A 122,995-nucleotide genomic window follows, 5' to 3' on the forward strand; every position below is an offset into this window, starting at 1 on the left:
CTCCTTAGTGACTGTGCCAGCCAGCGCGGTGGTTACATGTCCTGTGGTCAGTGATGTCCCTCAGAGTCACATCCCACCAAATCTGATATCATGTGGAGAAATGTGACCACATGGTTACTACTTAAATACATGCAGATCTGTGATTGAATACTAAATAATACTAAGTAATACCTCAGTATCTACATTAGAACCTGAACAGTCCATTCATCACAAAAAAAACCTATTGCACATTTTTTAATATCAAAGTGTATGTCTGTAGAATTCCTAATTTCAATAAAACTAACATACTTTTTATGAGTCAGACGGATTTTGCAGCTCACCCTGGTGACACTCATTTACCCCTGAATGTGCTCAGTATAACCCCAGTCTCCAAACAGCTGGGGGTTAACAGCTTTCCTCAAGGGCATCAGAGTGGTTTTAATGAGGGAGGGATGAGTCCCATCTGTCAATTTCCCCTCCTAGATTTGTCTCGATGGCGCTGAGATTAATCCAGTGACCCAATGATCAAACACCCAGTTGTCTCACCTTTATGTCACTGCCCCTTTATGTGATCTGCTCACTGTAAATGCCAGACAGTCCAACTGAATACTATTATATTGAACATGGCAATCCTGGTCATACTGAGAAATACACAGGTCTGAAAACCGAGCTGGCTAGTGGGGTTGAGGGCCCCATGAAAATCGTATCTACCTATTCCGCACTTTACTGTTTGGGTTTAAGAAAACTGATTTAGATTTAAAACTATATCAGTAGCTCTAGGATAAAAAATCTGGATCAGGTTACATCTATCAATAAATGACCCACACTACAATCTGGAATTATACAAAAGATACAATTAAACATCTGTATAAATGTTGATGCTGTTTAATTAAATTAGTCCAAGTAAAGGGAAATTCACACTATACTGTTTATTTCACTGTCCGTCCCGAATGTTCTTTCTCCTCTTGTCTTTTGAAAAGAACTCCACCTTCTTTATTTCATCTTTGTGATTGAGTTTTGCTGGTAAGCAAAGGCTGATTAATTAAACAAAGAAGAAACTAAAACAGATTTAATCTCTAATGGCGGGAAAAATAAGACAAGATACAAAACTCAACAGAAACACAAGGTAAATTCATTAGGAGAAACAGATGAACTATCTTTACAAACAGTGAAAAATCCAAAAATACAAATAAACATCACAAAGTCCAAATGCTGCAAGTCCACAACAAAAATAGAATGTCTTTCCTAAATGTCCAATATCTCTTAATAGTTCAACAAAGGACACAATCATGACACATTATTGAAATATAGAAACATGTCAATAAACAATTACAAAATGTGTATCATACATTGATGTATTAATACAATTATACTATATTATTATTATTATAAGTAAGCTAGATTTGTGTTTTTTATACTAAGCGTAAAGGTTCTACTGTTATTATGAAAGAACATACATCTCTGTAGTAATTACCCCCACATTGTTTGAATGTGATCAGGAACATATTGCTGATCTGACACAGTGGCAGCACCTGCTCTTCCTCGCTCATCTCCATCACCAGCTTTGATCGCAGTCTTTTCATTTTCTTCTGTGTAACTGAGAGCAAACAATGATAGATGTTGTATATGCAAATGCTATCAGCCTCCACCAGAATAACCTTGAAATGAAAGGAAAAGCATATGGGCATACCTCATCTTGAAGTTCAACCTTTCACAAAGATTGATTAAAGGAAAAGTATTTCAAGTTTATCATTCTAACATTGGATGGGTGGAATAATTGTTATGTGCAAATTCTCTATAGAGAAAATATCAGCCAGCATCATGATGGATGGCATTTTCTTTAGGTAGCTTGAGTTGGCTATCTTAGCACTCTACAACATCTTATCAGCACCACAGTAATTACAGGATGTATGTTTGGAAAATGTCTGCCCTGAAGTCTCATGCCCTTTCATAAGCATTGGCAATGCGCTGACCTATGCTATGTAGGAATGAATGGCATGTGCTTTCAACTCACAAAGACATAGGCATGCTTCAATATAAGATATATATATATATAACACTGATGCAAACAATCAGTGTTATCAAATTCAAGAAAACGTCATGAATTTGATGTAGAGTTTTAAAAGGAATTTTCTTAAGAACAAATTAAACAAAAATCTTGAGATGATATCGGTGAATGAGGACAAATTCTTTTTTTATGTCCCCTAAAAACACTTCCATTGTTGCGTTGAATCTGTATTTTAAATGTCTATTTGCACATGCAACCATAGTCTATGGACTTTAGAAACACAATTTAAGGGACAAATTTCATCCTCAGCTCGACTGACATTAAAGAATTATGCCACGGCTATTGAGAAATTGATGTCCAGGAACCTGCAGCAAAATTCTTAAAAAAAATCTAAATAATAATATTTGGATCTCACCACCTCGCAGGTAAACTACAGTCATCACCACAAGCAAGGAATATTAAATCCATAGCCCGAAATCTCCTTAGATTAATATCCAAATTTTAAAGCCAATGTCAATAACCTTATTCGATCCTGTTCCTTTCACCTAATGGTTTTGTATTTATATAGCACTTTTTTAGTCTGATGATGACCAATCAAAGCTCTTTACAGTACAGTTTTACATTCATCCATTCACACACACATTCATACAGTGCAGAAATATTACCAAAATAAAGTAAAGTTTCTGACTTAGACAATTTTATTCACTCCTCTGTCTCTGACTCGACTTCTGCAATGCACAATTGATATGTACCAGTCAATCCTCAGTATCTTGGTTTCCACAAGAGTTGACTGCTGCTCACATTTTAGCCTCTCTTCTTGGCGCCCTTCAATGGTTGCCAGTTAAATGTAGGATATATTTTAAGATTTTTTAATAACTTCAGCACGGTCTGGCCCCCAGTTTTATAATGGAGATACTAACACCCGGATTCTTCAAGTTGTAATCTAAGAATTTCCAATCACCTTAAAATCGGAATTTTAGGAGCAAAACAACATTTTAAATCAGATATTGAGATAAAAATCTCTGCAAACAACATTGGCTCAGCATGGTCGTGCGTAAAAACCATTGCAGGCTTCAAGAATAAAACAAAAAGCCCTTTAGATGGTTTTAATTTAGACACTACCTTTTCCAATGCTCTTAATTCCTCTAATTCCCCTAATCGTTTTGACATATTTTAGAAATTAAATTCAAGAACTGAGTCTTAAAATTCAAGAAAATCATCTCTTCATTATAAGAGAATAGGCTTTCCATTCTACAAAGGTGAACAAGATCCATGGGCCAGACAATATCTGCGGTCGCATTTTAAAATGTTGTGCAAAAGAGCTGATCCCAGTTTTTTATTATATTTTTAATAAATCTTTAGAAACACAGCATGTTCCCACGGTCTGGAAAGATGATGTCATGCTCCCTGTACTTAAAATAAACACTCCAAGAACCTTAATGATTTCAGACCTGTGGCCTTAACTTCTATTTTTAGTTAAGCTTTTTCAAAACATTGTGCGGTCAGAAATTTAAAGACACCTTGACCGGCTGCAGTTTTCCTGCAGGCCTCACAGAGGAGTGGAGGATGCCTCATTCACTCTGCTCCATTTGCTTTTTGAACACCCAGAGGTAAAGGGTATCATGCTCGGCTTTTATTTAGTGATTTCTCATCTGCTTTTAACATAATTCAACCTCACATTTTAACCCCGTAGGCTTTTAGAAGATTTTAACCTAAGTTTTAATCTTGTGGGCTGGATTTTAGATTTTCTAAAGAACAGGTCAGGGGTCAATGGTCACAAAAGCAGCGATAACAATGGTGGAAAGATTTAAAAACAGGCTTATTGACCAAGTCTGCAATTATCTGTACGATGTGTCAATGACACTGCACAGTGACAAATATGCTCGTCAAAAGAGCTGGCGACAGATCAGTACCATCTATGATGGGGCCGCTGTCTCTTTTTTCTGCAGTGATCTCAGAATGAACAAAATAGTAACCTCCTCGAATGTCGCCATGTCTATTGTTTACATCATGCAAATCCGGATGTTCTAATCTATACACTTTCGTATTTCTCCGATGTGCCCTCTAGTGGTATCCTCAGGTAATATGCGTAGCACATCGGCTAGTATCTGAACAACTACGTTCACGATGCAGTCGGTTGTCTTCGTGAACGTGTTTTTAAACGAGATATAAATAAAAGTTTGGTCACATGGTATGCCCACTCTACATGCATGTTTGTTGGGATCTTCAGTTGACTCATGTGGACTCTGGGCCACAGTGGGCCACTAGGTACATTGATGGTATGTGCCTGAAAATGCATACTTCTTTTAATTTTTTTATGTGAAACACAATTTGTATTTTTTTATAAATTTGTTATCACTCAAATCAGATTTAAGGTTAAGAATTCCCTGTTGACTCGTGCCAGTGGGCCTCAGGTGGATTAGTCCACTTGCCAAACCTATTTTGAGGTGAGCGCTACATCTTGATCCCAGAAAATATTTTCTCACCTTGCATCACCTCGCTCATGATTCATGTCCATCGCTGCTGTGAGTCATTGCAGCTCCTCTCATAGTCCATGTGTGCGGCCACTGACCTGACGCTCAGCACACTAGTATGCTATTCATGGTCACTGTGGCTGTCTTGTCTGTTTCCATGGAAACTGAGCTGCTATGACGAGGAATGAAGAATGAACTTGACAAGAAGTAATCCAGCACATGTGACTGAGCACACCAGGTTTACCGCAGGACAGACACGCACCGCTGCATCCACACAATTCTGTTCAACTCACACTTTGACTCTATCACTAATCATTAGAAATATATTGCATACTCATTAGTGCATCGTAGAATGAATACTGACAACCAAACATGCAGCAGTGATCCATTGTGATGGATCACAGATCTGTCATAACCTACCTTTCTCTTGTGTATTTATTCAACTATAAAATAACACTGGCAAAAATTAGACTGAGTTTCTAGACTTCTTCAAATCATCTGCTTTAAATTAGCTCGTCACATTTTGTCTCACACAATATTGGGTGCACAATAAACTAAAGGAATAGTTCATTGTTTTAGGGGAAACATATCCTTCCTATCTAAACATGAGATTATCAAGCTCATGTCTGTGCTGGCGTAGATGGAGGCAAGAAAAAAGTGGCAGCACGGCAATGAGTTTTTCCTCTCAAATCGGCACGTCACTTAAAATTATTAATTTCTTTGCTTTTCCCACAAAAATTCAGCCGCTTCTTTATTGAATCCCAATATATCAACATTGTGTTATGTCAAAGGCAGATTAACCGTTCAGAAAAACTGCAAATCTCCTCATTATAGTTTTTAGACTCAGAATGTGACTGAATGTTAACAGTCTGACATCAGCCCTTGGCGGCACAATGGTGATAGTGGTTTGCTCTGTCACCTAACAGCAAGAAATTTCTGAGTTCCAACCTGCCAGTCAAATGGGATCTTTCTGCCAGCCAGGTATGCTGCACTAAACAGGTAGAGGCTTTTTGAAGTTTATTGTCTTAAGTATATTAACATTAATATAAAAATCGGAAAATAGTAAACAATAAAATAACACCTATCTGTTCTTGTATTGCTTGTTGCACATGTGTGATGAGTATGTCTGAGGAGATGAGCAGCCAACTGCTTTTGTTAACTATTTATAGGGAGATAACTGACATCTCAGTTTCATTTGGAAATAGCAATGAGGAGGTTGGTGATATAGACAACTGCAGTAGTGACATCAGTCAAAGCAATGCCATGAGGACAAACCTGAATAGCTTACGATGATGTGCATGAGGAAATATGGCTCTGACAGTAAATGTATCTTACAATGTTGGCTATGGTGGTAGAGTAAAGCAAACTAATCTAAATGGTGGATGGGCAGATTCAGCATCAGGCCACTTTTACTGTCTCAAACCAGCTGCTTTCTGAGTGATTACTGCTATATCATTTATGAGTTTCCCAGAACAATTACAAGGAAAGCTTCTACAGTAAAAGTAAAAAAACTAAAGAAGAAGCTCAATGAAGCTCGTAATAGGCTGAAGTTGAAAAGCCACCAAACAAAGAGACTGAGGGCAGGAGGGCAAATCCATGTTGTCCCATTGATTAGGGAGTGTGGTGTCAACCAAGACATCATTGACATGAGAGCTCACCATCTCTATCCTTGGGAACTTCAAACAAAAAGTCCATGAACTGACACATGCTCAAGCTTCTTCGGAATGTGTTCTCATCATTTGACGTTCTGATAATCGGGGGAAAGATAGCCAGCAGTTAAATGACATCAAGGAGGTCTAAACGTTTCATGTGAAGGATGGCTTGCATCAAATAAAAAATGTCAGACATTCAGAGGCAAAATTTGAAAATGAAGTTCCATCTTGTAGCCTAGACTTTCAGCAGTGGAGTGGCTATGCATGATGTCTTCGTCTTCCGCAGATCACCCAGCAGGCCCTGTATCCACCAACTGGCTTCTTCTTTTTGGGAGATGGGGGACACCTGTGTCTACAACGTCCTGTTGTCATTATGACACTGTCCCAATGGCCTGTAAAGGCCGAATTATAGTCCTGCGACTGCAACCGCGGAAGGCCACGCAGCTGCATCGACGGACTCGTTTTGGTTTATGCTTCACCAACGTGTTGCGCGTGTTGCAACGCAATTCACCGCCAGAACCCTAGGCGGAGTAACATTTTTTTTCAAAGACAAAACACACAAAGAAGAGACGTCTTCTTCTTCGTCGACTGTTTATTTACATCGCCACTCCGGCTCCTCATAGCCTATTTCTGGCGGACAAATCAGCCAGTCAGTGACGGGTTATACAAGTGGTCATACTTTCGGATCTCTTCTGCCAAGTGCTCATCTATTTGGTCCATATTCGTTCTTCTAAATCTTCCGTGATTTCCACGTATTGTGGGGCATGAAACCGGAAACTAGACTCCGGACGGGATGTAGTAAGCAGACCAATCACAAGCCTTGCGGGCTGCGTGAGGCTCGCGTCGCTTTGTCGTGTAGTTAGAAAAATTGGCGGACGCACGCAAGCCCGCAGAGGGGACGAAAGGGGCGTGTTGCGTGTCTTGCGTGCGTGCGTGCAACCAGACTATAATTCGGCCTTAAGTGACAATACTTAATAATCTTTGTCTCATCACTTAAACACACAGTAAAATGTTACTTTGGTGACTATGTTACACTACGTACATACATTTACTACACAACTCTGTTATCAACAGGCCAAGTTAAAGACACAAAGCCAGAACTAGAAACTTTATTGAGCACAGCGTTTGCCTCTTCAAAACAAGATGGCCGTCCATCTTCTTGATGGGCCTTGAGGTTCAGCCTCTTTTCACCAAGAAGGTGATTGATGCCTGATGTGTCCTCCACAACATTTGTGGCAGCAGGTAACATCCTGGAAGAGGAGGAGGAAGATCCGGACCCAGACTAGAGCAAGGATGACACCGGCGCTGCAGACTTTGGGACTGCCTGCTTGTCCCAGTGAACATGATAACAATAAACCTATCCCGATTTAGAGATGTGAATTGGAATTTTTTAATTATGTAAAACATTTAGTTTAGTTTGTGTTGTATATGCCAATTTAAATCTTACTGCATGACTGTAAATAACTATAAAATAGAGTTTTTGTCCTGTATTTTACAGCGCCGTCATCACTGACAGGCAAAGTGATGACGGCGCCCTTGAAAGTCCTGCAAGTGGATCACATTGTCATGACCAAAGTCATGTGCAGCACAATAACTGCATCTTTAGTGGGGACATCCCGGAGGATCCACTACCTGGGCAAAGGGATGAGGATGGAGGTCAACATTACAAGAACAGACTGGCAGCACAAGTGGCAACCCCATATCAGTGTCCCTCACCTCTGCAACATGATTATTACATTTTCTAAAGATAGATTTTACTTTCAGTTGATTTTGGTTTAGTTATAAGTTGATGAGCTGAATTATGTTAAAAAAAAATTAAATTAGAAAATAAGTGATGAATGGAAACATTATGAGAATAAATATTATATATCAAGCCGACAAAACGATGATTGGATAATTATTAACCTGACGCACACGAATAAGAAAAAGTTAATTTCCTTGTTACCAGCCGGTTACACATGAAATTCATGTTTTCATAGAAAAGATTAAAACAGTACAAATGGTGGTGTTGGAGTATTAACATGCACAAAAATAAATAAACACTCAAATCAGTTGTTCAACTTGGATTTATTTACTTATATATTTCTTATATAACCCTAACCCTAACAAAACTTCACCTTCAAGTTTTCCAAACTAAAAAAGTTATAGAAAGCAAAGATAAAACCAGCTGTGAGTAAAACACAGGTTCAAACCAAGTAAACTGACATTTGTTCCACTGTTTGTTTTATCATGTAATTCAGACATGAAACACGTAAAGACACAGATATGATTTGCCGACATCACACCAGTGAACTACATTTTGTCGACGTGGCTGTGATGTTAGCTTACAGCTTTCTACTTTGACACAGAGCAACATTACTCCCACACAACACGCTGTCATGCTGTGAATGGAAGTTGCACTTTGATCTGTAATTAAAATAAATGCTAAATTGTTAATTAATCATCGAGCTGTGAAGAATCTTGAAGCAAAGAGGCAGAAACTGAAGGTGCAGGTGAATTTGCGACCTCAAAATGAGCGTTTGCACTTAAAAGTGTAACTTGAGGCTTTGTGAGGGCGTTGGTGATGACCTGGTGGGCAGCCGACGGATGAGGTTGGAACTTTTGTGGGGGGGTTGAAGTGTTTTTCCTTCCAGGCTGCGTCTTCATTCTGAAACACAGCGCTCTGCTACAGCTTGTTCTAGCGTCCACACGGGTCACAAGTTATAGAGACGTTAAAACAGGTAAGTTTGGAAACACTGTCGGTCCCGTTTCAGTTTGAAAACTCCGGTGCTGCATGTTCATCTGGACAGACAGAAACCGAGATGTTTGGAAACGATAACGTAGATGGTCAAAACCTCTTTTCTCTCTGATTCGTCAGGCTCCTGTCACATGACCTCCTTCATGCAGAAAACCACCTGCCTTAGCGTTCAACATTTCTGCTTTTCGTTCGTAGCTGAGCTCTTTTTTGCAACTGACAACAAATGCTTCCTGTTTACAGAGGCACATGCATGTGTACGTGCATGGTCAGGTGATACATGTTCACATGTTGGACGAGGATTAAAATGATATGGAGCCAAAACCCTTCTAGACAGAGATGGTTTCGGTTTAAATGAAAATGCAGAAGTTTGGCAGACGCCTCAGTCGCAGTGTGAGCGGAGTCTTGGTCTTGGTTGGCATCAGAATAGTTCTCCTCCTGGTCGTTGTTGGAGTCCATGTCAGGGTCTTGGTCCTTCATTTGAATCCAGCACCTGATCTTCATCTCTGTCCACTTAACCCATGACCTCTGCTTGTTTTCTCATGTCTATCAGATACTGGACTCGTTTCTTCCAGCCCGACCTGGTCTCAACTTCCTCTCCTTCTATGAGCATGTCTCTGGAGTGGACAGAGGGTTTGGCCTCAGTGCGATCTCTTTAAGTCTGTTTAGACACTTGGTAGAGTCACCCATCACTTTCACCACCTCAGTCTTCACATCTTCATACTCAGCCTTCAGTCTGTCAATCAGTGCCTTCACAGCCATCTTGGTGGCTGTCAGGGACTTTTCTTTCTTCTCTTTTAACGTTATCATTTCCGTGACTTCCTTATACTCCCATCGGTTTCGGCTGATCTCTGCCTTGTGTTCTTCCAGTTGTGAAGCCGTCTCTTTTAACTCCTCCTCCAGCTTGTTTAACCGAATTTTAACCTGCTTCTGCAAACTCTGAACTGAGATCTCCAGCTGCTGTCTTTCTCTGAGGACGTCCTTTGTCATCGACAAGCTTTTGGTCGTCACTACATTCAAAGCAGTGAAAAACTTCATCATGCTTTTTATCCCCATGTTCCAAAACATCTCATCGAAGTCTCCCTCGTCATCTTCCCCACTCACGCCCTCTGCTGCACACGATTTGTTTTGGGCAAACAACGCTGAGTTATTGAACTTGAAGTGAACCGGCAGTCCTTCTTTTGTTTTCGGACCCGGGACATCCGCAGTGTTGATCGCCTCCAGAACTGGTGGATGTTGGCAAAAGTCTGCAAATGTCACCAGAATCTGGATGTTTTCTCCCACGTCTTTGCCGAAGATGGAGAGCACTGAGTCAAACACGTATTTCTGTGTTGATGTGAGTCGTGCAGAAGCCTGAGCTACGAAACACACAGCATCGATTTCACTGACACCAAACTTAGCAGAGAAGAGATCACGAAGCTGCTCTACGATCAACTTGTCCTTCTCGATACCTCCCGTATCTCCAAAGCCTGGAGTGTCAACAATAGTGAGCGAGTTCTGAATTTTAAAGCCGTCCCGACGGTTGAGTTTGTATGTCGTGACTTCAGTAGTCTGGCTGTGAGCTTGTGAGGTGGACTTACCCTCATCTACTATCTTGAACCGATAGGGGTCATTCCACTCAACACCGAGAATGTAATTAATCATCCCGTTAATAAGAGTTGATTTGCCAGCACCAGTTGCTCCGAGAACAATTATGGTGCGATTAGGTTCAGGGGACTCTTTGCCGAAGCAGAAACGTTTGCACCTGTTCACAGTGATGTCCTCCTCTTGCAGGGGGATTTTATAAACAGGGATAGACCCTGACTGAGGTTCCAGCAGTGTGCTTTCATCTCTAATGGCGTCCGCTAGTCGCTGAGAGCGTTTTGGCGTCTCTAGAATGCAGACATTCACAGAGATGCTTTTCTTGCTTGTCCCAGCTCCACCACAGTCACATCCGACCCTGACAACATACTCTGTCTCTGACTGAAGCTCTGATATGATCACCTTTTCAGCTTCTGACATTGTTTGGTTCCACTGGAGATCTTCTCCTTTCCCCACTTTGTCTGCTTGGGCGTATTCCACGATGTAGCTCAGAACGTGGACATCTTGTCCAAGCTCAGCAGGTCTCTGCCAGCTAACGGTTATCTCACGTGAGTTTGGTTCAACTCGAGGTTTTCCAGGAGGGCTGCAGGGCAGAGTTCTAATGGTTCCACTGACCTCGTTGACTGGTCCAACACCTACTGAGGTGACAGCTCTGCATCTGAACACATACTCTGTGTTAGGACTCAGGTCGCTCGCTGTGACGTCTCCATCCTTTGACACCGTCTTCTGTTGCCATCCATCCTCTCCATGGACACAGTACTCAACAGAGTAGGACGTGACGTTCTCGGCTCCAAATCTGGGTGGAGAGATCTTCAGGGTCACACTGTTGTGATTTATGTCACTTGCTTTCACACTTTCAGGCTTTGAAGGTGGTTCAAAGTTCTCACTGAGAGAAGAGCCTTCTTCATAATGGTAGATGCTTGTACCTTTTTGTGTCTCATTTGTCAAACCCACTATGAGGAACTTTATGTTCATGTTCTCCTTGTTGGCCTCTGCAAAATTACCGAAAAGCTTTGCTTTTTTCCTCATTTCATCAGGAACTTTGTCTGAAAGGTACCACTGCTCCTTCTCTACATCATAGGTATGTGTTTCTTGAGGGTCGTCAGGTGTTGTGGTTCCCTTTAAGTGTTTTGATAAAGCTGAGAGGTACGACTCAGCATTTCCCAGTGAGGTGAAAACAAAACACAAGACCTGCTCTGCACTGAGAATCTCCTCATGTAGACCATTCAGCGATGAGATGGTCTTTGTGTTTTTCATCATCTTGGTGAAAGTATTTAAAATGGAGATTTCTCTCTCTTTACAGTCCATCCACTCAGTCAGGTTTTTGCTGTTGAACGGAGATGAATGTCTCTTCTCCAGTATCTCTGCAAGCACAGCCTCCTCCTCGCCTCCTCCTCGTATAGATGGAAGTTTCACTGATAAAGTTCGTTGGAATTCTAGTTTGGACACAGAGCACATTTCTTTAAAACTTTTAAGTTTTTTGCCAATCTGAGGAAACTGCTGTGCTGTTGCTGTTATCATGGCATCATTGCACCTCATTTCCAGCTCACTGAAGTCCTCCAGGACTGTCTGTGATTCCTGAACTAATCCTATACTTATCTGACGAACAAGTTGAGCAGCAGAAGAATCTAAACTTGTCAATGGCAACAGCCAGACTTTCACTGGAATTGCTTTTCCTCCATCGGATCCCAATAGTTTGGGCAGTTTTTGATAGACCTGTATGGCATCCTGAAAGGACACAGGATTCTCTTCAAGAGAAAAGTCTCCGTGGAACTTGCAAGAAAACTTCTCAACATTTGCCTTATCTTTCTCTTCCATGTTCAGGGAACCTTCCCCATCTATTGAGATGCGTGGGATCTTCTTGATCATCACTTTCAAGTTGCCTTGAACGTCCTGATGATCTTCTCTTTCTGACATCTCACGATCAAACACAAAGAAGGCTCTTGCTCCATAAAGAATACCTGTGACTACATGTGTTGCTATTCCTTTCTCAAAAACATACGGATGTTTCATGTTGCCAATTGCGAGATGGTCCATGGACAGTTCCTGGAACTTAGTGGTAGTTTCATACTTCAGTGTTACTCTGGCCTGATTTCTGGATTTCTTTTGATCATTCAGGTATTTGGCCGATCCCTCCACCTCAACCATTCCACATAAGAAACTTGCTTTCAGAGAAGCTTCAACCTTTAGTGCTGAAGATTTATCCTCAATCGATTCAGATGCAACTATCTCAAAATCATTAGAGTTCTGGGGTCTTTCTCCAATATGTTTTTTCAGGTCATCGCGGTCCCACAATGTCATACCTACAAAAAGAAGCAAAAATCAAGTTGAGCTTCCAGAATCATCCAGAATGTGTTTCACTCAATTTAAAGGGAGATACTCAGCATCTCTGGTTTATTAAGTAGCCATTAGGTGTAAACAAAATTATGAACCCAGGGGAAGGAGGACATTTTCTGACATCAATCATTCATGAGAAACTCAGAAAGTCTGAGATTTAAGTCACAAATCTTGAACACCTGAATTTTGTTCTGGACTTTCTCTGGAGTTTGTCTTTCGCACATTAACAACTCAGCAGGAGATTCTCCGCTCACACTTGTTCACAACAAGAACAAATCCTCAGGAGGATTTAGGTAAGAGATGAGGCCGCCGGCAGAGACAGACATGTGCGGCGCTGCATTTGTTCTTTAACTTTTTGCTGGTGGTGATTCCTGCAGAGGATCCTCTGGACTTTCTGCTGACTTTATTCCAGGGGCCAGTTGGAGAAAGAGCACAGAAGCTCCAGAGGCTGTCACTCGCACAGTTGCATGTATGAATGCTGCTTTAGAGACTTCACGCAGATGCTGTGATATGCATCTGTCCACTGAGTTGTAGCAGATGCACAAAATCTCGAAAGAGTTTTTTTCATAATATCAGAGAAATGTTTAATTCTTATTAATTTATGACATTAATGTTGAATGATGTTCACTATTGTGTAGTTGTATCTCTATCTATAAAAACCTGTGTATTTCATTGGTACCTGGTTTATACAGCAAAAAAAAGTGACATAATAAATATTAACCTGTTCAACTGTTAATTATAATTTCTGTGTTTTGCTGAAGCATGAACCGGCGAGCTGAATTGCTTTCATGATTTTTTCTATGGATCATTAATAAAAGTGGTGGACAAACTTTAATATCTTGTGTATTCGTCGTGTATCGTATCTTTACATGCGAGTCCTCACCAGGCACTAGTAAATCTCTGCGACAGTCGTACAGCATCCCCAGGGAGAAAGGCCGGCCGAGCGCCGCCACCGCCATCGACCCGCTGAAGTCCATCGCTCAGCCTGAACCGGACAAAACAGCAAGTGAGTTCACTTCTCTGACGCGACCTCATTCAGGTTTGATATGTTTATATGTTTATAAAACCTCCAGCTAGTCCTCTCTGCTACAGACTGACAACTGCAACCTCAGATGGAGGTCCTTCATCAGAGCACATTCTTATGCAGATGATAAACAATTATATGTTCTCATCAATCACACAGAGTTTGGCTTCACTCATGACTGTTTGATGAGGGAAAGTCTCAGGTCATCATATTCAACAGGTGACACTAATGGAAAATGTCCCAGAACTAGAGGAAGAATTACATCAAATCTACATTTTGTAAACCAAATGTTTTACTTATTCTTCTTTTAATGTATTTTAAATATATTTCAATGAACAAATTGCAGCATCTCTTTCTGCTGATGACTAAAGAAAAATGATCTGTTTAAAAATAACTTTGAACGTTGTCATTTTCTGGCATTTTGATGACGAGGAATCATTTTCTGAACAATACAAACTTTACATTGTCTTTGTTATTAACACACACACACACAACCCCCCCCACCCCACCCCCCCCCCCACACACACACACACACACTCACCCCCAAACACAAACACACCAAAAGACTCCACACACACAGAGACACCCCCCCACACACACACATAAACACCACACCAGTGTTGTGCATGAACGCGTTCAAAAGAACGCGTTCATTGAACACGTTCATTTTTATGAGAACGATGAACTGAATGCAACTTAATGACAAATAATGAATTTGAATGGTGAACACGTTCATATTATCTGAGGTCTAGCTAAAACGTTACGGAATGTTTTCCTTATACTGAGGGGATACGCTGTGTAACCGGTGGGGCAAGGAGGCATAACAGGTTGGGCGCGCTACCGGGAGGGGGAAATGCGAGGATGAACACACACGCGAGGATGAACACACACACACACAAATTGGGTGAGGTCTTCAGTCTGACAGGATGGTTGTTGGCAGAAACTATTTCCTCTGAATCTGCCTGAAGCTGATAGACACAAACATGCACATGTACAGTAACTCACATGTACAATAAAGTTTCCTGACTGTTCCCTCGTGTTCAGAACAATGTTTCTGGCTCATGTTGTGTGGACTCTGAACTTTGGATTAAACTCAGTCTCTAAACTTCCTGCTCATATTCTCACTTCCTGTTGTCTCCGAGCAGCTGGTTGAAACCAGTTCACTGCTGAAGGTGAAGTGAGTTCACAAGTTACTCAAGCTACTTAAGTTACTCTTTAACTACTAGCTGGTGCTGAGCTGTTGCTTGATGTTGACTGTGAGGATCAACACTTTCAGCTGGAACACACAGTGTGTGTGTGTGTGTGTGTGTGTGTGTGTGTGTGTGTGTGTGTGTGTGTGTGTGTGTGAGTATGTGTGTGTGTGTGTGTGTGTGTGTGTGTGTGTGTGTGTGTGTGTGTGTGTGTGTGTACTCATCTGTGCACTGACCTGATCAAATGTCTGTTTGATTGTTGCCTGCTGTTTTTAAAATATGAGTAGATTAAACACTAAAAAACACACAGAACAACTGATTAGAACATTTAGAAGATTGTTAAACAATAAACAATAAGAATGAACCATACGACACAATATTCAGCAGCATCACGTCGCCACAGACACACACTTATAATTATTATAATAATTCAGAGAGAAACAGCTCAGAGCTCAGAAACTTACCGCTGGTAAGGAAAAGAGGGAGAATGTGACTGCACCCTGCTGACACACACACACACACAAATGGGTGCGGCTTCACTTGGTTTGGGAATGTAGAGACAATCCAGAGAACTTTCTGTTTTAAACTACTTTCAGTTTGTATATGAGCACAGAGGCGAGGTCTTTACTGGAAGTCACACCATTTCCCAGAAACCTGAAAAATCAAAAGTGAAATTAAATCTCACACGACTCTGATAAATACTGCAAAGTACTGGATAGAAAGTTATGGATAAATAACTATGCAAACGAAAAAGTTAAAGAAAGTAAATAACGGCTTTAAAATTCCAAACTGTGATTCATTCCAATATCAGATTATATTTAAATTTACAGTCAGTATCTCTACGTCTGATCAAAAGATAGAAACCAATTTACAACAAGACATAAACATTCCTTCGATCTTTGAACACTGACACTGCAGGAGTGGAGTTGTTTGTTTACGGCTCAGCATCAAAGATTTCATGGTCCAGAACATCGTGTTTTAATGGTGTGTAATCAAACTTTGACACCACGCCACGATCTCACCCTGTGATGAAAAATCGATCTTTTAATAACTTTTTATCTCCACCTGTGTATCGATTTTTGTGAAGATCGGTCAATGTGACCACGTTCCGGGGGTCTCGGGGGGCACCATAGAGCCATTTTGCGACGCCTATTGAAAATTCCTCCAGAATACATACATTTTCTCCACTTTCTAACTCTCTGCAAATTTTTGTAAGAATTTGAGCATGTTAAAGCCCTCAAAAAGCCAATTCATTTGCCTGAATAATAATAATAATAATAATCATTACAATTTCAATAGGGCCTCCCACTGTCAGTGCTCGGGCCCTAATAATACAACGTCTGAAACAACACAGGAAACTAAGACTTTTAAATGTGGTCTTTTAAACATTAGATCACTGTCAACTAAGGCTATTTTAGTTAATGAACTAGTCTCCGATTACAACATAGATTTATTGTCCCTCACTGAGACGTGGCTGCATCCTGATGAATATGTCAGTCTAAATGAATCTACTCCCCCCAGTCATATAAATTCCCACGTTCCCAGAGAATTCGGGCGAGGAGGCGGTGTTGCTGCTATTTTTAACTCCAGTCTATCAATTAATCCTAAACCTAAACTCAGCTACAAATCATTTGAATGTCTTCTTCTTAGTCTTCCACGCCAATCCAGGAAACACCAACAGCCAATCATATTTGCTGTAGTTTACCGTGCTCCGGGGGCTTATACCAAATTTTTAACGGAATTCCCTGAGTTTTTATCAAACCTAGTCCTAAAGACCGATTTAATTATTATTGTTCGTGACTTTAATATTCATGTTGACAATAATAAAGATAGCCTTAGCGTAGCATTTATTTCGATACTAGACTCAATTCTTTTCAGTCAGTGTGTACACCAACCTACTAATTGTTGTAATCACACACTTGACCTTGTATTATCGTACAGTGTCGGAATTGAACATTTAACAGTACTTTTGCGCATCCAATACTGTCAGACCATAATTTAATAACCTTCGATTTTTCATTACCTGAATATATGCCACTAATTAAAAACTCATTTTCTAGATGTCTACCTGATAGTGCTGTAGCTAAATTTAAGGAAATAATTCCGACTACATTCCAACCCGTATTATCCGTAGATATAGACAACAAATTCTTTAAAAACCCGAGCTCCATTGAGATTGACCACCTCGTCGATAGCTCTGCAGACTCATTACGATTAACATCAGACTAAATAACGCCTCTAAAAAAGAAAAATGTCAAACATAGTAAATTAGCTCTGTGGCATAATTCCAAGACACATGAGTTGAAACAAATATCAAGAAAACTAGAAAGGAAGTGGTGCTCCAGCAACCATGTTGAAAATCTCCTAGACTGTAGTGTTAAAGAATATAAAAAGGCGCTCCACAAAGCAAGAGCTGCCTACTATTCAAAACTAATAGAAGAGAATAGAAACAACCCCAGGTTTCTCTTCAGCACTGTAGCCAGGCTGACAGAGAGTCACACCTCCACCGAACCCAGTATTCCTCCATCCCTAAATAGCAATATCTTTATGACCTTTTTCAATGATAAAATTCTAACTATTAGAAATAAAATCAAACATCTCCTGCCCTCAATTGGCCCTAATACCCTCCCAACAACAGAGATCTCAGAAACGGCTGAGAATCCTACCCATTATTTAGACAGTTTCTCCCTGATCACCTGTGATCAGTTTACCAAAATAATCTCAGGTTCTAAACCAACAACCTGTATCTTAGATCCGATTCCGACAAAATTACTTAAAGAAATTCTGCACCTAATTGATAGTTTGTTACTTAAAACAATCAATCTTTCATTATCACAGTCTTCTAAAATAGCTGTAATCAAACCCCTTCTCAAAAAACCCACCCTAGACCCAGAGGTTTTAGACAATTACAGACCAATATCTAATCTCCCCTTCATGTCTTAGAAAAAGTTGTAGCCAATCAGCTGTGTGAATTTCTCCAGGAAAAAAATATATATGAAGACTCTCAGTCTGGGTTCTGTGGAAAATGTGCGCGAAAATATCTATAAAGTGCACTGCACGGTGTGCCGGCGCACTTTTTCTGTAGTTCATGGTGGGCTGACTGACCTTAAACAACATGCTTCCAGTGGAGGGCGAAGCATAAAGGACAACAAAACTAGGGGAACAGGGTTTTGTTGTCCTAGTTCTGTTGTCCAGCAGGCAACGCCAGAGGCAGGTATGGTATGTAAAGGACGATTATTTATTTTTTTATAATAATTTTGTTTATTATTAAAGTGAATTGCTGGATCCAAATTTGTTCTCCATGTGTTCATGTCACTCAAAAATATGCATCTAATTCAATTCAGGATCAAATCGTTGAAAAATCGTTTTCAATCACAAAAAAAATAGCTAAAACATTCACCAAGCCAGGAAGGTTGAAGGCAGTCGGGTCGGCCGGCCCTGCCAATGAGGTGTCCCTTATTTACATGGAGTTGGCAACCCTACCACAGACTCAGGTTGTGTTCACTGACAAGGGAATAGCCTGTTAGCCTGTTAGCTCAGGTGAAGCCGAGCAGTCAACAGGTTAGGAGCTGGAGTCGCTTTTCGCATTATTCGAGTCGAGTTGCTAGACAGATTTCGTGGGGCACATCTGAAAGTGCCCCATCTCCCAATGTTTTACTTTGGCCTGTGTGGTTCACACTCATTGGTGTTTCCATGGCAACAGTCTTAAGCTTGCGCCCTTGCCCTCAGAGCAGAGACAGACGGCAAGAGAGAACCGGTTCACAGATCAAGCACACAGACAGAAACACACACAAATCAAATGACTCCAAAACAAGACTATAATGCTTGTGGGTCAAGTTTATTCACACACATTCACGCTACTTTGCATATAAAATAAAATAAAATATATTTTGCCACAAAGTACAGATGTATTGAGCTTTCTGCACAACAGCGCCATCTGCATCTGGTGGGGCAGTGCCCCACTTGCCTCTAATGTAGAAACGCCACTGTGTAGAAGTATAGGGAGTTCCAAGGTTATTCCGTGCATGATCTTGACTGTCAGTGACACTTTGAGTGGAGTGCATGCAGTGAGGAGTCTGACATGGCGCTGAGGAGACAAACCAACAGGGACTATCATAATCACGTAATGAAGGGGGTATGGCCAGAGAGCACAGTTGTGCATTACAAACACCAGAACACAATGTGCTTGACACACCAAAGCCTATATAGGTCCATGACATCTGGGCAGGACACAGACCAACACAGGAGGCAATGCAGGGGACCAAAATCACAGCATTAGGAGGAGATTTAAATAAAGAGCACAACCTTGTTTTCATAGCTGTATGTTCCTTTAATGAGATTCACACAGATTAAAACAGTCACAATCATACTGACTGCTCTTTTGCTCCCTGTTCTGTTGATCTTGAGAAATATTGCCTCAAAGCTGCATGCGATAATTAATTCTGCTTGGCTCTGAGTCCATGTAGTCAAGTGGTTTTCTTCCACCATTTGCTTAACCTGTGTAGTCCAATTAACTGAAGTGAAACCCAGCCGAATGATTTATATTCTATATGGTATATGCTTCGCCCTCTAAAAGCTGTCATTGTCCCTCAGGATTGCAGAGTAGTGAAAACTGTTTTTCTTGATCTGTGCCCTGCACTATGCTACAATCAGCTCCACACCTACAGCATATAGTGACACACGTGATATGAGATATACTGTATATGTGATTTGATATCTGTTGCCTCTCTTTCTCCGGCAATCTAAGGAGCAAAAGATGAAGATTTTTGCCAAAGTACAATGTTTAATCTGTGGTTTCTGCGTCTTCCCCTCCTTCCAATCTAGCTACATACCTGAACTTTGACCTCCATTGCTGGTCCCCATAATGCTTTGGCCCCGAGCACACAGACAATCCCCTCAATGCCTGCTCCCCATGCCCTTGCACTCCTGCTCGCAAGTCTTCTAGCTCCCTCCATCTCCACTTCCTTCCTAGATGTCCCATTTCCACATCTGGTAATAAGGATGTCAGCAACAATGCTATCATTGCTCCACCACCAATGGTGATCTAGGACCTCCCACATGTCATTAATACAGAAAATATCACACTGCCTCCTGAACCCCGAGCACTTGCCCCTAATATCATGCTGGTTGATATCTACGGTGGTCAGCAGGATAAGCCCCTCCCAGTCAGTCACACTTACCTGCTTTGCACCTGTTCCTGTCGGAGGTAGCGTTGGATCCTGGGAAACGCAAGGTCTCGGTCACTCGGTATTTTCCCTTCCCCAGAGGAAGCTGCGAGCTCAATGATTTATTGAAGTGAAAGGAACTTTGTTAGTCTCACCAACCGCAATGGGTTCTTTGGGGGTCTCGACCACAAGTCTTTCAAGAGTGGCAGACAGGGTGAGGAGAAACACATCATCGAACTGTGAAGCAGCAAGGTCTCCGAGTTCCCAGTTTCCCTGGAAGGAGAGCTGGTTGCCGGCTCACACTCTGTCCCGACTACAGGGTGTGTTTGAGCCATTGACTATCATTCAGTTTTGCACTTTTGACACTTTTCCAATTACAAGTCAGGGTAATATAAGAATGTGTTACTTTGTGGTTCATTATTTACCTGTTGATGTGTGTATTAAACTCAACCCTCCCTGCCCTTTTCTTCACATTGAAGAGTCAAAAATGCCCCCTGTCCTGCTTTTGATTCGACACATCAAGATCAATGTTTCAGTAATTCAGCAGCCTAAAATTTATAATAAAACAAATACAAACAAATAATGCAAGTCTATTGTAAGTCGAAAGGAGAAGAAAATGACTTAATGACCACTCAAAGCATTTTAGTCACTTTTAACCATTCACTTGGACCCTTTGGGTTCAGTGTCTTGCCCGAGGACACTTCAACATGCAGGAGACTGAAAGCAAGATTGTGCAGCTGACAAATCTGTAGAAATGATTTGATGCAACCATGTTCCAATTTGTGGAATCTATAACATGAAACACAGAAGCCATTTTAAGAGAAAAAAACTTTCTAATTTGGTTTTTCAATTAATGTTTGTTTTGATTTATTGTTGTTTCTAATAAAGATGCTCTTGCGTTGTTTATTTATTTTCTCAGACCTGCATTTAATAATCAACAATAAACAACACATTATTCCCTAAACCTTGGTGAGTATATTCAAACATCTTGATGTTTAAGTTAACAGATGAAGGTTCCCGTTCTGTGTTTTGTTGCCTCTGACAACTGAATTTTTCATCTCAAGGATCAATACTGGACTTTATAAGGATATCAGTTATGCTGTCAGCCTTTCAGCAGGCCTAATGAAAGTGGACAAGATGTTAGATAGAGCGTGCAGATTTTAGAGCCATTATGGGTGTTGACTGTCAGCATTCATTTCCAATTCTCAAGTGAATTCCTGCCAATAGCAATGTCTTTAAAGTCTGCAGAGAGTTTTGTTCAGTATAATGCATTGATCTCACCCCTCCCATGATTCACTCTGACACCATTCCTAAAGGTTATTTATAATGCCAAAACCCCAGTGCCTCAGCTTTCATTACATCAGGAGTGATGGGACAGTGCCTCACATTGTGTTCTATAAATAATGAGCCCATATGCCTTGTTGAATTAATAAGTCATGCACCAACTGCCTGTGAAGGTGGGAGTGGGGATTGATATGCCATTTGTTCAGCTGCAGACAGATACATCAGCTGTTCCTTCAGCTAAATCTAAGAGCGTCTTTGGAACCTCTCTACTGTAATAGGGATAACGAAGCCATGTTCTCATTAACATGTATGTGCACCAAAACAAACTCTGGACTCAAGTGCTCGAATCTTAGTCACAGGCTCATGTCAAGTGTCTTTAATATAGAACAAGGTTTGTGAAAACAAATAAAAGAAAGAAGCCTTAGGATAAGATATATAAAAAAAATGTCTTTTGTCATGAGGGTAATGTAACTTGTCCTTGGAAAGTACAACATTTGCTTGACGTAATGGTACTTAGCATACTTTATTTACCATGCTTACATTGAGTCTTCTACCTGAATACACATAATGAGAACATTTTGTTGGTTGAACTCATACAGATAATGACATCTCTATTCACATCTACACCAGAGTAGACAGAACACCCCCAGACTTGAATAAACCTACCATTTGTCCCTGTTGGTTTGATTCACTTGGAATCATTCAACCTCCTGTTCGTGTTCTTGTTCTTTCAATCCCTTTAATAAACTTGGATTCAACAGTAAATTGGACTTTTATCAGTCGTCCACTGTGAAAGTGTTTGTCCTCGTTAGTAACTGCTCCTCTTCCTCTGAGACCACTGTGATACAGCTGACTGGAGTCTCTCCCTTGTTATTAAGTCAATTGTGTATCTGTGATGAAGTTGTGTCTCTGTCTCTAAGGGAAGTAAGTTTAATGTATTGATCTTCTGATTGTGTGAGCACTACTGGTCTGACTGCTTGAGCCTTCGACACAACTGATCCTGTTTGTGTTGTCGAGTTCCCTACTGACACATTTAGTCCAGACATACTCAGATTTTTTTAAGCCTCTCTGCTGAGAATAACTATTTCACTTCCTGCACTTTCACTTAGCTCGGATGCCTTTTTTCAAAGTATCTCAAAGTTACTCAGTAATCAACCCATCTCCTGGAAACTGGAAGCTGGAAGTTACTTCCGATTTTTATTTCAAATTCACCTGAATGCACCATTTAATGGAAGGAATACAAGAGACGACATGCTGAGGAGTCAATACCTAGACTCAGATCACTGACCTAGAAGATGCACAGAATCATTGAAGAAGAAGAAATATTAAATATTTACTATTAACCTCATTTTTGCATCATTTTCAGTCTACCTCTTTTTACACACAAGACAATATTTAACAATAAAACTTTGACAATAAATTCTATCTGAATCCAGACCAAAAGCTTGTTCTAATTTTTTTGTATGTATCATTGTTTGGATTCCTACAATATAAGAGGAAGAATAGTCTGAGACACGTGGTTCAAGCAGCTCTAACCTGATAACATGGGCGTCTAAATGAAAAGCAAGATGTTTTGTGAAGTGCACGTACTGCTCACACCTCCAGTGTGTGCTGGGCATGATGACCTTGGACACTGACATGGTGATTGATGGCACAGAAGATTGAGATGCTGACAAATACTAAAGGCTGCTTCTTACTTAGTTGACATTCTGAAATCATAAAGTACATTTTTTTTGTTGATTGTGCTATCTATAGTGGTATTGTCTTTCAGTGTGTATGTGTGTGTGTGTGTGTTTGTGTGCGTGTGTGTGTGTGTGTCTGTGTGTGTGTGTGTGTGTGTGTGTGTGTGTGTGTGTGTGTGTGTGTGTGTTGAACACAACATTTGTTGGCCCCAGTTTGCCCCTGTACTCGACTAATCACGAGAACACATTGGAGTTTATGACCTATACCGCAGCCAGCCACCAGGGGCGATCAAGATGATTTGGTATCCCTTTTGGCGAGCTGACATATTGTCCATCTGTATATATACAGTATATGATCAGTTGTGTGCACTGTACTATGTGTACTAAACACAGCTGAAAACAGATGATACTGTACATTTCAACCATTGAGTGCCTGACCCCACCCATTTTCTGTGTGATCTATTTCCACCTCAGTGCTGGGACCGCGGCTGCAGAGTTTTGGCAGAAGATGGGATGGATGGGACATTTCTCCTTCATACCTTAAAATAGGAAATTCCATCAAGAGGAGCACTTCCACTGACATACATTTGTCATGCATTGTTTATGAGGCATTTCACTAAAAGAAAGGCTTTCCATCTGCGTGGCACATGGATCAGTACTGGAAGAGGGCAACTACTGCTGGAATCTTCAGAATGCTAAGATTAGCTCTATTATTTATTAAAGCTGCTATATTTTGGATGTCTCCAAGAAAATCCCTTCTGGGGGGTGGCTTCCGGAAATTGAGGTTCACAACTTGTTTACAAAGAAGTCATTTTAATGCTGAGGGTCAAAAGAAAACAACAACAAACACAATTCATATTGCAGAAAGGGTGGTTGGTTTGACAGAGCCCACCTTCAGGTTAATTCTGGGATAATTCAACAGATGTGTTAAGGTGGGATGGTGCGGGATCTTTATCTGTGACTGGATTTTTGACCACTTCTCGACGCAGGATCTGAAAGTTGTCTCATTATTACTCTCAATCTAGCCACCATTTATTGCCCTTTAAGGAACCATTTCCAATCCATAAATTATTGATGTGAATAAATTATTCAAATAAAATTGGAAAATGCAAATTGAAAAAAGTTGCAACTTTGGCAAGAAATGGTTTTGTATTTATATAGCTCTTTTCTAGTCTTGATGACCCCTCAAAGTGCTTTACAGTACAGTTTCACATTCACCCATTCATTCATATAGTGCATCTATTTGCAGCACTTTGTTATTCTATGGGGGGCCATTCGCGGTTCAGCATCTAACCCAAAGACACTTCCACATGCAGATGGGTCGAACTGGGGATTGAACCGCCGCCCTTCAGGTTGGAGGACAACCACTCTACCCCTCAGCCACAACCGCCAACTGATAAGCTGATAAGAAACTGATAAGCAGTGCCTTGTTATTGACATCCCATTGAGGATTAAATTGAGACTAGAGTGAATTAAATCAATTCTATTTAACCATAACCCAAGACTGTGGTGTCATCTGGCAGGAATTACGAATAGTTGTATTATTCACATCAGCACATTTTCATGTGAGCATTACAGCACAATCAGTTCCAAATGAGTCGTGTTGAATATTAGATCTGAGCCTTGCTGTGGAAAACTCCTTCTATAGTTTGTATTCCAATTAGCTGCTGTAGCTGTGGAGCTGTTCAGTTTAGTCTGAGGAAAAACACTCATTAGGCTAGACACTGATTAAAGGAGCAGTTGGACAGTCAGTCTACAGAGAGGCCCTTTCAGACTCTTGTGATTTCACACACTATTGGTCAGTGTGGCACTAAATATGTAACATCTCATTGATTTGACAGTTTTCAGTGGATATCACCTGGCACACAGCTGATAATAAAACAAGTGAGTGGGCTGCAGGAATCCCCTGCTGTGCTGTCACTTCTCTCTTCATGATTGTTGGCCAACATGGCTTTTTGTCTTCGATGTATTTTGGTCGACATAGAATAACTTTATTATACGTGACTGCAGTTGCTCATTAAAGGACTCCGACCTTCCACCTGATGGCTTTTATCAGACAACCAACTAACTAACTCCTAAACACATGTTGATGCTATGTGGATGGATACAGGTGTAGTGAATGTGACTTACATAATTCACCCTTTTCTTAGTGTGGTTCTACACACTGTTGTTTCATGCAGTTATTTAATTAATGTGTTAGGCATAAGTATAACTGTGCCGGGATCGTGGTCCCTTTAAATATCCAACGCTTGCTGGGTTACGTGATGACGTTGAGCCCAGCGCCATTTTAGTTAATTGTTTTGATATGTAAAATAAACGGGACACAGACTTGTGTGCCCAACTTGAGGAATTGCCTATTGTGTTTAAGTGCAATTTCCACACAGGAATACATCCATAGATGGAAAATAACTGACCCACATTCAGATCTTGGATTCTTCAGTTTAGTCTGAGCCAAAATAATAGGTGTGGATGTTGTCTTGAACCACGGTCTAGACCAATGGACCACAATTTAATTTACTACTCACAATTTACTTTCGACCAAATGCATAAAGTTTAGTGAAATCCCAACAACAACCACAACAAGATAGCATGAAGGTTCAGGATGTAGGAATGTGTGACAGACTCATATCCCTCAGTTCTGTACAGTATGAAGTCGTGCGTATATCACTCCTGCAAATATTTCAGAATAAAAAAAACTTTTTAAACAAAAGAATGGATTCCGTCAACAGAAACGCTGGAGTGCTTTTATTTTGAAATGCATACAGAAAGGGGTTTTAACATTTTAAAAAGGCATGTTTGTGACATCATTTCAACAAATAAACATTAAAAGTCAGGTGAAAGATAATTGTCTCTGTTTATTCTTCTCTCAAACGCAATTTTTTTCTATTTATGACACAAACTTATTTACAAAATTTCCCATTGGTATGAAGAACCGCTGAGTGATTTTGTCCTTTTGTTTACATACATGGATAAAAACACCCAAATCCTGTCAGCTTAGTGGTGTTGACCCAGTGTGGCAGGTGGTGAACATTTTTCGTTGACTCTAGAGCAGTATAGTTCATTTGATGTGTTGCATGCTCACTTTAACCTCAGGCTGACGGGTGTTTGTCTAATTTGCTGATGGCACAAGATACTAGGACACTTTCTATCATGTGACATATTTGCTCCAACTAGACGTTTTCTATGTCCCTCTCCCTCGGCCCTACAACCCTAGATATGAACGGAGTCACAAGGGAGTAGAAAATCCTGCCCTAGGAAGAGGAGAACTACAGTTATTTAGGTGACGATATAATAACGTTAGCGGATATTGTTAAAGAACCATTTAAAATGTATATGCTACACAGTCCATGTGAGGATCTGTGGGTTTAAATACGTCCTTTTCAGGGAACAGCTTCAGATTCTGGTGGCTTTACTGGTTATTTTATTTATTGTTCTGCGCATCACACTTCCCTCTTGATGCATTGAGCATCAATACATGGCTTTGTTCAATACATCTTGGTTACAAGATTTACCATCAGGGTAACATGCCACATGGATTATGGATGACATCTCCTCTTAATTATAGCAGGGGGGATTCATGTATGGTCTTATATGCCACAACTATTTTTAAATTATTTTGCATAACAGTGGGGGTCTGTAATATTACAGAGGCTCGTTCATAATGTTGGTGTAACTATATACTGGGTGGCATTGCAGAAATAATTATTTTTCAACACCTGCAGGGAACATAAAGGGTTGTAGATGAAAGAGGAATTCCACAGTAGAAGAGATGATGAGACGACAAGCAGCCAGAACATTTTCAGAATTATTGCCCTGTGCCTGTTTAATATGGGCGAGATGCTGTGTTATAACCTCTGCCAAGGAGGTTCTGTTTTCAGCCCTGTCTGCTGGTGTGTTTGTAGGTTTATGTTTTTTGTATTACTTCTGTTAGCATTACAATGTGATGGGATGAACTATACTGAATGTCATCCTAGCTCTAGGATGTAAGCTTGTTATATTTGATGGGGCTGATAGGCTTATTCTTCATGGCTGAGTCAGATTACCTGTTTTAATGTATATGCTACATTGCTTTCTTCAAGTTCCAACTCCATATAAACCTATAAAATGTGCCTATACACATAAAAAAGTGGTTACATTATCTGCATTTGAATTTTGAATATATCTTATACTAAGGGATATGGAGCCAATCACAATAGATTGGGGCTACACCCTAAACAGGCCACCAGCCTATCGCTGGCTTAAGAGACACATATATGGTCGACTTAGAGTCTCCAAATAACCTAACTGCATCTCACTGCTTGGACTGTGGGATAAAGTGCTGGCCATCAAGGGCTAGGGTTAATAATACTACAGAAAATTATCAGTATTCAGAAGACTAACACTGTAACTCCGCTTGGCCAGGCTTCTGTCAAGCTCTTATTAATGTCAACACCATAACAATATTTCCCTGAAATGTTGAAAATAAATCTAAATAAAAGAACGCCTTGCAATGTTGAGGAAATTGACTGTAATACCTGGATCTAAACACTCCATCTGCACCAAAGTATAATGGGTCCCTTCCTGATCATACTAATCATGTTACCAAGTTTGGTGAAGATTTTCTGTTCAATACGTTTTACGTTATATTGCTGAAAAAACAAACAAACCAGCAAACAGACACCGAATTACTGTAGCTGGTGTTCTACTCCGAAGAAAGAGCGTTTTCAGTTTTACTATGATTTTTAGTGACACCATACTGACAATTCTGAGACACTTTATCTGCCAGGCTCTGGGGTTTATATCTAATTATTGTCAAAGTGTCACCAATGTGTCAGTGTCACAGATAATCACGTCGAAATTCAGTTGAAACCACTGACAATCTTCAAGATCAACAATTGCTCCAGTTCAAATTGATTACTTTTGAGGAGTTTTTGACCATCCTCACACATTACCTCTGTACACCATTAGGAGAAAAGCGCCTGTCTGAATCCACAGATACTCCCTTTTCTCCCAGCAATACCCCAGGTCAGGTCATTAATAAAGGGCCAACCAACAGTACATTGTAATTTCTATGCTCAGATACTTTCCTTTCTACAGTAATTCAGATGCCCCAGACAGAGAGGCACCAACTTCAACTCTCACCAACTCCAACTCTTTGTTGTATTTCAACAGTTGCAAGACGTAAGGACACAATGTGATTTAGTTATTCATACTTTAGGCTTAATTATCCAATAGGAACCAAACTCCTACATGTAACATAGAGAGTGACAGCAATTCTAGCCATTCAGGGATGTGCTGTTAGAATGAAGGAAATCTTTGACATAGTATGGCGAGCCGGAGGAGATTTTTGGTCGATTCCAACCAAGAGGAGTAGTAAATTACTGACAGAGCCGGGGAAAAACTGTAAAAAAAAACTTTTACGGCCCAAACTTGTGCAAAGACCCAAAATGAACACACTAAGTGGACTTGATCACTGTAACTGAGTTATTTCAACAGTGTTTGTATAGGAATGATCCTGTGCCAAGCTTTTTGATTCATAGAAACTATTGACCACTACATCCGTGATCACTAAACAATTTCCTTCGTACTTTTTGTTGCAGTCCCACTATCAGGAGTTGTCCAATTGGAAATTCAAATGATGACAATCGCTTTGCGACCGAGAACAGTTTGATGAGAGGCTGCTTTATAGGTCTGATTGCAATGTATTTAAAATTGTATTTTAAATGATCCCCCTAAGAATTCAACACGAAAGTGGGAAAAGGCTGAGGTGCAGCTCAACATAAGATGGTGTGTTGAATAGAAAAGTAAAAGAATACATGTGAGTGAAGTTAACTTTTGTTAAGCTCCAGTTATTTTTTAATCATACAAGTCATTACCTAATGCTATCATTCTAATAGGTTCATTTAGTGTCTTACTAATTACTTCCACTCACTGTACAGGAGAAAACAGACAATTGTCTCTAAAAGCACCAGGAAAGCTGTACATTAGAATACACTCACAAATGTTCTGACAAGTTTATATTCAAACAAGTATCTGTTGTAGCGATAACATGTATGGTTTAAATCACTTCGAAACTCATTGCTTGGGACACAAACATATTCCAAAGGTATAGAAAACTATAAAATGAAACCATCTAAAACTAACCAAACAACCTCCAACTTCATTTCCCTGATAGTCTCATGCAGTCGTGCACATAATGACTTCAGTCTGCAATGTAGGTGGAAGCTGCATGACATCATACCACTGCAAAAGACACTGAATTAGACGTCCCCTTGCCTTGTGATGGGGGATTGTATTGCCTGCAGCAAGTATAAAACTTCAGCAGGATAACAAATCAAGTAAACATTCTCTAAAAAGGGTCTGAATAACTGATATTTCAGTTTTTCTTTTTTAATAAATTTGCAAAAATTTCTACATTTCTGTTTTTTTTCTGTCAAGATGGGGTGCTAAGTGTACATTAATGAGAAATAAAATGAACTTTTTTGATTTTAGCAAATGGCTGCAATTAAAAAAAGAGTGAAAAATTTAAAGGGGTCTGAATACTTTCCGTACCCACTGTATATGTCCAGGCTTCACTTTACTGCCCGTAGGTTAGTCCTGCATCACATGCTCCTGTGATCCTCAGTGAATAAAACAAAAATCTGAAATAGTTAAAAGCATATGAGGAGGAACTTTCAGTAATACACACCCACCAACAAAGAGAATTGCTTTGTTACATTCATCATCACACTTATAGGGGTTAAAGCCTGTGAGTGCCCCGAGGTCCTTTTACATTGGTTATTTCTACAGTATGTTGTGGTGGCCACCCACATAGCAAAGACACTTCAGCTTTCGGAATGGGGCAGATTGGGATAGAACAACCGACCCTCTGAGGACAACCGCTCTAACCCCTGAGCCACAGCCATGGTTCCAATGAAACTGGATACGAGATATACAGGTGGAATCCAATTTAAAATACCAGTGTAATAAGTGACAGGCTTTAAAGTTATCCCCTTTAAAGAAATCTAAAGCTCAGTTGACAGTTTTTTGGCGATAAAGGAAAGTAAACAAAGTGTTAGTGACAGGTTACCATGTTTCTTTCATAGCAAGGGTGGGAACATGGATGAGCTGCTGGATTACACAAGAGGAAAATGGTCTTGCATCTATTATTCACATTGATTGTAGCTTTTACCAGATTTTACTCTGTAAATGAAAGGAGTGAGTGAGTGGGCCTCTTTATTTCTTATTCTGTTTCCATTAAAACATGAAGTGTCTGCGCACTCAACTATTCATTCTCAAAAGGTGCTTTCAGACATGCACTGGACAGCAATAAACCAAGTAATCGTTGTAGCTCCATTAAATCCTCTATTCTTAGAGCAGCAATTCAAACCAGAACATGCATCAAACCGTTAATTAATCAAAGTGACAATAAAGTTATATTGTTTTAGAAAATGAAATACAAAACGCAAAAAATGTATTTATTATTTATGTCTTAAATCGTGCATGTTTGTTTATTATGTCAAGTGTTTGCTCTGGTGGCCCGATCATCGGTCCACCAGACCTCATGGCGATGAGGTCTAGCACGATGAGAATAGCACCTTCTGATTATTTATCCGTTTGTCGCGAACAAACGGATAAATAAATAAAAAATTGCATCAATTTGAGACGTTTTTTTACAGAAGAAAAGAAGTGAGGACTGTCAACGAGAGAAGGATCCGTCGTTTCCATGGCCGCCGCACAAATAATACGTTTTTCTTTGTGTAGCGGTAGTGAGCTGACGTCAGGTCGGTTCCTTGAAGTGGAGCTGAATAAACCTTGAGAAGAGTCTCCTTCAATCTGTTGTTAGTAACACACACACACACACACGCCGAGACTCAATTACTGCCCAATTCCCTTCTTTATCATTCTTCCCCGACCTCTTCCACAAGCTAAAGGAGGAAACAAAAGGGGCGAGAAGCAGGAAGAAGACCGAGCCGAAGTGTTTAGTAGAGCTTAAAAGATCCTCTGTATTTTCTCCGGAAGAGATGTATGTGTGAACGCAGATGTCTCAGTGAGATACTTCATAGTTTCTACGGGCTTTCTCTGCCTGACCTCCTATTATTGAGTCTTTAGAAATCCAAGAGCAGTTGATGTGCTGTTATGAAGAAAAAAAGAAAAAAGAAAACCTCCTTGTGTTGTGCATGTGTGAAAGGCAAACTCTGGGTAAAATAAATAGCCAATAGGTCATGTCTGAAATGGGCTAAACAAAAATCTATAGAGCCACTCAGTTTTTTGCAAACTTTATAGAATGGTCTCTTTCCTCCCATAATAAACCCACCTCAGCTGGCATTTAACTTACTTCTTCAAATGGCTATTTGAGGGTTTCGACTTGGTTTTAAGGGGGTTAGTAATTCAGTTTTAAGGGGTTAGGCATTCAGTTGTGAGGTTACACATGCACTTTGTATCACGGTTAAACCTGTGTAGCTTTTTGTCCCCCCTCGGTCTCCCTAGGTGTGGCTACATGGTTTCTGCTCCTGTCACTACACCCAAGCTCCTGTGATTCATCAGCTTATTACCTGATAAAGTATTTAAACCCCAGCTCATCCCTGCAGATGCTGCCAGATAACTGTCTGCCATGCTATATAACATCATGGCCAAATTCTAGTCTGTAATACTTTTAGTAATCTCATGCATTTCTAATCCTCACTGTCCTTTTGTTCCAGATTTGCAAGCCTGTTCTTGTGTGTGCCACCTGCAGCTCCGTCCTTGTCTTCTGCTACCTGCTTTGGAACTTCAGTTCCCAATGACCAGTTCTCCATGGTCTCATTACTTATCCTGCTCAGTCCCACAACCACAATGCCTCACCCCTTCCTCATCCAGAGACTCCTTTCCTGCTTCTCGTCTGCTCCCTCTGTAATGCTCATTCAGACTCCCAACAGTTCATGCTATAAACCTCAAAGATTACTTACACTAATGCTTGGCTAACTTTATGTGATAGGATACAACAGATTAAGACAGACGCCCTCATGTACTCTTGGAGATTTCATCGGGCATTTTCTTCTTAACTTGATTTGTCAACTGCAAACAAGGCGAGAGAGAAAGGGTATAACGTGTAGGAAAGGTCCAGAACCAGAATCGAATAGGAAGCGCATAAATAATGTGTCATGTGCTGGGGCCATTTGGCCATCAGAGCACTCAGTCTAATGAAGAATGTCGTACCAGGCTTCTGTGATGCATAAGGCTGAGTCGGAGCATTTACTGTTGATTTTTTTTTTTTTTCTTGCGGCTTATCCAAAGGAATACAAAACACATGTGTCGCATCAAAACAAACATCTTTATTAAACGTTAAGTTGTCGACTAATTCTTGCCCTAGCTAGCTTGGTTAACAATGTACGCAATTCACATTTGCTGTGATATTAAATGGCAGGCTTATTTTGGCAATAGAAAACCAGGCTTAAGTACCTAACTGAAAAATAGAACAGCGGACTCCTTACAATGTCCTATAGTTTAACAGGGAAAATGTAGATAAACAAATTGTTACTGTTTACCTTCATGACCTGAAATAATGGATCACAGCGTAGACACATTACTATCTCTCCTCTGTCTTGAGAGAATGGAAAGTCACCGTGCATGATACAGTAACGCCTGCCAGACGTAACCAAGCCACAAGACACGGAGCTTCATTGTCTAAATTGGACCATAATTTACTAAACATACATCATTCTTAAGTGAAGTGTAATTAATGTGAAACTAGCAATTGAGACCATTAGCTTGAAGAATGTTTATTATTGTTATAAATCATGTGAGAAGTTGGGTCAATTTCTCATAGACCTCCATAGAAATTGATTTATTTTTGCAACCAGTGAAGTTGCCCCCTCAGCTGGCAGTTGCAGAAATAACAGCTTCCAGATGCTTTGAGTCTCTGTGTTGACTCTGTCAACAATCCATTTTTACTATGAGTCCAAGACTATTGCACAGGTTTCCTGTCACTCCTTTTAAAATGCTACTACTACTTAATATTCATCAAAATGAAAACCTTGTTTTTTTACTGTTTGTTTTTATTTTCACACTTGAAACACCTCAGTCACGAGAGATCAAATCATTAAGGCATGAGAGCAATGCATCAGTCATGCTGTGTGCATTTCTTCAGTATGTGACAGACCTTGCTTTGGTGTACATCAATGAAGAGGAGGGAGACAGAAAGAATTGGTGCTGCACCGTTCAAGATCACGTTCAGAGCTGTAGTTAATCAGCCATTTACTGCAACTCATCAGTGGGTAGATCAGAATCAGAATCAGAATCAGAAGGTGTTTATTTCCAAGTAGGTTTACACCTACCTGGAATTTGCTCTTGTTATTGGTGCATACAATGAACATTAAAATACACAATAAATACAACACACATAAGAAAACTATAAAAAACAATATATAAAATAAAAATATATAAAAGATAAAAGATTAAAAAAGTAAAGTAAAAAGTGAAATGCAAACAGTAGAACAGTGTCAAATTGCAATATGCAATTATGGATAGAAGATAAACTAATCAAGTGTTTTTCCAAAAGCTTATAGTGGAAGTTATGCATGGCTGTCAGAATTTAGCCGTGCATGTCAAGTGCTGTGTTCCAAAAACTTAAAAAAAGGATTGTGTTTTTAATATCAGCGCGTCTCCTTCTAATGTTGGAGTGCTACAGCCACTTGCACAGCATGTCACCTTCAAAGGAATTCATACAATTCAGAGAATACCGATAATAGCAGCCTCCCCCACACACGACCACCGACCTCATCTGATTCAGGCAGTGGGAAGAGAAAAGCCTCCAGAGGCACGTTGAGCCACCGCCACCTCTGACCCTCTGGAGATTAGTTATGTCTGACTCCACAGTGACTGACAGTGATGGAAACACATAACCTACTCATGCTAATTATTTTGAGGAAGGACATCTGAGAAGCACGTATGATTTTAACCAGATCTGACTGGTGAATGAACTGATTGAAATAAAAAACACTGAGGTAGCTCTTTCCTAATCTGTACGAATATTCAATATTCAGGGTCCATTTTATTTTCCAGGTCAAGCTGTTAGAAATTGTACGAAAAATGTGTTTGTATTGATACGAGAAGCAAACTCATCTTAAAACCAAACTGTTTGGGGTTAAATGTGGGAATGGACTTTACCGATTGCCAAAGCAAAATTACAATAACTAGTGCAGTGCCTATTCTAAACCTTTTTGTTCATCCAACCTGGTTTATCTGCAATTAAGATTTTATACTTTATGTTTTCCATAAAATTAAACAGAATTAGTTTTGTTACTGTCTGTATATAATCATCTTCTCTCCCCCATTCTTCTCCGATCACAAGTTCCCGACTGGCCAAGGTAGATGGCCGACCACATTGAGTCTGGTTCTGCTAGAGGTTTCACCCTGTCAAAAGGCAGTATTTTTTCTCCACGGTAATCAGTGCTTGCTCGTTGAGGGAACTGTTGAGTTTCTCAATAATATTGTTAGCTCTCAAAATTGCAATGTTAATTCCTTGAGATAATGTATGCTATGATTTGGGGCCTAGACTTCTTTGGAAGTGTCTACCTTTTCAGAAAATAGGTCATTTACTTTTATTTTAGTTAATAGATTTTTTGCCATGGATTTTTGTGAAGCACTTTGTAACCTTGTTCAGATAAGTGCTATACAAATACAAATTATTAAAGTAGAACGACTTTTTATTTCCCTAATCCTGTTCCGCCCGTGATATTCGAGTGTTTCTCCAAGATAAGGGGATTGCTAGGAGTGTTAATGTGGCTGACATTTTCTTGCCATTCAGTATGTCTGAGTCGGGTGTTTGACATTTTTTTGGTTCAAGTTGAACCGATGGCTCAGTTTGACCCAGTCATGTGAGAGTAATTTAGGATTCAAATAGTACAGTGGTTCTCAAATTGGGGGTTACACTCTCCAGGGGGGACGCAATGTCACAGACAGAAAAAAAACGACCGATGACCTGTCTCTGGTTAGTGAAAGCTCCCTCAGTGGTGAAATGCTAGGGGCTGGACTGACACAAACAAATCAAATACTGTTTCGTTCCTGATCCACCAATCAAAAGAGGAGTGTTATCATTTAAACGCGAGTTGAACGTACGCTTCCGAGTATTAAAGTAACTGCAGGCATGGTCAGCACCAGTGATGCCGGTAACGTGTTACTTAGTAACGCGTTACTCTAATCTGACCACTTTTTTCAGTAATGAGTAATCTAACGCGTTACTATTTCCAAACCAGTAATCAGATTAAAGTTACTTGTCCAAGTCACTATGCGTTACTATTTTGTCATTAATAGTAAAATATATATTTGATTTCTTCTTGCGTCTCTGGTAGTGAAGTCATGTAGCCCAGTGATTTTCAACCAGCGTGCCGCAAGGTCCAAGAGCTAGCCTTCTAGCTAGCTAACTTCTTCCAACTGCAGCTAGCCCTTTTCTCCTTAACACCTACCTTTACATATTCAATCTTACACCGTGTTTCAACAAATATAACACCAGCACTTGAATGGTTGAAAGCTGGTTAGGGGGGGCCCAGCTAGCAAAAGTTTGAGAACCCCTGAACTAGTAGATTAAAAATGAGCAAATTTGCCACGTGAAAACCTCAATAGACCTCAATCACAATGAGAAGAGCAGTGGTCCTACGACGTTTCTGTGCTAATCTAATCTAAAAAGGGTTCATACTGCACTCTCATTTGCTTGCCATGAGGTGGGAGCTTTTCAACTTCATACCCCATAATCACCAAGAAACAACAGTTTTAGTACCCTCCTGTTGTCAGCAGCCTCATCAGCCGCTACTGCCTTCTCCCATTAAGCTTACATGCTAATTGGTACCTTCCAGGGAAAGAAGAAGGAGAGAAATAGGCACGACTCGAGGGATGTGGAAGCTGAACAACAAAAGAAACCTCAAAGGGTCTTTGGATAGCTCACAGCTTTGAAATAGTATTTTTGTAGTCATGCACCCAACAGCTGACTTTGCCTGTAGAAAATGTTTCCTTTTCCTGAATGTTTCATCATTATTTTTCAATTAAAAATGAATCAAGAAAAAAGTGAACACTGAGGAAATTACAAGTAGTTTGACAGCAATGTTTGTGCAAAGCCCTGACATTGTGAACAGGCAGCTGGGGTACTATTTGGAGAAGAGTGAGTGTTTTGTATTGTTCCCTCCAGACATGTGCCAGGGAACTAATTTCCAAAGGCTCCATTCATATGCTTAAAGTTACCAACAGCCCCAAATGTGTTTGAGTAATTGTTAACAGAAGTGCAGTCTTATTTCTTCATGTGCCAAATCGAACCTAAGACACCCACACAGACATGCATTTTCAGTTAAATTGTGGATCAGTTTAGTAAGCACTGTTGCTATAGTGCCAAGTTGACATACATTATTGAAGTGCAGCTAAGCACAGAACAACATATCGGACTGAGAATCATTTGCAGTGGTGAGTCAACCTAGAAGTGATCTTAAACTAAATCATGGATTTAGTAGGCTGTACATAGTGGGGCATTAAGCAATGCGGAAGAATCAACGCAAGTTTGTGCTTTAAATGATTTAATTTATCTGTGTGCTGAGCCAAAAGCTGTAGTGCAGACAGAGGTCATTCAATAAGGAGGCTTTGAAATGTTCCTAAGCCCGTTTTTCTAAGTGCAGAATCATAACAAAATACAATGATATTAATAATACAACTTGAATGTAAGCATTGTCCATGTTGGCTCTTCTTAACCCCAACATGGACAAGTTAATGATCAAGATAATGATTCAAATACATTTCAAATCTAAATATTGTTATGTGGTTTCAGGAAAGTTTAGTGAAGTTCTAGCTATATAAGTAAATTAGATTGAAACTTATTCCTTATGAACAAACCAGGTGAGTTATTTAATCATACAACTCCCACCGAATCAAGCAGTGAAGGTGCTGGGATCTGCACCTTCACTGCTTGATGCTACTAATCCTCCACACTGGACCTTTAATCATCAACAACAGACACCTGTCGGACATCGGTTTCAAACATAGACCACTTCATCTTTTTCCAGGCACTGCTTTATTGTCTCACAGTGTATTGAGTTAGTAGTCACGACACAACATGAGCAACATTTACAGAGAATGACATTGTACACAGGTGATCGATGTGCTTATGGCTTGAGCTGAATGCAATATGTAGCATCATCATTAAAAAAAACCTTGCTGTCAAGTTCACATGAACACATTTTTGAGGTTGATAAATACAGCATTTGATTTCTAGTCGTCGGCTAACTACAAAGAAGGATATGGAACATAATGTCTGACAATACAACTTTTGAATACATTTAAACGAATGATTTCAGTTGCACTTGACAAAGATTGAAAAGCAATATAAACTTGCATTTTATATTTTTTTTAAACACAGATCATGAAAACAAAAAAATTTTAAGCCAAGACAGAGGAGTTTTAAAGCTGGGAAACTGAAGGCCCTATAGAAACTACTGGACCATCCTACCAGGAGGGAGGCAGAGGAAATTAGTACTAACCCCAACCCCATCAGCGGATGTAGCTACGATATTTGGGCAAAGGCCCTTTTAAAGAGAAATAGTTCTTGCATTGATAATTTTGAAAATAAAATTCTTATAAGAGCAATATATATGACCAACACGATATTATAATGCAATATTACATTTTTATAAGCGTTATCTACATAATGTCCTTTTGGTACAGTATCAACGGGTTTACCAAGCCTGCTTTGAATGCTACATAAAATGAATATTTCTCAGTTGCAAATTAATTAGTTTTTGCTGCCAATGGGCAATTAAAAGATTAATGTGACTGGAATCAGTGAAACCTATTGAGGGGTTTCACGGCCACAGAGGCGGGGAGAGGTAAGAGGAACTTCTGTGTGACTTTTGATCAACCATCCTCTGGTGAAGTTAAATATTATTGTTTGATGATTATTACAGATGTGATTGTGCAATTGTCAGACGGATGTGTTTGTTGTTTATGGCTGCAATTTTATACTGCAGACACTTTGATGTCCAAGGCAACTTTTCCACTCGGAAAATAAACTCTATCAAATCTAATGTACAGTGGAATAGATTGCAATAACCTTGCACTGGTGGAGATACTGAACCTGGTATAAATTCTCACTTTAAAAAGATGATTGGCTATTTTCAGTTTGCACAAACACATAAAGGCATCGGTATTAAAAGAGGTTAAAAAAATTACAGTTAAACTTGTACTCAAATGTGACACATAAATTCAGTATTCAAATTATATAATATAATCATAACAGGGTTATATCGAACTCAACCATCTACTGCTCCCAGTTTCTCTTTTTAACACAATGGAATTTAACTTATATTAAAATGTATCATCTCCTAACTATATGCATGACAAATTGTGTTTTACTTTATTAACTTTTGTTTTTTATGTCACTGTATGTCTATATGTCAGCTTGCGTTTATTTCAGTTATAATTTTTTTTTTGTAACAAAACCCAAACTTTATCAAACAGAAACACTGTTTCCACTCGAAAAACAATTACATTTTTTACTACTGCTGTTCTTTTGTTTGCTACATCACATAATTTGATTGTTTTATTTTGTTTTATTTAAGATCACACCAAACTTATAGAAGTCATGACTTTCATCTTTTATTTATGTAAGAATTGACACTCGTAAAATGAAATGTTGCTATGACTGCCTCATGCCATCACCAGTTTGAGCGAGCACTGCGATTTCTTTGTTGGGATGAAGTTTCTAAGGAGTACTCTCTTGTAGTCTTTTATTCCAGGATTTGGCCAAGCTATACGGTAAAACCACTATATCACAATCAGGAACAGTGCAGATACAGCTATGATGTCGGAGCGCGGTCCTCTCAATGGAGGCTGCCATGTTCCTTGTAGTAGCCCATACTGGACAAACTAAACAACTTTTGAGTTGTTATGACAACTGAAGGCTAGCACAGGTTCTCTTTCATGTTTGGAAGGAGACAAATATTTAGCTGCAACATGCAACTTCACCACTAGATGTCACTAAATTATACACACTCTACCTTTAACTCAGGCCTGATGCTATTATATGATAATTAGGTGGATCGAAGTGATTGAGAGAGACCATAGTATTCATTTGTCAGAGAGAGCAGGAAACTCTCCCTGGACCCTGTGAGCCGTGGTGTCTCCAGCCTGCTACAGCTTCAGTTTGAGTTGTTGGCACCAATCAGAACCTTAGGCCTAACATCCACCACAGTCCTTCCCTGCCGTTCCTCACCTGTGAGAAAGACTGTCTCAAGTGTTCAAGTTCTATCCAAATAACAGATTTTAAAGTGCCTTTAATCAGTGAATGGGGTCAATATTTGTCTTGAGAAGAGAAACTATGAGCAGCAGAGTGGTGAGCACTAGTAGAAATGATTACAAGGAAATTAATTAATCAAGACAACTGGTATGCTAGATGCCTGAAATCAATTTTTTGTATTATATCGCATAATGCATCTAGTTGTATAAGGGTTACAAGCGGAACCAATACTCTCTCTCATAGGGGATGAGGGATGGCTGAGATAGGATAGCAGAATTGATAATTTATCAGGAGAATGATCGCCTACTGACACTAAGATGTTAAAAGTCTTTTCTTTTTCCAGCATGGCTGCGATGGGCTGCCATACATGGGGAATGGCATGTTTTACGCGTTGCCATGTAAAGCCATTTTGGCCTCATCTAGTACTCCTCATGTGCGTCATATTTTTATTGGTTGACTATGGACATTTTCTTAATAATTTCTACTGTTACTTTATTTCCATTGACAGAAAGTAATGTCATAAATTGTATATCTCTAGTTAACACCAATGAAAAAGAGATTAGTAACATCTGGAACAATGTTCATGTTTGCATAGATTGATGAGGCTTTCCGTACATTCCCTGTTAGATACTTACATCTATAACAAATCAGACAATAATTATGAATGAAATGTGGATTATGACAACTTCTTATTTGTATAAACTTGGCAGAAATATGGCATCTTGTCAATGGGGGAATGGTGTTTTCCAGGTTAAGACTATTCTGTAGCTAATGTTTTATATATACGTTTATTAGACAAAATGCAACATGACATCTAGGACACACTGCTAAACTTGTGTCCGTCAGTTTCTTTGGTGTATGTGAAAAGTTCTCGTCTGCAGTCATTTAATGGACCAATGCTGGTGTATGATTCTGTTCTCCCTTAGTATCTGTGTTGTCTGCAGGTGCCACATTTCTATTACTACATTTAAGAAGCATGAGAAAAATACCTGAAGAAGAATTCACCTGGTTGATTTAGCAGGGTATGATGATGCTAGTTAACTAGAAGATGTAAAAAGAGTAGTATTGTTTTAGGGGTTCACTCCATCATTCTTTCTAAATACTAACTACAGGAAATGCTTCGCAACTTCAAATTGATGTAGAAAGCAAATGTTGGTAAAGGCATATTATTTGATGATGGCACATTTATGACTATAACTATTTAACTGCTGGTTTAAGCACTTATCGTAGAGCAATGAACAAAGGTATCCTGCCCTGTCTAAGAGATTTTCGTCCTTAACTACATATCACATGAATGTTTTTTTATTCAGCAGAGACAATAATTATATTTCCTTCAATTAAATCATCAATATTTCCAACATTAGCTGCATGACTAACAGCAGCCCCTGGTGACCTCTTGCGACAAACGACAAATTGTAAACTAACTCAAAACCTACAAATCATTCTTCAACTGAGATTGATTCCACTGTCCACTCTACTGTGTCATACAGTTGATTTGTTCTGAATTGAATTTAGAGTCAGTCAGGCAACAGTGGTAAACAGCTGTGAAACATTGTGGTGTTATAATTGGTGAAAAGAATCTTGAAGGAAATGATAATAATCTGTTAAAAGATTTGACCTGATCATCTCCACCAATAATCCAGAGTAAAGTATTACATTTCAAACTCCAGGACAACTTTCTGAACATCTGCCTCTGTAAAGTAAAGGATGTTGTATAAAATGTAAGCTTGAAGTCTATCATAGTTAAATGCTCCTTTTGTTATTGACTCTATGCTAATCACAGCTGCAATTCAGACATTGTATTGAACATGTATACAGCAATTTCAAGGTATGCTGGATAAACATCAGTATGTATCTATCTCTTTTGTTTCAGATAGTTGCATGATGGCATTATTGTAAGCCTTTTACATGCAACACAACCATAAAAATGGAAATTCAAGTAATTTATGAGACCTATAATCTAAAGGACATCTCAATTTCTCAATCCTTCCCAAAAAGGAAATGAACAATTTAGAGCTTGATGTTCTCAATTTTAACACAGCATTTAGCATCTCCCTCTAAAGTGTATCAATGCTAATTCTATAAGTTTTTTTATAACTTTATTCAGTATAAAATGTGGCTACTGGTAAAAACAGCCATCGCCGTTCATTTACACTCACTGTTTGAACGATTTGACTAATTCCTTCCATGAATTCACCTCTGATCAGAAACTGGCCCAGTTTGACCTCCATCATTTTAACACTATGAGCTGCTGCCAAGAAAAATAGAGCCCTGTGAACAATTAAGTTGTTCAAATATATAAAGATATGTCCCCTGGTTTTGTTCCATTGACCAATAGTGTCACAGAACTCCCCAAAACTCACTTTTGATCATTATAACTCCTGGACTCCATAATAAAATCAGGTAGTAGATCTTTAAGAGTGGGCACAACAACCCTCCATTCCTTATTGCAGCTCCAAAGTTCAATGCACCTCATCTCTCCTGCCTCTCAACTATGTCACTAGCACAGTTGCAAAGAGTAAACACTTGGGGTGTTTTATAAACCTTTGATGGCAATATCTCCTCTGTTTAAAATGGAGTTTTACTTCTGCAAACATTTGTCGGCTATAGAGCTGCCATGAGTGGGTTAATGAATCAGAATCCGTAAAAGTGACAGACTATGCTGGCGTGTTGTTCTTTTTTAAATAAAAAACATGATCGCTACAGAAGTCATTAGCATTTAAGCTAAGCAAATCACAGTTTTGAGCTAACCTTAAAGATCAAGATCCATTATATTATATTATGAACCACTGCTATTGAAAAATGTACTTAGAGCTCGGTTGTAATGGTGCAGTCACAAACACCAGTACAGCACAAAGTGAAGCTCAGTGTGCTGTGACTCGTACAGACACAGAACATGAGGCTGGGAAACTATGCATTGCCCCATCTAGGTTGGTAGAGACTCAACGCCACAAGGGAAGGACATGAAGAATCTCAGGGTTTATGATTGTGCCGGACTGCCATGCGATTAGCCTGAAGATGAAGGCCACAGTTAATTGAATAATCTGTGTTGCAGTAGTTGCTTATTGCTATGCATTCTGGGTAATGACTGAGAAGAATGAGACTGGTGCCACAAGTAGCCCAAAGTATTGTTTGCTTTGCAGGGTGTCTGGGTCTCAATGTTACAGACAGAGTGAGGGTCTCAGATATCTGAAAGAAGGACAGTGTTACTATCTGTCCTCTACATTCAAGGGAGGAAGTTCAATTGTTTAACTGCATTTTGAACGCATCTACCTGTGAATTTTTCTTAGCACGGTTGACTCAGATTATGCTGGAGGGATTGAATGTGGGAACAATGGATGTTTAAGCTATCTCTCCAATTGGCTGCCACAGTGGGAAAGTGGCAGGGAATATATTGATCTATGGATTTTTACGATGGAAAGTAGGAGATGTAATCGCAAATAAGATGTTTTTCCTCAAGTCTCGAAGGTATATTTAAAGATTAAGAAAACCACCTTGATGCACAAATTTTTGCAGTCACAACAGAGCCCTAAATTACATGAGTTAACAATATGTCAATTAGTATTATAGATATTTCTACAACTACTACATTTGGGATTCTATAACATTTCATGGATGTAAGGTCAGAGGGTCATTTTAATCATTACGGATTATGGACTGGGGACAATGAATATCCATTCTGTTCTTAATGGCATATGATCCATTAGTGGCTGAATTTTGTTGTGCTGCCATACCTCACTGCTGGCAGGTGAAAAAAAAAGGTGCAGATTTTAATTTAGTTGACCTTTTTATCATAATTTTCATGTGAACATTTCTATTTCCGTGAAATGTTTGCAGATGTTAAACTTCAGTTGTCCTTCTGACTAATACTGGTTTTATAGATACAGATAACCTATCCAATAAACCAGATTGAAAAGGCCAAAAGCGGTGGGGAAGAATACTCGTGAGTAGGTATCAATCTTGGAAACGTGTACGTGCATCCTGTTTTCACGCCAGGCGCCTGAGCGGCAGTCGTCGAAGCAGCAGAAGAAGCTGGTGCAGTCTTTTCCGTCCAAACACTCGGAATCAAAATCATCCTCGTCAAGATATGGCACAATGTTGTTCATCTGCAGCAGGGACGTTCCCGGTCGGATATTCACCATGCTGGACGCTCTCTGCTGTGGAGGTGTTACACACTCATTGGGTTCAAAAGGGAATGACATCAATAAAAGAAAGAAGAGAAGTGTGGGGTACCTGTGTGTTAAGGCTGGCTTTAGACTTCTTGGTCTGTCTGTTGCTGGTGAAGTAGTGCAGGGTGCCATACTCCATGAGGGCAGCGAAGGTGAAGATGAAGCAAACAGAGACGAACAGGTCCATGGCAGTGACATAGGAAACCTTGGGCAGGGACTTTCTGGAGATGGTGCTGAGAGTCGTCATGGTGAGCACTGTGGTGATACCTAAATTGATTATCACAAAGACATGGTATATTTGAACACAGTTGTATGCAAATGGTTGGCCACCCCTGGCACACTCACATACTTAAATTATTTTTGAAGTGAAAAAGTAAATGCAACCAATGAAGCAACATTGAACAGACATTGAATGTCTTTTCAAGTGAAATGCACGGTCACTGGTATTTATATTGTAGATCAAAGCCATCGAAAAGCTCAGAGATTAGGTTGAAGTCTATGAGAATGCCTTTGACTGGCTCATCTCCTATCTTTCTGATGGGAGTTTTTCATGGTCAGTCGGGCCCTATAGGGACTGCTGGTCTCACCTGTGGTGTGCTCCAGGGTTCCATACTTGGTCCATTACTATTTATGATACCTGATATGGCTGAAAATATGTCTAATTTAGATTGTCTGACTGCCATTAAGGACTGGATGGCTAACATTTTCCACAACTAAATGCAGATACAACTGAGGTCCTCATTATTGCTTCAGACATCATAGCTTCCTAAATTCCTGACTCTCCCTTCTGTTCAGACTAATCTCAATAATATGTCAATGCTCTTGGACCATCAGCCCCTGAAAACGTTAATCGTCTGAACAGTTACGTATAGTTCCTACAGACTAAAGAAGTTAAAGTTGAGCTCTCTGGCTACATTCACCAAAGGTGCGTTAGGAGGAAAGGGAGGAGAATCTAAGTGTGGGGCTGGACATTGTTTAGGGTTATGTGGCAGCCAGCACCACAGGAAACATTCATGGATAGAAAGAAGAATGAATTCAATACAATGTCATATCTTGCCTTTAGGTGCTTTTATGAATATTATAGCTCTGATCAATTCAGCTTGTTATTATGACTGTGTGGTGGGGATTTGAATACAACCAACCTATCACATCACATTCTCATTCAAACAGCTCAGCCCTTTAAAAATAAGAACAGCAGGGAAAACAACAAATACATACATCTCTACTGCAGATTTCAACCTTTTTTCTTTTAAACTGTCAAAGATTACTATGTTATATAAGTTTACTTTGACTCAGTTAAACTCTTTATAACTTAGAGAATATATCAAACCTAGAGACGTGCGGGCTGGGACGGCATCCTTATTGATCCAGAAGGAAACCCAGGACAAGACTACAATCATGCTGCAGGGGATGTAGGTCTGGATGGTGAAGTAGCCCATTCTTCGACTCAGGTCAAAGAAGATGGTCAGGACTACATATTCCCCTGGAAATTGAACAGTAAGGTTAATCTAGATATCAAAGAATTTCCAAAATCCCACGTAAATAAGTGAGTGTTCAGACAGTAGTTTTCAGTTAAGGTGAGAACACACTGAAAACCCAGTGAGGATGTATTTGAGATGCATTCGCTGAGATCACATTGGGAAGTGTCCATATTCTTTTAATAGTGTGAAATGACGTACATGTATATTTGCATATAGAGCGCGTGGGGGTGGGGGGGATGCAATCATAAGTGGAGGCACATGTAGATGCATTTTAATGTCAGATGTGAAAAGATGAGCTTTTAGTGCCAGTTGATAATAACAAATCTGATCAGGGCCAACATGTGTTCGTGGATGGAGTTTTAATACAACCCTTTTACATTTGTTTTGAGCCAATTGTCATTTATTGTTAAGGTGTTGTGATGTAACAGGAGGTGGCTACATAATTAAAAATACTCTGATAAAATTTCCAGAAAGGCTTCTGGCCAGAAAGGCAATGCTGTGTTTAAGAGTTAAATGTAATTGTCCATAGCAGTTAGCTGGACCTTTCTAACTTTGACTATAAAATCTGGTGACCTTGATAATTTTAATTTAGAAGGAAAAAGGTTTAGGCTTTGGCTTTCATTTCCCTGTGGTATCCCACAACACATGACCTTTGACTCTTTTGACTCATTTACATAGGAAGGTGATGAACTAAGTATTTGTTTGTCGTATATATCTGCAGGCCTTTGGTGTTACCGCTGGATGTGTTCCTATTTTGTGTCCCCTTTTCTTATCTCTTCTCTAGCTCCACCCAGATCAGTTACCAATGAGGTGCACCTGGCCAGTGGATTGAGGTTCTTTAAAAACTCCTGTGTCAGGATCAGAAGAGAAAATTCCAGTGTGGGGACTGCTGGTCCTGCTGGGCCTCAACCTGGGATCTTAACATTGTGTGTGTTGTCGTGTGGTGTTAATAAACCTTATGGTTTGTGCTGTTTTAAAGGCTTTTTGTTGTTGTTTCATGTCAGTGGTGGTCAGTGATCTAACATGTTGTTCCCCCCATAGGGCCACATAATCGTGGGGCCTCACAATTGGTTTGTTATAGAGTAAATCAAAGAAGCTGTGAATAGTGCTGAATTTCTGCTTATTCTACGATAAGGCTGCAAGACTAATTCCTTTTATTAAATATGAAACAGAACAGTTACTTTCTTCATGTTCACCTTATTGAGATATAATTGAATTTCTTCCTTTTTTAAGTGTACCAATACATTCGACCATATGTGTGTGACCTGGCTGAACTATAAGAGATCTCACCTGATTGGGTGTGTGCCACATCAGAGCTGTTCCTCAACCCAACAAAGGCAAACTGATAGAGTCTCCAGTACCGCTGGTCGGCCACCTCTACCGCTCGCCTCTGCCAACGGTACATGATCTCATTCTTAGGATAACCATCTGCGGAACCCCCAAACCCAACACAGTCACATAATAGATGAGTTAGCAGCCTTACTAACGCCTATGATATGTAACAGGAAGCTCACATCGGTCATTCAGAGCACTGCACATCACGGGTGAACAATGCACCAAGGCAAAGCAAAGGGAGCATTCAAGATGGAGCTGACCTTCCCAATCTCATGAAATTTCTACAAATGAGCAAGATGTCTTCAAATGCAAATAACCGTCCGTGTACTAACGCATGTGGTATGTTAAAGCTTTGACAGGCACTCCTGCAATAGTGTTTAGCAGGTTTGCTCAGGTAACACAGTGTAATCGCTCTACCTGAAAAGGGAAATTCCTTTTTTCTTTATTTAATTAATCATTTTTGATTATATTATTATATAAATTATTACATGTTTAGTTATGTTTAGTTTGCTTTTTTCAGATTCAGTATTTTATTTGAAATGAGCTTATATCGCTTCCACAATCGATGGAAAATCTAAATCTAAATTGAGATTGAAATAATTTGTGAGTCTTCAAACCTAAACTATATTATTTAAGTGCCTTCCAAAATTAAATGGATGAATAGGCAACATTCTTTAATCATTGTGTCCACAAATGTGTCTTTGTTAATGATTCTTCTGCATTCTATAATTACATAAACTGGCTCTGTTCACAAGCATTTTAAAATAACTTTGATATATACCTGTATATCTTATAATTAATAATAATATAATTAATATAAGTGTGCAATGCATCCTAAATCATTTAATTAACCTGGAACACACCAAGGAGTAAACTCAGTGAAATCTCTTCTACTCTACATTCTCGGCAGACGAGGCATGGGAAGTGAATTGCTTCCTGCCACCAGAAAAAAACAAGATGGCTCCGTTCTTTGCCACTAGAAACTATGTACATGTTTAGCTGTATAGAGTGGTGAAGTGAAGTCTGATCACAAGTTGTCACTCTGGCATCATAATAAACTCCACTTGTGAACGGATCACCCTGGACATACATTAATGGGAGGTATGAACAAAGCCATAGTTACAGTTACCACTTGTGCTCATTTTAAGATATTTGGTTTGACTTTACTGGTCCTGACATTTGCTCTCAACTCCATGGAATGGTCTTTGCATTTCTCACTGGTATGTGTCATGAGAGGCTAAAGCACAATGCAGGAGACAAATGAAGAATGACACAGACAGCATGAATCAGATTGGGAGAGGGTGCATAATGCATTAAGTCTGTCAGAGCCAATGGGACTGGGTGACCTCCTCTATGCTCATGGAGCTGATGATTGATTGATACAGGCTTGGAGAGGGCAGCCTCAAGCAGATGGGTCGTTTTGCAAAGAGAAGAAACGAGGGCTTAGGCTCTATGCTAGCCCACACGGAAGCCCCTCTCTCTGGGCAAGCTGAGGTCGAGATGACTGGTTCGAAAATGGAAGGGGATAATGTTTGACCACCTACAGCTTGAAAACTCCAGGGGGCATGAGTGCTCATCCATTGGAAAGTTATGCAGCTTAAGGTAACACTCCGCATTAATAGTCAACCTGACAAAAAAAGAATTGTGACAGAGAAAAAAGCAAGACTCAGCATTGTTTGATTCCCTCCCAAGTGGGACTGCACATAGCAAAGGAACTTTGTTCACTGTGTAAATATTCAAACAAATGTAGAAATAAATATGACAATTAGATTGTGCAATGTTTAAACTGGTGTGACCTAAAATAGAACTAAATGACAAAAAACACAGATGCACACACTAAAGCTGCACAGACGACAAAGATATTTCAAGAGCTGACACATCAACATTAAATACATTTGAAACCTGGCTGCAGAAGAGTCCTACCTTAGTGTGTACATGACCCTCCCATTGCTCCACAGCCTCAAGAGGCGGTTAGGAGTGGTGATCCAGTGGGCGTCGGATTTGCGTGAATTCCGGAAGAATGTGTCGGGAATCCAGATTTTGCCTACCATGTTACTGTTTAGCATGAGCAGCTTCATCGAGCTGTTGAACTTCAGTCGGCTGTCGTACCATGTCTGGGCAAAGAAGATGTCAATGGTGTATTCCTGCAACAGAGTTAAGGAATCCATGCAGATACAGTCAGCTAGACATATACATTTTATAATAAAATTACAATAGCTTTATAATACAAGAAGATATTTAAATTGTTACCTAAGAAATCCCTCCAGCCCGTAGAGAATCTCTAATAGAGACGCTAGAGCCAACCAATGGATGGACTCACATGAAATCATCCCCTGAGGATCAATTCTAATCTCTACAGTGAGACTCTGACGTCTCATATAGCACAATTATTGGGTCAAAATATGAAGATTGACTTGAGGGGCTAAAACAAATCTTTTCTACAAACATTTGTGATTACCATACAGACAATGAAATCAGCCCTTTACTGAATCCATTACTCTAGTGACACTAGGTTTGACAATGTTTTAGTTGAGTATTTAATGGCACATTTTAAAATGCAACAAATTGAAGCACACAATCTAAATTCTTAACTCAGAGGCACTTCAATAATGGTAAATGCAACCAGGTGCAATGGAATATGAGTTAGCTGATATGACTGATGTTAGCGAATCATGCTTTTAAAATATCCACTGAAAAACGTTTTTGTTTGTGAAAAATGTGAAAAAAAGTTTTCTATATTTTTTTTACCAATCTAGTTTTGGTTGTTATGTCATCATAATGCACCCAATTCTGGTTAAATGGCATCAACTGGAAAAAAGTGCCACGAGCTGTCAAACTCGCCAAACCAGCTCCTCATATTCATATAATGTAGTGTATAGAAATTTTATAATATTTAAGGGACATTTCAGTGGAAATTGATTTTCAGTTTTCCTCAGTAGCTCAAGGTGGCACATTATTGGAGAAAATATGTGGAATTCTAAATAGTTGTGTCATGTGTTAAGGATCATTAAATCAACTGTCACACATGAGTATTGGATATAGTGCCTTCAATTATTGTACAGACATTCAAGGTCCCCAGAGGATGAATCCTAATGAATAAAATGATTTAACAGGACGTCAGTGGAGGCAGTCTCACCATGTTGATGGGGTCCACTGGTCCGATGCTGTTGATATACACGGCTGTTTCAATCACTGTTGGCCTCACTGAAATTCACAGAAGGAAGACATCAACGTACACAGAACATAGTTTTTAATTGACGTTATTATCATATATCACAAGGTGAACGATAGCATAGAACAGCATATTACATGTCAAAATGTATGTGTATAGCCCAGAATCACAAAGCACACACTTTCCTCGAGGCCAACAGATTCCTGTTATATTATTTTTATATTATCATTAAGGAATTTAACAAATTATATAATGAAGCCTGGAAAACAGACCAATCAGCAAGCTTGTCGTTATTTGTTTTACATCCATCCTTAAAGGGGTCGAGCTAATCACAATTACTTATGAAAAATGGGGTGGGTTTGATACAATGACTGACAGATGAGCACCCAATGGGAGTGTCGTTAAGCATTTTCTTCAACAACCAGTGCTGGGTGCCACTGATGTGGAGAGGTCTGATAAGTCCACCATAGAAACAGTATTTTGATTAGTTGTGGGTCTGCCCTGCGACTGCTGATAACACCCCTTATAAACTGAAAATGAACTGATGGCTCTCTTATTTGTAAATGCAAACTGGTCTAGAGATGCCAGACTTCAAATATTTTGTGAAGAAAACCTTGAATCTCTATCTTAGCAAAAGAAACCTATGTAGCTGTGAAATAAAGAATAAATTGACTTACCTCCGATGTCAGGGCGCAGTTTGTTGTCGTAGCCCAGCAGCAGTTTATTTAAGATCAAAGTCACATCGCTCTCATAGACCTTTGGTGATAAGACCCAGGTCTTATTTATGGGCACATCTTCATAGTCCTCGTCTTCCTGTTTTATGGGCGAAAGCGCTGCACTGTGGAGTAGGAAAAAAACATGGTAAAAATTTGAAAAAGTCCCATCCCACTTCAGAACTGAGATTTCTGTCATTTCTCATTCATCATGGGGTCTGTTCCACGAAGCAGGTCTAACAAGCTCTGAAGTCTTAGTCTATGGACCCCAAGATTGGAAACTCCAAGTTTAATTTCCAGAACAGCTGACCAGAGTTAAATCTATCAACTTATTTAAACTCAGTGAAGCCAGAAGGATTAACATCTGGCTTTTTTAATGTGTGCTCAAGTGCTGAAATCCTGTTTATTAGAACATATGATTAGATATATCTGTTCAGCTGTAACCTGATGGGGACAAAGTGCTGCTGGCACTGAGAGATGAACATATAACATAAGTTTATAGATCCATGACCGAAACTCATCGTATATTTCAAACTGTCTATTTTAAAATGTCTATTTAACATTAAAAAATTTACTCAAGGGCATTCAATGAATAAATGCACTGTGATATTGAACACAAATGTCCAAGTGAGAGCTTGTGTGAACACAGCAGGAGATCGTCCACAGAACCCCAAAATGTACAAAAATACAAACTACAACAACACAACAAGACTACAGACTGAATATCTTAGGATATAAATGCGATGCCATACACGTAAAAGACACCAAGAAAGAGGTAAAGAGAGCTTTTGGTCATGAAGGCCGACGCCAATGTTTGAGCTGTGAAAAAAAACATGTGATCTCCGCGGCAGAATTATTGTAACTTCCTGCCTCTGCATGCTGCACCACCTGAAACTATATAATTGTCATTGTGTCTTTAAGTCTGTATGTAGTAAGCTGTGATTTTACAATTTTGGATGTCATTAAATCCTGCACAGTGAACTGTTAAAGAGATCTCAGGTGCTGGGACTGAAAACCCAGGGTTCCCCTCATTTCAGGGTACACAAACTCAGTTTACTTAGCACCAATTTCTGGTACAGGGCCCTGGGGAATTTGCAGTGTGTAATAATGCACTTAATTCTATTTAGAATTTGTATAATGAAGCCCTTGAGGTGTTTCAGCTGTTCAGCAGTCTTCACTCAAAAGGTCTCAGAGACTTCTGATGAATCAAATGAGCTTTAGTTTAATCCCTGCAGCTGTCTGCACCGTCTGTTTTCCTCCAAGTTAAGTGTGTATGTAACCACAGTGATTGTGCACTAGGCTCTGAGCACTTCTAAAAGGTCTCTGATACTGCCTGGGTGCAGCCTCTGTAGACAGACCGAAAGTGCTGCCGCTCTCCTGATGTGTGATTGACAGACAGGTGGTGAACTCTTGACTTCTGAAAAGTACTCGAGCCTAAATGCAACTTAATTTACATGTGGACTTGTCTCTATCTCTACTTCTACCTGCCGCATATATAAAAGCGATATATGTATATTTAAAACAATGTAACTGTCACTAGTCATATACCGAAATGTGTCCTTTACTTTGGCATGGTTTCTAAACGATAAATGTTTGCTGCAATGTGAGGTTTCAGGTATGATCCCTGTATTTCCTTGAATAAAGGTACAACTCTATATGCAAGTACATTATGAAACTCTGCATCTTCCTATTTTCCAATAACACTAAACATCTTGATCAAACAAAACCAAAGTTTTTTACAAAAGCTTGTTAAACCAGCAGAAACACTGCAGTGCTTTTACTTTAAAAGAGGTACGGGAAGTGTTGCAAATATTTATGTTTGTGACATATTCAACAGATAGTCATTAAAACTGTTATGAAAGATCATTTTGATTATCTGTTCAGCTGTGAACTGCACAGTACCTTGAGAAAACTGGCGAGACCTTGTTTCAAAAGATGGAAAATTGACTTTATTTAGTGGAATATATTGTTTTTGAATGACTGTATCTAATCCACTCCAGCAGGGATTGATAGAATTTTTGAATATATTGTCTTTTATCTGGTTGAAACAACACCATTTCTACATATGGGTGCTCTTCCCCTTCCCCAAACTAATTTTGAAGATGTATATTATATGGCATAGATTTTTTGCTTAAATTAATGGAATATTATATATATTTTGGAATGTCTGCATCCTATCTTGCATTAATTATTTTAAATTGTCAATGTTTGTTTTGGAAACTATGCATGTGCACACACAATGCAGGCTGCATCCAAGCTTTTCCTCTAAGGACTTAGTGAAGTTTTTTTATCTTGATATTTTAAAGCAAACAGTGCTCAACAGAATGTATTTTGGTATTTGCCTAGTTTTGATTATGTCAATTTATTAATGAAAATGAAAATGAATGCGGACTTAACATTGTAACTAACTCTTAATATCCTGTTTGAAGGCAATACATTCTAATGAAGTTACTTATATGAAATACCTTTTTACTCAAGTACTTTTTTATGAGTACTTTTACTTCACCTTGAGTCATTATAATTATGAATTAATAATTCTTTAACCTGAGTACTGTTTCTGTTTACTCCACCCCCCCACTGTTCAGAATCATGTACGAGTGTGTGTTTCCCACTGTCCTCCCATGCTGGGTCTTTGCCAGGCAGTTACACATGGCTGAACTCTCAGTCTGTTCCAAGCTGCTCTTCTCTCTTGATGAACACGGACCTGATTCTGTGAAGAGACCTGGCGACTTGGCGTGATATAAAGATGTGACCTCAACCATGTCACAGTAACCCAGCACACTGTTATTCAACACTCATCTGAATCTGTGTCTATTTGGGAAATGGATAAATTGAAAAATAAAAAGCCTTGTCGCTGCTGGGGAGTGGACATGACGGCTAGAACCTACAACTTGCAGCTTATCTGTGAAATCGGCAGTAGCACCCCGATGGCGCATACCCACTGGAAATGCAGACAATGGGTAGCTCAGCTGGGATTCGACCTCTCCGTGTTCACCACATCCCACAGATACAATCACTTGCTCAGTCTGCTCCATTTAATCCAACTCTCTAATTCTAGAACTCTCCCGCCCACTGGTACCGTCACTTTCTTTTATCATATCAGGTTCAATCAATTGGTCTCATCTCTTTGTTTTATGAATCCTCTTTGTGTCAGAAAAATGCTTGTTATGTTCATTTTCTTCAAACTGAGCCCATTTCTTCATTTTCTGATTGTCACTTTTGAAGAGAATAACTAAAGAACAACTTCATAAACCATAGAAGCATAGATGGCCCTCCCTGCCAAGACTCTCAATTGATAGATTTAGCCAGTTACAAGAACCTGAATAAGAAACAGTTTAAAGACAAGTAACACATTAGAGTCGCTGCCTGTTTGTATCTGTGACCCTTGAATGTTTCAATACAGTTTGATTTGAATCAAGTTTATTCTGATACCTGCTACCTTTAAAAAATGGCTCCCTGCGTGCACTCTGAGGTCAAACACTGACAAAAGCTTTTGCCTCTTCCTCCAGACTTTGCTTTTATATGTTAACAAACTAATTCTAGGTAATTTCAAGAGTAGTGTTACAAACTCTTCTGTGTGATAAAGTTCAGATTTAAGCAGGTAATGTGTTTACTACCTGCTACTGTCATAGCACCACAGAGTTGAAAAATTTGTAAAATAATTCACATCTCGAAACAACACAATCATTGCAGTTTGTTAAAACATATTGATTATTTGTGGAACATATTGATACACATTTTCATTTTATTTCTTGCCAGCATTTCATGTTATTATGTCCTCCACTCTTATGACCTGAAAGGGGGAAAGACAGCAAATCCTCAATGATACACCACGAGAAATTCAGACTGGACCTTACAGCCCATCAACACCAGCGTCTGCCCTGATTGAAACCTCTCCTGACATATTTGTAGGTGTCTTCTACCTATATGGAACTGCTTTTTCATCCAGAGAAGGTTTGTTGCTGTTTGCCTGTTTCAAACTTCATCAAAACCCCCCCCACTTGCTAGTGGTAAATACTTTTCTCACATCAGCTCCTCCGAAAGTCTGCAATAAGTGCGGAGGCTCTGAGTCAGACATTTGCGTTTGCACATACAGCCCCTCCAGAGAATGTCCGGACGATCTCGGCAAATTTGAATCATTTTGTTTGTTGCTAATAATCCTCCTTAGCATAAGAAAACTGTGCAGGCAATTTCAAAAGGTACAGTAGGTGAAAACTGAAGCAGATCGTGGCTCTATAAACCATGGAGGGTGTTTACTGAAGTCAGTTCAGGTACAAATGGTAATGTTGACCTTCAGAAATGAATTTCTGCCGGATCTGGAGACATTCATGTGGAAAACAATTGTATTCCTAGTTATGAGTTTCTTTACTCTGTCATTACAGCCAGTAGTTTTTACATGGGAGCGATGAGAGGAAGTGAAGCTCATTATAACACCCTGGGTCACAGCCTCCAGCACGGGGCCGCTTGAGCTCAGCTGAAGCTTAAAGTCACACATCTGAATGTTCTTGTTTCGATGCCGAAGGTTGATTCAACTGGAACACTGGAGACTTTTTGCCATGACTCACTGACTCCACTGCGGTTCAGTCAGTTCACCACACAGCAGTGTGCTAATCAATGAGATGTGCCTGCAGTGGATGATGTTTTTCATATTCTATTAGAAGGTAAACATTTAAAGTGTGTGTGTGTGTGTACCTTAAGCTGTGCATACAAGGTGATTTGAGCCTGTTTTTGAGTCGATTTCTAAGACAGGTGACCCATCTTAGATTTGGATAAAATGTATTTGTTGTGCGTTGCTTGTGGTGCAGTGGAGGGGGGGTGCAAGGAGCGATCTGAGGGTTGGACAGTAATAATAATTTCTGCCCAGTCTTCTCAGTCTCACACTGATAAATCATAGTCACAAGTCGATTCCCCAAATTTAGCAACTTTTCCCTCACTGTGTCAACAGCAACGATTTATGGCTGGAAGCAACTGCAAAGCAGGAAAGAACAAAAGGGAGAGAAAGGGGTTCTAACAGTACATTAATCAGAGTTTAGCTAGTGAGAAATTTACAGTGTAGTAGCTTTAAATGTATGTGCCAGACCAACATGCCCCTGTCATCCAAGCCACAATGGGTCCATAAGCTGACAGCTCTTTTTGTGGGACATTTCAGCAACTGGAATGACACAATCCAATGTGTATGTGTATATTTAGTCGGGGGGGTTGGTAAAGAAATAAGAGAACACAGAATTTAACGGGACTCAGGTTGGTATTTTATTCTCACAGGGCACTTTATTAGGAACACCTGCACCTACACTATGCAATTGCACAATGATCCAATCACGTGGCAGCAGTTAAATGCATAAAACCATACAAACACAGGTAAGGAGCTTCAGTTGATGTTCACATCAAACATTAGAAAAAATTGATCTCAGTGACGTATCATGATTGAGGCTTGGTTGACTTTTTCGGAAACTGCTGATCTCCTTGGATTTTTACCAGAGTTTTACTCAGAATGGACAGAAAAGACATAAAAACCTCCAGCAAGAGGAATTCCTTGTTGACGAGAGAGGTCTGAAGAAAATGGCCAGATTAGTTTCAGCTGTCAGAAAGGCGTCTGTAACTCAGAAAACAACTGTTTACACCTGTGGTGAGTAAAAAAGTATGGAAATGCACGAGTAGCTGCCATCATTTGTATGCTACAGGAAGTGTTGTTGCTGACCAAGTGCATCCCATAATGCAGAGATGGACATCCACATCTTCTCATGGCTGCTTTCGATTACTTGATTCATATGACTGTTTGCATGGTGCTCTACTTCCTGCTGGAGTCTAAGCAGCAAAGTTGTTTACAATAAATGAAGTGTCATTCTAAGCGACTCAGTCTCAATATGTCTAAAACCTAGGCAGAGAAGTGCAAATAACGGGCGCTGTTCTGTAGTGAAATGGTTTAGTAGAGATATGTCCATTAGGAATTAGAGAGGTTGCACATTGAGTGAGGTGTTTATTTGATTTTGATATTAAGGTTAATATAAGCAAGAAAGGGAATAGTTACATTTTGTATATACTGGATATTCAAATCAATTTAATTTGTATAGCGCCAAATTATATGTATTATAGATTATCTCAAGGCACTTTCCATAGTTAGGTTGTACAATTATAGAAAACCCAATAGTTCCCACATGAGCACACTTTGGTGACTACAAGACTCAATGTCGGCGGCCATCTGCCTCTGCCGGATATCATTTTAGAGAACAGGGGGACATGTAGGGGTCAAACCTGCAAGTAGAACCATGCTGGATTTTCAACTATTCATCCTTGTTTGGCATAAAATGAAAAGCTTTAGTCAGTTATGGAGTTAGTCCAACAGTATACCAGGGAGACTGAAACACACACGTCTTGTGTGGACCTCACACATTAAAGCTCAGGGTTGATTTTGAACAACCTCACTGCTACATCTGTTTTGCAGCCAAATCCAATACAATTAGAGTAAACAGTGACCTTGTCGTCAAACATTGAAAACAACAGAAACAAACATAAAATGTCCGCTCGTGTCATCCAAGTGTCCGTAAGCCCTGACATTCAAATTCGACTCGAAACAAGGTCATTTACACTGTGTGTTAACACGTCCTCTGTGATCCTCCTCTGGAAAACTTTGCACATAAATTGACCTGCACAGTGAAGCTGGACAGTGAACCGACAGGAAGCAGAGCATGTTTTATCGGAGGGGGGATCAGTTTTTTGTAAATCAGAATACATCTGCACACTAAAGAGAAGATATTAACATGCATTCAAATTATATATATTAGGATGTATTATTGCAAGACCACAAGGGATTTAACGTCAGGACCACATGCATGGTGGGGGTGTGGCCACTCCTGCCCTGGCAGCTGACCCTGGGTTTCTGGGTCCCCGGGTCATTGGGTTCCTGGGTCCAGTCTGATGGCTCAGTACCACCCTTACCCATTTTTCGGCCGGGAAAATCGCAGCGTCAGACTTTACTTATGTCTGCATAATGCCATCGCCTACGTTATATTTATTGTTTCATACCTGATTGCGTCAACCCATTTAACTGGCCACACTGACACAAATACCAGTCCGGCCCAACAGGTAACGTTCCTGTATTCCTGTCCAAATCTTTGCTTAGCAGGGATATTCTACCCTTTTTTTTTTTATACTTTTCCCCCAAATTTCAGCTGTGCTTCTTTGTCTAGGCATAACTGTACTTTTTGTCCTAAATGAGAAATTAAAAAAGGTATTTATAGAACAAAATTGGGACCTGTTTTTCGGTTTGAAACAAAAAAACAATAGTCGTGACTTGTGTTTTTATGCTTTGGTTTTTTGGTTCTGAGTGCAAAAGTATATATTTTTTTCGTCTTATAGTTACACATGAGGGATTATCAGATGATACCCAGACCCAGTTGTCACATGCAGGGCAGTGGGTCGGTCCTCTCCAGGACACACTTCACACCTGTGTGACCAAGTGACAAGGTTCCCTCAGGGCTCTGGTTCCAAACAGAAGAAACATCCATCATCACCCACTTGACACGAGAACAGAAACGTGCTAAGGGGCGATGCAGGTGTAACACCAACACACACTCAATAGATCAACGGCTATCACACAGATTAGAAAGACATGTTGATCAAGGACGTTTCATTTGACTGATCATTTCTCCATGAAGCACAGGAACCTCAGATGTTTTCCCTCCCAGGCCCCCGGACCTCCGAGCTGTGATCACAGGTACAACACAAAACGCTGGAACAATGACACAACAGCACCGCATTAACGTCTGCAGCCATTCACCGTGACAAACCTCCCTAATGCTAGACACATGTATCATCCCCGATCACACCCACCGATCACACACACTCACCAGAGCCCGAGCAGGGCGAAGAGCAGCCAGGGGTTCATGGCTTTGTCCTCCAAAGTCCTGACAAAGAGCCGCTTCATCCTCCTCCTCCTCCTCCTCCTCCTCCACGGCGGATGAACGAGCCTGTCGGTGTCCGCGGGAGCTGTGGGGAAAGCGGGTGTTCGTGTCGTCGGGTCGCGTCTGGATGCAGCCGATGCGGGTTAAATGAAGGGACGAGGGGATGTGAGCGATGCGTCCATGGTGTATGTGTGTGTGTGTGTATGTGCGTTTGTGTGTTTGAGAGAGAGAGAGAGGAGGGGGGGACGTGGCAGAGTGCGCGAGGATGGAGAGCTGACTCTCCTCCAGTCCATCTGCAGTGCCGCTAACTGGTTGCGCTCACACTGCCGCCGCTAGAAGAAACTCCAATCTGTCTTTCGTCTTTAATGAAGACTGATGTGATCGCTGTACGTGTTTAGTATTGATCAGTACCATTCAACCTGACGGTTCTGTGTCCAGTGACAGCAGACACCCGCTGCTGTGTGATCCATGGATGGTCCAGGACGCACTTCACCGTGTCCACTTTGGACAACCACCGGCTGAGAGGCTCCGAGCAGCTGGAGCAGCTGCACACTGGGTTCAGCGTGTTGCTCAAGGGCACCTTGACAGGGTAGTGAGAGGGTAGAGTGTCCTATTCATACCACACTGTACTTTATGGTTCCTCAGTATATAGACAACATTTTGGTTCTATAGAGATCATATGGCCAAGTACTTAAAAAAACAACTTTAAATTATGCAATAATTTTGATTTTTTATATAGTCTATTGATAGCATTTTGGTAAATACTTATTGAAACTGAGTTTCTTTTATTTATTTGTGGCATTAACAGTATATCCTGTCTACCTACTAATTCCACAAACGTCTGTATATGGAACGCATATCTCGCAAACCGTTCATCCTACGGTTTCACATTTAAATAAATGTAAATTTATCCTTAATGGCCAAATGAAGTGCAGTGTCGAATATGGTGTGATTGGGACACACAATATATTCAATCATCATAAAATTAAATTTGAATGAACAGGCAACCAGTGCTATATTGGGGTGTGGCAGTGTTCTTACATTCACTAATAAACTACAGGCACTACACGTGTAGTAGATGCAGATCTCTGTCAAGGAAACAACATCCATAAAATATTATCCTCTGCAGCAATTTGTCAACAAGAGCAAGCGCAGTGTTAGTTTTTTTTTGCTTCAATGTTTCATATCGAGCTGAATTTCAGAGCTTTTATTTTGAAAAGTTCTAAACCTGGGTCTAACATTTGTCTCATGTGCTTAACATACCTCTGAAATAGTCGACATGTTGTATATAGAAAATAACTGCAGTCAAGTCTGTAAATATATATATATATATATATATATATATATATATATATATATACTGTATATATACAAGCAACTTACGTGAACCGTAAGAAAGCTAATTCAGTTTCATTTTATGAAAAACACAGACTATAACTGTTTTATTGCGTACACACCAGGTAGGAAAAACACAAAGACTTCTATATCCTCAGGCCTTGGTTAATCATACAATACTTGTTGGTAAGATATGCTACTACCGGTTTTGATCTTCACATAGGATTGTTGGTAAGAAGTCGTACATATAAAAACGCAAAGCTAACTGAGACAGTTGATAACTGATATAGCTTCATAGTATAGTTTATCAATGTGGCTGATAATAGGTTCATTGAAGCTGGGTGAAAAATTATCCTGGTTATGTTGAGCTTGTTGGTACAACAGGCCCCATGTGTATAGCTTCTTATTAGATATACTGTATAGATAATTGCTAGTTAGAGAGCCAAAGCTGAGCGGAGGAAGGTATATGATCCTTTGATTACTGACAAAATGGAAATATTTAATAATGTTGCTATAGCCTAAAGGGATAGTTTGCAGGAAAAGGAAAATGCACTCTTTATCTATGCACCACTATGCCGCGGGAGGGATGGGTGAAGTGTTGGAGTCTGGAGTTTCAGAGGGAGACAACATTGCAGCCAAATCCAATACAATTGAAGTAACTGGTGACACCTTCAGACGTAATAAAACAAAAATCTTAAAATGCCTACATACTACTCCTGTCCGCAAGCCCCGATATTCACATTTGACCCGAAATGGCATAATTTACACCCTATTAAGCAGAAAAGTCCAAAAATAATGATACAGTGTGCAGTGTGTGCTGTGTTTCCGGTGTGTGCGTGCGAACCTGAACATGCCTTCAATAGGATATCAGAGGACATTCAGACATAGTGGGGAGTAGATGATGACTCTTTTCTGTGAACTATCCCTTTAAGTTTGATTCGGCTGAGAGATGATTTATTTGAACTTGTTTATTATTGCTGACTGTGGCTGCACACAGCCAGAGGGGCAGACAGGCAGATTGTTCACAAATAATGAAAGCATTGTGAATAGTCTCACTGATACCCCGGTCCAAAGCTGTGTGAATCTGAATGTCGCAGTGCTGCGGTGCTGGCTGTGTCAAGGGTACAGTGTGTACGGTGGGTAAGATCAAGCAATTAGTGTTAATTACTTTGTTGAGCACAAGTTCTGATCAGCCACTTGAACAAATGGCTGCAATGATTCATACCTAAACTGTGTGTGTGAACAGTTGAAAGAAAGGATGAGAGTTGTGAAGGAACACTTCAGTTGAAAGACACTAAACATAAAGATATTTACAATATTCCTTTATTGCATCAAGACTCTTGTGGTATCACAGTATGTATTTGGATGATGTGTGACAAGGGCAGTGGCAGAGACTTTAGGGTAAGGCAGGTTTATTTGAAACAAAGAAATTGCTGAATGTGCTTTAATATGGAGAGGAGAAATAATAGAACAACTTTAAAAACACAGTGCAGTGGAGAAATTATGAAATTGGATTAAATACATGTGATGCATAAGAAAACAGTATCGATCGGTTTGAGAGAGTGAGAGAGAGAGTGTGTGAATGTAATGATTTGAATTACACTGACAGCTGAATGTGTTTACAAGGTTTTAATGGTTTTGGTAAATGGTTTTGTATTTATATAGCGCTTTTCTAGTCTTGAGGACCACTCAAAGCCCTTTACAGTACAGTTCTACATTCACCCATTCATTCATACAGTGCATCTATTCGCAGCACTTAGTTATTCTATGGGGGGCCATTCAGGGTTCAGCATCTTGCCCAAGGACACTTCGGCATGCAGATTGGTCAGACTGGGAATCGAACCGCCGACCATTCTACCCCTCAGCCACTGCCGCCCATGTGTTAATGCATGTGTGTAGTGTGTATTTTTGTGTACAAAACATAGCATAAAGATAGAAACCCCAATTCCCTTCTGTTTTATCGCCTGGGAGCACATATAACACAAAGTTTCAGTCTGTGTTTTGTTTCAAAAGAGTTGAATTATGAGGTTAAAGATCACTCGTGTTTGGACTTGGTCTGTGTTTTTGTCCACAGCTGACGCGTGCAGAGCTTGTGGGCTTTAAGCCTCAGTGTGAGTCAGCAGATGAAGGAGCGTGAAAGGATGGCCAGTAGTGGGGATAAGGTGGTGCGGCTGCAGATCAAAGACAGGTGCAGACAGGAGGGTGGATGTGCTGACGTGCTGTGGATGCTGTGCTGGGCCTGATTATAGCCTCTTCAGCAACACTCGCCTTTAAGCAGAACTCCTCTCTCAGCGAGGCTGTGGATGTGAACACTGCTTGGATTTGGAATGCCTCGAGGTCTGCTGACTTGTGTATGTGTGTTTGTGCGTATTAAGGATATCTGGACACCTTTATGCAAAGTATTCAATTGGGTTTGTAGTCATAAAGTGCAGGACTTAAGCAAAGTGTACAGATAGAGATGCTCTAGATTATTAGGAGAACTTGATAACTATGATATCCATAATCAGAAAAAGAGTTTATATTTATAAACTCATCCTTGGTCCTGTCCTACAATCATGGTTGAACTGCAGGCCAAAGTTCTCCCATCAGGCTAAAATGTGGTGTTAACTCTCACCCGGGAGATTGATTTGTTTATCTTGAACGGATAAATGTGTGCTCTTATTCTGAAAAATATCGGCCAAAATTCAAAGAATGTTGGAGACATGATCATCATTGAAATAATTTTGTGGGTTAGGCGTGCTGAGAACCCGAGCAGTACATGAATAGGTCTTGTTTTATAGTTCTGCACAGTACACCAGTGAATGTGGTCAGATGACCAGTGACGATGGTATGTGATTGGCTCTGGTTCTGTGATGTGATATTAACATCAGCATGTCATTTAATTTTTACTTTAAAAAAAGTTTCTTGCCCAAGCACTGCAAATGCATATTTGTCATGCAGCTAACTCTGGCTCAACAATACAAGTTCTGTATATTCGTGTGATTTTGAAGTACTTTCACTTTAGTACTGAAGTATTTACTCATATGTCTTCTCTTCACTGTATTTCAGAGGGGATTTATTGTACTTTCGACCTCAAATATTAATATGGCTGTTAGTTACTTTTTAGATGAATCTTTTCCATTGAAAAAAAATATGATGGGGTTTATTATTATATGTAAGTTTAGAGAATACAATAACCACTCTTTTGTTCCAACCCTTTTTGTCTTGTAACCATCCATCCATTCATAATATCTTAGCATGGAGTGAACATGCCAGGGAGTAGAGCTTTAATTTCATGCACATTACTGAGACACTACATATATTTCATGTTATAGTGAAGTGTTATCCCAGTGACATACACCACTATGGTCTTTCTCGTAGGGGTGGTTCTGTTTCTTGAGCAGAGATCTGTATGTTCAGCAGCCTGAAAACAAAGAGCCACGTTGGCAGCCTCATGGTGGATGTGCTGAAAGATTCCCATTTCAGCAGGGGTAGACTTTCAGATTTGTAGTTTTCATATATTTGTGAGCCACAGTAGCTTGACCCAACTCTGCAATCAGAATTAGAAAGAACGGTTTCAATTTCTGTTTGAATATTGTTTATTTTAAAAAACAGTGCAATGTCACTTTCACAGGGAACACCTCAAGAATAATGATACAAAGGAAATGTAAGTGAAAAAGGGACGTGACTTTCTCCACCATCATTAACAGTCAGTGAGATACGTGTATTTAATGCAATTATAACTTTCTAAAGGTTTTTATTATTCATTAATTACATTTTTCCATCTGTGTATCAATTTCCCTAAAATAGAGAGGGCACACACACATTCATGTTATAATGTGAAGAAACTGAGCACACAGGTGGGCGATAGGTGGCTGGTGACTGATGTTCCCAGGAGGCAGCAGCAGGGTGTGCTGGGAGAGTGAACAGTAATTGTGCTACATGAGGTTACATACTGGGTCAGACTGGTGATGACAGCACGAAGGCTGAGCTGATGAGAGCTTCACTGCACCGACCGGCTGAGCTGTTCCTGCAGGATGCTCCTAATAATGTGTTTCAAGACACTCGTTCAATACACACCACAGAAACAAATCTCACACAAAACCCTTTAGAATCAACACTGAGATGATGGGCTGACGACTGAACACACGGTTTAAACAGTAGTAGTAAGTGGCATGTAGATGAACATGAGAAGAGAACCTCAAATTAATGTTATGATGTTAAACAAGATCCAGGATGATCTAAATGGCTTGATATTATTGATTGTTAACATTCTCATGTTGACCAAAAGATCTTGTTGAGTGTATGTGGAGGAGGGTAATGAATTTCATGCTACTTTCTCAAACCACCTGGACCATCACTGTATATATATGTACATATTATGCATGTGAAGTTCCAGTAACATTTAAAAACACAATATGTTGTGTCATGTAAAATGAAGAAATATTTAAGTTTCACTGCTAAGGTCAGCGATCCAATTGAAGCCACTTAAACTCCATTGGAACCTTTGTTCGGGTGTCAGTTGTTCTACTCATCAAAGGCCGGTTAAAGTGAGTCAAATGCATCCAGTGTTCAGCTGCACTGAAGCAAAGAGAAGCAAAGCTCCATCATTCAGAAACATGATCGTTGGTTTGTATCTTGATGGAAAGGTTCATGCTACAGCAGGATGATGACAAAAGAAGAAGAAGGAGTCCTGCTTGTGATGGACTTTCCTAAACAGTCAGCTGCCCTCAGCCCCATTGGACATTTATGGAGTAAAAAGATTGGCAATCAGGTTTTACGCAAACCTTGGGGCTTGAGTACGTTGACCAAGGAGCACTTAACAGGTCGTTTACTTTTAACACTGGAAGTCTAAGGAGAGCTTATAATAATGTGAAGCTCCAGGACATACACAGATCTTTTTTGATTAAGTTAATGTACTTACTTCATCTTGGCAGTTGGTAAGGTCCTAAATTGTTTTAGCAAAGCACTGACACATTTTTGGTATATACTTTTTAGTTAATATGTTTTTTCTTTCCCCCAAATTACAAGATAAAGACCTTATTATCACAACATCATAATTTGTGAGCACCAATTAAATTTACAAATGAAAACAAAAGTAAATAATAATATTTCTCAAAGCAAGTAATGCAAATTAGTCAGATTTGTTGAAAGTGATATAAAACCTTATTTGATCCTATTATTTGCTTTTATTAGTTATTTGTATTTCTGGTTTGGTCTCCACCGGCTCCAGAAAGGGCTGCTGCTGCTGGGAATGATGTTGAACCACAACGTGACCAAAAGTTGATGAATGAACAAAGGGCTAAAAAGCTCTGGAGAGCTGAGGTAAAGTTGCTGATTATTCTCTGTGGGTTTGTCACTTAATGACCTTTCCTCATTTGATTCATTATCAAAAAGCAATGCAGCAAACAACCCTGATTGGTTTCATGTTTAAACATGGTCTTTCCTTTCTTTGTTGTTAACAGAAAACATAGGGAGAGGAATATAGGTTAAGAAATGTGACAAAGGTCCCTGGTTGGATTTAAAGCAAGGTGGCTGCCATTACGTGGCATGCAATGAAACCAGTCGGATATAGAATGAAGTATTTTCAGATTCTTCCAGTAATAAATATTTTTTCAGTTTTTTTAATGCTGTAATTATTACAACATTTGGAATGCTTAAGTAGGCTTAATACAAAATGAAAACTTACCATTTCTCGTTTCAAGGAGGAAAAAGATATGGTTCATCCATGAGTTTCCTTCCCTCTCAGCTTGAGCGGCTGAATCAACAAGTGAAACTAAGATAATGACACAATGGCAGAGGAGGCTGTTTGGCACTTACACTCGGTATGTGAGCTCTCAGGTTTATTCTAACCCAGTTATGATATGTACCTGAATTGATCTAAAATTTGTACTTGACAGATCATTCTCTATGCATGTAATACCAGCACATGTATAATTCCTGAATAGGGCTTGTGTTGGAGTCAGTCCCAGCAGTTCATTTGGAAAGATCCAGATCTTTATTGACCGGCTCTTTGTTCAGGTAGGTGGCCCAATAAACCAGGTTAAAGCCCCCGAACAGCACAGGGAACATGATGCGAGAGATGCGGTCGATCTTGCTGACGCTGTTAAAGGTTTTCTTGTTCTCGGGCTTCGTCTCTGCCGTGGTTTTGTTGGTTTCATTCTGGGCACACTTGGAGATGGTGGGCAGCGTTGAGTCTTTTGTAATGTTGGGAGCGTAGTTAGCAACAGCTACAGCATAGGCATTGTTCTTCTTCATGATGGCGGCTTCCTTTTTCTGTAATGAAAATTCCTCCGGGTTAGAGACTTCTTTTCCATGATCAAAATTAATATTGTGGAGCAAATTTACTTCATCTATATCTGCACTGAACATTTTAAAAACAATGAAAGTCTAGAAACAGATTCTGCAGGTGCATATGCAGAATCGAAGCACGGGCAGGAAGCCTTCTGTTTTCCGTTTCTAGTTTGACAAATCACATTTGTGTAGGCTTTGGGTTGCCCGCAGGTAAACATTCTGTGTAGAGAGCAATAGGGTTGGAACTCACTGACAGAAATGCAGCAACTATCAGCTTTTAAATTCATCAGCAACCAAAATGTCATTTGGACCTAAAAAACATACAAAACGTGTTCCTGTTTGTGTATTGTGTGGTGAAACATTCGACCCGTGAGATAAAGAACAATTTGAACTGTAACAGTCTTGGCCTGGTTATCGTAGGCCCCAAAATATTGACTGTTGCCCCCAGAGGCTAATTCATTGCAGACATTAGTCGATGGGCTCTGAGATTGTATAAGGGATAACATGATTCTGTAAGCATAATGTACAGTAGGCAAAACTGCTGGTTAATGACTTTAAGTCGTCTTTATTCCAATTCATGATATGAATGAACCAATCCTAAACGAATGAATATTCAACTCAACACAGTCTTTCCTAATCCTTCTCTAGTATCTTATCATTATTTAGTATATGCTCAATAATTATCCTGTTGTTCAAAATTAGTTAACGAAAAAGCAACTTTTCATCATACAAACATGAATACTGCTTTTACACTTGGTACACACACACACACACACACACACACACACACACACACACACACACACACACACACACACACACACACACACACACACACACACACACACACACACACACACACACACACACACACACACACACACACACACACACACACACACACACACACACACACACACACACACACACACACACACACACACACACACACACACACACACACACACACACACACACACACACACACACACACACACACACACACACACACACACACACACACACACACACACACACACACACACACACACCTCTCTGTGATAGATAGATAGAACAATATTTGTAGGACAGTACCAGGCAATAAAAGCAATACTAATATGTGTAATTACCGGACAGAAATAATAGTCATAGTGATAATAATAACTGTAGTTGTGTTGGAGTGGTAGCAGGAGCATGACCCAGAGGATTTAATTGATAATGAAAAATAAAGGTGTATGGCAGCTGTACCTTTTCCCTGACCACACTCTTTCCGTCCCAGGCCCAGCCTCTCTTGGTGAAGTAGTTGACCGTAGCGAATTCAATGAGTGCAGAGAAGACAAAGGCATAACAGACCGCAATGAACCAGTCCATAGCTGTAGCATAGGCCACCTTAGGCAGTGAATTGCGGGCACTGATACTTAGGGTTGTCATTGTGAGGACTGTAGTTACGCCTGGAAAGAGAAAAAAAAAACTGAGAATTTATATTATATTCCAAATAACACACCTCAGAACAGGACAGAGTCAAAAACAAACATGGTCCTTAAAAACTCAAACTAAATTCGGAAGTATGTTATACTGATGCCATCAGGTAAGTTAAATAATGGTGTAGAAGCAAGAGACAGGATGTCACAGCTATGGTGTTCAAAGTCCCTAAACGTAATTGATGAGAATGTTAAACCTTCCACGAATTAAAACAAAAATAACATAAGATATATCACAGTGACTCAGATATTGAAGGCTTTCTTCAGTTGTTGATAAAGGTCACATTTTTCTGTCATTCATCATTCACAAACTCAGAATTGGGTTGCTTGTATTTTGCTGAGATTCCTGGTTTTTGCCACTACTTCCTGGCCTTTTTTTTTTTTTTAAACACTGAACTGTGAAAGATCTGTCTGCACTGGTGCTTGCCTGGCCCTGTGTTTGCTTGAACCAGTTGTTAAATGATCTTTGACATACCCTTGCCAGTTATTTGTTATGCAAATAAACTGCCCTTGTTGTCTGTTGACTTTGGTAATAAAGCAGAAAGAATACATCTAAAGTAAAAATGTATTGAATCAAGTGTATCAATGTGCATAAGGCTTTCTTGCATCAAATCACTGATGGGTGGAAATATTTACACTGAACCGTCTGATTATTTTTTACTTGCTTAAAGCAGAAAGGGTCGTCTTGGCTTAAACCTTGTACCATGATGTTAAAAATCCTTTCACAGTGTAACAGTGATAGAAAAATTACACCATCCACACTTTCATTGGTCCCATGTAAGCCTTTCTTTAACCATGCTATTCTTTTTTCTATCAAAACATTGTTTTAGAAAAGGGACCTGTATAGGTTGATTAAAAATATTAAACAAATGACTCAGGGATTAAGACCTCAATTTGGAATAAGGGACATATAATACTTCCCATTATGCATGCTAACAAGCATCTAGTTAATGGTGAAGAAATGCAGCTGCATGAAAAGTTTTACCAATATTCACTCATATACATTCAGGTTCCCCACAATATGCAAAACAGTTTCTCTGTTTGAAGCATCATGGCTACAGAGTGGAATCTAGATCTAGAAAAAGAAAAGCAGTTTGACCCGATTAAGAATTTATTGCAAGAGGCACGTAATGAATTGTGTTCTATTGTGTTGGTGTTAGTGCTTCTTCTCAGTACTTAATAAACACCACTCGGGCCATAAGGATCACAGTGACCACTGGAGCACTATACAAATTTAAAGTAGCTACAGTAGGATGATTTAAAGCACACATTTCGATCATCAAATTTTATTACAAAGACTTAAACAGTTAATTAACATTAATGGAACCGCCCTTAACTGGTTTAAATCTTATTTTTCTGATCGCTCCCAATTCGTGCAAATTAATGAAGAGTCATCTGTGCGCACCAAAGTTAAGCATGGTGTTCCACAGGGCTCTGTGCTCGGCCCAATTTTATTATCAGTATATATGCTTCCACTAGGAAACATAATCAGGACACACTCTGTAAATTTCCACTGCTATGCGGATGACACCCAGTTATACTTGTCAATAAAACCTGAACAAAGTAATCAATGAACTAAACTTCAAGCATGTCTCAAGGACATAAAAAACTGGATGACCCGCAATTTTCTCTTCTTAAACTCAGATAAAACAGAGGTTATAATACTTAGCCCTAAACACCTTAGAGATACATTATCTAATGATATAGCTGCGCTAGATGACATTGCTCTTGCTTCCAATGAAACAGTCAGGAACTTGGGAGTGATCTTCGATCCTGAATTATCCTAGCCTGGATGCCAGACGAACTTAGCCCCGCCCACAACATTTTTGGTCGGGCAGTTCGGTCTGGAGTCGCTCCATTGGGAAAAAATTATGGCCCGACCGGGCCAATCAGATTGTCAGGGCGGGCTTTATACGATGATTGACAGATGATCAACGGTGACGTAATCAACCACGTCATCAAAGTGCCCTTGGGTTGAATTAGTTTTCAACAAACATGCCTGCCGCTGGCGAGCTGAGATGTGTAGATGCTGCCATTGAGTCTGTTTTAGAAGACATCGACAGCGCATTCATTTTGAAAGAGGAACACAGAACGTGGAGGCGACGCCAAAGCACAGCGCTAATCCCTATCGCCCCGGCGCTTGGCTGTTCACAACGGACGCTGAAGCGACGCTGAACCGCCGGGCAGCGCTAATAATATCACCCGTTGATCCAGTAGATCACTGCACGGCTTTGTGCCATTCACACCGGAGGCTGAAGCACCGCGCTGCGCCAAGGCTGCCTCGCGGTGCTTCAGCCTCCGGTGTGACCGGCACAAAGTTTTAACATGGGAGTGGATGGGAGCCAGCTGTTATTTAAGGCTTGGTGCTGCGCTGAAGCGTCCGGTGTGAACCCGGCGTTAGTAAATAACTCACAATGCGTTGCTTAGCATACGTCACATACTACGTTGCTCTGATTGGTTGTAGGTCTATCCAATTGAGCGAAGAGGAATTTTACTTCCTGGTCAGTTGAAACACGCCCCATAATTTTTTCCCAATGGAGCGACTCCAGACCGAACTGCCCGACCAAAAATGTTGTGGGCGGGGCTAAGTTCGTCTGGCATCCAGGCTAGAATTATCCTTTAATTCACACCTAAATCAAATATCTAGAATCGCCTTTTTCCACTTGCTTAATATCTCAGGAATTAAACATATCCTTTCGCAAAAAGATGCAGAAAAACTAGTCCACGCCTTTGTTACATCGAGACTGGAGTATTGTAATTCATTACTATCAGGCTCCAGCAGTAAGTCGTTAAAAACTCTACAGCTTGTCCAAAATGCCGCAGCACGTGTCCTGACGAGAACAAAGAAAACGAGAGCACATTTCTCCAGTATTAGCATCGCTACACTGGCTTCCAGTTAAATCTAGAATAGAATTTAAAATGTTCCTCCTCACCTTCAAGGCCCTTAATAATATAGCGCCCTTTTACCTTAAAGAGCTGTTAGTACCTTATAAACCCACTAGAGCACTCCGTTCCCAGAATTCAGGCTTACTTGTCGTCCCTAAAGTCTCTAAAAGTAGAGTAGGAGCCAGAGCTTTCAGCCATCAAGCCCCTCTGCTGTGGAATAATCTACCACTTTCAGTTCGGGAGGCAGACACTATCTGTTCGTTTAAAAATAGACTCAAAACCTTCCTTTTTGATAAAGCTTATAGTTAGAGCTAATTAGTGCGGCAGAACGTAACTTGTCCTATGTTCTAAAATAGGAAGTGTTTAGTCTACAAAGGCAGAGGTATTGATGTCTAATCTACTGAGTGGGCCACATGGTTTTCATCGTACTATCATACAAACCAGTAGCCAGTCAGATTTACCTTGAGCCTCAGTGTAGCCTCAAGTTCGGCCTGTATCATTGTATCATTGATTACAAGGCAACAAACCCTGATGACGCTAAGATGCAAAGGGAATTTATGACACATGACACACGGAGCTTCTCTTTCCAGCTTCTCCTTCCTCTTCTTCACCCCTATCCCCCTTCACCGGAATCCCTTTGCTTTATCACCCGCAGATCCAGGGCCTCTTTGGCCGCACCATGGATTGCGGTTTGTGGATCGCGCATCGGGGGTCGCAGTGTTGGATCCAGTGTGGCGGATTCTGTGTCGTGTGGGCTGATCGTGGTGCTAGCGGCGGACCCTGTGTCGCCTTGGCATTGGGTACAGGCGGTGGACCAGGACCGCGGCGGTGGCTCATGGTGGGTCCTAGTGGGCGGCGGTGGACGGTGACTGAGGACTGGAGTGGCGTCTGGTCTGGATGGTGGATCGTGGTCCTGCTAGTTGCTGACCATGGACTGTGATTGCAGCTGGACTGCTTGGCATGTCATGTTGGGGTTGTCCTTCAAAATGTTTAACCTCATCAATGCTGCTAAAAACTTTAATCTTGATGATGTTTTCCTAGACCTGACATCTATTGCACTTCTGTCCGTCCTGGGAGAGGGATCCCTCACAAGTGGCTCTCTCTGAGGTTTCTACGTATTTTTACCCTGTTAAAAGGGTTTTTAGTAGTTTTTCCTTACTCTTGCTGAGGGTTAAGGACAGAGGATGTCTCACGTGTTAAAGCCCTAAGAGATGAATTGTGATTGTGAATATGGGCTATACAAATAAAATTTGATTGATTGATTGACATTTCTGTGAAGCTTTAAGAAGCAGCTGCAGATTCATGTATTTGCTGACTTCAGGAATCACAGTGTGAGGTGGAGATAGCTCTCCATTCCCTTCTCCTGCCAGTGCAGTCTTATACAACTGTTTCGGTAGAACAGGAATATCTAGACAACATAAAGAACAACTATACAGCATCCAGCAGCATTGATTGTGGTTTACACAAAATTATGCTCTATTCACAATATAATAACTAGAAAACTATGTGGTGATATAATTTATTTACTTGTATAGAAATTGATCGTTTCAGTGTAATGCCACTGTATCAGTGTGTGAAAACACATAACGGCAAAAGATTTATCATAGTCACAAATCTAAAAAAAAATTGGTTATAAAGCTATAGTGACTGATTTGGCTTGTGAGCTTATGCCTCAGAGAAAAGAGATCTCACAGATGCAGAGTGGATTCTACTATGAGGTAATCTTATTGTTTAGATCTTCAGTGAGACAAAATTACAGTTTGGTGTGTTTTACTTTGGAAACTTAGCTAAGATAAGATAAGATGCACATCACATAAAACACAGTGAGGTAGAAGAGAAGCCCAGAGCAACAGCTGAAAGGCTTACAGGAAGCACTGGAGCTGAATAACATCTATTCATCAGTCGACCATATGTAAATCATGATCTATGTATGGCCGCATGAAGCTTGGTAAACACAGGGATGTATGAACTTCTCTCCAAATAAAACATCAGTGCGGGTCTGAAATTGTTCCAGTTTTGCGGAGCCCGTTGACAAGCCACAAAGCTACTGGGAAATGTTTTCTGTATTGTTGAAACTAAGGTTGAAATGTTGGAGAGGAAGACACAGCAACATGAAAACAGCCTCCCACTTGTTCTCTTACTGACACCCAGTCATTAAGAGCATTGGTTTTTTAAACCAACCATGGCCAATAGAATGTACATCAACCAACAGCTGCACCCATTGGACGGTATTAGATGCCAATCACACGGTATACCTTATCATGTATAATCATCTGTAAAGATTCAGCATGTTTACAACCATGGACACAAACAGGGGCAGAGAAAGCCCTGCAGGTTAACATGAGGATAGGAAGTGTTACCATTCCAGAATCCTCGCTGGGCCAGGATTTCATGAGCATTTCTGATGTACCACCTGATTGTCCCTGCTCCCCCTAAAACAGATCTGCAACCTATAAACTAACATGACAGGAAAATCTGAGAACACACACAACCCTTGTTTGAATGATCTCTGGTGTTGTGGACAAAGTAAATTAGATTTATATTCAGTCACTCTTTTAAGCTTTTTTCTTATGCTGAAACGGTCGTCAGCTCATGTGGCTGCTTCCCCACACTGAAACTGAATACCTGAAGATGGAGGAGTATAACCTAGTCTGCACCATGCTGATCCCAAGGTTCTATCCAATAAATCTTTATAAGGAAATATTAAATTAAGTCTAATCAAGAACTCTGGGAGTTTTTATAATTTGCCAAGTCATTTGACGACGATGTGGTCAATGTGGTGTTCATGTAAAGGTCTATGTTTTGATGTGATCTATCACAGAATTCATAAACTTGTCAGCCTCTGAGGGGACAGAGACCCCTATTTTTCCCAGATGTGGTTGAGGCACACAAATTATATTGATTTAAGCTAAAGGACAGTCTCTTGTGATACAAAAAATATTGTTGAAATGAGAAGTTAAATATTGTGCATGAAACAGATGCTGTAAATATGAATTGATATTAATGTGAATATTGTGCATTGAATAGATATACCTTTCTTAGTGTATATTTATGCTTTGACATTCAGCCTTTAACAGAAATTTGCTCAAATAAGAAATATGACCCTCCTAAGTAGGTCTTTTGGAAGATATCAGGGTGGTAGATCTCAGCTAAGGTTTATAAGAGTCAAATGAAGAAACTCACCAAACACAGTCCTGGCTGGCACAGATTCTCGATTGAGCCAGAAGGAGACCTGAGAGAGGATGACGGTCATGATGCAGGGTAAGTATGTCTGGATCACAAAGTAGCCGATCTTTCTCTTCAGGTGGAAGTGAGCTGTCATGACTGTGTATTCACCTGAGAACAGAAAGCAAAATGTAAATGCTCAAAAGCATATCAGTCCGGCTCAGTGAGCATGCTTACATACAGTGGTGGGTACAGATGGGAACTATATCAGTAGATTGATTTTTAAAGGGGCACAGGTGATCTGGGGCAGTTTAATGCACAGGCTGCAGCCTAGGGGCCCCACGTGTACAAGGGCCCCAGATTGGCCGGACTATCTTAATCATTTCAATTTACTCGTCCGAGAGTCCAGCGTCCATCTCCACCTCCATGGTCCCGGGGAGAGTGTTGTTGTCCTCCTCAGAGTAGGAGGGACCCGCCCTGTCCTCGGCGTCGTCGCTGTCGTTCGGGGACTCCGTCGGAGGATGTGGTCTGGGAGGTGGCCTGGTTCTGGACGTCTGGGTGAGGTTGCGTCGATGGAAGTCCCTGATGAGGGTGTGGTCCACGATGTTCCTCCCGGGGACCCAGGACCTTTCTTCAGGGCCATAACCCTCCCAGTCCACCAAGTACTGGAATCCCCTCCCACGTCGGCGAGACTGCAGGATGCGACGGACAGTGTAGGAGGGACCTCCATCGATGAGGCGAGGAGGCGGTGGAGGCGGCGCGGCAGGGACCAGGGCACTTTCTTGGACCGGTTTAACTTTGGAGACGTGAAACGTGGGATGAACCTGCATGGATCTAGGGATTTTGAGCCTCACTGCCACCGGGTTGACGATCTCCTGGATCTCGAACGGGCCGATGAAGCGAGGAGCCAGTTTCTTGGATTCCACCCGGAGGGGAATATCCCGGGTGGAGAGCCAAACCTTCTGACCCGGCTGGTAGTCTGGGGCCTTGGAGCGGTGGCGATTGGATGCCGCGGTGTAGCTGTCAGCGGCCCGGAGTAGAGCCGCCCTGGCTCGGGTCCAAGTCCTGCGACAACGCCGGATGAAGCTCTGGACAGAGGGGCAGGATGCTTCCTTCTCAAGTGCCGGAAAAAGCGGTGGCTGGAACCCATAGGTGCACTCAAAGGGGGAGAGACCGGTGGCGGAACTGGTCAAGGTGTTGTGGGCGTATTCTACCCATAGAAGTTGCTGGGACCAGGAAGTAGGGTCTTGAGATGTCATGCAGCGGAGTGCCGTTTCCATCTCCTGATTCTTGCGTTCGGTCTGGCCGTTGGACTGGGGGTGGTACCCTGAGGACAGGCTGACGGTGGCTCCCAGGAGCGAGCAGAACTCCTTCCAGAACACTGAGGCGAACTGGGGACCCCGATCAGAGACCACGTCCACCGGACGTCTGCCATGGAGACGGACGACGTGGAGAAGGAGTAGTTTAGCCGTCTCCTTGGCAGATGGAAGTTTGGGCAGGGGCACGAAATGTGCCATCTTGCTGAACCGATCTACCACCGTCAGGATAGTAGTGTTGCCGCTGGATAGTGGTAGACCGGTGACAAAGTCAAAAGAAATGTGCGACCAGGGACGATGAGGTACAGGCAGAGGATGTAGAAGACCGGCAGGGGCATGGTGAGCCGGCTTGTGCTGGTTGCAGGTGGGACAGGCATTGACGAAACCCCGAATGTCCTCATCCAGTGACGTCCACCAGAACCGGCGCTGCACGACGTCCTTGGTCCGTTGGATCCCTGGATGACAGGTAAGTTGAGTGCTGTGGGCCCATTGTAGAACCTCGGACCGGAGGTCAGGCGGGACGAACAGACGATTGGGAGGGCAAGCACTGGGTCCAGCCTGGTCTTGGGCGGCGGCCCTGACCCTCTCCTCTATCTCCCAGGTGAGTGTGGCCACCAGACGGGAAGAAGGCAGGATAGTGTCTGGGTCGGTCCTGTCCCCCTCCTCTTCCAAGAACCGACGGGACAGGGCGTCGGGCTTGACGTTGCGGGACCCCGGTCAATAGGAGAGGGAAAAGTTGAAGCGGGTCAGGAAGAGTGTCCATCGAGCCTGGCGGGAGTTCAGTCTCTTAGCGGACTGGAGGTACTCTAGGTTCTTATGGTCTGTCCATACCAAAAACGGCAGTTTAGTTCCCTCGAGCCAGTGTCGCCACTCCTCCAAAGCCAACTTGACGGCGAGGAGCTCTCGGTTCCCAATGTCGTAATTCCTCTCTGCCGGGGTCAAACGTCAGGAATAGAAGGCGCAGGGGTGCAACTTCTGGTCGGAGGCTGCTCTCTGGGACAAGATGACCCCCACTCCTAAGTCGGAAGCGTCCACCTCGACCACGAACTGCCGTTCAGGGTCCGGCATTCGGAGGATGGGGGCCGAGGTGAATCGTGTTTTCAGGGCCTGAAAAGAGTCATTGGCGGCCGTGGACCAGAGAAAAGGCACCTTGGAGGAGGTAAGAGCAGTGAGGGGGGCCGCCACCGAACTGTAGCCCCTGATGAACCTCCGGTAGAAGTTGGCGAAGCCCAGGAAACGTTGAAGCTGCTTGCGGGAATCAGGGGTGGGCCAAGTGGTGACGGCAGAAACCTTGGCTGAGTCCATCTCCACGGTCCCTCTCCCCACGACGTACCCCAGGAAGGAGACAGTTGAGGCGTGAAACACACACTTCTCAGCCTTGACGAACAGGGAGTTCTCCAGGAGGCGTTGGAGGACCTTCTGGACGTGATGCACATGTTCCTCTCTGGAGCGGGAGAAGATCAGAATGTCATCCAGGTACACAAAGACAAACCTGTTGAGCATGTCCCTGACCACGTCATTCACCAGAGCCTGGAAGACAGCAGGGGTGTTGGTGAGGCCGAAGGGCCTCACCAGGTACTCGTAGTGACCGGTGGGGGTATTGAACGCCGTCTTCCACTCGTCCCCCTCGCGGATCCGGACCAGGTGATAGGCATTGCGCAGGTCAAGCTTGGTGAATATGGTAGCCACCTCTAGGAGCTCGAAAGCTGAGGAAATGAGAGGCAGGGGATACCGGTTCTTGATTGTCATGTCATTTAATCCACGATAATCAATGCAGGGGCGGAGTGTCTTGTCTTTCTTCTCCACGAAGAAGAAACCGGCTCCAGCCGAAAATGAGGAAGGGCGGATGATGCCCGCCGCTAGACCGTCATTGATGTATGTCTCCATCGCCCCCCTCTCAGGAACGGACAGGGAATACAGGCGTCCTCTGGGCGGCGTGGCACCGGGCTGGAGGTTGATGGCGCAGTCATAGGGCCGATGTGGGGGAAGGGAGGTTGCCTTGGCCTTACTGAAGACCTCCCTGAAGTCCAGATACTCAGCCGGGACCCCCAGCACATCGGTTGAAGAACTGGTCCCGGCAGAAGATCGTGGTGCGGCGGCTTGCTTGAGGCAGACCTGGTGACAGGAAGAACTCAACCCCAGGATCGCCCCTGTGGTCCAATCAAGGTGTGGATTGTGACGTCGGAGCCATGGGAACCCCAGAAGGAGAGGATGACGAGGAGAGTGCAGGATGTGAAACTGGAGTGTTTCATGGTGGTTCCCGGAGATTAACATCCGTATAGGCATTGTCAGGTGGGTAACAGTTCCCAGACGTCGGCCATCCAGCGCGTTGGTGGAGACTGGAGCTGGCAGGGGAATCTGACCGACACCCAGCTGCAGAGCTAGGTTATAATCCATAATGTTGACATCAGAGCCAGAGTCAATGAGGGTGGCGAGGGTCTGGGATCCCTCAGGCAGTAGCAGGCGGACCTGGCACAGGGATCGTGGGCTGGAGGAGGAGCTAGATGTATGACTCACCAGCACGGGTTCAGGCTCCCCTGAAGATCGGCTGCCAGAAAGCATCGATACCCCGGAAGCCGCTGGTGACGGTGCGGGCTGGCGTCGTCCCGCGAGCCCCTGATGTCTCTCCCGCTGTCTCGCTTGAATGCGACGGTCGATGCGGGACGCCAGCTCGATGATGCCGTCAAGAGTTAAGGGAAGTTCGTACGAAATCAGTTCGTCCTTAATGTAGTCAGCGAGCCCCATCAGGAATGCGTCGCACTGGGAAGCCTGGTTCCACTCGCTGGAGCTAGCCTGGGTGCGGAAGTGGATGGAGTAATCGGCCACTGAACGAGAGCCTTGGTTCAGACCCAGAAGCCCTCCTGAAGCGTCCGGACCTCGGGAAGCTTCTCCGAACACTTTGCGGAGCTCAGCGGCGAAGGCTTGGAAAGAGGAGCACGCTGGAGTGCGACGTTCCCACTCAGCTGTTCCCCACAGCCGAGCGCGCCCTGTCAGATGATTCACGGTGAACGCCACCCTGGCGTCTTCAGAAGCGAAGGTGTGGGGCTGGAGGGCAAACAGGATGGAACAGTTCATGAGGAACGGGCGGCAGCCCTCTGCGTCCCCGGCGTAGCGTTCAGGAACCCCCACACGAGGCTCCGAGACGAAAGCAGAGGCAGAGGCAGAGGCAGAGGCAGCCGGGGCTGGTGGAGGCTGGACTGGTTCTGGAGGCAGAGGGACAGCTTGAGCAAAAGCTGAGGCGAGCTGTTGGACCTGCGAGGCTAGCAAGGTAAACGCCTGCTCCTGCTTAGCCACCGCTAGTTGAACCTCTGCTGAGTTTGAAAGCAACAGCGCCCCGTGGTGCTGGAGCATCGCCTCTACATTCTCCAGGCGATCCATCGGCGTGTGTGCTGGGTCCATGTCTGGCCAGATTGTACTGTCACGGATATGGTGAGGACCCAAAAGCAGCACAGGCAGACGAAATACCAGTCGGTAATGACCTTTATTGTTCACTGCAGTCTTTAACAGTTCAAGCAGTGGCAGGGTGAAAAGTCTTTGCTCACAGTGATCATCTGCAAGATCTGAGCAGGAGCGAGCCTGGTGTCGCTGACTGAAGGTAAAGTCAACAGCTGATGAGTTACCTAACTGGCAGACAGGTCCAGTGGTGAGCTGTGTAGCCACAGAGCAGAGCAGGAGCGTAACCCGGAGGGAATAGGCGAAACTCGTGGTCGAAGACAGAAGGCTGAGGTAATATCCAGGGCAGAGACAAGGCAGGCAGGTCGGCAACAGGTGATCAGTCCGGGGAAAGAACGCTGGAAAGTCAGGCATGACACAAGAACAATCTGGCACTGAAGCAGAGACAGGAGCAGGCTTAAATGCAGCCAGGGCTGTCACAGGTGTGGAGAGTTGGCCTGATGAGGAGGTGTGGCTGACTGGCAGAGTGGAGCAGAGACAGGTGAGTGGAAAAATACCAGCAGACAGGAGATGAGCAGACTGTGACAGGCATTTTATATTTCGTATAGACACTTTTAATTAAATTAAATCCACGTCCGGTTGGCAGGCAATAAAAGCGGGCTTAGAGCCCAATGACAACCACAGGACAGAGACTTTGAAAAGGCTTGGATACAAGATGGTCAGCACATGCCCAAGCAACAAAAGTACTGCATCTGAATCACGCCAGAAGACAAGAGTCACGACAAAGGGGATGAAGCCGGGACACTATGTCAAGATGGACAAACAAGAGATTACTGTTCTATGTAACATGTGGAGCAACACACTGCAACGTTTTCACAAGACCTATATTGGAATGCAGGCAGTCAAACTGTTTATGTAACGCTGTTGATTTGCCTGGCTTGAAAGTGATGCAAAAAAAACTTGTCTCCAACTGGGTCCCAGCACTAAGTGGGCACAGAGAGGTGCAGAAAAAGAAAAAAAAAACTGGATGGGCATCCAGTTTGATGAGGTAGTGAGTAGACGTGCGAGTTGGGGGCTCTGGTTAAACCTTTCTCATACTTTACAAATCTAACAAACCATCAGCACTCTTTTATTTTTGCACTTGTGTTTAAATATATAAGAGTGCTACGGTAAAATTAGCAACTCAAAGCAGAAACAGCCTGTAACAACCACCCGGGCTTCAAGCATTACAGCCAAGTTAGCAACCATGGCCTCAGCTGTCTCGGCCAGCAACGAGCAATTATCCACCGACAGCGGGAGCAATGCTGACCCAGTCACCAAGACAGACCTTGAGGCTTTGCTCAGTAAACAGCGTGATTGCTTCAAATACGACCTGGCTATCATGATACAACAATCAACAGAATCACTGAAGCTGTCGGTTGACTCAATGGGATAACAAGTGACATCGTTCAACAACCGTCTCACTCAAACTGAAGTTTTGGTGGGTGGAAACTTAAAGAAACTCACCGAGATGGAAGCCCTTGTTAAGTCTGTACAGTCACAGACCAGGATACACCTGGAACGAGTGAATGATCTCGAAAACAGGTCCAGGTGTTCTAATTTAAGGATAATTAACATACCTGAGGGAAGCGAGAAGGATCAGGACCAGATAAAGTTTGTGTCTGATTTGCTAATGGCGGTGACGGGTCCCGGTATTCTCAACAACCCTCTGGAAATAGAGTGAGCCCATCGATCCCTCGGTCCCAGACCAGGAGAAGCCGGCGTGGTGCAACCGAGAGCTTTTATGGGATTATCGCGGCTCCAAGTCGAAAGTGTACCCTGACAAAAAAACGAGCCACATTCAATCCCGTTAAAAAGTTCTCTTTACCTGAAAGCTATAAAATTCCACCTGCTGCATCCTGCCCATCTGTAGGATTCGTTCCGAAATGACAGCTACTACTTTGACTGTCCGCAAAAAGCCCAAGACTTCTACTGAACCAGCGCGTCGCTTCCAGACGCTAATGGATGTTGACCAAAATTTGACATCCTAATCTTCGATCTAACAGAGGCCTGTCCTGATAAAATCTAAAAAGATTGGGAAGATGTACTTGGCAAAGTTATAGATGACAATGACTGGGATAGTGCATCAACTAGAGTGAATCACAGGACGTCCTGCTCCAGGGTCAATCTGATAAAACTTAAGGTTGTCCATCGCATTTACTTTACCAACTCCAAACTCTCCAAAATATAACCCAGTGTAACAGATGCATGTAATAGGTGTCACATGTCACCAGCAAATATGAAACACATGTTTTGGTCTTGCCCTCATATACAAGGTTACTGGACAGTTATTTTCAAACACCTTGTTGAGGCTTTAAACATGGCACTGACACCGTGTGAAGAGGCGGTCATTACTGGAGTATTAGCATCAAATACTCACAAAAGCATCTCTCGAAGACTCAGTGGGATGGTATATTTTGTATTTACTATTCATCCTCCCCTTCTAAGTGTCTAAAGGAGACTATAGTGGTTTTCAGGGCTACTGTAGAAACATGGTAACACAACATGACTCTGATGTAGACAGAACAGAGATCATGAGAATTCAGATTTTTTTTATTCTGAGTTCCAGATGATATACTGATGACATTTTTTTTTCAGGTTTTGCTTTGCAAAGTTTAAAGTTTTTTGGGGTTAAGAAGATGGAGAATGAGACCAACCATGTGTTGCTTCGAACGAAATTAGATCTCAATGCAACTGTCTCCCTGCTTTGGCTCAGCGGCCTTTATCTGCTCAATTGCTGGGTTTTGATGTAAGTTGAACTACTTCCGGTATTTTTTGAGAAGGGTGTGGATAAATATTTCAGAGGGGACAACATTGAAGTGGCCTAAAAACATGTGGACATTCATGATGCAGCGAAAATTACTGTTGGCCTTACGCTCAGGAGGTTTATGTAGCCTTGTCTCCTAAAAAATTGCCTAAAACTAGGACTGAGCACATTTCTTTATACCTGGCCTGGGGTTGGGCCTGAAGGAGGTTTTGGTGCATTGGTGCAGGTCATGTCGCACGACCATGCAGGTTTCTGGTAAAAAAATCCAGACCGATCTGCCAGACCTATTGTATCTAAACCCGGCTGCAGGTCAGCCTTTTAGTTCTTGATGCAGGTGTTGGACCATTCCCAAAATGAAAAAATTCTAACTATCATGTGCTTATTTTACTGATGAAATCCCAATGTGTAAAATATCTGTTTAGGCTGTGCTCTAGTTTTTCGGGGGACTGAGTTGCAGACACCAATGACCAACTTTAATTCACTGATTTCTGCTTCTCTTGCAGCTTGCAAATGTGTTCAATGTTCACTTGAGCACAAACTGTTCTCAGTGGCACGGTGCACTTGATCAATTCCATTAGACCCTCAAAATCGATATTACAGGTTTCTGCTGCTTTCAGCCATGAACTATTTCCCCTAGGGGAGCATGTGTGAACGCAGATGTCCAAGAGAGAGCCTTGGTTTCTGCAGACCTGGGCCACGAGAATCCAATTTAAGAAGACAGCGGGGGATCCCCCACTGGATTCACTGCGAGCGAGTGGGGGGATTGGTGATGCCTCTAAAGGCCGAATTATAGTCCTGCGACTGCAACTGCGGCTGGCCACACAGTTACATCGATGGACTCATTTTGGTTTATGCTTCTCTAACGTGTTGCGCGTGTTGCAACGCAATTCACTGCCAGAACACTAGGCGGAGAAACAAGTTTTGTCGAAAGTAAAATACACAAAGAAGAGACGTCATCTTCTTCGTTCACTGTATATTTACATCGCCACTGCGGCTCCTCATAGCCTTTTTCTGGCGGACAAATCCGCCAGTCAGTGACGGGTTATACAAGTGGTCATACTTTCGGATCTCTTCTGCCAAGTGCTCTTCTATTTTGTCCATATTCGTTCTTCTAAATCTTCCGTGATTTCTGCCGGTATTACGGGGCATGAAACCGGAAACTAGACTCCGGACGGGATGTAGTAAGCAGACCAATCACAAGCCTTGCGGGCTGCGTGAGGCTCGCGTCGCTTTGTCGTATAGTTAGAAAAATTGGCGGACGCACGCAAGCCGCAAGAGGGGGCACACAGCCACGCGAGGGGCGTGTTGCGTGTCTTGCATGCATGCGTGCGCGTGTAAAATACGACTATAAATCGGCCTTTACATGCGACAGACGCAATTAAAAAAAGCTAATATCTCCTGGTGAAAAACAGTGTCACACACATAGAAGACACCGACAAAGATGTAAAGAGAGTTTATGGTGATAGGAGCTGACGACGGTGTCGGGGTGCTGTAAACATGATCACATGATCTCCTCCGCAGAGTTAATACATCACTTCCTTCCTTTGCCTGCTGCACCCGGCTGCTCCACCCCCTTTTGTTGCTGTTGTGAACCTCCTGCTGTGTTGTTTGAAAGCTCTGGGAAAACTCTTGACTGAATTCTCCAGACTTTACCCACCGGTCATTTCTGAAACTGCTTATGTGTTGGTCTGCAAGTAAAGTAAAATGGCATGGTTTCACTGCGTGCATCTTCAAATCAATATTAAGTTGACGTTTCCCAACTATAGCATCAGCGATAAGAAATGGCTGTATTTTACTGTAAGTACAGTGGGAGGAAAGCAACACAGACAGGTAGGTTTGCCACACTAAAGAGAGATGCATTGTTTATCAACTTAAAATAACTCATATTTGCGGACATCAAACTCACAGAGAACACATTTACCTGACTGCTGTTCAGGAGGAGTGTGGCCTTAATTAATGTGGGCCTGCAATGTGTTTTGTGAACGTATAGGAAGGGCCAGCTCTGCATTTTTAATACAAGGAATCGGCCGTTGGATAGAATGAGTGCTGTAAAAAAACACACACTGCTTGGGGCGAGCATAAAAATAGGGTTTACTGGATTGAGTCATTTACTGTATGTGGCAGCAGCAGTGAAAAACGCACAGTCGGTTGTTTTGTGTGTGATGCCGGGATGTTTTGGAGGTGACCCACACCTCTAGAGTGCTGCTGCTGGTTGAAAAAGCCTGTTCATGGTGAGGTTCACAAAGGTCTGTCTAAGTCCTGCCCAGACATCCATCAACACTGACACTGACAAACTCTTAATGGATATTATAGATAATATTAGAGGACACTAAAGAAACATGGTTATATTTGCTGACATGGCGAGAGTCCAAAGTATGCACAGTAAGAACTATATAGGCTGAAATATTAAATCCAAATAGACATTGGATTAGAAAATTCATATGTCAAAGTTTCATTACCGATTTTAGACATGAACTCTGCGTGAAGTCATGAGAATCGGACACAGATTTTAACCGCAGTTTGCTTTTCACACAATCACAATGCAGCAAGAGGTTCTCTGCTCAGACGCGTTCACAACAGCAACAAACGGGCGAGAGGTAGAGCAGCCAGAGGCAAGAACTGACATACTAATTCAGCTGCGTAGAAAATAATTAAAGATCAGCTGTCTCAGGGAAACCGGTGAATATCTGAACACAATATTATCAAGAGGTCTTGAAACTGATTGGGATGTATCTATTTTAATCCTATAAAATGTTATCAAAAATAATAAATAAATCATCAATCTGTCGAACTTACCACTCCCAAATTGAGCAGGTCTTACTGGTGACGATATACTGAAATTATTCACTTTATATTTCTAATGCAGGATGCTCACCAGTACTGGATTTAATGGTCTCCTTCCCCACACTCTGGCCCACCAAATCATACTGGTTGAGTCTGGATCCATCAGCTGCAACATCCACTGACTGGGAGGCATTACGAGTCCAGAGGTAAGTAACCTCTGTTTTTGTGTAGGCATCTGATGGGGAGATAGCAAGGAAACGTTAGCTTAGCATTTTACTAGCATTAGACAACAATCCGTCATTGGCTGCATGTTCAGAGTAGTTCAGTAAGCTAAAACAGAGAGATATTTTAGTATGTCTGAAAATATAGTGTCAAACCAATATAATGCTTTGGTTACTATTTAAAAGGAAATATTTTAGTAGGCCTCAGCACTATGCAAGCACTGCGTGTGTGTTTCACCTGTTTCAAAGAGAGTTAAGAACCAATAAAAGGTACATCTGGGTATTGTGTCCTATATGAGGATTACCCAACACTTCATACAGTCTGTGTTGGACACTGCAAACATCAACATGTGCATGTAGGTTGTGGTTGAAAGTAGAATGATGTCATTTATAATGTGGATGATGTTAATCTGATGACACTTACAGCTGCCGAACTTCAGAGGACACGAGTGAGAGTCCATGGGAAAGTCTTCTAGGTGCATTGGACACTCAGCTTGGACTGTGAGCCTGGCAATAAAAACACAAACAACTTACTGTCTTCTCTAAATCACAGTTATCCTGCTGTAAGGGAAGCCTGGTTTAGGAATAAGATTTTTTTGGAGACAGATGATGTATTTAATATGTCAGGTATGACGTGTTTTTCCCCATGCCGATGTTTGTTGTGAACAACTGAAGCTGTATTTGCAGGACTTTATGGATTGCACTGCTTCCGTTTGAGTGGCTGATTGCAGGGTTCTATAAATAAACAGGTGTAAAGGTGTTTAAGTGCTTATTATCTTTTATTAAAATAAATGAAATCAGGTACCTCATGGTGTAGAGCAAGGTTCCGTCATCCATGATTCTCAGTAGCTTGTTGGGCATCGTCATATTGTGGGCAACAGATTTCTTGCCATTGTGGAAGAAAGTGTCAGGGGTCCAGATCTTACTGGCCATCAGGTTGTTGAGAGGGAGAATGTTCATTGGTCCATTAAACTTAAGGCGCTCATCCTTCCATCTCTGGCGGAAGAAAACATCTATAGTGTACTCCTGAGAGACAGAGAGAGAAACAGAGCAGGGGAGGTAGGGTGAGAAGGAACCCAAAGACCAGTGTGAGACTATGTTGACTTGAGGAGAAGTGATTTCATTTCACAACCTCCAGGTGTCAGCAGTGTTAATTTCGTTGACGAAAACTATGACGAAAAATATTTGTTAACGATCTTTTTTCCATGACGAAGACGAGACGAAGACGTAACGAAAACGGATCTTTGAAAATAAAAACTATGACTAAATCTATTTTAACTTTCGTTGACGAGACGCGACGAAAATGTTGGTGGTTGACTAAGTCACAATACTTTTTTTAAACATCATCGTATCAGGCCGTCATGAAGTATCAGGAGCGGGCGAGTGAGTGTGTGTGTCTGTGTGTGTGTGTGTGTGCGCCAGATAGCGCACCGGTCCTGAGGCTCCGCCCCCCGCCCCGCTCACTCGCTCAGAGACACAAGATCAGAGCTCGTTCACGTGTGGAAGCCACTCACTGACTGACTGGCTGCTTCTTAACAATGGAAACAGTGAAAACACAGAGTTTCTCTGGTCTCAGCTGATCAGAGATCAGCGCAGCAGCTTCTTGATCAGAGCAGAAGCTGCAGGTGGTTTGTACCGAGCTTCAGTTTCTGTGTCCGCCTCCAGCCTGACCTGCTCTCACTTTTTGTTTTCACATTTAAAACTAAATATATATTTTTAAGCTATTAGGCTGCAGCTATATGTTTTTATTTATTTCAAAAGAAGAAAAGGAATTAATGTGGCTATTAAATGTGACTAAAACTAGACTAAAATGTAATTCGTTTTCCTCGACTAAAACTAGACTAAAATTAAGAAGGATAAAAATGACTAAATGTGACTAAAACTAATATGCATTTTCGTCAAAAGACTAAGACTAAATCAAAAATAGCTGCCAAAATTAACACTGGGTGTCAGTGAAACATAGGTAAGAAATCATGAAAAATACCATGACACTGGTATTAATAAATCTAAATGGAGAAACTCCTCATTTTGAGAGCCACTTGAATGATTCAATGCATGTTGTTGCTCTTTGGTCTGGTAGTAATGGAACAGGAATAAACACTGCCTTAACGCACAAAGTCAGATGTCAGAGTGCAGTGAACAGTTCTTTGGAAACTTCTCAATCTGATCTCAACATATAATACTTCTCATAACAATACGAAATGGAGTCTGGTTAAGATCATATCTATATACAAAATAATAGAAAGATAGACTAATCTAATTATACTAACTGACACCAGTGTCGCCAGCAATTTGTACCTAATATTTGAATTATTCTTAGTCTGAACTATAACTGGTGCTTTTATATCATGAAGAGAGATTAACAGACATAAATGAGCCCAGAAGAGGCTTTTGTATTGTAATGTTACAGGAGGACAGGTACGTGACTGCCTCGTTTATTCAGATCAAGCAATGCTTTCCTAATGTTCACAATCAAAAGAGAAATATGGATCAATTCATTGCTAAAATCGTACATCTACTATACAATCCAGTGGTTGGTATGCTCTGCTTTCACAAACACCACCACTCACTCCAGAGTCACCTTGGAAGGTGGCTTTGCCATTCACATACATTCTACACATGAGGCAGTGCATCTATGTGTAGCCATTTCTCTGTTACACAGCAATCACATACTGCTTGAACAGCCATCAGGGGCAATTTGCGGTTCAGTTTCTTGCCCAAGGAAACTTCAGCACGGGCCTTCTGTTTAATGGATGATCCACTCTATCTCCTGAGCCCGATGGAGTACTGGCTAGGTGATGATGATGTACCATTTTCTGCTACTGCTGTGGTTCCTGGATTTGGTAAAATGGGCTGATGTGAGGATCACTCAGGTTGTTATTGACACACACCATGCTACGTGTTTTAAACCCTAACAATGAACACTTCACAACAATGCTCCTCCTTTATGTAAACTGTTTAGAGTTAATCTATTGAAATGATAGTCCTAAAGCTTTGTATATGTGGCAATAAACAACTGTTGGACATCATTATCACGCATTGCTTAGTAACATAACAGGAATATAGATGGTATATTCTATTAGCAACTTAAATTAAAAGCAGAATCAAAATAATGTCAGTATTAGGTTGAAATTTTGCTGAATATTTACACATAGTATTTGAGTAATACCTTTGTAAATAACTTTAAATTCTTTGAAATCATATAAGTGTGAAGGATTGTGTTTTTAAATCAGACAATCGTTGCTGTCCTGTTGCGACCTCAGCCTTGAAGTGAGGTTGATCTTGGTTGGCAAAGTGTGACACCTGGCCAGGTTCTGTCCTGTCGGTCTCAGATCCAGCTGTTCCCTTAGGCAAGTGTCAGCTATGATTTACATCAATTTCACTAAGGCCTTTAGTCCCTCCAGCAGAGTGGAAACATCTCCCTCGCTTTGTCTCTCTGATTACTCCACAGTGAACCACATTTCCACTAGGGACTGCATGAAGTTGATTTGTCATTTGTCATCTTATAAAGAGTTTATAAGATGTCTGTTTGAACCATCCCTTCTTTCTAGGTACACACACACAACCAATAACCCAGTCCCTAATATTATAAATTCTAAATTATATTGCTAGGAGCATGGTAATGCATATATTATGAGAAATTATTTGTCAGGATTGAGGATGATGAAATGAGATTTTAAGAATGATAATTTATGGGATTCATGAAGTCAAAAGTAATGGGTCTAAAATTACTCAAGAAACAGATATTCAAAAGCTGAACAGACTGAAATACTAAATCATTCAACATTCTATAACATCCCTATAGGTCAAGTCCCTGTAACATCAGCTTACAACACATGCCTAATAGATGCCAATCATAGATGAGATATTAAATGTGCCATACAGGTTTGCCTTGAAGGTTAGTTGTCTGTGTTGCTGTACATAGCAACATCATAGATATTCTGTGCCGTTAGCCTATTATTACTTATATATATTCTTTTCCATTTGAAACCAGCAGTTGCCAATGTTTATCTTCACCTTAACTCTACAACGTGTCTAGTAATTGGAGTGAAAAAGTCTGCGCAGTGACATACCCCCTTCAAGTAATTACGGATAGTAAGAGCCCAGAAAATGTATAAATATTAAAACTCAGGTGAAGATTATTTTCTCTGTTTATTCTTCTACGAAATACAATGTTTATCCGTCTATGACACAAACGTATTAACCCTTCCTGAACCGTTTCAAAGTAAAAGCACTCCAGCGTTTCACTTTCGGAATCCATTAATTTATTCTAAAGGGGCTATGATCTGTTTTAGCCTCCTGAAGCATCTCACCGAGTTTTTGCCATTGTATTATTTGTGTGAGAAGAACGTACAGGACATTTCTATAAACCAGCAATGAGAAACCTTCACAAACAACAAGGCAGAGGAGCAGCAGGCGTCGTCTAATCAATCAGGAAGAGAAGGAGTGAGAAGAAAAGACAGGCCAGACAGGACATAATAATCCAGCAATGAGAAGCCTTCACAAGCAACAGGGCAGAAAAGCAGCAGGCAGCCGTCTAATCAATCAGGAAGAGAAGGCGTGAGTTTATGTGGTCGCATGTCGGTGCACATGTGTGTTCCTGTGTGGGGGATGTGTGGATGTATGACAGTAAAGCTATCAAAGGCAGAGCAAAGGCAGACGCAGTGGTGGAGGGAAATTATCTGCAGCGAGTTTGATGGATACATGGTATGAATTAAACATGAGACCTACCCTCTTTTTTCTTTCTTCAAGAAGGTGCTGGGTCAATCACAGCCACTTCCCTCCCACTGGCCCTTGCTCCTGTACCACTTTAATGTTTAAGAAGAGCCAGGTGGGGGGGTGGGGGTGGGGGGGGATCGTGATGGAAAAACCTGGCAAAGCTTTTAAAGCAGGAAGCTGAGTGTGTATGAAAGTGTGACATACAGTTTAATGTGCATTTTCATGAGCTGCAACAGTTCATTGAGGAGTGTTGCTGTCAGTATGTCAGTATTTAATGGAGACCACTTTAATATGTTTTTAAAAAATCCGTATATGACCGTTGACTTTTAAATTTGATTTTTATCAGGTCTGTATTAATAGAATGTTACACATGTTCTGTTGCACTGGAATACTTCCTCTTGTACACATTGTTAAAAATGCTCTGGTTTGTTTTTGATTTTTTTAACCCAATAAGAATCATCTTAGGTAAGAGATGCAAAGAAAGTTTCCCTAGATTTCCCAATATTTGCGTGGTGTATTTGCATGAGGGGAGGTTATCACAGTCATATAATCAGGGCCGGCCCTAGCACATTTAGCGCTCTAGGCAAGCTTCACTCCTGGCAAAAAACAATGTATCTCTCATTGAAAACATGGTGCCACACATGTAGAAGAAACTGTAGAAGATGTCAAGAGAGTTTGTGGTGATAAGCGTGTGTGTGTTGTCAAGAATATCAGGTGATCTCCGCAGCACAATTAATACGTCACTTCCTGCTTCTGCCGCCACCTCGATGCAGAGGACTTGTTGCTGTCGTGAATGTGTCTGTGCAGAAAACCTCCCAATGCGTTTGCATGTGTGAAAAGTAGGGCTGCCACTAACGACTTTTTCTATCGATTAATCTGTCGACTATTTTACCGATTCATCGATTAATCTAAATGATTAATTCCTCCCAAAAAATCGAATCGACCATTTCATCTCATTTCAGAAGCGCCGCACAGCGGCAAGGAAAACCCGGCGCCTCCTATCCGACCCCCTGTTAAACCTTTGTGCAGTTCACATGGGCTGCGATGTGCCTCGCGCCCTACACCGATGGTTCGGGCGTCGTCTCTGTCGAGTTTGCTTAATAATGTACGTGAGACAGACTGTGTACTAATGTTGACATCTTTATTCGGGTCCTCACTTCCGTGTCTCACCTCGCCCCCACATTCATTGCCTCCTCCTATTGGTCCACAACATACCAACAAAGGGGCTTCCTATTGGCTAAACCTACATGTCAATCAACTCTTGTAAATCACATTGAAAGATACCACAGTCTATTTTTTTCGCTCGCTGCAAGCGTATCGCGCCAGGAAACACACTGGAAAATGATTTTAAATGGTATTAATGACATATTCCATACTTTGTGGCAGCGGCACTAAAAAGAGCGACGTAAATTCATAATTTGTGTGGGTCTGACACGTCAGTTTAAAATATTGATGTCGATGCATTTTCAGCGTCGACGTCATCGATGACGTCGACTAATCGCGGCAGCCCTAGTGAAAAGCAAACAGCTATTAAGGATATTATTATCACTTGCAAACTCAATGGTAGGACTTATCGTAGCAACGCCGCAGTAGCACTGCATGATAATCAAAGGTATGAATTCTCAACGTGGTGTCATGAAACAGTTCGTAAGATATCGTGTAGATTTTGGTGTGAGAAAAACAACAGGTCAGATTTAGTTTTTCTTACTAATAAAATGGTAAAATCTAGTTTTTTAACCCAGTGGCGCGCCCCATAGTTTTGCATTGGGCTATGGTAGTGGAGTTCAAGACCTTTCCAAAACAGTTTATACAATGTCTGTTGCATATTTAGTTTCCATCCTGTAAGCTATCAAAACTGACTGCGGTGCAAGGTTCAAAGGTCATCTCTGAGGAGCAGGAGCCATCCACTATTTTCCCACTGACATGATGTTACTCCCGAGGTCAAGACCTTTACTATGATGTCTTTGCTTTTGTTCTACGACATTTCATCATGCTCCAAGCACAAGGTGTACTTTCTCAGACCCCTTTAAGGTCTAAGCTGGATCAAATCAAATCTGTTTTAAGTGGTATTTAATGGCCAGATCTGGTCAAAATATGTATGTTTGATTTATACACAATCATGTGTTTCACTTTGGACCAATTTAGAGACATCTTTGTTCATTAACAACCCAATTTCTCACAACCCAGCCTAAAGGCCGAATTATAGTCGGGTTGCACGCACGCACGCACTCACGCAGCCCGCAAGGCTTGTGATTGGTCTGCTTACTACATCCCGTCCGGAGTCTAACTTCCGGTTTCATGCCCCACAATACGCGGAAATCACGGAAGATTTAGAAGAACGAATATGGACCAAATAGAAGAGCACTTTGCAGAAGAGATCCGAAAGTATGACCACTTGTATAACCCGTCACTGACTGGCTGATTTGTCCGCCCAGAAATAGGCTATGAGGAGCCGGAGTGGCGATGTAAATAAACAGTCGACGAAGAAGAAGACGTCTCTTCTTTGTGTGTTTTGTCTTAGAAAAAAAACGTTACTCCGCCTAGGGTTCTGGCGGGGAATTGCATTGCAACACGCGCAGCACGTTAGAGAAGTATAAACCAAAACGAGTCCGTCGATGCAGCTGCGTGGCCTTCCGCGGTTGCAGTCGCAGGACTATAATTCTGCCTTAAGACTGTTTGCCCTCCTCCCCTCTGGGAGGCGCTACAGGGTCCTCCGTTCCCGAACCAGCAGGTTCAGGAACAGCTTATTCCTGCGGCTGTCACTCTGCTGAATCACCGTGGTGCAGACTTCATATGTTTTTTGTATTCACAAAGAGAGAGAAGCACATAGGTCACGTGTCCCCAGCCTCCTGACTCACGATATAGTGCAATTCATAAGAATTCTAGTGCATAATTTTAGTAGCATTTCCTACGAAATTTTGATGAGACCAGCCTGGAATTCTCACAAGTAAAACATGAGACTCTTGAGGAGTCTAGTGATCTATATGGAGTCAACACAGAAAGCCATGATAGCTGCACTTTAAAAAAGTTATCTGCATGTCAGGTTAATGGCGGCTAGAGACACCAGGTAGAGAGTGTTCAGCTTTTACTGCTCAAATTTCTGAGACACTGGAGATGGTTCAGTGAGGTCGGCATCTACCATCTAATTCCAGAAATGACTGACTGTCTGTCTGCTGGACTGACACAGACATTCACAGGTGTTGAGGATGCTAATCTCCATCATGACAACAACATATCAGCAGAAGAGTTATTAAATACAATAATAAATGGTCTGTATTTATATAGCGCTTTTCTAGTCTTGATGACCACTTATTATTATTATTATTATTATTGTTATTATTGTTATTATTATTATCATGAATTAACCTATACACAATTGCCAGGCTGAAGATATTCACATTGTGGAGCAGATTTTCCAAATGAAAGGCTCTTGTTAAATTCAAATACTCCAGAATGCTGTATTACTGTATTACCACCCAACTGTTCTTGTTACTGACCAGTGGCAAGGCTTCTCTTCTGGCTGCGACAGTGGCAGCCATTTCCTCCTCTGCACGTTGGGTTAATTTCCGAAATTCTAAATTTTGCCCTGTAACAGCAGCATAAAATATTATCTTAATCACACCAGGAAGTACGCCAGTTTTACGTTGGTATTTTAATTTTAGCATCAGCTTTTCTCTCCATATAGGCTGAAAACCTTGGACTGCAAAAAGTAGCAAATACTGAAGTCAAACATTTTATCATGAAACTGATTTAGTTTATTAACTACGACGGCATTTCAGTGTCAGCTGCTGCTATGTGAGAAAATACTGGTCACGTACTGTATCCCCAGAATCTTTAAATACAGAAGTGTGTAGGCGCATCATAGTTCACAAGCAGCTGAGTGGTGCACAACTGATAAGAAGAATAATGGGGCCATTTCTCTCCCTTGTACTGAGCACTGGCTGATTAATCAGGCGATAACCTCTTTCAATCCCATTACACGCCTCTTGGTGTGAAAAGAGAGAGAGCAACAGGCTGAGAGTCAAATCGACCCTGATGTTGTAAAGAAACTAATGTTGGGCCACAATGGGGATCAAACCCATAACTGTGCTATTGTTAGCACTACATTTAACCAACAAGCCAATTCTCATACAAGTATGTTGGAAGGGCAGAGGGATGCTTTTTACACAGGGAGATAGTCCAGAGGCTCGTACAAGAAGGCCAGTAGAAATGTAACATGTGCCACTGTGCACACATGGAGCTCCACACAGTGATGGAAGTGTGTGGATAAAAGCCTGCAAGCCAACAGAGTGTTACTGTATATTAAGCACATTAAACACTGAGTGGGTAATGGGAAACTATAAGAGAAAACAGATAAGAGGAGATAAGGAAGCTGCTGCGTATATCCTTTACTTCCATTGCATTGAAATAGAGCTGTGGAGGAGGATATTGCTCTTGCGACGTGATCATGTGAGAGGTCCTTCTCCGCTGCAACATATGCTTGAGTGAGGGCTTCCCACAACCAGGGAGACAGCCGATGTTTAGTCTGAGGCGTTCCCTGAGAACGTTCTGTAATGCACAAACAGCTGCTGGGCCTGTCTGATGGCTGCTGTGCGCACCCACATAATGAGACTGTGCGCGCACCGGGCAGAGGCGAGAAGACGCTGCCTTCATCTCGTTACTGTGAGGGGGAGGAAAGAAACCCCTCCAAGGAAATCACTCTGGATCTGAAGAAGGAGGTTATACTTTTAGGCATGAAGGCTCAAAGTTGCTGTGCCCCCGTCATCTCTAACAAGGTAAGATGGGGAGACAGTGCACATAAATCACCTAATCTTTTAGCTGATGTTAAAGCTCTCATGGCAGCAGTGTACCTTTTGACCATAGACAGAGTAGGATTTCTCTCAACAGTTTGAGGAACGTTAGCATATGAGATATACGATTTTGGATCTCTACTGCCCTCCACACACCGGGCCAAAAAAAGCAGAGAATTTTGATGTACAAGATTCTGTGCTGGATGGAGTCTTATGCCCTGAATACTGTGTATAGCTGTGGGGTGTAAACCTTGGCTCTCTGAACACAGCTGTTCAGGGGAGGAAGGTTTGGGTTCGGCAGGGGAAGGCCTATCACAGGAAGATGCTTCATTTAATAGTCGACCTGTGTCTCTGCACCATGGGAGCTCCAAAGGCATGTTCCACCACGGCTGGCACCATGATGTGAGCTCTGGAGCCGCTAAAATCAATGACAGTAGTTTTTCCTGGATACCAAGTACAAGGCAAGGTATTAGAAGGAGAAGGTGTAGAGGAGGGGTCTTGGGGTTATGAGTGGTGAGAGATTGTGTGCACTTTGTGTTTTCCCAGGACTGAAACAGGAAGAGCCAACACTGCTCTCCCAAACTTTGGCGAGTCATGGATTCATCTTCCTCTCACTGTGGAATGACCAGCATGCCCCTGATCGAAGGCCCTATTTGCACTGGTCATGGACCTGCCATGGGGAGGGGCAGGGATGTTGCCGAAAAAGATGGGACCAGATCATGTTTGAGGCAGGGGTTATATAGTGTACTATAGAGAAACTGTGATGTAAAATCACTTCTGAAACTGTTTTAACTTCCTAGGTGTTAATAAAAGGACAGAAATGTCAAACTATGCACGTGTGATATGAAGACTTTCAGTTGCTGCCATAAGAAAGGTGTGTGATTTCCTCGTGTAAAGGAAACAGGAGAAAACCTGGGTTTATTTCAGAAGCCATCAGACTGGTGAACGGTAACAGTAACTGCTCAGTTTACCATGACGAATACATTTCCACTTTATACTTATCCATCCTCGATTAAGCATTTTGGAATTTAATATACTTGTTTTTTGCATTTTATACATTTGTTTAGATTGGTCGACATTAATCTGGTCTTTGTATGTGGATGAATTGTCTGTGCACTTGTTTTTGCTCCTGCCTTGAATTGTCAGTCAGGGGATTTAATGGACATTTTGTCAGGTGTGTATGTGATATAGCATGATCTCACACCAGGGTCTTCCCCAGAGAAAGGCAGGATGTCTCCCACACTGATGAGAAACCAGGAGGGTAATAAATACCTTTAGATACCCATGGGAGGGGGCCTGTGGGTATAAGGGAAGAGACCTCTCCTCTGTTCTTGGCTCGGATGTCGGTTGTTGAAAATTTCCAATTTACCGATAAGTCAGTTAGCTGGTGGTCATTTGGTTGCTTATTTGGAATTATCGGCATAATACAAGCTAACATTACAATGTATCTTGATGTGACAGTCTCTGCCAACATAGCCTTTGTTTAGACTGAATAGATCTGACAATTAGTATCTATTTCTCTTAGCACCGTTATTATTGTTGGGTTACTAGGTTTGTCTGAACTAGAAAGAAAACCCAGCTGACCATGTGCGGGTGTCAGGCTTGGTTGTATTATTGTAACATTATTACAATCACAGGATATGTGCTACCGTAATACTACATCAAATTCTGTGCTAAATCAGAACGTGATTTACGATGGACAGCCAATGTGTGATAATGATCACTAATATGTTGCTCCATATTGGAGATGGGAGTGGATGATCAGATCACACTTTTAATAACACAATATGACCCATGCCCCTTGTGGATGGGTTTCCAATAGCAACACCACAAGGATAATACCCTGTAAATGAGACATTATCTGCTGGATGTGTAATTACATGTGAACTGGCTCAGCGAAAAAGCTTTTCATGAAGGACCCTGCCAGCTTAGAGGCACATTGGCCAAAAACCTGGTGTTTAGCTGTCCTTGCACTGTAACTCCTCTGAGACTACACCACAGTGACAGTTATCATGATCTTATTGTTAGATCCCCAATCTGTGATCTGGTCAACACCAGCTCCCGGTTTTCCAACAGCCAGCCTGCAATCTACCAGTACAGCGCCGACACTCACCAGATGAGTGAGGTGTTCTACCAAACGCATATGACCAGACTTTTATCCACCTTTTTCTGCTTTTTATAAAATCAAAATCTCTCACAATCCTTGTATTTTGGAAGTTGTCACACATGTTGCCTTTGTTAATGACTTTATAGTCTCATGAGAGTCTTGCACTGACCTAAGAACAGTTTTACAAGAGTTTGATGAGGCTGTGTGTGGAAAGAGCAGTGTCAGTAAATCGATACATAACAAAAAAAAGGCCATCATCCGGTTCATAATAGAGCTGTCAGATTTTTACAAAATGATTATTGCAGCCAAAAGATTTCACATTAACAAAATCAAATCATGTGTGTTGGAAACTTATTTGTTTGCAGTTGATGCTCTCAAGGGTTTGAGGCCATTTACATGTTGCTGTGTGTGTGTGTGTGTGTGTGTGTGTGTGTGTGTGTGTGTGTGTGTGTGTGTGTGTGTGTGTGTGTGTGTGTGTGTATGTGTGTGTATCTGTGTGTGTCTGTGTGTGTCTGTGTGCGTGTGTGTAGCACTGGGGGATGAAGTGATGTGTTTGGGACTTACCATATCTGTGTCAGACACTGGACCAAAGCTGGTCACATAGATGTCAGTCTTCACTTCAGTTACGCGGTCTGTGAGGACAAAAGATGACATTTAGTGTTGAAAAACCTTGTACATTACAGAAACTAACTTTTTATGACTTAATTTAAGATTGTATTTATTTAGCCCATATTCACAAATCACAGTTTGTCTCAATGTGTCCTTAACCCTCAACAAGAGTAAAGGGTATATTTGTCCTAAATGAAGAAAGCAGAGATGGACAAATCCTGACATTTAGTGCCCAAGTTGAATAAAGCATCAAAAACACCACAAGAGTATCTTTCATTTGACCCAATATCTTCAGCTTGCATCATAACTTTGATGGTATTTATTTCAACTCCAAACCCAAACTGATATCATCTCCTTCAGAAACACAGACAACCTTCTCCAACTGTATTAAATGGCAGACTAGCAGTCTGTGTGTACAATTTGTGTTTGAGAACCAGCATTTAGATTTGTTAAAGAAGATGTTTAGATGAAACGCAAGCCATTCATAACGTTGCTGGAGATTGTTTCACACCTAAGTAGGCAGTGAACACAACAATGACGTATTATGATCTTAAACAATTACCATGGTAAAAACATTTGCAATTAAGCGGAGCCATTTTCGACAACCACCTGATAAAAGTCAGACCAATGTTTCCTTCTTAAATTTAGTTTCTTAGCAGTTTGGCAAAGGTCCATCCCAGTTTAGGGGTATGTACACTGGTGTACCCCCCTGAAGGTGTCAGGGGAGTAGATATTGGGGGGCAGGCAAACACCTACAGCAGCAGAGGGTGAAACAGAAAATAAGTCAAGAATCCATAAAGGGGGGAAAAGAGAAAAAAAGGTTTCAACAAAAAAAGGCCTGACGAAGAATAAGCTCCGTTCAGCATGCTCCGGTGGGGGTCAGGTTCTGGAGCACAGTGATTTACGACAATGTTCTTTAAAAACTCCACCGCAGCACGGACAAAGGACGGTTTGAATCCCTCTGAAGAGCACCTCAGCCGAACAGGTCTGTTACTAAATAATGTATTAATTCATTTACACACCTTGAAATACATACAGGCAGACAGAAAAAAAAACTGTAGTTGACTGATTTATTGTTGGTGCAGGTGAAAATAAAGGAAATCGTTTTAGTGAGTCCATTAGCTCTTTTGATATTATTATCTCATTCTGAAGTGTGAATTGAACTTCTATCAGTGATGGTGTTCTCTCCAGGGGTCGGATTCATAAAAGAGTGCGTAGGATTCTTACTAAAAGTGTGTCTGGTAGTGATGTGTCGGTCGTGAACGATTCGTTCGTTTTGAACGAATCCTTACAAGGACTCGGGAGTAACGAGTCCTCTCAAAGAGAGATTCGTTCATTTTCTCGTGGCCGCGCATCGGGACTGTTGCATAGGCTGATGCAGGTCACGTGAAAAAGGATCCAAAGACTCGTATCCGGCAGATGAACGAATCACTGATCCGAAGACTCTGTTGGCAGAAGAACGAAACATTGATCTGAAGACTCTGTTGGCAGAAGAACGAAACACTGATCTGAAGACTCTGTTGGCAGAAGAACGAAACACTGATCTGAAGACACGGTCGGGAGGTGAACGATTCGTTCATCTGCCGGGTACGAGTCTTTGGATCATTTTCTACGTGACCTCCATAGGCTCAGAAGAGGAAATAGTTACCTCATCCCCTTTCGCGTGACCGCTGTTAAAAAGCAGCCATGACTGACAGCTTTTGTGTGGCAGTTCATATATTTTTTAAGAAAACCTCCTCTATTAAATACAGTAAAACATGACAGTTTGTATGGTTTTAAATTGTCATTTATTGTCACACTGGCATTTAATTATCACGGGAAATAATTACACTGCACTAAACTGTAAGTGTAAATGTAAAGTGAAAATAACAAAACAAGTCATTATGACTTGTGAATAGGGAGTTGAACGATTCGTTCATCTGCCGGGTACGAGTCTTTGGATCGTTTGCACCCCCCCCCCTCATTTTACTGAACGAGATTCAAAGAACCGACACGGTAAAAAGATCCGAACTTCCCATCACTAGTGTCTGGGCACTAAACCCGGAAATGGCGTACGCCAAAGCTAATTCCGTTTTATAGAACCGTGCGCACGCAAACCTGAACTCCAAATCCTCTCTCCACACGCCCAATTTCTACTATAAATGGTCAATGCAAAGCACGTCACGAATATTAAATTATGAAGCTGGCCAATGGGTTTCCACCGTGAGTCCTGACGGAGGCACGGCATCAAGCGATGTGAAGAGGAAGTGAAACTTTCTGGCACTGACATCGAGGTGTTTGTTAGTGAGGTGGAGGTGAAGAGCGACTTTATGGGACAGCCGTGATGTCACTAATAAAGAAAATACACTGATACTCTGCCGCTGCTGCTGTGGATAACACAATGTGTGAGAATAGAAATCGCTGAACCCTCGCTTCCTCCTCATCCTTCCATTTGCATGCACACATCGTGCAGAACCCCGCATCGGGGTCACGGCAGTATTTATCCATTTAGAGCATCGGACCGATTCCCTCACATCAATGGATCCTTGCCTCCACTCTGGGATATTATTTGGAAAGTTTCTACGTTTCTTGTAAGTGATCTTCTGTGCGCTCTGTGCGCTGGGTCGCTCTGTGCGCTGGGTGGCTCTGTGCGCCTGGTGGTTAAGTCACGTTCACTGCAGTGAATTATTGATACACGCACAGTGTTAGAAGATATCATTAAAACCTGTCAATGACTCGGCTCCGTAACTCCGCGGTTAAATCTAATCTGAACGTAATTTGCTGTCAGTTGTTTTATATATTTTTTAATTAAAAGGCTCGTGTGGAACAGATATGTCGCACGAGCAAAACTGAGCTGTTGGTTTTAATGTAAATGATGAAGTGGATCAATACTCTGGCTTCAGGTCGCCACTTTCCCTTCTCCAAAACGTCCGTACGCAAGGGTCAGAGTTTGCGTGGAAATATGCAAATTTGCCCGTCACGTTTGTTTTTATAAATCCCAACGTTTGCGTAAGAAGTGGCGTACGCACGTTTCAGGCCCGGTTTTGTGCGTACACAACGCTAATAAATCCGACCCCAGATCAGGGTCTGTTCTCGACAGCCACACTCTATTTATCCTCAGGTGTACGTGGGGCTGCACTGAGCCCCTCTCAGGTCATGTGTCTTTTTTTTTATTGTGCATGGTAGCCCTGCATGGATCCAACAGATGCCCCTGTGAAATGCACAGTGAGTTTAAAGTAACTGCTGCCAGAGAAAATGTAATAGATAAGATAAGAGGTCCGACAGTGAACCAAAATACTGCGCTGAAAGGAGGAAAAAAAATTTCTCTGGAGCTGAGAGAAACTTAAGGCAGTGAGTGATCACTTTCAGCCTTTCAAAGAAGTCCAGATGATACACTATTGTAAAAAAAAATATTGACTTTAGCTGGTTTAGGACTCGGTTACACATACGCAAAATATTTCAGAGGTGAACCTTTGCCTTGTATTCACTTCAATCTGTGAGAGCGAGGAGTTGACTAAAATGCTTGTTTTGCAAATCACAGTGTAAGTTCAACTTTGGTGAAATTTGACCTGCGATATTCGCTTTGAATTCATGTATGTGTGAGCAGATCACATGGTAATGTTCGAAAGGCCACTTTCTGATCATGTGAGTATTTGTCATGTTTGCCATACAAACATCGCTTTAACGGCTCAGTCACAGAGAAAATTGCACCTCTCTCCATTCTCTTCTTTGTTCATCCATGAATCAAACATCGGTATCTGAAGCTGCACGGTGGAAGAGGCTAGCGTTGCGTTCCCTCAGCTTCATTATGTTGATGACTCTGCTCTTAATGTCAGTGAAATATAAATGCAGAGCGAGGTGCCACATTTCATCGGACTGTCGAGGAGCACAACAAACCAAGCTCTGAGGGATTCCTGTGTGTGGAGGTATGTTGCTGTAATCTTTCAGTGTCACAGTGTCTGGGATCATTTACTCTACTACACAGACAAGATCACCTCCACAAGGATAAAGTAGGGTTCATTTCTCAGTTCTCCTTCATGTCTTTGAGCTGTAGTTTGAACTCAACGCACAATTCTACTCCCACTCTCAACACAATGTTAAGCTGAGAGCAACTCTCAAGGCTGTTGATGCCCATCCAACCACACAGGATTTTCCACAGACACACAAATTAACTCGACACTCAAAAGAGAGACAACAAACTTATTGGATCCTTAATCATCTGCTTGTAGTTGGTAACCTAAATTGTGCAGAAGACCTTCATATCTGTAGGGATCTGAAAGCAGATTATAAGGAGTATTCCTATCTCTCTCTTCAGGGTTTTTTTTGTATTCTTCACTTGTCTCTAGTTCATAAACAATACATGCAGAGGGGAGTAAAACATAGAGAATGCATTTTGCAACAACGAACTAATTGAGTCTGACTCTCATTGAGAACACTGCTTTCCCATTTAAGGTCTGCAGAGATTGTACTGTGAAGACAGTTAAACTCGTTCATGTATCCAACTGCTTTCCCGACACTTTCATTAGGTGACGTCCCACCATTACCCCTCCTCACACACTTCATCATCTCTTTAGTTTCCCTAATGTGAGGCTGAAGGTTATGATCTCTACAACGACTAACAACGTTGGACATCTTCCTCCTATTTGTCGACGCATCACATTTAGACACTTGTCCTGCAACCACTTTAGATTCATCAGCAGGTTTTTCTACTTTAACTGAGTCATCATCAGAGGAAGCCAGTCTTCCTGTCAAGCCCCAGTTTTAAATTGTGAGTGACTGAGAAAGATTGTTGCTGATTTAAATACAGATTCTTCGTTTTGCACAACCCAGACCTGGTGTGTTTGTGTAACGGGACACATGAAGGGTTTATGTTGTTAAGTAAGTGAACTATCACTCATACAACCACTATAATGAACACCAGGTCTTTGGATACTTGATACATCTTTAAATGCCACAATAAGCTCTGCCATTGATTCTCCCTTACAAAGATACTATAATGAAATAATCTCAATATATGTTTATGCAATAATGATAATATAATAATGCTCAGCTTTTGCAAACTTTGTCAGGAATACCCTTTTCACTAAGGAGGACACCTTTGAATATAATGCAGTCAAGTACAGCACCATCACTATGAATTGAGTGCTCACACATTTAACTGACATCTTTATGACAGTGTCAACAGAACCTGAGCGTTACAGGCATGACAATAAATGTCATGTTGTATTAAATTACATTAACCTGTGGGAGTGAAGCTAATAAAGTAATTTAATTAGATTACAGAGAGGCCTTTATGTAGGACTCCTGTTGTAGAGGTTAAGTAAGAGGTTGTCCGTTTTTTTTATCTGATCCTGTATTTGCTGTCGATGCATTCCCTTCATGTTGGCCAGCTGTACTGACACATGTCTGTTGTGCTGAAAAGTGCAAGTGGTGCTTGTCCACAGCCTTTCATTACTAATGCCAAACTCGTTCTCTCTGTAACAGACTGTTGTGATTCAAGAAATTAATTCAGTTAACTCTACTTTACCAGTGTTAAGGTTCTTGAGGCAAACTCAACGTTTCCTATGCACATCTTTCAAATGAAAACGCCGCCAACTTTTCCTGGAAGGCTTTTTATTCATGTTTCACTCATAGAAGCTTAAAAGTCTTTGATAGAAAGGGAAGAGTGGAAGTGACTTATTGACAAATAGAAAATAGAAATTGTGCTTGAAAAAGAAAGTCTTACCTGACTATTCAGCTGTATTATTTATAGTTTTATTATTGTAAATTAATATTCAGTGTTCTCGTTTTCATTCTTAGGACATGTTGCATTTACTGACAGCACAGCTCCAGTGTAAAATGGGGAAGGACTATAAGATACACAGCAAAGGGCTGGATCGGAATCAAACCTGTGGCAGCTGCCTCCTCACGTTGGGCACCTGCTAGCTCTAGCTCCCCTGGTAACACTGTGAAGCCATGCTGTCTTGGCTCTAAAAAAGGCACTTGAGGTGTCTCAAGTTGCGCTTCTACAAAAGTCGATAGATCAATATGTTTATCGCCACTTTTTGTAGTATGTAGCTTTGCGGTGCATAGACACCTTACAAACTCGGGTGTGTTTGCCTGGTTTCGTTGGTTCTTTCGATTGCTGCGATAAAATCCTCTGGTGTGCACCAAAGAACAGTCTCTGAACACGTCAATTGTGGTCTGTGAGCAACCAAGCAGCGCACAGTTTTAGCATGAATTCATGTCTCATTTATTTAGAATATCCTTCTGCTGTGTGGAACTGTTCAGGAGGTGATTTGTATATGTGATGTAAAGTATAAAGTTAGTTTAAAAGAATCCGTTTGTTATCATGGCAACCCACACGCACATCAGCACTTAAGTGTGGGGACTTCACCATGGTCAGACAGTCAGATGCAAACTGATTATTCCTATTATTTTGTTCTGTATTTATCTTTTTGTCATTTTTAAGATCATGTAAGTGATTTGCAATTAGATGAGGTGTGAAAGCACAACAACTCGCAAATCCAATGCACATATTTTCTGTCATTTAATAAAGCAAATAACGATGCATTTTCAAATCAATCTGCGTTTTTAGGCCCACTATGGAGGCAATAGTGAATTAGTATTGCCTCCATAGTGGGCCTGGAAATGATGTCAACACATTGGGGTACACAGGCTTCCACTTTACATTTTAATTTGGTTAAAAACTTAAAATACCTTTGCTTCGATTTGTTCTACTTACAAAATTGTTAGAAAAAAGACTAAATTTGGTCCATGGCCCTTTCTCTTGATCAAGTTGGAGAAAATAACTCTGATGATGATTATGTCAGAATGATGTCATTAGTGTTAAGTCAGTTTACGCTTGGTGACTTCAGATATATGACACTGAGTAACAAGCTGCAGGTGCAGACTTTGGGAGATGTAGGTCTATATAGGATGGAATTATGGGAAATGTAGGATCCAATGTTTTGGGGAATAATAACAAGGAATGTCAATCTGTGTTGCTTTCATTGTAAGGAGAAGCACTCTAGTGGTGCCCATACAGATATATGTGTAAGTCTCCCCTGTCTTACCTCCCAGGCCTGGTCTCAATCTGTTGTCATATCCATCCAGCAGACTGTCCAGGATCTTGGTGAAGGTTGTGATGTCGATGGTTTTACGTGTTGAATTGGAAGCTGCTCTTGACCTAAATAAAAGACAAACACAAAGCAAGAAGAAAATAAATAGCTCTACATTTAAAAGAATAGATACAAGCGATATAGGGAACTGTAGGTGACAGCCCATTTGGTGATCACCACCTACATATTCATTTCTAAAAGAAGCAACTTCTTGCACATGGTTTTGATTTAGTTGAGTTCTTATCTGCTATACAGTCGCTTTGTAAGTTATTGTTTATTTTCTTTGTAGTTTCCAATTATATGCACTTCATATACAATTTTAGCTTTAAGTATTTTTTTACCACTGCATTTCAAAAGTTTGTGAGTTGTGAGGTGACTTGTAGATCATCACCACCAAAATTAATATCTGTTACCAGTAATGTTAGTATTGTCTAAGTAATGCAAAGCTTTCAATTCCCCTGTAGATCTGTGTTCCAATCCTAACCTATGGTCACAAGCGCTGGACCAAAAGAATGAGATTGAAAATGCAAATGGCCAACATTAGTTTATGCCTTAGGAGGGTTCAGAGTAGAACGACGTCTACTTCACGTCGAGCATAGATACCTGGTGCCTTCCATTGGTGCAGAGGTCAGAAAATGCTGCATAGCATTCCTCTAATGGAAGTGTAATGTTCCTTGCTGTGTTCCCCTACTTGGCCTATGACGAATTCATATTTAAGTGACAGTAAATCTTTAATTGTTCATTAAATTCATAAAGGAGTTAAATATGCAATGCATGAACACATTTAAAATAGTTTAATACTTATATATTCTAAATATTGTAACTGGCATAAAATAGCCTCCTTGTTTTCTGTGTTAAAAGATGCAATGTGACAGTTTAATGCACTAAGAGATTTGACTTCTTGAAAGGCCAGTGTGTTACAGATTTTCCGCTTTAACAATTTATAACCTAGGTATTAATCTAGCGGCTCATAAAAGAGGTGTGTTGCACTACAGCTGATGAGAGGAGACGGTATGGAAAAATATGCACGCATAAATCACCTTCGTTTTACTCTCTTTTTAGATTAATACGTAACCTGGGTGATATATTTTCATAGTATATTTGACATGTTTTATGTCCGACAAAATGGATAATTTTCATGGGGGCACAATTATACTTATATTCACACACAGGGATGAGGATTTTAATTTTCAGAAACTGTTCAATTTTAACTCCCACAATCTCATTAATTCAATTAAGTGCATAGTGATGGGTAAAAAGGTGTCAATTACTAAAGTTATACAGATCGATCCTTTGTGTATTGTTAAATCGGCCGAATTGATCAGAACGTAATGTTGAAACGTAAAACACGACAGATCATAATGTATCACATTTCATGTTTCGCTGATATGCAAACAATCCTTATTTTGTCATATTTATCCATGAGGTCTGGCATTTCGCTTTCCGCCTGGAGTTGGAGTGCACAGAGCCGAGCCAGCATTAAAATATGGAGCCAGAACAGTCTCAAAAGGATTAAATGCACACAGAAATGAATACGTGCGCAAAAAAGATCCACAAATACATTTTCAATGCACACACAAATATGTTTCATTCCATATATAAGTAAAAAAAATCCACATGTAAAATATAAGATTCATAAACATATTTCCGATGCACACACAAATAGAAAAAAAATTCACAAATATATGCATGTAAAAGTATTTGCAATCTTCATCAAATACATATTTGGAGCTTCTTACATTCATATATAAACTGTTGGACCTGCATTTACAAAGTGCTTTTAATTTGTAAACCTCGCTGCATTTGTGTGTGAGACTTTTGAGACTTTTGAGACTCCCCTGACGTGTCTCTGTTTCACGAATGCGTTTTTTCTAAGAGGGGATCGTCTGTAGCCAATCAGATGTCTCACTCCTGTACAGCCAATCACGTGAGTGCCATTACACGACGTCATTAAAATGCGCGCAGGCAGCCTGGAGGTTTTTAGCCTGCCAGCCAATAGACATAGAATTAGTAGACGCTGATCCCCGGCTCCTCACACACAGAGAACGATGACAACAGAAAAGGGCTGTTGATGACGCGACAGTTTTGCTGAAATAAAGTGACACCCAGCGGGTCAAAATGCTTATGTTATCATGTCTTAGCGCAGCGGTTCCCCGGTATTGTTTCCAAACTGCATTGCTAATTCAACAGCTGCAACAGCTTGAAGCTACATGGAGGCAGCTAGCTTCCACACACAGTCAGCACGGACACCCGATACTAGCTACTACCAAGTGTTTGCTTCTAACCTGACGGTGTTTGAGAAACAGTGTCATGAGAGCCTTGGGATTAAGTCAGCGGGTTTTGGCGCTGTTCCCACCGCAGTTAGCATGGTGGCTAGCCCGCTATCCCCGTTATCAAAGTTCGTTATAACCGTATGTGACCGTACACACATGCTGTAAGTGCTCTGACCAGCCACCGTCAGCCGGACAACGGCGCTGGCTTAACACACTTGTCACATTAATCATAGAGTCGTAGTTGTGATTTAGGTTTATTGTGATTTAGGGAATGAAACAGGAAGTTAGAGGTCCGGAAATGACGCCGGGCGGAAATTGTGTTTTTAGTGGACCAATCACAGCCAAGTGCTATCCGTGGGCTGTCCGCCATTTCGACGTGTAGTTAGAAAAATGTGTTAAGCCAGCGGCGTTGTCCGGCTGACGGTGGCTGGTCAGAGCACTTACAGCATGTGTGTACGGTCACATACGGTTATAACGAACTTTGATAACGGGGCTAGCGGGCTAGCCACCATGCTAACTGCGGTGGGAACAGCGCAAAAACCCGCTGACTTAATCCCAAGGCTCTCATGACACTGTTTCTCAAACACCGTCAGGTTAGAAGCAAACACTTGGTAGTAGTTAGTATCGGGTGTCCGTGCTCACTGTTTGTGGAAGCTAGCTGCCTCCGTGTAGCTTCAAGCTGTTGCAGCTGTTGAATTAGCAATGCAGTTTGGAAACAATACCGGGGAACCGCTGCGCTAAGACATGATAACATAAGCATTTTGACCCGCTGGGTGTCACTTTATTTCAGCAAAACTGTCGCGTCATCAACAGCCCTTTTCTGTTGTCATCGTTCTCTGTGTGTGAGGAGCCGGGGATCAGCGTCTACTAATTCTATGTCTATTGGCTGGCAGGCTAAAAACCTCCAGGCTGCCTGCGCGCGTTTTAATGACGTTGTGTAATGGCACTCACGTGATTGGCTGTACAGGAGTGAGACATCTGATTGGCTACAGACGATCCCCTCTTAGAAAAAACACATTCGTGAAACAGAGACACGTCAGGGGAGTCTCAAAAGTCTCAAAAGTCTCACACACAAATGCAGCGAGGTTTACAAATTAAAAGCACTTTGTAAATGCAGGTCCAACAGTTTATATATGAATGTAACAAGCTCCAAATATGTATTTGATGAAGATTGCAAATACTTTTACATGCATATATTTGTGATTTTTTTTTCTATTTGTGTGTGCATCGGAAATATGTTTATGAATCTTATATTTTACATGTGAATTTTTTTACTTATATATGGAATGAAACATATTTGTGTGTGCATTGAAAATGTATTTGTGGATCTTTTTTGCGCATGTATTCATTTCTGTGTGCATTTAATCCTTTTGAGACTGTTCTGGCTCCATACGGTTCATTCATGTCAGTGGGACTTTGTCTGCAGGGATACACAACCTCTGCTCGACTGAACCCTCCGTCAAACAGCCCTTAACCCGAGAAGAAGCCGGAGAGTCGCGCGCCCGCTCCGTGCATGTGGCGGAGCGGAGCGGGTTTGATCCATTTCTCAGTTAAAACACACATCGCTGACACTTACCGGGTCGGCCACAGTACGATCAGAGAGAGCAGCACAGACATGGAGTAGGAGCTCCATCGTCCTCTCATTGCTGATGCCTGCAAACAAGACGGGAGAGCAGAGCACATTTCAGCCGAGACAGTTCGATGGAGCCACACAGGAGACCAACATCCCACTGGTCCAGACTCTTCACACCGGAGTTCACTCCATCCAACACTGTCTCCATGCACACCCCTTGGTTTGGCACAATGCATCCAATTGATGCGCCACAGTGACATCCCTCCTACCTGAGACGCGACAGGTGTCCCCGAGGTTGCCAAGAGAGACTGGACTACGTCAGGACACCGTGGAGACGAGCAGGGAAAAGAGAGAAGAAGGGTTTCCCAGAGAGAGAGAGAGAGAGAGAGAGAGAGAGAGAGAGAGAGAGAGAGAGAGAGAGAGAGAGAGAGAGAGAGAGAGAGAGACTGATCACTGTCCGTCCATTCTAACTCTTCCAGGGGAGTCTCAACCCCCCCCTCAGCTGAAGCATACTCTGACCTGGGAGTAGCTCTGTCACTGAGGCACACCGAGGCGCACTGAGTGCTCTGTGGGCAGGGAGCCCTTTCATTCCCTCATAACGAGGTTCATCTGTGCGCACGACTGCGCGTGACGACTTTTAAACCGCGTGCAAGTTGCATAAAAGCACGTGGAATGACACAAGTGCATGCTAATTGCTGATGAAGGGACTTGAATTGATAATTTCAATGAATATGCACACACAGTGTTCCTGATGATGGTATTTTAGAATGTTTTAACTCGGTTCTGGAGACAGAAAAATAACTTTGGACTTCACCTTTATGATTACATACAATAAAGTGGGATTATTCACTATAGCCTTTCATTAGCATTTCTCATTTCATTTTCGATCAGTTTTTCATTTGCACTAATCAGTATTACTTTTCCATTCTGAGTTTGGCCATTAAATGGTAAAATGGTCTCCATTTATAAAGCACTTTCCTACTCTTGACGAACACTCAAAGCTCGTTATAGCACAGTTTGGTCTTTCACAGAGTTATACAGTGTCTATGTGCATCGGTTTCTCTACCGTTCGTTACTCGCACCCTGATAGGAAAGCAGTCAGGGGCAGTTTGGGGTTCAGTTTGTGGAATGGGGGAGATGGGGATTGAACCGCAGACTTTCTGGTTAGTAGACGACCTGCTCCATCTCCTGAGCCACAGCTGCAGTCACAAAAAAGGAATCAAATGAACAAACTAGTTATTTTCCTTCAATGGCCTGCAATTACCCGGCAGAGGGGGGGAGTGTTCCGAGGTCACAGATCCTTAATTGCGCCAAAAGCCCCAGATTTACAGTGCATCAGTTGTTTGTGTGTGATTCAATGAATAGGAATTCACTTCAATAAAGAACATTATTACTGCCTGTCTTGTCGGCCCAGTGGCCACATATTATACTATATTATATATATTTTTTAATTCCCGCAAACTGAACTACTAGATAGTGTTGGTCAATGCCAATGTATCTGCAGTGTACACTGTGTGTGATTAGGAAAACAAACATAGCTAATTCCGTTCAAAGAAAACAATACAAACAAACATCAATAATATGTAAATTGACTGTGTGATTGACAATGAAAATGTTCATTAAAACTAAGAGACTAGCGTTGTTTCATGCTGTGAATTAATTTTAACATTTTAACAGGTCAGAAGAAGAAGGGGAGGAGACTGCTGTGTGAGACACGTTGCCAATGGCCAGTTCATACATCCAGTGAGTCAGATAACCTGCATCTTATATGACTTGTTCACTGACAACTCAACAACGGTGCTACCTCCTGATTTTCCAGGTACCATATTAAGTAATGATCTATAGGCCCCTGAAGCTTTCCGCGCCCCCCTACCCTCAAAAAAACACAACCCCCTAGGACACCTGACTACTAACTTGATTTAAAAGATGTGCCAGTCAAGTCTAAATTGTAAATGCTTAGAGATTATGTCTTATTGATATATCAATGCATGAAATAATGCAACAATCTGTAGATGAACAACAATTTATTAAACGGGAACTTTGAGACACATGAGCACTGGGATTGATATTTGTTCTCTCTTCCACTCCTCTCCTATCTTATCCTGTCCTCTTCTCTCCACACCTCCCCTCTCCTATCCGCTCCTGTCTTCTCTTTCTACTCTTCTCAACTCCTCTCCACTCTTCTCCCTTTTCCTCTGTCATCCTCTACTCTTGTATCCTCCTCTTTCATCTTCTCCCCTCTTCTCTTCCTCATCCTGAATCTACAGCGTGTCATTGTCACTCACTCCTGTAATGCATCACACATTTGAGATTATGAGTCTTACGTAGAAGAGGTAATATGCCTACCCTTACTCTGTAAAAGCTTTTGTAAATCAAACTAATGAACCTAAAAGGAAAAACATAAGGCTGGTTCCCCTGTGGTTCCTCAGTACAGCAACCTCAAAAATGTCTCACCCCAAATGTTCCTATTTAGTAGTATCATTTTTTTAAAGAAAAAACAAAAAATCCCAAAATAGCTAAAAGTAGATATAAGAATGAATCTTACAAAATTTATCAAGACTAGACTGGTCATGTCAACTAGTATAGAAGTAATGTCACAGCCTAATGTGAAAATGTATTGGTAGTTAGCTAGCAACGCAAGCTAGCCAACACTAGCTAGTTAGTTAGCAAGCTGAATGTTGGCTAGCAAGATTGCACTGCATGTGCTTGCTAACCATCATTAATGAATCCAAATTCAAAACAAACTCCCCTAAATGTGGTGAGTAACACGGTTTTAGGAAAAGTCAATGAGTGAAATACATATGGGGATCGAACATAGTTCTAGTATTTTAAAAGCAAGGTAAAAATTACGTCAACAATTCTAGTGTAAGCTGAAGCTAGCAAGTTGCAGCTTGCTAGCTAGCAAGATTGCACAGGTTACTAACTAACGTTGATAAACCCAGGTTTATCACACAGTTGAAACACAGCTTCTTACATTTGAGGATAAACTTGCATAAGAAGTTTCACTGTAGATGTCAAGGCTCCCGTGTTGGCTGGGAAATGCATGTATTTGACCCTTCTATTGAGATCGCGAGTAATGTTTCTCGGTTATTATTCCCGAAGTCCACCAATCCGAACTATACTTTTAAAGTCCATATCACCAGGTTGCCTCATCAAATTCCAACATCCAATACACCATATAGGATGCCAAGAGCATGTTCTACAACATGGGATCATCCATTTCTATCTACAGTAAGAGCTGTTCACATGTAAAGGGTTTTTATAAACGTATCTTAATTCTGTGCTCAATAGTTTCATTTTATTACTATTTTACTCATCATCCAATACAATTTTCCAGGATAACTGTTTCAATTTCCATGTAAGTGTTCACTTTTGCTCAGTTTCCATGACATTTCCAAACCTGGAAAATGAAAAAATAAATTCCATGTTTTCCATGGTTTCCAGGTACCGTGGGAACCCTGATATTCAGAAAAATCCACTTTTGTAGTGCTTCTACACGTTAATTTGGGTATCTGGCATGTCTACCGTCCCAAAAACTCTGGAAAAAAACAACTCCCGCGATTTGTTGTGGTTCCTCTATTTCAGAAACGATACGCTAGAGTGCGTCGAATGGGATTACAACCAAAATAAACGTCATAGTCACACCATGCCCATGTAGCGAGCTAACGCTAGCAGGGGAGCCAGGCTCGCGAGCCCATCTCCCCTAGCTCCTTAGGAGCTTCCCCCGGCTAGGGGAGCCCGGCTACCCGGCTAGCGTTAGCTCGCGAGCTGCTACCCCTCAGACATTTAAGTGGCCGCATAAACAAGTGACCCCCAGGACACCTCTTAACGTTGACTAAACAGTGTGGAAGGATGCTGCTGCTGCGCCAGCTCCTGCTCCCACTGCTCCCACTGAGGGGCTGCGTTGGGGAGCTGGGGCTCTCGCAGCCAAGCTCACTGGGAGTGAGGGGGGCGGGGCACTCAAAACAGGTCAATCTGAGTTTTAGACAGGGTAAAAAAGGGTGCTGTTTTAAATGATCCTTGTGGTATTTTGACCAAAATAACCAAATTACAGACATTTCATTAAGACCCCAAGGAACTATATCAACTGTGGTAAAATGGGTATAATATGTCCCTTTTAAAAGAACATGTATAATAAGAAAAGTATTAGTCCAAGCTCAGATCCTTGATGAACTCCATGACTAACTTATGTGAATGGAAAAGTCGTTGATGACATTAACAAACCGATGTGAACCAACCCAGCACCGTTCCTCTGATCCCCATAACATGCTCAAGTCTCTGTAGTTATTTGATTTTGTCAAAAACAACACTTATATCAAGCAGGATAAGTACAGAGACCACGAGAAGGTGGGCTCTGGGCTTTAAATCTTGTTTATCTGGAAGCTTTCCTGGTTCTTTGTAAATTAAGCATAGTTTATGACGCTGGATTTTATCAAATGTCGAACACACAAGGCTGATCTTCTGAAGATGGTTGGTTTCCTAAATATCTGAGAAGTGCAGTGTTAATTTTGGCAGCGATTTTTGATTTAGTCTTAGTCTTAGTCTTTTGACGAATATGCATATTAGTTTTAGTCACATTTAGTCATTTTTATCCTTTTTAGTTTTAGTCTAGTTTTAGTCGACGAAAACAAATTACATTTTAGTCTAGTTTTAGTCGACGGAAACGAATTACATTTTAGTCTAGTTTTAATCACATTTAGTAGCCACATTAAACTCCTTTTCTTCCCTTCTCAGGCCCAGGGACCCTGTGTTGTGTCTAAAACTGCGTAACAGTCTAGCTTGCAGTACTTAAGTTGTCCATTAGATATCCCTACCAGCATAAGTCTATAGCAGGGCTCGGCAACCTTTACTTTCAAAAGAGTAATTTTGCCCCCTCTTCCCCCAAATAAAATTTGTCTGGAGCCGCAAAACATGTTTGATAACAAAGCTAATAAAGTTTAATATAAAGTTATACTATACTAAACTATAGTTTGTTGCTTTTACGAAATTATAGAACCACAATAAAGAAAACTCGTGACATTTTATTGCTATTTGTACCTGTTACAACAAAGGAAAACACCGAACACTTATGAAGAGGAGAAAATACACAGGCAAGTGTAGGCCTATTTTGAAATAAATTAAATACAGAACTATGTAGGGCTATTTGAGTCCTCCCAATATTTGTGGGAAATGTATGAAATAAGAAGCACCCTATTTTGAAATAAATAAAAACATATAGCTGCAGCCTAATAGTTTAAAATATATATTTAGTTTTAAATGTGAAAACAAAAAGCGCAGATACTGAAGCTCGGTACAAACCACCTGCAGCTTCTGCTCTGATCAAGAAGCTGCTGCGCTGATCTCTGATCAGCTGAGACCAGAGAAACTTTGTGTTTTCACTGTTTCCACTGTTAAGAAGCAGCCGGTGAGTCACTGACGGGCTCCTTCACGTGAACGAGCTCTGATCTTGTGTCTCTGAGCGAGTGAGCGGGACAGGGGGCGGAGCCTCGGGACCGGTGCGCTATCTGGGGCGCACACACACAGACACACACACACAGACACACACACTCACTCGCCCGCTCCTGATACTTCATGACGACCTTATACGATGATGTTTAAAAAAATTATTGTGACTTAGTCAACCACCAACATTTTCGTCTCGTCTCGTCTCGTCAACGAAAGTTAAAATAGATTTAGTCATAGTTTTTATTTTCAAAGATCCGTTTTCGTTACGTCTTCGTCTCGTCTTCGTCATGGAAAAAAGTCATAGTTTTCGTCAACGACATTAACACTGGAGAAGTGGACCCTTTTCAGGTAAATTGTTTGGATCTGATTTCTTCTTTCCTTGCAGCCACCACCTGATATACGTTTGCATCAGATCTTGGAGCATCTTGGCACTGAAGCCCTGCTGGCAGGAGATACCTTGACAGCCAAAGGTCTATATATTTACTTGTGTGCTTTTAATGGTTAGTAGCCTACTGTTGCCTTCTTGTTTGTGAAGGTTGCAGCCGTCAGGGACTATTACTTGAGACATTTATGACCTTTCATGTCTCAGTGCCTCTACACTTCCTCTGCTGTTCTTCCTCTTCTTTCTCAGCTGTGTTCACACTGTTCCGTTTTTCATATTGGAAATCATCGACCATGCTCTCTGTTCCACTTAGCACTGCTACCACTTAACACCACAGTGCTTCTAGAGTATGGTTTGCTGATAAAGGCTTGAAAATATTCCTCCAAAAAATTTTTTATAATACTTTCCATATATTTTTTTTTGTGACAAAATACTAAAACATGACCATATTTTTTTATTGATTATTTGATTTAATCAAATTAATAATATAAAAATGTCAAACATCAATGAATCAATTAATACAACCTCTTTATACAAAAAATTACCTTACATTTTATTAAGTTGATGCTTTTATCCAAAGCGACTTACAATAGGTGAATTCAACCATGAGGGTACAAACCCAGAACAACAAGAATCAAGTAAGTCGCTTGGATAGGCCTATTTCCCCCGGGTCTATCCATACTTGTCATTCCTCTCTCTATGTCTCTATTAAAAACAATATGTAACAAGGGCAACGAGTCATCTTTTAAAGCGTCTGGCCAAGTGTTGCCTGGAGCTCTGCATTTTTTTCCGATAGACGTGTGGCTGGTTAGTTTGTCCTGACAAGGAAAGCCCTGTGCTTTGATGGGATGAATGTAGTTAGTTTAACTGGACACAGGATTAATAAAATATTCATCTATCTATCTATCTACATAATGTAAGATAATCATTTGTTTGTACTGCCCCGTATCCAAGTGTGTAATGCCCCGTATCCAAGTGTGTAATGATGGCTCTACCATCAATCAACAATGTGTACTGAACATAAGGGTTTTTATTAGTAGTTTTTCCGTACTGTTGTTAAGGGGTTAATGGTGGAGGATTTCACACCTTGTTAAATCCCTATGAGACAAATTGTGATTTGTGAATATGGGCTAAACAAATATAATTCGATTGATGATTGATACTGTTAATAGCATTCACTGATAAATTACCATTGGACATTTTGGATTCTGATTTTTTAATTAAAACTCCATCCATTATCTGTATCACTTTTATCTCTATCCTTTTGATGGTCATGGTGGGAGCTGGTTCCAATCCCAAGAGAGAGAACACATAGTCTTATTAATATCATGAGCACAAACCATTTCTATTCACTGTTTTTTTTAATGTACTTTTGTACTTTCTACATTTCATGGAAAGTGACTTACATTGCATTTAACCAAACAATACTCGGAACAACAAGAATCAAATAAGAACAATTTGCTCCATAAAAGCCAAACTACATTCCACAGAGGGTTAGGATCATGCTTTGTAATCCAGTTCCACAAACTGTCAGGGTTTATTATATACCTAACTCAAATCTGTATCAAGCTGTGGGTATGTGTTTTTTACAGTTTCGTACAGATGCTACCAACACCAGCCATGGTGCTCTACTTATAGCTGAGCTTGGCAGCAAGATGAGTCATGACAGGTTCAGCTCAGTATGAAGAATTGTACCTGAGGCCATCTGGAGTGCTACATCTTGGGATCAACCTGACCCTGGAAGATCCTCGAATGCTGGGCTAGGGACACAAAACAGGCGGGAATTTCTATCTATCTATCTATCTATCTATCTATCTATCTATCTATCTATCTATATCAGCATTCAATTGTATTGTAGGAAATACACTTGAAATGTCAAATTTACTTTGCAACATGTAAAGCACAACTATGATAATCTGTTATAGTATGTCATATTTAATTGAATCATAATGGAACATGATCTGCATATGAATATTCGAAATATGAAGGACCATTGCAATATAGGCTCCTGACTCATGAGGAAGCAAATCTGTACCTTTCCTATCACATGTTTTCATCTGTGTATTAAAAAGAATCATAATAGTCCGAATCCCTGAGGCAACTGACACGGTTGGGTCGGCAGTCTGTCTGTGAAGATTCTCAGTCCGCCACACCTTGGTATGTCTGGCTGCTATATCAAGGTAATAAAATCCTCCGAAAGATATGTTGTACCATCAACATAGAGAAGAGTCCCAGGTATTAACTCTCTCGTTTGAGTCATGGTGTGAATGGGTGTGAGTTTACATACTTTTTAAAACTAGAACAATCTCCCTCTGGATAAACGATTTAGGCACAAATCAGAGGAAATGTCCGTCCATAATAACACCTGAATATCAGTTGACCACTCACATGCAGAATCAGATTGTCTCAGTCACAAGACTATGGTGGGAAAAAGTAACAGAGTAAATATTTGTCTTGTACGAGCTCTTATAAAACCTGATTGGTGTATTTTGTTAAGACATTTGAGTGTGTGTACGTCTGCATTTGCCCATGAGTGTGTTTAGCGGCTCCTCCACTAGATGATCTGAGATTCTAGTATCACAACCTCCACCAGTGATGGTTTTCATCTGCATTTGTTTGTTAGTTAGCAGGATTACACTAAAACTACGAGACAGATTATTACAAAGCTGTATTTATTAGTTTGGAAAATTCGTCGAAGATCCAAATAACAATCCAGATCAAGATAATTCAAATTTGATTTTATAAGTGGAATGTTGGAAGAGCTATGCACTCTACTGAGTGCCTATCTAATTATTCTGTATTTATTCATTGAGTAACTAGTATATAGTAGTTATACTGAATTGCATTTTTTACTATATTAAAGAGCTTTTATACACCAAGAAATCCCCCTCCAGGAGCTGACTGCATAATGAGCTGCATGGTGTATTACTGAATTCTCTGGAAATCATCAGAGTTTACAGACACGCGTTGGTTCCTATATGTAAGGCAGGGGTAATAACTCTGCTGCCACAATAATCACACCAATGGGCAAGGCGAACAGGATGTGCAGAGGACTGTGAGTGGATGCTGAATGAGAGACAGGATGCTGCGTGTGTGTGTGTGTGTGTTTCAGTGGATGGATCGGTTTGGAGTTGTCGTGCACTACAGGGGGAACAGCTGTCACAGACATCATGCGAAGGTGGGACTCACTGACCAGAGGAGGAGAGCTGCACAGCCTTTATCTGTCAAAGCTCTTAACCACACATGTGACTTCATTCTCAAAACAAATACAGATATGTGCGTGTTTCCGTCTCATCTTTCATTACCGCAGGAACTGTTTGCCCTTTGTCATTGATATTAGCGTGATGTTAGGGCTGAACATCTACGTGAAGCAGATATAGCTCTGTTTTATTTGGACAAAAAATCTCTATATACTGTACGTGGCATTTGCTGACATTAAGGGTTCAGAACATTTATAACAAATTGTCAGATTCATCTTCTGTGGACAAGTGATTGTTATACTAAGGGATGGTGACAGCTAGACATAGCTGGTTTACACGCAGTACATGCATGTGTGTGTGGTAGTTGGGGGAGGCTTTGTGAAAGTGAGCAAAGACCCTTGTCCGCCACTTCATAACAAAATAATCAAATCAAGTACATAATTAAAAGCACTATATTTGATGTAATGAAATGAAAAATCGACTTTTGACTTGCCAAGACAAGTTTTTCAGAATAATGTGTTGTCTGCCTGTAGAGTAAAGGTATTAGATCAGGCAGGCGAAACAAATAATGTTCTGTTATGGACCCTAATAATCAATATATATATTTGATTTTTTCTGCATCTTTAAATTCCTTCACCAATTCACCATTCAGCTCCAACAGCTCCATTCACCAATGTGAGCTGTTGTCAGATCCCTGAAAGAAGGGAGCCTAAATAATACCACACACAAGTGGAGATGTGAAGTTGTGAATCAACACATTAGAATAGTGCCAGAGACCTTTGCGCTGGTGAATTTAATCACATTTTAAACAAACTGTCAATATCCAGAACACACTTTGTTTCAACAAGACATTGTGTCACTTTTCTTTCTCAATAACATCATGATATACATTTATTGTACAAAGGTTTGGAAAATGGGGAGAGACAGTTCGTTTTGAACAGTTTATTGGAGTGAGTTACTGTATTAGGGATTGCTACATTGATTGTATAACATTCACTGTATAAAATTGCCCCATTTCAAAAGTTACAATTTCAAACCAACCTCTGCAGCTAGTACTTTGACATATTGTTTAATCCGTATAATCTTTATAACTCCACAATGCTTCTATTGCAGCTAAATTAATCAAGTCAATACGTTATACTGCTGAATCTACCTCTATATGTTGTCACTATGTGGTGTAGTCTAAATTTATATCCCCCAAAAAAGGATGGTGAGGTTTTACATTACATGTTACATATCATTTAGATGACACTTTTATCCAAAGCGACATATTATCAGATCATTATTTCAGTAAGCTCCTTACATTTATCTGTATGATGTTGTTTGGATTTTTTTACAACTGCACAAACAGTAATGTTTTTTATTAGGATGGTCAACATTTCGCCTCTTCAGTCAAGCAGAACTGGTCTTCTCTACAGTTGACCAGAAAAATACATTTATCTCTTCATCATCTCGACTTTGATACTGAACAAGCCTCCTGCTGATCTGCTTCACTGGGACCAGTACACAAGTAGCTGTAAAGGCTCAACTGTGTTAATGAGTCACTGATGGTTATGAAAAATCAAATTGTATGATGAGTGCGTGATATAAGCAGGATGTTACATGTAAATGAGCTTTTCCTATCAAGGGGTGCCTGAGTTAAATATGTCAGTAACTGGGCTGGTTTACCTGGTACATAGTTCATAATTTACCACAGTGTACATATGATAACAATGTATAACAGCTAAGATGGCATTATATTTTTTGAATGCACAGCAGCAAAGGCAGCTTGTCTGAAAGATGTTCAGATATTGAAAGAATAAAATATAATTTGAAGGCATACTGAAATCTGTGTAGTTTGGTATTTCCCTCCAGGTTGAGACTAATGTATAGGTGGTCTAAGTAATGTCATTTATGTAACATTATACAGAAAATAAATAACCCTAAGTTATACTCCTGAGTGCCCAAAAACACTTCAAATATGTTATGTTCATGACTCATGTTCATACTACAGGTCCCTGTTGTCCATAAACTAAAATAAACTAAAATATACTAAAAGGATGAAACCAATAATATTAGTTCAAAATCTACTATTGGTCATGTTTATCACAGTCCTGCGAGGGGCACATATATATTTTGGCCCTTTTTTTCCCTTAAGATTTTATTTACGGGACATGAAGAGGATTTCAACGAATAAGATAAAACCGTATACAAATCTTACCTTTAAATGAACAACAGCATTATTACAAACCTTTATACTTTCAGTGTTGAAACTAAATCTCTTTACCACTGGACTACATGTTATACTTTTAACTTTAAATCATCTTATATCTTCCATTAGTAAATGCGAATGATTCACCAAGGCGAGACACTCAATTGACATCTGTCAGATCCTCTGAGGGCAGCATGCCATAAGAAAACATAGGCTGCCATCTATTGGTCGAATACAATAACTGAGATGATGATATAAAAAATGTACGCTGTTTTTATTAATTATGTTCTGCAGAAAGATTTTTATCAAATTTAAGAAAAAAGAAAATTATACATTAGTGTTGAGTCCTGAGGTTAAATATGAAATCACTTGAAGAATTATTACCTGATTTAGTTTTATGAACTTCGATTTAAATACATGATATTCACTTCATCAAATGCAATGCAATTAGATGTATCCATTTTTTTATCACTTCTATCTTCTTACCATATCTTCTTTGAGATATATTCACAATATCATTGCTGAGCTCTTTCTGTGATTTATCCTACACTCTTTAATACATATTTATTAATATTCCTAAATTAATAACATAAATGGAGACAACTTTTGAATAGAGACACATGTGTGTATAGCAAGTTACAATTCAACACCCCAAATTGCCACTGACGGCTGTGCCGTCTCTAAGAATAAATAGATCTGTAGGAATATGTGCATGAATGGCAACAGAGTGTACTGTAAGGTTCTTAGAGTGGATCATCAAGACTAGAAAAGTGCTATATTAATACAGACAGACCATCCTCAGTACAACCATCTTCCTAATCCACCACATCAGGGTCAGTGCATCATCATTGACAGTAACAGTCAACATTGTTCTATAAAAAAGTCTGCAGCATATATGGGACAATTTATTTTACATAAAAAACATAAAATACTTTTACAATATTAAAAAACTGGAGAAATTGCCTTTTCATAAAACATCTCTGGCAACTCATCACCAGGTCTTTTAGAAGTTGTAAATGTGTCATTAGCTTGCAAAAATGAATGTGCAACAAATGCTAAACGTCATGGTGCGATGTGAACCTGTGGTAATGTGTTTGTGAGTAATAGCTTCAGCTTTTTCCACAGGGGGCAGTTTCACATGTCACAGTAGGAAAAGCACAGTGGCAAATGGTAAGATAAATGAAGGCTGAATTCTATTTATCTGTGTCAGATCCAGGCTCCTGGTGGTGTTCATGACCTACTGGGACGCTGGAGGAGAGCAAAGGCATGATTAATATTATTACCATTAACACCTGTACTTTTCTAACACTGAGAAATAGGCCTGTTGGTATCTGAGATTGCAACAAAATATAAACTGAAATCTGTACAGGCACAAAGGCTGTTAAATAGTATCTTCAAGTCTCATCTTAAATATTAAACTACAAGTCGATTATTTTTAAATAAAATGTGAGCAGAATTCAGTGAGCTTAACATATGATAAATACACTCTACAGATATAAATGCATAGGTTTGACACATCTCAACTAATAAATGTCACGGTATATTCGTTTCCATTTATTAAGGTTTATGTCTTGGTACAGTCTGTGATGATGCTCAGTGAGACTTGAGCTGATGTTGTAAAATGTAATATCGATGATTGTCACGGTAAGCCGTTTGTATTTGGTAAGCAGATAGATCAAATACAGTATATCCACAACTATCATGCAGAACTGAAATTTTGTTTGAGAGCAGCAACATGTAGGAAACTCTTTATACCCCTAGATGGCACCAGAGCATAGACTGCAGTAGAACAGCCTGGTTTAACCACAAGCAGCATTTTTAAATACTCTAAAGAGGCTACATTTGCATTGCTGTCTGCCTTCCTGTCTGATTCTCTGCCTGCCTGTCTCAATGCCTGCCTTTCTGATCTTCTGCCTGTCTGATCCTCTGCATACCTACCTACCTACCTACCAACCTGTCTGCCTGGCTGCTTGTCTGCCTGTCTGCCTGACTGCCTGATCCTCTGCCTGCCTGCCTGCATGCCTGCCTGGCTGCTTGTCTGCTTGTCTGCCTGTCTGCCTGCCGGTCTGATCCTCTGCCTATCTACCTGACTGCCTGCCTGTCTGCCTGACTCTCTGTCTGTCTGTCTCTCAGCGTGTCTGCCTGCCTGCCTGCCTGCCTGACTGCCTGTCTGACACACTGCCTGCCTGTAAACCGAGCATATACAGTGTCAGAATTTGTACAGTGAAATGGATTGCACATACACCATTGTAAATGAAGCTTGTACAGTTCAGAGAGTTGGAACAGACTTAAAGGGACAGTCCATAGTGGTGGTGCATGTAGTTTTACTGAGTCAGAGCTGGTTGTACAGTCTTACTGCTGCAGGAAGGAACGACCTGCCATACGTCTCCTTCAGACACTTAGGGTGGATCAGTCCTGTGCTGGAAGAGCTGCCCAGTGCTGGGATGGTGTCCTGCAGGGGGTGGGACTGGCTTTCCATGAGAGAAGACAGCTTCGCCATCATCCTTCTCGGTCCCACCACCTCCACTGGGTCAAGGGGGTACGGACCGAACTGGCCCTCCTAATCCGTCTATTGAGTATCATCCTGTCAGCAGTTGAAAGACTGCTGCACCAGCAAACTATTCCAAAGAAGATGGCCATTGCCACAACAGAGTCATACAAGGTCTTCAGGTGACTCTGCTGACTCACAATGACGAATTAAAGGCACGGCCCACTCCTGGTGTTATTGCTCAATGTCTTGTGTCTGAACACCACATGTCAAGTCATTTATTGGATGCTGACTACATGAGGCTGCGTCACTACTTACATTTATCTGAATTAACCAGCCAATTGCTCTACCAGCTAAGATTGTTTAGGACCTAAAACCCACAGGTTGACGTCTCCAATGCTGAGTCAAATTGAGCCGAAAGCTCGACCAGCACCACACTACCTCAGTTCAGTTATATATACATCTGAGTAACGTTTACCCACTTCTTTGACCTTCTGATGGTCCATGTGATGTTCATGTTGTGCGACAGATGCCCGTTGGGCTGTTCTCTCTGTTTTAGTTGTTTCTTCTCCTTAAACTATCGCTTGACTTATTTATTCTAATCAGTTTGTAATATAAAAAATAAACTTTCAGGAGTTGTACATATTTTACTAATGATGACATTTACTTGAAAGGCCTTGCATTTAAAACCATGTTGAACAGCGACATAGGAAAGTGACAGTATATCACAGTATATTTGAAATGACACATTTTCTTTTAATTATTGAAAATAATTTATGTGAACACAACAATGGCTCTGTTGTGTGTCCTTGTATTGTTTGTTCTTTACACTTGTTACAGTGTTGAGAGCCATTGTAACAAACAACGCACAAGATCATCGTTCAGCAGCAGTAGAGCAATGCCAGACAGGAAAATATATAATCCTGTTCACATACAGAACAAAAGCATATTAAAGCATTTTATCAAATCAGTCACTTCAAATTGCATAAAGTGTTCATACCATTCCCCAAAACCCACTGGGCAGAGTTAATGACATGTTTATTCAAAAGCAGATCCTCCAATACCTAATCAGTATGAATCAGGGAACAGTCATGTTCACTCTCCTCAGCGCTTCAGTTGCAATGCCTGTAGTTGACTCATTACATTTATAGCTTGTGTTACTGATGTAAATAAAAGTTCTAATAAGAGTAGATATCTATACGTAGAGCTCTTTGCTTTACTTTTGTCTGTTTCTTGGGAGAGAAAATTCCCTCGTTGAATACTCATCACTTTGCCGTTGGAGGGATGAGTGAAGTGGTGAGGTCCACAACATACTTTTGGAGTTTCAGGGGTAAACAGCGTTACTGGAACCAAGTCACTGTCAGATCAGACTTTAAACTACTTCTGATAACCGACTCAATCTTAAACACACAGCAAACCTTGGCTCAGGTGGTGTTAATCCAGTATAGGAGGTTTCTTTATGGCTCTCTGGACATTCTACACTGCCATGTACAGTCTGCTTGATGGGAAGCTTGAAGTCACAGACACACAATACTCCGAGGGCACATGTGTGTCAGTAGGAGCCCAACAGCAAAAGGTCATTGCTGCCATGTTAGATGGCCCCTGCTGTGGCTGTAGCCAAAACATAATTTGCCTGTGGACAAGAAAACCACTCCCAGCATGCACTGGGGAAAGGTCAAAGATCATTGACGAGGTGTCACCAGTTGTTATCTGACATCAGAGAGTGGTGTCATGTGTTACTTCCAACCATGTTCTGTATATACCAGCATATAATAAGACTGATACTCAGGTTAGTGTCAGCCTGTGAGGGCTTTCTCTGAAGGTAATGCTGCTTCCTCCCACAGTCCAAACACATGCAGTTAGGTTGACTGGATGATGGATGGATGATGGATGATGGATGATGGATGATGGATGACGGATGATGGATGACGGATGACGGATGATGGATGATGGATGATGGATGATGGATGGATGGATGGATGGATAGTAATGACAACTGAGCAAACTCCATTCACAGATGAAGCCCAGGAAACATGGTTCTAAGCTCCAGAATAAGCCAGTTAGTTACACTAATGTCCAATGTCCGTCTTATCCAGGACATTAGTGGGGACAGAGGTCCAGGGTCATGTAGAGGTCTACTTACGGTTACAGTAACAGTTCCTAGAGTGAATGAAGAATAAAGGATTTTTGTTATCATATCAGTTTGGTGAACACCTGTTATAGAGCTCAATCTCCCTGATTTATCTGCAATGAAGACCTTAGAGTCAAAGTTTTTCCAAAAATTTAACTGATTCTGCTTTAATACTGTTAACATGTACTGTTATATATACGTTTAACTGCTGTTATTTTTTGGACGACTTCAAAGGCGTGTAAAGCAATCAACAGAAT

General features: G+C 41.1%; 3 protein-coding genes across 5 annotated transcripts; all 3 read right to left on the reverse strand.

Moving 5' to 3' along the window:
- Positions 1-8,161: 8,161 nt before the first annotated feature.
- On the reverse strand, positions 8,162-15,535 carry LOC128451206 (uncharacterized). Of its 3 annotated transcripts, XM_053435003.1 has the most exons (4): positions 15,444-15,535; positions 15,216-15,274; positions 13,649-13,750; positions 8,162-12,731 (listed from the first exon to the last, which is right to left on the reverse strand). In XM_053435003.1, exons 3-4 carry the CDS (start codon positions 13,740-13,742, stop codon positions 9,451-9,453), a joined length of 3,375 nt encoding a protein of 1,124 aa, XP_053290978.1. In that variant the 5' UTR covers positions 13,743-13,750; positions 15,216-15,274; positions 15,444-15,535; the 3' UTR covers positions 8,162-9,450. The 3 variants fall into 3 exon arrangements, with proteins under 3 accessions (XP_053290978.1, XP_053290979.1, XP_053290980.1); XM_053435004.1 differs by lacking the exon at positions 15,216-15,274 and having other exon boundaries at positions 15,444-15,487; XM_053435005.1 differs by lacking the exons at positions 15,216-15,274; positions 15,444-15,535 and adding an exon at positions 14,795-14,818.
- Positions 15,536-43,195: 27,660 nt separating this feature from the next.
- Positions 43,196-58,114, reverse strand: gabrg1 (gamma-aminobutyric acid type A receptor subunit gamma1). Its single transcript, XM_053434580.1, has 9 exons — positions 58,038-58,114; positions 50,155-50,315; positions 49,442-49,509; positions 48,229-48,449; positions 47,850-47,932; positions 46,261-46,398; positions 44,820-44,972; positions 43,554-43,756; positions 43,196-43,477 (listed from the first exon to the last, which is right to left on the reverse strand). Exons 1-9 carry the CDS (start codon positions 58,112-58,114, stop codon positions 43,196-43,198), a joined length of 1,386 nt encoding a protein of 461 aa, XP_053290555.1.
- Positions 58,115-65,381: 7,267 nt separating this feature from the next.
- Positions 65,382-106,972, reverse strand: gabra2a (gamma-aminobutyric acid type A receptor subunit alpha2a). Its single transcript, XM_053434476.1, has 9 exons — positions 106,905-106,972; positions 103,011-103,123; positions 95,932-95,999; positions 84,557-84,777; positions 84,176-84,258; positions 83,622-83,765; positions 73,250-73,402; positions 66,948-67,150; positions 65,382-65,681 (listed from the first exon to the last, which is right to left on the reverse strand). Exons 1-9 carry the CDS (start codon positions 106,970-106,972, stop codon positions 65,382-65,384), a joined length of 1,353 nt encoding a protein of 450 aa, XP_053290451.1.
- Positions 106,973-122,995: the final 16,023 nt, after the last annotated feature.

The sequence above is a fragment of the Pleuronectes platessa genome, chromosome 11 (assembly GCF_947347685.1).
Source record: "Pleuronectes platessa chromosome 11, fPlePla1.1, whole genome shotgun sequence".
In the NCBI taxonomy this organism is placed as follows: domain Eukaryota; kingdom Metazoa; phylum Chordata; class Actinopteri; order Pleuronectiformes; family Pleuronectidae; genus Pleuronectes; species Pleuronectes platessa.

Bases quoted from the DNA above. Each gene is read 5' to 3' on its own strand.
- LOC128451206 (XM_053435003.1), bottom strand. From the start codon at position 13,742: ATGGACTTCAGCGGGTCGATGGCGGTGGCGGCGCTCGGCCGGCCTTTC. The intron at 12,732-13,648 runs GTGAGGACTCGC...TTCTTTTTGTAG, and splicing joins CAGAGATTTACTAGTGCCTG to GTATGACATTGTGGGACCGC.
- gabrg1 (XM_053434580.1), bottom strand. From the start codon at position 58,114: ATGAAGCGGCTCTTTGTCAGGACTTTGGAGGACAAAGCCATGAACCCC. The intron at 50,316-58,037 runs GTGAGTGTGTGT...CCTACTCCACAG, and splicing joins TTCGCCCTGCTCGGGCTCTG to TGCAGCGCTTTCGCCCATAA. The intron at 46,399-47,849 runs GTAGGTGGTCAA...GGGGTTCCGCAG, and splicing joins CCCCCTGGAGTTTTCAAGCT to ATGGTTATCCTAAGAATGAG.
- gabra2a (XM_053434476.1), bottom strand. From the start codon at position 106,972: ATGAGAGGACGATGGAGCTCCTACTCCATGTCTGTGCTGCTCTCTCTG. The intron at 84,778-95,931 runs GTAAGTCCCAAA...TCTGTCTCTCAG, and splicing joins CAGTGTCTGACACAGATATG to GAGTACACTATAGATGTTTT. The intron at 65,682-66,947 runs GTACAGCTGCCA...TTTTCATTACAG, and splicing joins AGAGTGTGGTCAGGGAAAAG to AAAAAGGAAGCCGCCATCAT.